The sequence below is a fragment of the Zingiber officinale genome, chromosome 6B (assembly GCF_018446385.1).
Source record: "Zingiber officinale cultivar Zhangliang chromosome 6B, Zo_v1.1, whole genome shotgun sequence".
NCBI classification, from domain to species: Eukaryota; Viridiplantae; Streptophyta; class Magnoliopsida; order Zingiberales; family Zingiberaceae; genus Zingiber; species Zingiber officinale.
Window position 1 is genome coordinate 32,292,574 of NC_055996.1, and position 144,179 is coordinate 32,436,752.

At 39.2% G+C, this 144,179-nt stretch overlaps 2 protein-coding genes and 2 long non-coding RNA genes across 4 annotated transcripts; 2 read left to right on the forward strand and 2 right to left on the reverse strand.

Annotated features, from left to right (window-relative positions):
* Positions 1 to 20,220: 20,220 nt before the first annotated feature.
* Positions 20,221 to 20,651, reverse strand: LOC121990057. Its single transcript, XR_006114428.1, has 3 exons — positions 20,589 to 20,651; positions 20,373 to 20,472; positions 20,221 to 20,270 (listed from the first exon to the last, which is right to left on the reverse strand). It is a non-coding gene; the product is annotated as an uncharacterized LOC121990057 (long non-coding RNA).
* A 1,218-nt stretch (positions 20,652 to 21,869) lies between these two features.
* On the reverse strand, positions 21,870 to 23,178 carry LOC121990058. Its single transcript, XR_006114429.1, has 3 exons — positions 23,076 to 23,178; positions 22,026 to 22,513; positions 21,870 to 21,951 (listed from the first exon to the last, which is right to left on the reverse strand). It is a non-coding gene; the product is annotated as an uncharacterized LOC121990058 (long non-coding RNA).
* A 130-nt stretch (positions 23,179 to 23,308) lies between these two features.
* On the forward strand, positions 23,309 to 92,975 carry LOC121990891 (ethylene-responsive transcription factor 3-like). Its single transcript, XM_042544938.1, has 2 exons — positions 23,309 to 23,425; positions 92,667 to 92,975. The coding sequence occupies exons 1-2, from the start codon at positions 23,309 to 23,311 to the stop codon at positions 92,973 to 92,975; spliced, it is 426 nt and encodes a 141-aa protein (XP_042400872.1).
* A 73-nt stretch (positions 92,976 to 93,048) lies between these two features.
* LOC121990059 (60S acidic ribosomal protein P2B-like) lies at positions 93,049 to 94,844 on the forward strand. Its single transcript, XM_042544309.1, has 4 exons — positions 93,049 to 93,172; positions 93,240 to 93,472; positions 94,184 to 94,286; positions 94,374 to 94,844. Exons 1-3 carry the CDS (start codon positions 93,085 to 93,087, stop codon positions 94,214 to 94,216), a joined length of 354 nt encoding a protein of 117 aa, XP_042400243.1. The 5' UTR covers positions 93,049 to 93,084; the 3' UTR covers positions 94,217 to 94,286; positions 94,374 to 94,844.
* Positions 94,845 to 144,179: the final 49,335 nt, after the last annotated feature.

Consider the following 144,179-nt stretch of genomic DNA (forward strand, 5'->3'; position numbering starts at 1 on the left):
TCCATATAAGAAAAATTTTAAAATAAAAATCCTTTTAATTTTCTTAGGGTCGGCCACACCATGCTTGGGCTCCAAGCATTGGCCGACCACATACTTGGCTCAACCTTTTGGTCTTGGCCGACCCTAGCTTGGGCTCCAAGCTAACATGGCCGGCCACCAAAGGGTGGGTATAGGTGGGTATAATTCTCTATATACAAGAGGCTATGATAGGGACCGAGAGGAGGAATTGGTTTTGGTCTCCCGATGAAATTAAGCTTCTTGTGTTTGCCCCAAACACTCAACTTAATTTCATCAATAATAATTCATACCACTAAAGAATTATTATTGAACTATCGCACCAATCCCAAATTACATTTTGGCCTCCTCTTATTATGAGTGTGTTAGTCTCCCTGTGTTTAAGATGTCGGATGTCCACTAATTAATTGGGTTACTGACAACTCATTTTAATTAATGTCTTAGTCCAAGAGTAGTACCACTCAACCTTATTGTCATGTTGGACTAAGTCGACCTGCAGAGTTTAACATGACAATCCTTATGAGCTCTTCTTGGGGACATTATCAATCAAAATTACTAGGACACAGTTTCCTTCTATAATCAACAACACACACTATAAGTAATATCATTTCCCAACTTATCGGGCCTATTAATTTATCGAACTAAATCTCATCCTTTGATAAGTTAAAGAAATAAATACTAAATATATGTGCTTGTTATTATATTAGGATTAGAAGCACAGACTTCCATAATAACTAAGGTCTTGTTCTTTTATTAAGTCAGTATAAAAAGAACTTACCTTAAATGGTCCTTCTCAATACACTTAGAGTGTACTAGTGCAATTTATTAGTCAAGATAAACTAATACCTAATTACACTATGACTATTCCAATGGTTTGTTCCTTTCCATCTTAGTCGTGAGCAACTGTTTATAATTTATAAAGAACTGATAACATGATCTTCTATGAGTGACACCACTCACCATGTTATCTACAATATAAATTAATTGAACAACTACACTTAGCAAATAAATATAGACATTTGACCAATGTGATTCTTTTATTTCAAAAATAAATGTTTAGAAAAGCTAGGCTTTTAGTATACACTCTAACAATCTCCCACTTATACTAAAAGAATATATTACCATATACCCTGTCACGCCCCAGAGGAGTCCCTGTCCGAGAAAATTTCGGCAGCATCTCTCCTATACGGCGGACAATCTGAAACTTTTCTACATCTCACAAATACCTCAGCCACAGGCGGCTGGAATAATAACAACAAAATAAAACATCACCACGCAGTTATATATAATCTAACAGTAAAATAATACTCTGACTCGAAATCCACCCTACTCCACTACACTCGTAAAGCTCAAATCCGACGAACTCACCTCTTCTGCCATCCAGGCAGGCATGTAGTAGAATAAAATCGAAATCCAAATCCATCGCAATAAAAAAATCCATACAATATCCATAAGCAAAATAATCCAAAACATATCATGTTCAAAACAGTCTAGAATAGAAAAGAAACCAAAGAAAACCAAACATATCCTCGAGGTCTGCAGGGACCAACACTACGTGCAGTGGGGACTAGCGACTGGAACTCCCTCCTGACAGCATCAACCTGAAAATAACAACAATGGAGGCGGGGTGAGTCCAACACTCAGCAGGTACAACTGATATGCATAATAAAACAGATAACAGACAACACTAATCATGCGTACAGTCTCCTGAATACGAGAAGGATAAATGCAACTGAAACGAAATCAGGAGATAACTGTACTAACCGGGATCAAAGTACAAGGTAACGGGGTCGTCAGACCGGGGAAGTCGTAATCCTGTATGCACGTCAATCATATGCATCCACATAAATGCAGCAAGTAAATGCAGCAATCACAAACAATAATTGAAATAAATGCATATGGTGACCGTGCACTCTGACATCACTGCTCCTGCAGAGCGACCGAGTGGACGGGATGCTGTCGGAGTACTCCTGTCCTCTGTCCCCAAATCATAAATGGGGGAGCTCAATGCTCTCATCTCCCGGTACACAATGACGGGGAGGATATCTCTGCCGGCTACCACGCTGAGTCTCCTGACCAACGGAGCCAAACAGAGTCCACCATCTGCCGGCTACACTAAATGCCAACGGAGCCAAACAGAGCGGAACTGACTGCCGGCTACCACGCTGAGTCCTCAGACCAACGGAGCCAAACAGCAGAACCGCCACACACCTGCCTGATATACCACTAATCCATGGGTGGTGGTGGTGTGTGCAGTACATGTAACTGGCGATGGGCTCAACCATAGTGGAGCCGACAATCGCACAACATGCAAACATGATGCATGATACTAAGCATGACAATCTCATGAATAGCATAGCAAGATCCATACATAAATAAAAGGTGTACCACAAGTCAATGTATCAGATGGAAGGTACACAAACAGATAGGGTATCATATAAACCCTAGGTCCTGAACATGATGTATCATATGGTTGGGTCACTACCGAAAGCATGTATGGTCAGGTCAATAATAACATGCAGTGCATAATAAATAAACAAACAACATGTAACAGATCATGTAGTGACCAACCGAATCAAAAGGATAACACAATCATTGCTATATGTCAAACACTTTATTATGCATATCAAAAGACATAAGTCAAAGTACCCGCCTCCGATAAAATGGTGCAAATCTGACTCCGAGATACTCGTCTCGCGTCAAAGTCCTGTGTCACATATAAATAAATATATTTTATTTAGCTACAATTTATATAAATAGCTAAAAAAAATTCCTAAAACTATTTAGGGCAAAACCCTAAACCAAAAACACAATCATAACCCTAATTCACAATATGTATCACTATCTAGAAATCGAATCACACCATGATCTACAACTAAGATCAATTTCTCTATTCCTTACCTCAATTCAAACCTCTTCTCTTGATCCATCGCCAACTAGAGTTGCTGTCGAAAATTGTTTGCCGAAACTATTGCTGCCACAGATTTGTTGCCAACACTGCAAAGAACTACTACTGTCTATGTGTCAGCATCCCAGTCAAAATCTAATACCAAATATGCCTTACCTGCAACAAAACCAAATTCTTCCTCTCTGCCGGAGACTTAACAGAAGAAGGAACCTAGGGCACGGAAGGAGAAAACTAAGGCTTGGATTCTCTGCACTTGGTCGCAGATCAGCCCGTGTAGGGCAGTGTGGCACAAAGGGAATAGTGGCACAGAGAGCCCATGTAGGCAGATTGGTCGACGATCGGAGGAAAAACAAAAAGGAGTGGTTGGCTGCCGGCGCTAGGGCACTCTTCGGAGGGGTAGCTGACGACGGTGCTAGGGCACGAAGGCCGGCTGTAGTGGCGCCGTCGCTCGATGAAATGGAGGAGCAAGGGTGGCGCCGTCGGGTGGAGAAGGCTCAACCGAGAAGATGGCAAGATCACAGATGAGAAGATAAGAAGATCGGCTCGGCGTTGCTCTCTCGTCTGCCGGCATAGGCTGTGGTGATCGGTGGCGCTGAAAAGGGCAAACCACGGCTAATGCGCTGCAAGAAGGAGAAGAAACGAGGATCAGGCGAAGAGGAAAGCTCGGGTGCAAGCTAGGGCAAAGGAAATCGGCGCAGGGAAGCTTTGGGTTGGAGAAACCGCCGGGGGCGGCAGAGGTTAGGGCAGATCGGATGCGAGGGGAAGAAGGCGCGAGGAACGGCGTCGGCTTAAAACGCAGTGAGGAGAAAAAGAAAAAGGAAAGAAATAAAATAAATAAATAAACATTTCCTCACTTAAATAGGGTAGCCTAAACAGGCTTTTTCCGGGCCCATTTTTATCCCCGTTAACTCGTCCGTACGAGTTCCGAAAAATTCCCAAAAAATTTCTAAAAATTCCGAAAAATTCCCTCCTTAATATTCGCCTATTTTCCGGTATTTTACATACCCTGCCATACATCTGATTCCCAACCCTTCAACATGCCCATCAAAAGCTCTCGCCTTAAGGGTCTTAGTGAAAGGATCTCTCAGGTTATTATCTGATGCAATCTAGGCGGCAACAACTTCTCCTCGTTATACGATGTCTCGTATTGGGTGGTACTTGCGCTCTATTATGTTTATTTGCCTTATGGACTTATGGTTTCTTCGAGTTTGCTATTGCACCACTATTATTACAAAAAATTGTAATAATTGTTTTTTGGACAAACCAGAAATCATGTCTAAGTCCATCATGAAGTTTCTGAGCCATATAACTTCTATGGCTGTCTCAGAGGCTGCCACATACTCAGCTTCTATGGTGGAGTCTGAAAAAGCACCTATGCTTAACACTCCAACATAGTTATGATTTCACTTCTTAAAGTAAACTCAAAACCCCGAGGTTGACTTACTATTGTCCCTATCTGATTGGAAGTCAAAATCTGTGTAACCCACAAGGATCAAATCATCTGCCTTGTAAACTAGCGTATAATCTCTAGTCCCTCTAAGGTACTTCAATATATGCATTATCGCAGTCCAATGTCCCTGTCCAGGGTTACTTTGATATCTGCTAACCATGCCCACGACAAAATAGATATTCGGTCTCGTTCACAACATAGCATACATTAGGCTTCCGACAGATGAAGCATAAGGAACTGCTTTCATGTCCTCTATCTTCTTTGTTGTCTTCGGAGACATCTCTTTAGATAAAGCTACTCCATGCCTTAAAGGTAGAAAATCTTTCTTGGAGTCTTGCATGCTAAAAATGAGCTAGGATAGTGTTGATATATGAAGCTCGGGATAAGCACAACATTCTTTTCTTGTGATCTCTATGATCCCAAGAATATATGTGCATTCTCCCAAGTCCTTCATATCGACTTGCTTGGACAACTATACCCTTACTTCCAACAACACTTTGATATTATTTCCAACTACCAAAAATGCCATCTACGTATAGTACAAGAAATACCACCACGTTTCCATCATACTTCTTGTATACACAAGATTCATCCGGACACTGAATAAATCCATAGATCTGGATTACTTTATTAAACCGGATGTTCCAAGACCTTGAAGCTTTGCTTCAGTCCATAAATAGACTGATTGAGCTTACATACTAGATGCTCTTTTCCCTTTGCAATGAACGCCTCTGGTTGCTTTATATGGATGCTTTCTTCAAGACTTCCATTAAGGAAAGCTGTCTTGACATCCACTTGCCAAATCTCATAATCCATATGAGTAGCAAAAGATAAAAGATTCCAGACAGACTTAAGCATGGCTACCGGTGAAAAAGTTTCCTTTTTCAACAAGCCTTGCTATGAAAGTTTCCACCTTCCCGTCTATCTCTCTCTTTCTATTATAGACCTATTTACACCCAATAGATTTTACACTATCTGGTGGTTCTACAAGCTCTCAAACTTTATTAGAATACGTAGATTCTATTTCAGAGTTCATTGTACTTTTGTTAAGATGCTACATCTTTATCTTGGAGTGTTTCATCATATATCCAGGGATCAGGTTCATGTTCACCAGGGATCAAGTTCAAAGACTCTCCCAAAACATGGATCTTTTAGGTTGCCTAACAACCCTCCCACTACGACGAGACACTGTCTGTAATTATGTATCATTTGTGATACGTGTTACAGTTTCTTATGATATTTCATCTTGTATAGTTGGTACTAGATTAGATGTATCCTTTATTATTTCCTTAAGAACAAATTTTCTTATGGGCTTGTGGTTCATTACATAGTCCTCTTCTAAAAATTGGACATTGGTGCTTACAACGACCTTCTGATTTTTAAGGACTATAAACCTCCCTTCGTTTTTCTAGGATAACCTACGAACAAATGAACTCCTATCCAACTTATCAGTGTCTCCCTTCAGCACATGTACTGGACTACCCCGAATCGTTATATGCTTCAAATTAGGCTTACACCTATTCTGCATTTATATGTGAGTAGAGAGTTCTGACTTAGAAGGTACTATGTTCACTTCCATTTCCAGAGTATATCCTCAAAACGAATTTAGTAATTTTCTGAATAACTCATCATTGATCTAATCATTTCCATAAGAGTCCTATTCCTTCTTTCTACTACACTATTCTTTTGGGGTATACCAGGTGCAGTTAGTTGGGATTGAATCCCAACTTCTGATAAGTGACTCCTAAACTCTCCCAAGAGGTACTCGCCACTACGATCTCATCGTAGTGTCTTGATACTTTTACCTTGACGTTGCTCCACTTCAGCCTAGCTCCAGATCTATCCAGATCTGTTGGAAGAAGGAGATGAGTGCAAACTTCTTCTCTTCTAACCCTCCCTGCTGCCACAGGAAACGCCCAGCTCCAGAACCCCCGGAACCAATGAACAGCAACCAAGCAACTGGCTGTGAGAAGGCGTTGTGCTGGAATGAACCGTCGTCGCTCCTCTGCCTCTTCCACCTGAACCCCAGAAGGAAGAAATGAAAGAAGAACACCGGAAGGTGAAGAATCTCATTGGAGAATCCCTACGGGGAGGTGAAGATGATCGAAATCATCATCGAAATTGGTTGCTGTCACTGCTGGAATCAAGAAGCAGAGGAGGTCAAATGGAATCGAGAAGAAGAAGAAGAGGATATAGGGATGGCCGGTCGGCGACTGTGAAGTTAAGGAAAGTGTTGCTGGCCGGTTGTGAGGGAGAAGAAGGAGGCGAGTGGGTGGCGTCGCGAGCCCTAGCTCGAGGAGGAGTTGCAAGGAATCCGGAATGCGTGGTTACTGTACCGTGAGAAGAATAAAGGAAAGGTTTTTTTCCACCTCCTTTAATTTGGGTCGTCCGATTTGATGAAGATGGATCCATTTGATCTAGCCAATGAAGAGATGAGTGGTGCAGATCTAGTTGCCTTCTTGCTTGGATCCAATGGTCCATATAGCTTCAAATTTGGGTGGAGGGCTGGATGGCTTAGATCTGAATGAAGGAGGAAGATCTCTCTTGATCTGGATCAACGACTCATATTAATTCTGCTTGATCTCCCTTATTTGACCTCTAAATCAAGTCAAATTTGATCCGACTCGACCCTAATCGATGGCTCTTTTGATTTCCTACAAATCCATAATAAAAACATGAGATTAAATATCACAATTTGTAGAAAATTTACAATTAAGTTCAAAATATATCGTACTCACAAAACATAATATAAATTCAAAATTAAGCATGCGAGGAGGTAAAAACTCCAAGAATAAGAGCTAAAATAATGCACAAAAATGCTAGTTATCATCGTGCCAATTGGCACAACCGTGAGACAAGACCAGTGGAGGGGAAGAACTGGGCTGTGCCAATTGGCACGACCTTGCAACTGCGGTCGAGTGGAGAGAAGAGGGGGCGGTGCCAATTGTCACGACCATGCCATGGAGGAGTCATGCACCCCTGCATGGCCCGGCCCACGCCCCTATTCTATTAGGGCATGGGTGTGCGGACTTGCATGCCCGTGCCGCCGTTTTCACCCTCTCCCCCACACCTCCTTTCTCTCCTCTCTTCCTCCAACTCCCCAAGGTGTTACGACTCCCCCACGTTCATCTCATTCCAATCGATCATCCGTGATGTCGGACTTCGCAAGAAGGAACTCTCGTCAAAGGAAAGGAAAAGAAGTGTTGGTCGTCTCAAATGAGGAGAATGCACGCTTCAAAGGTATATCGAACAACTTTGGTATTACTTTCTCTAATGATGATCAATTTCATCATTTTCATTCTTCATCTAAACGTCCCATTCTAAGCACCAGATTTATGGACCGAGAGACCTTAGAAGCATTGGGGTTTGGAAATGATATTGATTGGTTGCTTGATAGAATAGGTTGGTCTAGCATAATGACCCTAAGGTACCAAACTTACCCTTGTATTGTCTTGGAAATTTTAAGCTCCGTTTCTATTGATAATGTTCAAGAGTGAGGGAAACTAAAATTTCATTTATTTAATGATGACTATGAATGGAGTCTTGAGGATTTTAATATATGCTATGATTTGCCTAGGGACGGAGCCTACATAATCCTGCCTGCTTTTAAAAAATCAAATTTATGGGAGCAAATTGGTGGAGAGTCTGGGTTTAATCTGCACGTTCTAATGGTAGTAGTATTGTTAACCCAATCTTTCGATACGTCCATATGATGATGAGAAACATGATATTTGGAAGGGGTTGTAAGGATGGAATTGTAAGGCTTTCGGACTTGTATTGTTTATGGGGAATGGTAGAAAATGTACCTATTAATTCCGGATATTTCTTTTTGAAGCACTTGGTAAAATTAGGGAAAACTTCATCCCCTACCCCCATTGTTTTAGGTGGCTTGCTTACTCACATTGCAGTAGTATTGGGCTATGACTTGAGTGGTCTTGATATGATTGAGGATGTTTCTTGAATGGATCTAAATTTTTGTTTAACCACTCGTTTGATTCGCCAGGAGGAATTTGGGTATAGTCTTGTGATTAAGGATAGTTTTCCCATTAGATTGCCCAACTCGGCTTTAACTACGATCCATGTTAAGGAGAATTCGCGCTTGACGCTAACAAGGCAACATATTAGGCCACCTCCAGACTCTCTTTATGGAGAGGTGCCTTCAGTTAGTCGGGATGTTTTGCGATTTGATTTTCAAGAGTTTGGCCCTATCATCGACTCTCTTTATCATGATATTGAACAAAATAATGGATTACTTACTAGGAATTTTTACATGGAGGATGAGAAGTTTAAACAACTACAAGATTGTTTTAAGAGTGAGAGAGAGTTATGCACACAAATGCTTGAATTTATGGAGACCCATAGAAAGAGAATGATTTGGAACGAAGATTTTAGGTGGTATATGAGGAATTTTCAGAGTAATATTGATGATTTGTTTGCATATTATAAACAGGTAAGGGATCTAAGATGGGTGGTTAAGACTTATCTTGAGCTTCCAGATCTCCCTGACATTCGGCCTCATCAATCGTTTTGATTTCATCGGGATGATGAAAGGTCTAAGTCTTGGGGAGTGTTGTGTCTGTCTACACAACCTGAGTCGAGTTTTTGAGTTTTCCTTTTGCTTTGCATATTTTTATTTTTAGTTTGTTTTCTGCATTTTTCTTGTTTTATGTTTTTTTTATTTTGCATTTCATTTGCAGTTTGCATTGTTTATTCGCATTTCTGGTTTTGAGGCATATTTGAGAGCATCAAACTTTCTACTTTTTCTGCTACTTGTCCGATAGCAAAATGACTAGCATTTTCTTAGTTTATGAGTTGTCAAGATAGAATTAGTATGTTTGATGTATCTCCTTTCTCTATCTCTTGTAGCCTGAAATAAGCTAAGTATTGTATGGAGTTTGGTATAAGTTTTGGCCTAACCTTAAAGATCATATTACACTACACCTAAGTACTTAAGCTTGAATAGTATAAATATTTTTGGAATAGTTATGATTCATCCGAATTGGTTAGTACTTGTGTTCCCATGGGGATTTCTTACATTTTAGTTACTGGACAACCTCGGATCATGAAAGCTCATTTGGAAAAATCTAAATCCCAACATATGTATCCCACATGTGTGATTAGTGCTACACATCACCAAAAAAAAAAATATATATATAAATAAATAAATAAATAAATAAAGGATAAAAAATAGTTGTCGTGAGTGGAAACTAACAATTCACCCCTTTGAGACCGAGTTAGGTTACTGGGGAAATGAATGTTATGTTTCTCTTGATTCCGAGAAGTATCCTTTGAGACCTTATATAACTTAAGGAAGACGAACCAAGTGTGTGGCAGGTATGTGCCTATCACCGGGAACATTAGGAACTCAATCGTATGACTACTTAACTAGGACAAAGAATTGATGTCACGCCCCGGAGGAGTCCCTGTCCGAATAAATTTCGACAGCATCTCCCCTGTACGGCGGACAATATGAAACTTTCTACGTATCCATATACCTCAGCCACATGCGGTTGAAATAATAATAGTAAATAAACAATCACCCACGCAGTTTATATAATAAGTAAACAGAATAACAATACCCTGACTCGAAATTAATACTACTCAACTACACTCGTAAAGCTCAAATCCGACGATAAGATCAACTTACCTCTTCTACCGTCTAGGCAGGCATGTAGTAGAACAAATCTAAACCATACGAAAATCCATCGATCATACGAATCCATACAATATCCAAATCCTCAAACAGAATAAGTCTAACACAGTCTAAATAACAAACCAAAAGACAAAAATAGCTTGTGGTCTGCAGGGGACTAGCAACTGGAACTCTCTCCTGATAGCATCAACCTGAAAAATAACAACAATGGAGGCGGGGTGAGTCCAACACTCAGCAGGTACAATTGATATACAAAGTAAGGAAATAACACCTAGCACTAATCATGCGTACAGTCTCCTGATGTAATAAAGGTAAATGCAAACTGAAGTAAACAGGAGAATACTGTACTAACCAGGACCTGAATATAAGGACAAATAGTCCGAGCGATATGGAAATCCTGTATGCATGTCAAACATAGGTATCCAAACAATATGCAGCATATAAATGCAGCAAGCACAAACACAAGCAATAAATGCATCATGCATATGATGCTAATGATGCGTCCTGGTCACCCCTGACGCCAGTCGATCATCCCACACAATAGTGAGGCCGAGTGGGTAGGGCTGTGACAACCGTGCACTCTGTCGTCACTACTCCTGATGAGTGACCGAGTGGACGGGATGCTGTCGGAGTACACCTATCCTCCTACCCCAAATCATAAATGGGGGAGCGCAATGCTCTCAACTCCCGGTACACGATAACTGGGAGGAATCCCTGTCGGATAACACGTTGTGTCACATTACCAATGAGCGGACCAACGGTGCCTAACAGAGTCCCTGCTGCAACACACTCTGCCTGAATCGACCACTAACCCATGAGTGGTGGTGTGTGCAGATCCATGTAACTGGCGATGTGCTCAACAATAATGGAGCGGACTATCACACAGCATGCAATCATGCAAATGGTGCATGACACTAACCACAAAATATCCTGACCGAATCCATGTATATATAAAAGTGCACCATAGGTCAACGAATCAAATCAAATCAAAGGTACACAGAAGGTATAAAACCTAGGTCCTGAACATGGTAAAGTATGGTATATCACTACCCCTATAAATATGTATAAGCAGGAAAAGTATACATGAGATGCAAAACAAGCAATCAATCAATCATATAACAGGTATTGGGTAGTAACTAGCCGAAACAAATAAGGAACATAATTAATGCAACTTGTTAAATTCACTACTATGTATATCAAATGACATAAGTCAAAAGTAACCGCCTCCAATCGAAATGGTCCAGTCTGACAAATCGAGATACTCGTCTCGAATCAAAGTCCTGTATTAAACCGTATAGTTTAGCTAAATTTAATTATAAGCAAAATAGCTAAACCAAAATATTTTCCTTCAAGAACCCTAATTAAATTGAACTTAAAATCAATTAGGATTAACTCCATTAACCCTAAGGATCAAGGTGAACAACATTTAACCATGTAAATCCAAATTCACCACAAAGATCAGATACCTGATTCATTAATAGGGCAGAACCCTTACCTCTAATATCGCCGATCTATTGTATCAAGAATCTGAAAAACCAAAAGGTACAGATCTAGTGATGATCCACAGTAAATATAGGACAAGAACAGAACGCAAGATCAAGATCTAAACCCTCACCTTGCTATCACAATACCGAATCACTACTGCTCTGGGGAGGAGGCAAGGCTCAGAGCTAGGGCACGACCTTTGTTTCTAATATACGCCCTCAATCTGGCTGTGAAGAAGGTTGCAATGGTCAGCAATGTCGCAAGGAGGCACGGGATCAACTCTGGTGGTCGGCGACAGTGCTAGGGCACGGAAGGGGCAGTAGCGCGAGGGGAGAAAATCTCACCACTGGACGGCTAGAGAACCGGCGCCAGGGCTGAGCGAAATCGCGTGAGGAAGAGAAAGGGGATGAGCTCGGCAATGTGGCTCGGTGTCGCTGCAAATCTAGGGCACGACCAAGTGGAGGAGGTCAGCGCTGGGGTTCGGGTGTCGGCACAGAGAAGCGGCCGAGAGGAGTCAGTGGCGTCGGCGGAGATGCTAGGGCACCGGGGTGTGCGGCAATGCTCTGTGTGTCGCCGGCGGCAGTGCGGCTCGGCGCTAGGGCACAGGAGAAGGGTCGCGGTGCTGCTCCGTGCGGGGAAGAGGGTGATCGGCGCGAAGATCAGAGGGGAAGGAAGCAACCGGCGCCGAGAGGTTAGGGCACAGCCGTCGGGTCCGAGGGGAAGGCGTCGGGGATGGCTCGGGCTCGCGGGAGGAAAAAAATGGGAAAGAAAAAAAATAAGGAAAAAATAAAAAGAATTAAATATATAAACTTTTTCTCACTTAAATGGGGTAGCCTAAACAGGCTTTTCCGGACTCCGTTTTTGTCCACGTTAACTCGTCCGTACGAGCTCCGAAAAATTCCTGAAAAATTTTCAAAAATTTTGAAAAATTCCCTTATTAATATTCGCCTATTTCCAGTATTTTACAATTGAAACTTGAAGAGTTTGAGCTACTTATTGCACCGTGCACAAAGAACTTATGCTTAGACCATACTTAGGTAACTTCACGATCATGCTTATCAATGAAACTAGTTGATAGAGTTAGGCGAATGCACTAGGGATTATGAAACACTGTCAGGCACTCATGAACATAGTTTGTAGTGTTTTGCTTGAGGATAAGCAAAGGTTCAAGTCTGGGGGTGTGATGTGCATAAATATTATGATGGTTTATGCATGCTTTGACGCACATTCGCTTGCTTTATACGTACGTATTCTTTGTATGATCGCCTCTTTTATCATGTATTCATCATATATACTCTTTTGTATGGATATCTACTCTTTGTTTGGTTTTCTGTTGACATGGACAACTTTCGGAGCGAAAACGGCGTTTGTCGACGCATCGGAGCAAGCCAGAGAACATGGCCATGCAAACCTTACACGACCGTGTGGCGAAACAAAGGGGAAGATGTGCACGACCGTGAAACCCTTGCATGGCCATGCGGCAAAACCAGAGGTGGATCAGAACACGGTCGTGCAACTCTGCACGGCTGTGTCCCCAGGAACCGAGCCCTATCATCACACGGCCGTGCCAATTCGCATGGCCGTGCAGCGCATCCAAAGCACAGTTACGCCGTGCCCTAGCCTATAAAAGGGGGTTTAACCCCTTTTCCGAGGAGGGGAGAGTCGGGAGGTGAGCCATCAAGAGGAGATCCATTCTGGTGCCGTTTCATGCTATCCACGACATCGATCCAGCGAGCTTCCATCACCACCTTAACTCTAGAAGCAAAGGATTGGATCCAAAGATCACTTATTGTCATTGGATAAGCATACTTCCTCTTTCTCTCTTCGCTTTTGAGGATTGTATGTTTAGATTCACCATGTCTTTGGGTTCTTCTCTAGCATCTATGGACTAGAGTCTTTGTTCTAGGACGAGGGAGTAATTGTGGATAGGGTTGATGTAAAACTCATATCATGTTTATATTCATTGGATGATTTCACTTGCTTTGTTTCGATTCCTCGATCTCTTTGTCGTGTTGATTGATTGTGCAGGAATTGCCAACCTTGTAGAGGGAATACCTTAGATCGTACATCCGAGGGGCCCTAGTGACAGGGGTAACCCATTCACGGACATCTAGGATACTTCCTCGAAAGGAGAGGTGACTCCTTCGCAAGGAAGTAAGAGACCAAACCTAGCTTCTTAATTCTATCCTTGATAATATTAGTAAGAGTCGTGCCCTTGCAATCTACCGAGGCGCCCTAGTGATAGGGGTTAACCATGACAGGATTTCGTAGGGATTGTCTTTGTCTGGTGCTCAAAGATAGTTGCTTTAGCTTCCGGCGAATGCATGCCGATGGAGAATGAGTATAGGATAGTATGAGAAATATCAATACCACCACAATGAAATCGAACTCCTAGAACTCTTCATTAACCAGGTTGATTTCCTCACGTTGCTAGTTCTCATTCCCCGCTTCCCGATCTTTTCTCTTAGATTACTTACAACCATCGATAGTGTAGCTAATCCTAAGTGTGCCTTCACTAGTGCTTATAACCAGTCCTTGTGGGTTCGACAATCTTTTATATTACTGATGACAAATCCGTGCACTTGCGAAATCATAACACCCACCAAGACTTCGCCTAATCCCCCAGATCAGAACTTAATGTCTAACTACAGCTAGGAATTTCCTTTACCTAGGGTTACCTCCCCCTAGGGTTTTTCACGTGCCTAGAATCCACTAGGACTTTTGCCTAAGAACACTTAGGAGTTTCCTACAAGCTTATTCACACTTGTTAGACAACAAGTAACCTTAACTTTGGACTGTTTGTCATAATCAAAACTTAGGTTCTATCATTTGATGCTTCTTGCACCAACAATCTCCCATTTTTTTATTATGGCAACCTGATTCAAAGTTAAGTAAAACATAACAATAATGTAAAGATCTTAAGCATGAGCATAAGAAAATAATTTGACATAAAAACATTTAAAAAAACACACACACCCTTATGCTCCCCTTTTCATAAAAAAATATGCTTAACTTAACTTTCATCTTCATCTCCCCCTTTGATATATATCAAAAAGAAGTACTAACTTAAAGAGGAAACTAATTTGTAAGGTTAGAAAAAAATACTAATTTTTAATTATAGCATTAAGATACCCCTTAAATAAATTTAATTTTGAAAGGGATTTAAAACACTTAGTTAAGTACTTAAAAAATTTAGCTTTTGAAAGAATTTCCTTAAAAAGTTTAAGTAAATACTTAGCTTTTGAAAGAATTTCTTAAAAGTTTAGCTAAATACTTAAACTTTGAAATATTTTCTTAAAAAATTTAACAAAATTCTTTAACTTTTGAACAAAAAAATTTAACTAAATTCTTTAGCTTTTAATACTTAGTTAAGTACTTAGCTTTTTGAAAAAAAAAAACTTAGTTAAGTACATAAAAAGTTGGTTAAAAATATTTTTTTTTGAAAACTTATTTTTCCAGATAGACATATTTGAACTTTTTTTTTCAAATAAAATATTTAAAGTTGCTTCAAAAATAGTTAAACTTTATTTTAAAAAAAATAGTTAAACCTTAAAAAACTTCACTTTAAAAAAACTTAAATGGATATTTGAGATTTAAAAAAAAAAACTTTAGAGAACATTTAACCCAAACAAAATTTAGTGCCTTAACTACTTTCACTCCCTCTTGATTAATGCCCCAAAAATTTAATTAAGTGTTTTAAATTTAGGGTCCTAGAGTCTAAGCTTGAGAGTTCGAGGTAATAAAATCCTCAAAACAAACATCTATTTTCCTTAAACAAATGTCTAATCTAGCTACTAGCTGTTTACCATGAGGTAGTAGCTTTCACTTGGTTAGTCAAGTTAAGCAAGTGTTCAAGTCAGTTTAACTAAAATGGATAACTTAACTTGATCAATTTAACTTGGTATTTGTTACCCAGATTTATATTGATGCACAGACATAAGCATTCTAAAGTCTAGGCAGTACTCTATGCATCTCACTCTATTCTAAGTATGTTTCATACACAAGAAAGGTATTCCTAGTGTGCTTATAAGATGCTCTAGCTGAAACCTATGAGTAAATACTTTATAGGAGGTAGATACCTAGGCTAAGTCTAATCTTCTGAAAATACTAGTAAAATTTGAAATTTTGAATAAAGTAATTTTTCCTAGAATTTTAAAGCCAAGATTATTAAAAAAAATGTCATAACTTTTAAAAAAGTTATGACTATAAAAGAAATAATTTTGAAAGTTTTAGAATCTATTCTACTAAGCATATACCTAATTGTCTTCTAAGTGTAATGAACACAAGTTCAGGTAAGGATTTTATGAAAATGTCAACTAGATTTGACTTGGACTCAACATAATCAAGTATAATATCACTCTTAGCTACGTGATCCCTTACAAAGTGAAGTTTAACTTTTATGTGTTTAGTCCTTGAGTGGTATATTGGATTTTTAGTTAAATTTATTTAACTTACATTATCAATTGAAATTTTTATATTTTTATATTCTAATTGATAAACTTTTAAGGTGTGCATCATCTATAGTAATTGAGATGTACATTCTCTCATGGCTATATATTCTGCTTCCGTAGTGGATAAGGTAACACAGTGTTGCTTTCTACTGAACCAGCTTAATAGGAACTAACCAAGAAATTGGCAGCTTCCACATGTACTCTTTCTATCTAGTTTACACCCAACATAGTTTGAGTCAGAGTACCCAATTAAGTCAAATGTGCTAGTTCTAGGGTACCAAAGTCCTACACTTAGGTTCCCCTTAATGTATCTAAGTATCCTTTTTACATTTGTTAAGTGTAATTCTTTTACTAAGATTGATACCTAGCACACATACCTACTGTAAATAAAATATCAAGTTGACTTATAGTTAGATATAGTAAACTTCCTATTGCACTTCTATAATATTTTAAGTTTACTAGTTTTCTTTCTAAATCAGAGTCAATTTTAACATTAGTTGTAATAGGTGTATTTATGTTTTTGGAATTTTTGATTCCAAACTTTTTAATTAATTCTTTAGCATATATTGTTTGAAAAACATAAATTCCTTCTTTTGTTTGTTTTATTTGTAACCCTAATAAGAAGTTAAGTTCTCTTACTAGACTCATTTTAAATTTATTTTCCATTAATTTAGTAAATTTTTTAAAAATTTAGTATTAGTTGAGCTAAAAATTATATCATATTCATAAATTTGAGCTATAAAAAAATATTTTTATAAGGTTTAAACAAATAAAGTTTGATCTATTTGACCTTGGTTAAACTCTTTAGACATTAGGTATGTTCATAGTCATTCATACCAGACCCTAGGTGCTTGTTTTAGTCCATATAAGGCTTTCTTTAACCTAAAGATATAGTTTGGGTGGTCTAAATCCTCAATTTTTGGGGGTTGATTTACATAAACTTATTCTTTGATGAACTCATTTAGGAATATAGATTTTACATCCATTTGGTATAACTTGAATCCTTTATGTGCTGCATAGGCTAGCATCCTGATGGATTCAAGTCTAGCCACAGGTGCATAGGTTCATCATAATCTAACCCTTCTACTTGGTTGAACCCCTTTGCTACTAGTCTAACCTTGTTTCTTACTATTTCACCCTTATCATCTAGTTTATTTCTAAATACCCACTTAGTATCAATTATGGATTTACTTGTGGGTTTACGTACAAGTTCCTAGACTTGGTTTCTTTCAAATTGAGCTAGTTCCTCTTGCATCACAATTATCCAGTCTGGGGCAGGTAGGGCTTCTTCTATAATCTTGGGTTCAATTTTGGAAAGTAGAGCTATTTGACTTAGGTTTCTATATGATGATCGAGTTCGAACTCTTAGGGTTGGATCACCCAAAATCTGGTCAGGTGGGTGATTGAAACTTATTCTAGAAGATCTTATTTTAGGGCCAATAATTGGTTCTTGTGGTTCTCTTGGTTCAGGTCTAACTTCATCATCTTCTGTATTTCTTATAATTTGATTATTTTCTTTAATTAAGTCAAGTAGGTTTTTTTCTTCATCAAAAATTACATTTGTTGTTTTTGAAGGCGCTGAAATTCCGTTCTGTTTTCAATTTCCTTGTACAAAAAAAATTGTACAAGAACAGAACTTTTCCTAGCAACCCACATGTTCAATCAAATATGTGTTTGGTCAATCAAGCAAGTTCTTGAATGATCAAAGCACACATTGATCAATGGATAAGATCGCTGGTCTCTTATGTTGGTAATCAAAATCGATATAAAAAAAAACTTAAACTAATTACGTAGTGGAATTAAAGAACTACTTGTACCATTCACTACAAGAAAAAAGACATACAACAACGGTTTTTCACCGTTGTCGTAGGCCATTTTTAACTGTTGTTAAAGGCTGTGTTGTTAAAAGGGGTGGCAAACGACAACAGTTTTTAACCGTTGTCTACGAAGGCAAAGACAACATTTTAACAACGGTGAAAAACTGTTGTCTTTTCCTACAAAGACAACAGTTTTTCACTGTTGTCTTTGAGCGTATGCCTAGGCTCTTCAACAACAGTTTTGAACTGTCTACGACAATGGCTAAAAAGCGTTGTCTTTTTAGCCAATGACATCGGTTTGACAACGGTTAAAAACCGTTATCTTTTTAGGCAACGATGTTAAATAACATCAGTTTGTCACTATTGCCTTTTAACGCCATTGACAACAGTTTGACATATTTAAACTGATGTCTTTGGGTACAATATACAACATTTTGACAATAAATAAAAAACTTATTAATCTTTTCCTACTCAATGGTTTATAAAAAACATCCAGTGCAAATTTCATTGATAAAAAACCTACATAATCAATATTTACAATGCAAATATTCCAACATTCAAACATCACAAAAGTACCAAACATCAACATTCAAACATCACAAAAGTTTACACAGCCAAAAGTTTATATATATCACACATATAGTCCAAAATATCATGTTTTGTTGGAGCACGTCTTCTCTACCTGTGCATCTTCTAAACAGCCTGAGTGTCTTCTAAACTGCAGCCTTTTCTGGTTTCTCCTCCCTCCTAGCTTCTCTTTTCTTCTCCTTTCACAGAAACTGCAGCATATGATTGCAAGTTAATTCATTTCCCAGGAGTAAATGGCATAAAAAATGGATCTCTTGGAAATTTCACACCTGACCTTATTACAGTTTTACAAAAACTCAGAGTAGTATGTCTTAAAAGACCAGCTATATGGCTTTACAAGTAACTCTTAAGTATGGTAAACCAAACCTATCAACTTTACATATACCAAAAAAAATTCTATCCAATTTGAAGCATATAGAATCTAGCTAAATTCACAGAGCAAGCAATGGCTTAGAGCAACAACCAGATTCTGGTTCTATCATCGAGCATCAAAAAAGCATTATAGAATCTAGCTAAATTAGACATGAAAAATCAAGTTCCTACTTATTTCCGGAGCATACAAAATCACAAATACAAACAAGGGCTGAAGCAACAAAGCAGCACACAGAGAATTAAACAAACAAGCTTTACTAATTTAAATTCACAGAGCAAGCAAATTGATCAACCCACAATTATCATAAGGATCTACTCTCTTGATACTCAAATAGACTCAGTAAACGGCCTAACTTCTAGCAGGAATCAAAATTCCTAACTATATTAGCATTTTCCCCAATTCATATTCGAATAAAATTCTCTGACAATCATGCAAAAGCATAGAGATGGTTTATTTAGTTTTTATACGGAATAGAGAGTAGAAAAGAGCAATCCAAACTTCCGACAACATCATAGAGGATACCGCTAATGAGATCATGGAAATCACATAGATAGAACTAGTAAAGAACATAAAAGCCCAAGATTTAACGATGAGACTGAGGGATTTAACAAAGGACCTGCATCTAACCATGTATCAAGCCAGAAATTAATATGATCTTCACCTAAACGCCATCTAATCTGCTCTTCTGCTACGTTTCTCATCTGTAACATCCTGTGCAGTTGCTAGATGTTTAAGTCTTGTTAAACAATGAGAGCGAGGATTGTTTAAGTCCTGTGCAGTTGCTAGATCATGTTTAACGTTGAATACTAATTGATTTCTGTAACGTCCTGTAACGTTGAATACTAACGTCCTGTGCAGTTGCTAGATCATGTTTAACGTCCTAGCTCTCATCTAATTCGAACAATGCTCATTGGATGCTCGAAAGCTTCAGGTTCGATATGCTTAGTTAATAGCCTTAACATGTGATTTTTGCAAAACATATGACATGATAATTGTAATTAGATTTTTTTTTTACTTGTAAAAAATCGCTATGGGCATTGAAACTTAACAGACTTTATTGATCTTAACACTTAACATCACAAATGTTCAAGCTTGCCACTTTTCCCTGCATCAATAATGCATTGAAACAAGGTATCACGCAACCAATCCAGGACAGTTTGCATGTCATTCGAAATTGAAAAGTAAACTTTTGTTAGCAAAAAAGACAACTTGATAACATGCACTTTGGAGGTGAGACTAGGGGAAATTATCAGGTCATTTTACACTATAATGGAATAAATCCTGGTTAGGACCTGATTAATATGGAACTAAATAGGCTACACTATACAAAAAAGTAAATTTCAATAGAGGGAGAATACATATAAAAATCATACTTTTAGTTCAAAGATGGAACAAACCTGAGCACGAATAAAGCCAGAAAGAGCAAAAGTGGTATACTGGCCGGTGTACACTCCATTATCATCCAAGTGTCCAATATTGATTTGGACGGATGCGTGATCCTTGGCAGTGATTAGTCTGTTCGTAGCAGAACTAGGGGAGAAAACGAAAGTTGGAAAAAAACATCACAATAATCAACATAATCGATCAATATATCCATGCTACAGAAGATCTAATTACTAATAAGATAATCACCATTTTCTAAGGATATAAAGATTCATCATTTCACCCGCTTCGTTCTGCATCTTGAAAGTGATATCACTTCCCTAGATTCACAAATATGTGACCAAATCACCTGATAACACAATAAAAACAATTAGGGAAAAATATTTGACCAAATCACCTTATAATAAACATAGCCTTCAAGCACATAAAATACGAAAATAAAATTCAAGAAACTCACAGACATACCACTACTTTGTGGACCCATGATAGAAACTACAGCATAGGAGAATCCATGCTCTGCCAACTTCACTAACTTCATAAAGTGTTCAAGACTCATGACATTGAATACACCATCTCCGTCAATCAGTTGGATAGAGCAACATTCATTAGCCATTTCTGCTTAAAAAAAAGAAGAAAACAGTAATTGATGTGAGGTCAAAAACAATCCTTTAACCGACACAATAGACATCAATTGAATTATTGCATTATGGAAGTGAAGTAATAATCCTTTAACATGACAGACATAATAGATTACTCATATCACAAGCCAATGCATATAACTTATCATACAACTATACTTATTGGTATTGATGGAGTCTATTTGTTGGTCCATTCCATTGGATTGTAGGTTATTTTCTTTGTAACGACTTGGATGCTGAGATCTCTAGTTATGGTATCATCTCCTAGAAGCCAACATGACTACATGAAAGGCAAGCAAGGTCATGGATTCTAGTGAGTACTTAGATAGCTTGAACCTTCCTAAAGTATCATCTCTAGTTATGGTACAATCGTTTTTCAGAAACTTAAGGGGAAGTTGTTGATGTAGTTGTACTTGAGTTGGACTCATTTTAATGTGTTAGTAAAATGTATGACGTTATGTTTAAGTTGGACAAAACCTCTATATCTTGAAGCTTTAATCCATACAACAAACTTTAATGAGAAAAGTAAATGACCAAATTAAAGATAAAAATATGTTATAGCTACATGCGCAAAAGGCAAAAATAACATATTCTGATGCATAAAGCAGTTATTGGGCTGCGCGAGTAATCCAATAAAGCATCAGGCTGAAGACATTCAGAACATAAAAATAGGGGAACTTAAAGAACAGTGATTATTGGGCTATCAGATCAAATACCAAACTAAAGCATCAGGCTGAAGACATTCAGAACATAAAAATAGGGGAACTTAAAGAACAGTGATTCCTATTTCAGAAATTCAGATATCATTTATTTGTAACACCCAAGAAATGTTGCAAGTATTCTGCAAACAAATCGAAGTAACATCAACCTTAAGTTTAGCATGGAAAACTTTTGATCGGGTTAAGTAGACATTACTGTCCTGTCTGAAAGGATCTCTTACTTCCAAAGGCAAGTAATTATCCTACAATAGTAGAAAACACAAGAGGAGAAAACTAAGTAATCTCAAGACAAAAGCAAGATGGATAAGTGAAGTATCAGATAACATAAAGAAGTAGCACCAGGGTTTAAATATTTCCAAACACTAGCCGGACTTGACAATCAATTTCACATACAACAATTACAGAAGAGTTGAACTTACTTTTGTATCGCTCTCCAATGCAGCTTTTGCTGAGCTCATTCCACCTCCGTATCTGCAAGTTGATGCAAGAACTAAACAAGTATTCCAAATTATAAACTTTGGAATAAACAAGGGAAAAGGTTATACCCTGGGATTGCCCTTTCGGAAGCTATGTATGTCAAAGATATTGAAGCACCGCTTGCCATGTTTAACGGAGACATCCAAAACAAAGTGAAGATGAGATATAAAATCTATGGTGATAACTGGTTAGTTCAGGTCAGTATGAACACTACTTCTAAATAGTTATGACCTATGCCGATATATTTCGATCATTTGTCCGACATGAGATTTCAATTTTCAAACATGTGTAAGGGGTATTCCTTTTCTATGCATGAAATTAGCTCATTAGTTCATGACAGAAATGGAACAATAGAGAAGACAGTAGTAGAAAGTATATCATGAGGAAAAAGCGATCTTGCTAGTTGATTCTGAATTTAACTATAATGAAAGAAAAAGGTAAAGTGCAAACCGTCGTAGTACAGCACAGAATTGCATTTGAGTGGTGCCAAAGCATCTTTAGAAGTGAATCACTGCCATCAGTGGAAGATTCAAGCAATTCTGATCCTGAATAAACCCTGTGCAAAGTAGCAAGGACATTTACATTATCAGATGCCACAAAGAAGATCTTGTATAAATGATTAGAAATGACAAATAAATTTGAGTAACCATTTAATTACTAAAAGTTTTTTCTGAACAGGTGTATATATATATTGGAAAACATTTGAAGCTGCAAAGAACACGGAATAATACGACTAGAAATATAACTTACGTTTGAATAATAAAGTCTTTTTCCCTCAATTAGTTAAGATCTTGAGGCACATAATGGTGACAGTGGACCAATTGGTCATTTGTGCGTGCCAAAGTGAAAAAAGACAAATCTTTGATGTAAATTAGTTGAAAATGTTACTATAGAAAATCGATTGGATAGATAGATATGCAATATCATTGGTTTTCCCTTTTCATATAAAAGAAGTTCATGCAAGACTCAACTTGTTAGAATATATACTTTGACAAGAACAAATATCTTCAGGATTTAAACTGGTGTATGTAGTGCAAACAATTCAAAGTTCATCTACTGTCTACCATATTATGACCGAAAACATATTTAAGAAAGTAATTGCTTATGGAATTAAAAACCTGTAGCTTTCAGAAATGCACCGAGCAAGTGTGTCGCCTTCCGTGCTTCCGTGTGGCATGCAAAGGTTATCATGAGACCCGAGATGTGATGGTGAAAGAATTAATGCTAGTTTTTTAACAGAAGCTTTGATGTTGTGAATGTATTGCCTAGCCATGGATACCACACTCTCTATGTGGTGGTTATATGAGCACTCAAAGCAATGAACCAAAACTAGGGCTCGCACCTGGTCGCGATGGCTGGCCACAAGAGAAAGCTGCTACAAGGTGTCGATGACCGGAGAATCAGGGCTGCGACAATCAGCAAATCGGAGCTATGGTACGGCCAATACATCGAGAGAGAGAGATATATGGTAAGCCAACCCTCGGATAATCGCAACACCGAGCTTCACCGGCGACTGCTGTGGCATAGCGTCGGGCGATGGCGTGAGGAGGCGCAGTCGACGATCTAGGGCAGAGTCGCGAGCGGAGGGGGAGGCTCAGCCGAGACACGTTGGAGAAAGAGATTGTTGCCGGCGGTGGGCTCGCGGCGGCCGGCGATCGGGCGAGGAGAGAGCGCGAGAGAGGAAGGGGAACCGCGAGGGAGAGGGAGAAGAGGAACGCTTGTAGCTTGCCTTCCCTCCTCAACGCTAGTCGGAAATGTCTTCGACGAAGGAATCAGATCTATGGGCGATGACAAGCTGATTATTGGGCTGCGCGAGTAATCCAGCTTTGCCCTGCAGGGAAGCGTCGCCCTCGCGGTCAGTGACGACTGGGAGGAGGATTTGTAGAAGTAGTGATTATTGGGCAGCGCAGCTTGGAGAGGAATGGAGAAGGGGCGACAGGTTTAGGGCTTGGAGAGGAAAGGAGAAGGGGCGGTGGGTTTAGGGCTTGGAGAGGAAAGGAGAAAGAAAAATATGAAGTAGATGAAGAGATCGTAAAGGAGGGGGAATGCGGCGGTAAAAACATTTCGAGGAGAGGGAAAGAAAAAATGCGGCGGCAAAAAATGGTGAAAGGGAAAAACGGTGAAGGGAAAAAATAATGGTATTCAACAACATTTAATAGACAACGGTTTTTAAAAACTGTTGTTGTAATCCCAAAAAATAGTGTACATAGACAACAATTTTCAAAAACTGTTGTTGTACCCTTTAAAAACCGTTGTTGTATCCCCCAAAAAACATAAATAGACAACGGTTTTTAAAAACCGTTGTCATAGGCCAAAAAAATTACTAAACGACAACAGTTTTTGTTAAAACCGTTGTTAAAAGGTAAAAAGACAACGGTTTGGTATAAAACCGTTGTCGTTTGAATGTTGTTGAATAACATTTTTCTTGTAGTGATTCATTTGTAGCCAAAGACCTCTTGATCTTCAGCTGTATTCCTCTCCTCTTCTTGGACGTTGTGTGGACGATGATCTACCAAGACAAAACCACCCTTCTTCTCTTTTCTTCCAAACCGCCGGCCACCAAGGGGAGATGCTCTAGGATGGGGCGCCTTCTCTTCTTCTTCCTCTTCTCCCTCTTCTTACTCTTCTTCAAGCCGCACAACACGGAGGAGGGGGGTGCCGACCATAAGCAAGGAGGAGGAGGGGGTCGCCGGCCACAAGGAAAGAGGAGGAGGGGGTGCCAACCACAAGGAAGGAGGAGGAAGGGGGCGCCAGCCACAAGGAGGAGGGGAAGAATTGTGCCGGCGACCCTAAGCAAAGGCAGCGAAGGCTTGTGGGAAAAATTATGTTTTGGTGGTACCACCTACTCCCTTTTATAAGCTTGCCGCTGGCCCTAGGTAAGGCAGAGAAAACCAAACCAAAACCTTAACCGGATGGGTGGATGCGTAGCTTTATATAGAGGCTACAATAGGGACCTAGAGGAGGATTTGGTTTAAGTCTCCTGATGGGCTTGGGCTTCCTGTGTTCGGCCCGAACACCCAACCCAAGTCCATCAATAATAACTCATACCACTAAAAGGTTATTATTGAACTACCGCACCAATCCCATATTACAATATGGGCTCCTTCTTATCATGAGTGCATTAATATCCCTATGATTAAGATATCGTATGTCCGTTAATTAAATGAGTTATTGACAACTAAATTAATTAACATCTAATTACAAGAGTAGTACCACTCAACTTTATTATCATGCCGGACTAAGTCCACCTGCAGGGTTTACATGATAATGCTTATGAGCTCCTAAAGGGGACATCATCAGCCTAAATAATTAGGACACAGATTCCTTCTATAATCAACAACACACAATATAAATAATACTATCTCCCAACTCATCGACCCTATTGATTTAACGAATAAATGTCACCCATTGATAAGTTAAAGAAATAAATACTAAGTATACGTGCTTATTATTATATAGGGATTAAGAGAATGCACATCCATAATAATAGAGGTTCTGTTCTTTTATGTAGTCAGTACAAATCAAACAACCTCAAACAGTCCTGCTCAATACACACATAGTGTACTAGTGTAATTTTATAGTCAAGGCAGACTAATACCAAATTACATAACAACTGTTCCAATGGTTTTTCCAAATTCATCTTGGTTGTGAGCTACTATTTATAATTTATAAGGAACTGATAACATGATCTTCTATGTGACACCACACACCATGTTATCTATAATATAAAATAAATAGGCAACTGCATTGACATATATATAAATATAAAATGTAAATATTTGATCAAAGTGATTCTCATTTCAAAATATTTCAAAACAGATGTTCATACAAAAGCTAGGCTTATAGTATACATCTCAACAATTTCCCACTTATACTAAAAGACTATGCTGCCATAAATGCAGCCATACATCTGATTCCCTTCCCCTTAACATGCCTATCAAAAGCTCTCGCTGGAAGAGGCTTAGTGAAAGGATCCGCCAGGTTATCTGCTGATGTAATCTTGGCGACAACAGCCTCTCCTCGTTTTACGATATCTCGTTTCAGGTGGTACTTGCGCTCAATGTGTTTACTTGCCTTATGTGCTCGTGGTTCCTTCGAGTTTGCTACTACACCACTGTTGTCATAATAAATTGTGATAACTTTGGGCAAACTAGGAATCACATCTAAGTCCATCAAGAAGTTTATGAGCCATACAGCTTCTTTGGCTGCTGCAGAGGCTGCCACATACTCTGCTTCCATGGTGGAATCCGAAATGCATTTCTACTTAACACTCCTCCATGTTATGGCTCCACCTCCTAAAGTAAACACATACCCTGAGGTTGACTTACAACTGTCCCTATCTAATTGGAAGTCCGAATCCGTGAAACCCAAAGGGAGCAAATCATCTGCCTAGTAAACCAGCATATAATCTCTAATCATTCTCAGGTACTTTAATATATGCTTTACGGCAGTACAATGTTCCGGTCCTGGGTTACTTTGATATCTGCTGATCATGCCCATGGTTTTATCTCTCGTACATTGCATCGCATACATTAGGATTCCTACAGCCGAAGCATAAGGAACTGCCTTCATCTCCTCTATCTACTTTGGTGTCTTAGGACACATTTCTTTAGATAAAGGTACTCCATGCTGAAAATGTAGAAAATCTTTCTTGGAGATTTGCATGCTAAAACGAGCTAGGATAGTATCGATATATGAAGCTTGGGATAGGCACAACATCCTTTTCTTGCGATCCGTTATTACTTTGATCCCAAGAATATGTCCACATTCTCCCAAGTCCTTCATATCAAACTATTTGGACATCCATACCCTTACGTCTGACAATACTTTCACATTGTTTCCAATGAACAAAATGTCATCTACGTATAGTACAAGAAATACCACTACGTTTTTGTCACTTTTCTTGTATACACAAGACTCATCCGGACACTGAATGAATCCATGAGACTAGATCACTTCATCAAACTAGATGTTCCAAGTTCTTGAAGCTTGCTTCAGTCCATAAATGGATCGATTGAGCATACATACAAGATACTCTTTGCCCTTCACAATGAATCCCTCTGGTTGATTCATATAGACGTTTTCTTCAAGACTTTCGTTAAGGAAAGTTGTCTTGACATTCATTTGTCAAACCTCATGATCCATATGAGCAGTAATAGATAAAAGAATCCGAATAGACTTAAGCATGGTTACCGACGAAAAAGTTTCCTCATAATTGATTCTCTCTTTCTAAGTATACCCCTTTGCAACAAGCTTCGCTTTAAAGGTTTCCACTTGCCTGTCTGTTCCTCTTTTTCTTTTTGTAGACCTATTTACATCCAATGGCATTTACACCATTTGGTGGTTCTACAAGCTCCCAGACCTGATTATAATGCATAGATTCTATTTCAGAGTTCATTGCACTTTGCCAAGATGCTGCATCTTTATCTTGGAGTGCTTCATCATATGTCCAGGGATTAGCTTCATGTTACCCAGGGATCAATTCTGAAGACTCTCCCAAAAATATGAATCTTTCAGGTTGTTTAACAACCTTCCCATTTCGACGAGGCACTACATATAATTGTGCATCATTTGTGACACGTGTTGCAGTTACTTGTGGTATCTCATCTTGTACTGTTGGTACTAAAGTTGAAGTGTCCTCTCTTATTTCCTCAAGAACAATTTTACTCATGGGCTTGTGATTCATTACATAGTCCTCTTCTAAAAATCGGGCATTGGTGCTGACAATGACCTTCTGATCTTTAGTACTATAAAACAAATCACCATTTATTCCTCTAGGATATCCCACGAACAAGCGAACTTTTATATGTGATTCCAACTTATCAGCGTCTCCCTTCAGCACATGTACTGGACTACCCCAAATCTGAATGTGTTTCAAACTAGGCTTACGCTCATTCCACAATTCTATGGGAGTAGAGGGTACTGACTTTGAAGGTACCAAGTTAATAATGTACGCAGTCATTTCTAGGGCATATCCCCAAAACGAATTTGGTAATTATGAACAACTCATCATTGATCTAACCGTTTCTATAAGAGTCCTATTCCTTCGTTCCGCCACACCATTTTGTTGGAGTGTACTAGTTGCAGACAATTGGAATTGAATCCCAGTCTCTGATAAGTAACTCCTAAACTCTCCTAAAATGTACTCTCCACCACAATCAGACCGTAGTGTCTTGATAGTTTCACCATGACGTTTCTCCACATCTGCCTTGTATTCTTTGAACTTATCAAAGCACTCAGACTTATGGCACATGAAGTAAATGTACTCATATCTCGGACAGTCATCTATAAAAAAATTCAAATATTCAAAATCACCTCTTGCTTGGATAGTCATAGGCCTACATAAATCAGAACGAACCAATTCCAACACTTCTTTAGCTCTATACCCCTTTTCCTTAAAAGGCCTCTTGTCATTTTTCTTTCCAAGCAAGACTCGCAGGTAGGAAAGTTTTCCCCTACCAATGAACCCAAAGGTCCATCGGCTATTAACCTTTGAATCCTACTCAAGTTAATATAACCCAACCTTAGATATCTTAGATATGTTTAGTTCATTTCCGAAGGTTGCTTTCTCTTATTAGAATTAGAAAATATGTTATTAATTTCCATTTGTTGCATCGTGAGAGTTATTGGATTAAGAGTATACAAATTGCCAACCAACGCACCAGAACAGATAACCACCCTATTTTTCTTGACAACCACTTTGTCATCAAAAGAAACAGAATATCCATCCATAAATAATTTAGAAACTAAAATCAAATTCTTTCTAAAACATGGTACGTAAAGACAATTTTTCAAAATCAAAGTTTTATTCCTATCAAAAGATAAATAAACATATTCCATTACAACAACCACCACTCTCAAAGCATTGTCCATGTAGATGGTGATCTCCCCTTCATGTAGTCATGATCAATGGAACCCCTGCAATGAATTGCAGACATGATCAATGGCTCCCATATCTGAGGGGTTTCATAGAACCCCTGCAATGAATTACAGACATGATCAATGTCTCCCATATCTACACACCAGGTACCGGTAGATAACATCGCGAAACATGTTTCAACAACTAATGAATAAGATATACCTTTATTGTTCTCCTTTTTATGAGGACAGTCCACCTTCCAATGTCCATACTGCTTGCATGTGAAGCACTTACCTTTCGGCTTCTTCACACCTGCCTGCGACCCAGTCCCTAGAGGTTGAATCACTTTCTTTACCGAACTAACTTGTTTCTTCTTCTTCTTTCCGCCTTTTGGCGTAGAGGCAGAAACATTTTCAACGATGTGAACTTGTAAACTTTGACGAAATAACCCTTCTGCTGCTTGGAGTTCTGTCAGAAGTTCCACCAACGAATAAACCCTTTTGTTCATGTTGTAATTTAGGCGGAACTGCTCAAAACTTTGGGCAGCATTTGGAGAATGATATCGACCTGGGGTTCCCCATCAATTTCAGCTCCAAGGACTTCCATCTCATTCAAATGAGCCACCATCTTGAGGATATGATCCCTCATGGGTGCCCCTCAGTTATGGTGGTCGTCATTAAGTTTCTCATGGTCTCCTGCCTAGCAGCCCGATTCTGATGTCTGAAGAGTTCCTTGAGATTGAGCATCATGTCATAGGTAGTGGGTAGTGGCTGATGCTGATATTGCAGCACATTTGACATAGAAGCCAAAATGTAACACCGCGCCATCTCATCTGCCTTGACCCATTTCCTATGTCTCTCTATCTACTAGTCACTAGAATCCTCTAGGATAGACCTCAAGAAGTACGAACTTGTATTCTTCAGTAGTTAAGACAATGTCCAAGTTTCGTTTCCAATCAATATAATTTAGACCAGTAAATTTGTTTTTTTTTTAAATAACAGCAAGAGGATTGAAAGCCATTTTGAAATCCTAAGAATCACAAAATAAAATGTTTGGTCAAAACTTTAGAATTTAAAATATTATTGATTCCTCGATCAATATAATTTAAATTCACCAACACCTCAAAACACCGTGAATTTGGTATGCCACGATAGTGTGGACATATACTAATTCAAATATTTGTAAGAGGATATTTTATCCATTAATTTTATTATCTTGTCAACCTAACTTTATGACAAATAAAATTAATAGTTGGTTCATCTTCAGTTACACAAATAATAGCAGTGACTCCGATGGGGAGGATACTATTAAATCCGCCTAAGTATATACCATTACTTGATACTTAGTCTATTAATTAGGATTGTGCCCTTCAGATGGAGAAGATCACACATGCCTAAATAATTTCCTATAATCATCCATAGAGGAAGTTTGATCTAGTGATCCGCAAATAAACTCATCCGATATAGAGGAAGACACTTAAAGCCAACGCGTAAGTTTGAATGCATCACTTACAAACCAGTAATGGAGACCGTGAAATTTATTCAAATAATCCCTCTCCTACTTAGTTATTTAAATTGAGGAATTTTAACATGCACACACATCACAGCACACATAAACCATCATCACAGCACACACAAACAGCATATAAAGGCAATAAATATGAAAATAAAATTTCCAACTATTATGGCCTCATCCAATGTTGTCCTCTAATATGCCGCCGATGGATCAAGCTATCGCATCTATCTTGCTTCCTTCTTTGCCGTGGCTCCGGCCCTCAAAATAGCACCACGCATAGCAAGGATACAAGCCACCAAAAAAAAAAAATTTACATTTATCAATGAAATATTCCACAAAGGAATTTACATGTAATCTAGATCGATCAGAATGTAAAAAAAAATAATAATACGACAACCGGTCGTATTTAATTATTACAATCATGTAGACACAACAACCTCGACATGCCCGAGAGTTCAAATCATACACAAACACACAAAGCCATAATAGTTGGATATAGGATGCCTGCAACCACAGAGTTATTCTTTCTAGCACATCCAACTATTATCCTGCCTAAACTTATATATGAGCGGTGCATAATTTAACCGAAAACCAATCACATAGAACTAGAAAACATGCTCTGATACCACTTAAAGGCGCCGGAATTTTGTTCTATTTCAATTTCCATGTACAAAAAAAATTGTACAACAACAGAACTTTTCCTAGCAACCCGCATGTTAAATCAAACATGTGATTGATCAATCAAGCAAGTTCTTGAATGATCAAAGCACACCTTGATCGAAGTACAAGATCGCTGGCCTCTTGTGTTGGTAATCAAAATTGATACAAAGAAAACTTAAACTAATTACGCAGTGGAATTAAAGAACTAGTTGTTGTTGGTTGCTACTCGGAATATCGTACTGGTTCCCCTGTACAAAAATTTTATACAAGTCCCAAACCTTTCCTAACAATCTATTGTGTTCTTTAGAAATTATATTTGGAATAGCAAATAGAACTTAACATTATTGATTCCAAATTCAACTTATCTGCTCTTAGAGGTTTAGACTTGGATCACAAATGATGCTTAACATTATTAATCCAAATCCACCCATGTTACAAAGTTAATTAAATATTTATTTCATAGATCGGCTGCCAGGTTAAACATGGCGAGGTACTAGGCCTTGTTGGGTATGGGATCATCAATCACTTCCTAGACAAAGCCTTTCAACGAAATTCAATATTTAATCTCCTTATAGTAACCCTAGGATTAACCACTAAGAACAATCGAATCACAAGATCAAAAAACAAAAGAAACACATAATCGAAACATAAAATCGATTGCCTAGAATCGTTAGCCTCTTGTTTTCGGTATTTCAAAAATCCGTACATAGAAAACTAGTATGATGCAGAATAAAGCAACTAGTTATACCTTTCTTTGTAAACAAAAACCTCTTGACTTTCTATTGTATTCCTCTTCTTCTCTTGGATGTCGTATGGGTGACGATCTACCAAGAAGAAATCCACGAAAGCCTTCTTCTCTTCCTCCAAGCTCCGGCCACCAAAGGGATCTAGACAAGAGGGTCTCCTTTCTCTTCTTCTTCTCCTCCTAGTAACCGGCCACCAAAGCTCCTTGTAGTCTTGATGCTGCCGACCATAATGTGTAAAACAAAAGGAGAAGAAAGAAAGGAAGAGGGCCGACCACCAAAGGAAAAGAAAGAGGAACAATAGAATAGAAGCTATGTTCCATGAAGGCACCCTTTACCTCTCTTTTATATTCCTTGGTGAATCCAAAAAAGGAAAGTTTTATAACAAAAATAAAACTTCCTTTTCTATACATGATATAGCTGGCCACCTCTTGTAAAACAAACAAGGAAAGATTTTAAATAAAAATTAAAATCTCTCTTTAAAATATCCCTTTTGTGGTTAGCTATAAAAGGAAAGTTTTATAAATTACAATCTCTCTCTTTTAAATCCTTTTATGGATATCTATAAAAGATAAGATTTAAAAATAAAACTCCATTTATATCTTGGTTACAAAAAGGAGAGTTTTCTTAAAAATTAAAATCTTTCTCTTAACATTATAGATATCTACAAATAAGGAAAGATATATAATCTCTCTTTTAATCCTTTGTAGAAAATCAATAAAAGGAAAGATTTTAAAATTAAAACTCTCTTTTAAAACCATGAGGATAAAAACATAAAAGGAAAGATTTTATTAAAATTCGATTTTTAATAAAATTTCCTTTCCTTTCCTTACTTGGCCGGCCACTTGCATGGCCACCAAGCAAGGCTTGGTCGACCCTAGCTTGAGCTCTAAGCTTGGCTTGGCCGGCCCCTTTCTTGGGCTCCAAGCAATGATAGGTGCTGGCCCCTAGTATGGGCTAAGAGACTAGGCTTTGGGTTGATATAAGACTATATATAAGAGGCTACAATACGGACCGAGTGGAGGAATTGGTTTTGGTCTCCCGATGAGCTTGAGGTTCCCGTATTCGCCCCGAACACCCAACTCAAGTTCATCAATAATAACTCATACCACTAAAGAGCTACTATTGAACTACCATACCAATCCCAAATTATATTATTGGCTCATTCTTATTATGATTGTGTTAATCTCCCTGTGTTTAAGATATCGAATGCCCACTAATTAAATGAGTTACTGACAACTCACTTAATTAATATCTAGCTCCAAGAGTAGTACCACTCAACCATATTGTCATGTCGAACTAAGTCCACCTGCAGGGTTTACATGACAATCCTTATCAGCTCCTCAAGGGGACATCATCAACCTAGATTACTAGGACATAGTTTCATTCTATAATCAACAACACACCATATAAATAATATCATTTTCCAACTTATCGGGCCTATTGATTTATCGAATTAAATTGAACCCTTTGATAAATTAAAGAAATAAATATTAAGTATATGTGCTTGTTATTATATCATGATTATGAGCACGTACTTCCATAATAACAGAGGTGTTATTCTTTTAAAGAGTCAGTATAAAAAGAAACTACCTTAAATGGTCCTGCTCAATACACTCATAGTGTACTAGTGTAATTTATTAGTCAAGATAAATTAATACCTAATTACACTACAACTACTCCAATGGCTTGTCCCATTCCATCTTGGTTGTGAGCAACTATTTATAATTTATAAGGAACTAATAACATGATCATCTGTGTGTCTCCTCACACCATGTTATCTACAATATAAATTAAATGGACAACTACACTTAGCATAAATGTAGACATTTAACCAATGTGATTCTTATTTCAAAATAAATGTTTACAAAAACTAGACTTTTAGTATACACTCTAACAATCTCCCACTTATACTAAAAGACTATGTTGCCATATACACTGCCATACATCTGATTCCATCCCCTCAACATGGCGATCAAAAGCTTTCACCGGAAGGGCCTTCGTGAAAGGATCTACTAGGTTATCTACTGATGCAATCTTGGCGACAACAACTTCTCCTAGCTTTACGATGTCTCGTATTAGGTGGTACTTGTGCTCAATGTGTTTACTCACCTTATGGGCTCGTGGTTCCTTCGAGTTAGCTACTGCACCACTATTATCACAATAAATTGTGATTATTTTGGGTAAACTAAGAATCACATCTAAGTCCATCAAGAAGTTCCTGAGCCATACAGCTTCTTTGGCTGCCTCAGAGGCTGCCACATACTCAGCTTCCATGCTTGAGTCTGAAACGCATTTCTGCTTAACACTCTTCCATGCTATGGTTCCACCTCCTAAAGTAAACACATAGCCTGATGTTGACTTACTATTGTCTCTATCTGATTGGAAGTCAGAATCCATGTAACCCACAGGGAGCAAATCATCTACTTGGTAAACCAACATATAATCTCTAGTCCTTCTCAGATACTTTAATATATGCTTTAGGGCAGTCCAATGTCCCTGTCCTGGATTACTTTGATATCTGCTAACCATGCCCATGGTAAAACAGATATCCGGTCTTGTGCATAACATAGCATACATTAGGCTTCCTACAGCTGAAGCATAAGGAACTACCTTCATTTCTTTTATCTCTTTTGATGTCTTCGGAGACATCTTTTTAGATAAAGATACTCCATGCCTAAAAGGTAGAAAACCTTTCTTGGAGTCTTGCATGCTAAAACGAGCTAGGATCATATCGATATTGAAGCTTGGGATAAGCACAACATTCTTTTCTTGCGATGCCTTATTACTTTTATCCCGAGAATATATGCACATTCTCCCATGTCCTTCATATCGAATTCTTGGATAATCATACCCTTACTTTCGACAACACTTTGATATTGTTTCCAACTAACAAAATGTCATCTACGTATAGTACAAGAAATACCACCACATTTCCATCACACTTCTTGTATACACAAGACTCATTCGGATACTGAATAAATCCATACAACTGGATTACTTCATTAAACCGGATGTTCCAAGACCTTGAAGCTTGCTTCAGTCCATAAATAGACCGATTGAGCTTACATACTAGATGCTCTTTGCCTTTTACAATAAACTCCTCTGGTTGCTTCATATGGATGTTTTCTTCAAGACTTCCGTTAAGGAAAGCTGTCTTGACATCCATTTTCTAAACCTCATAATCCATATGAGCAGCAATAGATAAGAGTATCCAGATAGACATAAGAATAGCTATTGGCGAACAGGTTTCCTCATAATCGATTCCCTCTTTCTGTGTATACCCTTTCGCAACAAGTCTTGCTTTGAAGGTTTCCACCTTCCCATCTGTTCCTCTTTTCCTTTTGTAGATCCATTTACATCCAATAGCTTTTACACTATTTGATGGTTCTACTAGCTCCCAGACTTTGTTAGAATACATAGATTCTATTTCTGAATTCATTGCTTTTTGCTAAGATGCTACATCTTTATCTTGGAGTGCTTCGTCATATGTACGAGGATCAAGTTCATGTTTACCTGGGATCAAGTCCGATGACTCTTCCAAAAACATGAATCTTTCAGGTTGCCTAATACCCCTCCCACTACGATGAGGCACTGTTTGTAGTTGTGTATCATTTGTGATACGTGTTGCAGTTTCTTGTGATATTTCATCTTGGAGTGTTGGTACTAAAGTAGGCGTACCCTCTCTTATTTCTTCTAGAACAATTTCACTCATGGGCTTGTGGTTTATTACATAGTCTTCTTCTAAAAATCGGGCATTCGTTCTAACAATGACCTTCTGATCTTTAGGACTATAAAACAAACCACCTTTTGCTCTTTTGGGATAACCTATAAACAAGCGAGCTTCTGTATGAGATTCCAACTTATCAGTATCTCCCTTCAGCACATGTGCTGGACTACCCCAAATCCGAATATGACTCAGGCTAGGCTTACGCCCATTCCATAATTTCATGGGAGTAGAGGGTGTTGACTTAGAAGGTACCAAGTTCAAAATGTACATTGCCGTTTCTAAAGCATATCCCCAGAATGAATTTGGTAATTCTAAATAACTCATCATCGATCTAACCATTTCCATAAAGTCCTATTCCTTCGTTCTGCCACACCATTCTGTTGGGGTGTACCAGGTGCAAACAATTGGGATTGAATCCCAACCTCTGATAAGTAATTCCTAAACTCTCCTGAGAGGTACTCGCCACCACGATCAGACCGTAGTGTCTTGATACTTTTACCGTGACATTTCTCCACAACATCCTTGTACTCTTTGAACTTATCAAAGCGCTAAGACTTGCGATGCAACAAGTAAATGTATCCATATCTCGAATAGTCATATATGAAAGAGACGAAATGTTCGAAACCACCTCTTGCCTGGATAGTCATAGGTCCACACAAATCAGAATGAACCAATTCCAGCACATCTTTTACTCTATACCCCTTAGCCTTAAAAGGTCTCTTGGTCACTTCCAAGCAAGATTCACAAGTTGGAAAGTTTTCTAACACTAATGAACCCAAAAATCCATCGGCTATTAGCCTTTGAATCCTACTCAGGTTAATATGACCAAGTCTTAGATGCCAAAGATATGTTTGGTTCATATTTGAAGGTTCCTTTCTCTTATTAGAATTAGAGGATGTGTTATTAATTTCTATTTGTTGCTTTGTGGGAGTTATCAGATTTAGAGTATAGAAATTATCAACTAATGTACCAAAATAGATAATTACCCTATTTTTCTTGACAACCACCTTGTCATCAAAAGAAACAGTATATCCATCCATAAACAGTTTAGAAACCAAAATTAAATTCTTTCTAAAACTTTGAACATAAAGACAATTTCTCAAAAATAAAAGTTCTATTCCTATCAAATGATAAGTAGACATCTCCCACTGCAACAGTCGCCCCTTTCGTAGCATTGCCCATGTAGACGGTTATCTCTCCCTCATATAGTTGTCGAGTTTCTTGGAACCCCTGCAATGTATTGCAGACATGATCAGTGGCTCCTGTATCTACACACTAGGTACTGGTAGATAACACCGCTAAACATGTTTCAACTACAAGAGAATAAGATATATCTTTATTGTTCTCTTTCCTACAAGGACAGTCCACCTTCCAATGTCCAGACTACATGCAAATAAAGCACTTGCCCTTCAACTTCTTTACTCCTGCTTTAAGTCCAGTACCTAGAGATTGTTTCACTTTCTTTACCGAGCCAGCTTGTTTCTTATTCTTCTTCTTTCCTTTAGACTTAGAAGTAGAAACATTTTTAGCAAAGTGAATTTGAGAATTATAACAAAATAGCCCTTCTGCTACCTGAAGTTCTGTCAGTAGTTCTGCTAATGAATAAATCCTTTTATTCATATTGTAGTTCAGGCAGAACTGCTCAAAACTTTTGGGTAGCGTTTGGAGAATGATATCGACCTGGGTTTCCCCATCGATTTCAGCTCCAAGGATTTGTATCTTGCTCAAGTAAGCCATCATATTTAGGATATGATCCCTTACGGGTGTCCCCTCTGACATGGTGACTGTCATTAATTTTCTCATTGCCTCTTGCCTAGCAGCCCGATTCTGGTGTCCGAAGAGTTCCTTGAGATTGTTCATCATGTCATAGGCAGTTGGCAAGTCCTAATGCTGATGCTGCAGCATATTTGACATTGAAGCCAAAATGTAACACTGCGTCATCTCATCTACCTTTACCCATTTCTTATGATACTCAATCTCCTCTTCACTAGAATTACTATTAGGCATATTAGGGCAGATCTCTAACAGTACAAACTTATAACCTTCAGCAGTTAGGATAATGTCCAGGTTTCTTTTCCAATCTATGTAATTGGGACCAGTAAGTTTGTTCTCTTTCAGAATAATATCCAATGGGTTGAAAGTCATCCTAAGAATCACAAAATAAGTTTTGGTCAAGACTTTAAAATTTAGAATAATATTGAGTCCTCAAACAATATTATTTAAATTCACCAACACCTCAAAACATCGTGAATTTTGTATGCCACGTTAGTTTGGACGTATACAAAATCAAACATTTGTAAGAGGAGGTTTTACCTATTAATTGTATTTTTGTCATCCTAACTTTATGACAAATAAAATTAATAGTTGGTATTCCTTTGGTCACACAAATAATAGCTGTGACTTCGTTGGGGAGGATACTATTAAATGCACCTAAATGTATACCATTATTTGATACTTAGCCCATTAAATAGGATTGTGCCCCTTCAGTTGGAGAAGATCACACGCTCCTAAATAATTTCCTATAACCATCCATAAAGGAAGTTTGATCTAGCAATTCGCAAACAAACTCATCTGAAGTGGAGGGTGGCACTTAGAGCCAACGCGCAAGTTTGTTTGCATCACTTACAAACCAATAATGGAGACCGTGGAATTTATTTACTAATCCCTCTCCCACTTAGTTTTTTTTAAGATAAGGATTTTATCATGCACACACACATCACAGCAAATAAAAGCAATAAATATGGAAAAATAATTTTCCAACTATTATGGCCTCTTCCATCACTGTCCTCTGTGTGCTACTAACCCAAGCTGTTGCCATCTTTTGCCACCGTAATCGGGTCTAGTCGCCTCATCTATCTTGCTTCTTTTTTCGTTGCGCCTCTGGTCCTCAAATAGCACCATGCCTTGCAAGGATACGATCCGCGACAAAAATAGAATTTTACATTTATCAATCCTATATTCCATGAAGGAATGTACATGTAATCTAGATTGAACAAAAAGTAAAATCCTAAAACTAATACAGCTCCTGTTGTATTTAATACATACAATCATGCACACACATAAAATGCCCTCGACATGTCCGAGGGTCCAATCACACACAAACACATTAGAGCCATAATAGTTGGATCTAGGATCCCTGCAATCACAGAATTAATTTATTTGCACATCCTACTATTATCATGCCTAAAATATGTATGACATGTGCATAATTAAACTGAAAACCCAAAACACACAGAGGCAATATCCTAGCTCTAATACCAATTGTTGGTTGCTACTCGAAATATCGTACTGGTTCCCCTGTACAAAAATTTTATACAAGTCCCAAACCTTTCCTAACAACCTATTGTTTTCTTTAAAAATTAAATTTGGAATCGCAAACAGAACTTAACATTATTGATTCCAAATTCAACGTATCTTTTCTTAGAGGTTTAGACTTGGATCGCAAATGATGCTTAATATTATTAATCCAAATCCACCCATGTTACAAAGCTAATTAAATATTTATTTCAGAGATCAGCTTCCAGGTTAAACATGGCGAGGCACTAGGCCTTCTTGGGTATGGGATCATCCACCACTTCCTAGACAAAGCCTTTCAACGAAATTCAATATTTAATCTCCTTATAGAAACCCTAGGATTAACCACTAAGAACAATCAAATCACAATATTGAAAAACAAAAGAAACACATAATCGAAACATAAAATCGACTGCCTAGAATCGTTAGCCTCTTGTGTTTGGTATTTCAAAAATCCATACAAAGAAAACAAGTATGATGCGGAATAAAGCAACTAGTTATACCTTTCTTTGTAAACAAAAACTCTTGACCTTCTATTGTATTCCTCTTCTTCTCTTGGACGTCGTATGGGCGACGATCTACCAAGAAGAAATCTACGAAATCCTTCTTCTCTTCCTCCAAGCTCTGACCACTAAAGGGATCTAGACAAGAGGGCCTCCTTTCTCTTCTTCTTCTCCTCCTAGTAACCGGCCACTAAAGCTCCTTGTAGTCTTGATGCCGCCGACCATAATGTGGAAAACAAAAGGAGAAGAGAGAAAGGATGAGGGCCGACCACCAAAGGAAAAGAGAGAGGAACAATAGAATAGAAGTTATGTTCCATGAAGGCACCCTTTACCTCTCTTTTATATTCCTTGGTGAAACTATAAAAGGAAAGTTTTATAACAAAAAATAAAACTTCCTTTTCTATACATGATATGGCCAGCCACCTCTTGTAAAACAAACAAGGAAAGATTTTAAACAAAAATTAAAATCTCTCTTTAAAATATTCCTTTTGTGGTTAGCTATAAAAGGAAAGTTTTATAAATTACAATCTCTATCTTTTAAATACTTTTATGGATATCTATAAAAGATAAGATTTAAAAATAAAACTCCTTTTATATCATGGTTACAAAAAGGAGAGTTTTCTTAAAAATTAAAATCCTTCTCTTAACATTATAGATATCTACAAATAAGGAAAGATATCTAATCTCTCTTTTAATCCTTTGTAGAAAATCTATAAAAGGAAAGATTTTAAAATTAAAACTCTCTTTAAAACCACGAGAATAAAAATATAAAAGGAAAGATTTTATGAAAATTTTATTTTTAATAAAATTCCCTTTCCTTTCCTTACTTGGCCGACAACTTGCTTGGCCACCAAGCAAGGCTTGGCTGGCCCTAGCTTGAGTTCCAAGCTTGGCTTGGCCGACGCCTTTCTTGGGCTCCAAGCAAGGATAGGGGCCGACCCCTAGCATGGGCTAAGAGACTAGGCTTTGGGTGGATATAAGATTATATATAAGATGCTACAATAAGGACCGAGAGGAGGAATTGGTTTGGTCTCCCGATGAGTTTGAGCTTCCCGTGTTCGCCTCGAATACCCAACTCAAGTTCATCAATAATAACTCATACCACTAAAGAGATGCTATTAAACTACCGCACCAATCCTAAATTACATTATGGGCTCCTTCTTATTATGAGTGTGTTAATCTCCTTGTGTTTAAGATATCAAATGCCCACTAATTAAATGAGTTACTGACAACTCAATTAATATCTAGCTCCAAGAGTAGTACCACTCAACCTTATTATCATGTCGGACTAAGTCTACCTGCAGGGTTTATATGACAATTCTTATCAGCTCCTCAAGGGGACATCGTCAACCTAGATTACTAGGACATAGTTTCATTCTATAATCAACAAAACACCGTATTAATAATATCATTTCCCAACTTATCGGGCCTATTGATTTATCGAACTAAATCGCACCTTTTGATAAATTAAAGAAATAAATATTAAGTATATGTGTTTGTTATTATATCATGATTAAGAGCATGCACTTCCATAATAACAGAGGTGTTCTTCTTTTAAAGAGTCAGTATAAAAAGAAACTACCTCAAATGGTCCTGCTCAATACACTCATAGTGTACTAGTGTAATTTATTAGTCAAGATAAACTAATACCTAATTACACTATAACCACTCCAATGGTTTGTCCCATTCCATCTTGGTTGTGAGCAATTGTTTATAATTTATAAGGAACTGATAACATGATCTTCTATGTCTCTCCTCACACCATGTTATCTATAATATAAATTAAATGGACAACTACACTTAGTAGAAATGTATACATTTGACCAATGTGATTGTTATTTCAAAATAAATATTTACAAAAAACTAGACTTTTAGTATACACTCTAACAGTTGTACCTTTCCTTTGTAGCCAAAGACCTCTTGATCTTCTACCGTATTTCTCTTCTCTTCTTGGACATCGTGTGGGTGATGATCTACCAAGACAAAACTACCCTTCTTCTCTTCTCTACCAAACCGGCGGCCACCAAGCGGAGATGCTCTAGGATGGGGAACCTTCTCTTCTTCTTCCTCTTCTTCAAGATGCCGCCCACAAGGAGGAGGAAGGGGGTGCCGATCCTAAGTAAGGAGGAGGAGGGGGGCGCCGGCCACAAGGAAGGAGGAGGAGGGGACGTCGGCCACAAGGAAGGAGGAGGAGGGGGTGTCGGCCACAAGGAAGGAGGTGGGGGGGGGGGGGGGGGGGGGGCCGACCACAAAGAAGGAGGAGGAAGGGGGGCACCGGCCACAAGGAGGAGGGGAAGAATTGTGTAACACCCCTAGAAAGCCTAGATAAAGTAAGGGCAATGAGAGTACGAATGTAATGAAAAGAATGTGTAGATAGTCTACGTTGAATATTAAGATGGGAAGGATTTAGATGATTAAAACTTTATGAAAGAAAATAAAATTGAGAATATAAATCATCTATGCATGATTTATAATGTATGGAATTAATGTAGACAAAAAGGAAGAAATATGAGATAATATATACATGTATGAAATATTTATGCATAATGCATAATATTGTAATATATGAGTTATTATGTACAAAAGAAAATAAAATGTTAGAAGAGAGATTGAACCTTGGATCTCTTGTAAGGAACATGTATAGGATACCAAAGGGGATAGGAGAATTATTGATAAGGAGAGAAAGGATTAAGTAGTTAAGAATAAGAAAGGATTCTTTTTACTTAAAAGAAAAAGGAAGTAAAAAGAAATAAAAATATACATAACCAAGTTTTGAACCTTGGTTCTCTTGTGGATGCATGCATGTATTAACCAATTGGGATAAGAGAGGATATTGTAAGAGGAGAGATAGAAAATTTTATTAAAGGAGAGAAAAGAGAGAGATTAAGAGAGAACTCACAAGGCATATCTCTAGAATATTCCTACCATAAAGAAGAGGAATAAATGGGGAGGATGAATCAAGTCAAATTTCCTCCCCTCATTTTAGTATAAATAGGCATGGAGGGGTGACTTCAAATTCATCCTCCACTCCTCTCCCTCTCCTCCTCCCTCTTGTGCCGAGACCCTCCTCTCCCTCTCCTCTTCTTCTTGTTGCCGAGCAACACAAGAGGAAGGAAGCTCCTCTTCCTCCTCACTCCCTCCCTCTTCTTTCTTTCTTGTTGTTGCCGAGCAACACAAGAGGAAGAAGCTTCTTCTTCCTCCCCTCTCCACCAAAAGACCTAGCCACTCCTTTCCCTCCATTGGTGCCGAACCTAGCAAGCAAGAAGAAAGGTCCAAGCAAGTTCTCAATTCTAGGAAACTTAAGCGAAGAAGGTAAGCTTCCCCTCACCTGTGGTACAAGGCTTTTTACATGTTTTTATGATTTTATGAGGATTTTAAAACCTAGAAACAAGTATGAGAAAATTCGGTTAAGAAGAGCTTTCGAAATCTAGTGATGTTTAACTAGTCTTCACTAAATGATAGATTTTCTATGCCATGGAAAAGGATTCTTCTTCATGTTTTTATACCTATATGATGCTTGATAAGAGGAGCACTTAACCCTAGAATTTCGGCCAAAAATATTTTTAAGAGGCTAGAGAAATTCATTGTTTTACTCAACTAGTACAAGGTTCTTCCTATGAAATGTTAGGGACCATGTAATTAGTTTTCTTGCTTAGAAGATGTTTGAACTAAAAGGAAACCCACCCATATGTTTCGGCCAAGAAGGGGTTTAGGGTTAGGAATACCCTTAAATTTAAATAAACATGCTCATGAGGTAGGATACAAAGATGTTAAAAGATTTGTATGTTTCGGCCAAGTTGTTCATGAACTAAATTTATATGTTTATTTCTTAGTAAATTTTACCATGAAACTCACTTAGGTTTTCATGCTTTAGACTACTTAAGAACCTAGCTAAAGAATGGTAGGTTTCGGCCATGTGAAAGAAATAAAAGAAAAAAAAAAAAAGGGAAAGAAAGAAACCTAGGAAATGTTATGCAATGAAATTTATGTAAATGCCATGATATGTGATAGCATATGAAATGCTATACATAATAAGAAGAATGAAATTTATGTAAATGCCATGATATGTAATAGCATATGAAATGCTATACATAATGAGAAGAATGAAATATATGTAAATGCCATGATATGTGATAGCATATGAAATGCTATACATAATGAGAAGAATGAAATTATGTGAATGCCATGATATGTGATAGCGTATGAAATGCTATACATAATGAGAAGAATGAAAAATGAAATGCATGAAAGATTGTTAGGGATATGATATGATAGTTATGCATGATAAATTACTTTGTATGGTTTGTACCAAGGGTGGGCTCCGTAAACGCCCCGGGGTCGATGGAATAAGACTCGGGCCTCGTCAGTAATGGGCTTCTGATGCCCTAGGTCGATGGAGTAAGACTCGGGCCTAGTATGTATGTATGGTAGGGTTCAAGACTTGCTACCTTGGACCTACGTATGATGTATGTGGTACAAACCGGGATCCCCAAATGATGATGATATTAATTTCAAGTACTATTAAGTATAAGTTTTCAAATTCACGATGCATTGCCTACATTCATATGTGCTTGAATTATATGATGATATGATATAATGTCATGTGATATTATGATATGAATATGATGCCCTTGTATGTCTTATGCTTGTGATTTATTTGTTTTATGATATGATATTCATGCTTCTATGAAATGATATGTGAATAAGAAATATGCATGATATGTTTGAATAGAATGATATGTTATGTTATGATTAGTTGAGACGATGATATGTTGATCCATTCTTGATATACGATGATTCTCGGTTTTAGTGAGTAGGAAAGGAACTTACTGAGCCATGAGTGCTCACAGCTTACTTTCCTTGTACCGCAGATAAAAGAACTGGATGAACTAGAGGAGCAACAGGAGGAGCGGATAATGATGTGTGTGGTGGTGGCTCGGCAAAGAACGATTCGGACAGATTAATATGATTAGTTATAGAATCAATATATGCATATTTAATCTGTGATATCATGCTTATTTAAATAAAATGAATGGTTTAAATTTTTTATTCTTCCGCTGTTATAACTAAAGCATGTACGTAAGTAGTATAAAGAACGTAGCGCCGCCTTTGGTTGGGTAAGAAGGGCGGGCGTTACAAATTGTGCCGCCGGCCCTAAGCAAAGGTGAAGGAGGCTTGTGGGAAAATTAGGTTTTGGAGGCACCACCTACTCCCTTTTATAAGCTTACCGCCGACCCTTGGTAAGGAAGAGAAAACCAAACCAATACCTCAACCGGATTGGTGGATGCGAGGCCTTATATATAGAGGCTACAACAGGAACTTAGAGGAGGAATTGGTTTAGGCCTCCTGATGGGCTTGGGCTTCCTGTGTTCAGTCCGAACATCCAACCTAAGTCCATCAATAATAACTCATACCACTAAAGGGTTATTATTGAACTACCGCACCAATCCCATATTACAATATGGGCTCATTCTTATCATGAGTGAGTTAATCTTCCTATGTTTAAGATATTGTATGTCCGTTAATTAAATGAGTTACTGACACCTCAATTAATTAACATCTGTTTCCAAGAGTAGTATCACTCAACTTTATTATCATGCTGGACTAAGTCCACCTGCAGGGTTTACATGATAATCCTTATGAGCTCCTCAAGGGGACATCATCAATCTAAATAATTAGGACACATTCCTTCTATAATCAACAACACACCATATAAATAATAATATCTCCTAACTCATTGGGCCTATTGATTTAACGAATAAATCTCACCCATTGATAAGTTAATGAAATAAATACTAAGTATACGTGCTTGTTATTATATAGGGATTAAGAAGACGTACATCCATAATAATAGAGATTCTTTTCTTTTATGTAGTTAGTACAAATCGAACAACCTCAAACGGTCTTGCTCAATACACACATAGTGTACTAGTGTAATTTTATAGTTAAGATAGACTAATACTAAATTATACTACAACTGCTCCAATTGTTTGTCCCAATCCATCTTGGTTGTGAGCTATTATTTATAATTTATAAGGAACCAATAACATGATTTTCTGTGTGGTACCACACACCATGTTTTCTACAATATAAATTAAATGGACAATTGCATTGACATATATATAAATATAAAATACAAACATTTGATCAAAGTGATTCTCATTTCAAAATATTTCAAAACAGATGTTCATTCAATAGCTAGGCTTATAGTATACATCCCAATAGTTTCTTCAACTTTTAGGGTATTTTTGTTATAAACTCTATAGACCTTACTAGTTGTGGAGTACCCTAAAAAGATTCTAGTTGTTGTTTTTGATGTAAATTTATCTAAATAATCTCTAGTATTTAGTATGTACACTTTACACACAAATACTTTTAGATAATTTAAGTTAGGAATTTTATTGTAGTATATTTTATATAGAGTTTTATTTTTAAATTTATTGATTAATATTCTATTTTGAATATAACATGTTGTATTTATTGTTAGTTAGAGCCCTAGAGCCAATCATTTGATGATTGTATGGACTCATTGTATCATATTCTTGTATATTAATAAAGGCATTTGTTTGGTTATTATACTTATTTGTATTAGTGCCAAATAGACTAAGTATAATAGCGTTCTTGAGTAGAAGGTTCATACCTATATCAATCGATTAGTTGAATCGATAGTGAGATGATATAGAGAACACTACTCTAAATCATTCCTAGTCGAGTATTAACATTCAGGGACAATGTTAATATAATAAGACTAGCATGTAGGTCAGCTCGATGACTTGATCTCACAAGTCATGGATATAGAGATATCAAGCTGACACATGGGTATGCATTAGAGAATGTATACTGAATGACCCGCCATGAGAAAGTATCATGGAACGTTATATGAGTGTCATATACTTTCTCATGTGGCTATTAGTATGACTATTAGTCCTTAGACCTGAAGTCACCATGGATCCCTACATAAGGAGTTATGTACTTTAGTTTCGTCAAACGTCACCCGTAACTGGGTGGACTATAAAGGCGATTACTGGGTATATAACAAATTATGCAGAGGGATGTGAGTGATGTAGATGGGATCTATCCCTCCTATATGACGGGAGAGACATCGATATTCTTGATAGAGTGAGACCACGAAGTGTATGGCCATACCCAAATGAGTCAATATGAGATATTGAGCTCATTTGATTGAGTGAGTCTACTCGGAGTTTAAGATTTAGATTGGTCAGAGGATGACACGGTCTATGCCTCACATTGATCAATCTAGATGTCTAGGATAGAAGGACACTTGTCACATATTGTGAGGAGTCACAATTAGTAGTCACAAGGTGATGTTGGATCTCAACATTTCTTGTAACTTGGGTAGCAATGATGTATTGCTAGATGCCGCTCATTGCTTATGTTTTTAAAGGAGTTTATAACATTGCCAGCGTTACAAGAACCTATTGGGTCACACACAAAGAACATGTGCATGGAGATTAGGTTCATATGATGAACCAATAGGATTAGATTCATATGATGAATCAAAGATTGGATTCAAATTAGACTTATTGAGTTAGACTCAATTAAATTCAATTGTTGAATGAGTCTAATTTAAATTTGATTCATGAGTCAATTTATATTAATGAATTGAGATTCATTAAATTAAAATTGACTTGAATCAAAGCTTGGATTTAACTCAACTAGGAAGAGCATTGGTCAAGTTTGACTTGACCAAATAGAGGTTGACACATCAAGTTTTGACTTGATGAATTGACACATCATGAGGATGACTCATCCTACATGGCATGCCACATCATCCCCTTATATAATAGTGTGCCACCTCATGGAGGTTACACACCATTAATCCTCTTAATGTGGCCGGCCACATTAATGTGGGGGTTACACATGTGGTGGCCGGCCACACTAAGTGAGGAGAGGGTTTCATTTGGTGGCAATTGAATGGTGTTCAATGCTTCTTCTTCCTTGGGTGCTTCTCCCTCTCTCTAGCTTGCTGATGGTCATGGCTTCATGGTGGAGAAGAAGTGAGAGTTGATTCCAAGCAACTAGGTGGTGTGAAGGTCACAAAAGGAGAGTACCTAGAGGAGTGTGTGAGTTCCTTTTTCCCTTCTCTCCTTTCTCACCTTTTAGATCCAATCCGAGAGCCCTAGAAAGTGCTAGCACACTTGTGGGTTCTCCTCTCCATCTTTGAGTGGTAGAAGACCACTCCTTGTTCGTGTGGATACCGCTAGAGGACCGTTCGCTTGACGGTCTCGAGATCCGGCTACCTTTGGACGTTGCGGGATTACGAAGGGCACGCATCAAGGGTAAATGTTTTTCCCTCATAGATCAAAGAGTCGATCATGTTTTAAACTCGTACTCGTATTTTTCAAAAGTTTTACCTTGCACGAGATCCGTTGCTTGGGCGATTCGGGGTTTCCGCGACACGAAAAGCGGTTTTCGCGGCCCGAAAAACCCAACAGTGGTATCAGAGCCACGTGCAAGGCTTGTACGAGTTTGTTTTTATTTTTATGAAAAATAAAACCCTTCTGTGATTTTCTATAAAAATTAGTTTTTTATGATTTTATGGGTAATTTTTCCGTAGAAGCGAAGCACAAGTGTCTCGGCACTTGTAGGCTTCGGCTACCGGAAAGATTTTTCAAAACCGGCTTCGTTTCGCCCCAAATCCGTTTAGGAAAGCGGACTTGGGTGTCATTAGATCGCAAAGGAGCAACTCACGATGGTTAGATCGTGGGTAGGGGTACTGCCCCTAACCCCGCAAGGGGATTTGCTCCGCGATCGCACCCGAAATCGCTTAAAAACGAACCCGCCGGGAAGATTTTTTCGAAACGGCAATGTCTCGGCCCAAATCATTTTGGGAAAGCGGGTTTAGGCGCTGTTGGATCGCAAACGAACCCTCACGATGGTTAGATCGCGGGTAGGGGCGGTGCCCCTGGGCCCCGCAAGGGGATCCGTTCCGCGATTGCGCCCGAAATCGCTAAACGGGACCGCCGGGAAATTTTACTCGTAAAATTGTAAAAATTATTTTAAAAATTATAGAAAATTATGAAAATATATAATTTTGAATTATATATTAATTTTGTGATAGTCATGGCCCAAAAACCCAATATGATTGGATTGTGTTGTAATTCATAATACGGCCTGCGTGCCGTTATGTGTTTGCGCGTGTTGTATTTTTCCGCGACCTGTGCGTCGTGCCTTTCTCTTATATTCTTGTTGTAAATTAGATTTAGACTCAAATGTAACTCGAGTTTCAAATTGTAATGTACAAATTGGAGCGGTGGAGGGTCCACACGAGACGGAGTTCCGAGGCGGGCACGAGCAACACAAGGTGGTCAAAGGGAGGAGCTTGGAGAAGCTGTTGACCCTAGGTTGACCAATCGATCTTCTCATTGGCTTGAGAAGATCGTAGTAGGGCCATGACTAAATCACAAATAAATTAATTAATTGCTTGTGTATGTGATGCATGTTTAATAAGTAATTAATTAATTAGTGCCTTACGATTAGATTTGATCTAAGTCGTGCACATGATGCACCCTTGCGATTAGATTAGATCTAAGTGTGCACAAGATGCATCATTTTCGATTAGATTAGATCTCGATCGAACCAACTCTAAATGCCTAACCGTGCCGTGATACCTATCACTACCTCGATCACATGTATTGTTGAATCTGCCAAAGCAGAGCAATACATATTATCTTGGTAGGGTACGGAGGGACAATCTTGGTCCCGCCTATCAATGCATGGGTGAATACAAGCTCAATTAGATTGAGTATTCCTAGTTACTCGGTTGGATCGAGTCAACTATAGGCATTATTCCAACGGTTGGAAAAGATAGATCAAAATCACATATATATTAACTCTCGGGCATATTAGCCAAAGCTAACTCGAGTTTTAATATAAATGCGGATATTGATTTTATAAACAAGAGTTGCATAGAGATGTAATTGGTAATCGTTACCTACCGATCATACTAAGCCTTGGGCGTATTAGCCAAAGCTAACTCAAGGGTTAGTATGATGTGGATCTTGTCCCACAAGAATTATAGAATTCAGTGGGAGAATCATTTAATTGAAGGCATAATTAAATGATTTTAAAAGAATATGATATTTATTTCTGCAAATTTTCTGTTGTAGATAACCATGACGTCAAATACGAACATTTTCTCTCTGCGATCTGTCCTTAAGAAGGACAAGCTCAACGGAGCAAATTTCCTGGACTGGTACAGGAACCTGAGAATAGTTCTCACCGAACGTTCTGGAGCAGCCCATTCCAGAGGCTCCTCCTGCCACTGCCACGTGAGCAGACCGAGATGCTTACAAGAAGCATCAAGATGACGCATTAGATGTGTCTTGTCTTATGCTCGCAACCTTGAACTCTGAGCTTCAGAAGCAACATGAGTTGATGAGCGCTTACGATATGGTTGAACATCTTTGTCACCTATATCAAGGACAAGCAAGGCATTGGAAGAGGAGCTCCAAAGAATACCTGGAAGATCTTAAGAAGAAGAGAAATAAGATTTCTACTTCAGGTATAAATGTTATAGAAGTCAACCTCTCTATTTCTTCATCGTGGGTATTAGATACCGGATGTGCTTCGCACATTTGTACTAATGTACAAGCGCTGAGGAATAGCAGGGCATTGACGAAGGGTGAGATAGACCTACGAGTAGGCAATGGAGCACGAGTTGCTGCTATTGCTATAGGAACTTATCATCTATCTCTTCCCTCTAGGCTTGTACTAGAATTAGATGATTGTTGTTATGTGCCTGCCTTGACTAAGAATATAATTTCCGTTTCTTGTTTGGACAAGAAAGGATTTTCGTTTATAATAAAGAACAAATGTTGTTCCGTCTATTTAAACGATATGTTCTATTGTAGTGCACCTCTGATAAACGGACTCTATATTCTAGATCTAGAGAGCCTTATCTATAACGTAAATACCAAGAGGTTCAAGTCAAATGACATGAACCAAACATACCTCTGGCACTGTCGCTTAGGTCATATAAATGACAAGCGCTTATCCCAGCTCCATAAGGATGGTTTGCTGGACTCATTTGATTTTGAATCGTATAAGATATGCGAGTCATGCCTACAAGGCAAGATGACCAAGACTCCCTTTAGTGGGCACAGCGAGAGAGCAACTGATTTGTTAGGACTCATACATAGTGATGTATGTGGCCCTTTCAATGTTGTTGCTAGAGGCGGTTATAGATACTTCATCACATTTACTGATGACTTCAGTAGATATGGTTATGTGTACTTGATGTCACATAAGTCTGAATCATTTGAAAAGTTCAAAGAATTCAAGAATGAAGTACAGAACCAGCTTGGCAAGAGTATTAAGATACTTCGATCAGATCGAGGTGGTGAATACTTAAGCCATGAGTTTCGTGACTATTTAGCTGAGTGTGGGATTCTATCCCAACTCACTCCTCCTGGAACACCACAGTGGAATGGTGTATCCGAAAGAAGGAATCGTACCTTATTAGATATGGTACGGTCTATGATGAGTCACACAGATCTTCCGACATATCTATGGGGATATGCTCTAGACACGGCAGCTTTCATTCTCAACCGAGTTCCATCCAAGGCCGTGATAAAGACACCATATAGGATATGGACTGGGAGAGATGCCCAGGTGTCTTTCATGAGGATTTGGGGTTGTGAGGCTTACGTACGACGTCAAGTCTCAGACAAATTAGGACCCAAATCCGACAAGTGCTATTTCATCGGATATCCCAAGGAAACTAAGGGATATTACTTCTACATTCCCAGTCAGCACAAGGTAGTTGTGGCAAAGAAAGGGACTTTGTTTCTAGAAAGACTAGTGGGAGCACGTTCGATCTTGAAGAAGTTCAAGATGCGAACAATAGCACTGATGCCTCGATGGAAATTGAACTGGAACCACAAAGTGTTGTGGATGATGTTGTTCCACAAGAAGTTGAGGAACAACAACCAGTTCAAGTAGACATACCTCTTCGCAGGTCTGATAGGGTACGTCATCAGCCTGAGAGATACTCATTTCTCTTGTCTGACCATGATGTCGTTATGCTCATAGAGGATGAGCCTACCACCTATCAGGAAGCTGTGATGAGACCAGATTCCGAGAAATGGCTAGAAGCCATGAGATCCGAGATGGAATCATGTACACCAACCAAGTATGGACTTTGGTTGATCCACCTGAAGGGGTAAAACCCATTGGGTGCAAGTGGGTCTTTAAGAGAAAGACTGACATGGATTGACCTATCTATAAGGGTCGCTTGGTAGCTAAAGGTTTCAAGCAGATTCATGGTATTGACTATGATGAAACCTTTTCTCCAGTAGCGATGTTTAAGTCCATTCGGATCATGCTTGCTATTGCAGCCTACCATGACTATGAGATATGGCAGATGGATGTCAAAACCATGTTTCTGAATGGAAACCTACTCGAGGATGTGTACATGACACAACCTGAGGGTTTTGTAGATCCACAGCATACTAGTAGAGTATGCAAGCTGCATTTATGGACTAAAGCAAGCTTCTCGGAGCTGGAATCTTCGATTCGATGATGCGATCAAACAGTTTAGTTTCATCAAGAACGAAGATGAGCCTTGTGTCTACAAGAAGGTTGTAGGGGACATAGTTGTCTTCCTCATATTGTATGTGGATGACATACTACTCATTGGGAAGGACATCCCTATGCTTCAGTCTGTCAAGACATGGCTAGGGAGTTGCTTCTCAATGAAGGACTTAGGTGAGGCATCCCGCATTCTAGGGATACAGATCTATAGAGATAGATCTAAGAGATTGCTTGGCCTAAGTCAGAGTACATACATTGACAAGGTACTCCTTCGGTTTGCCATGCAGAATTCCAAGAAGGGATTTCTGCCGATGTCACATGGCGTGAGTCTTTCAAAGACTCAAGGTCCCTCTTCTAGAGAGGAGAGAGACCGTATGGATCAGATCCCTTATGCCTCAGCCATAGGATCGATCATGTACGCCATGCTATGTACTCGACCTGATGTCTCGTATGCTTTGAGCATGACGAGCAGATACCAGTCAGGTGAAAGTCACTGGATAGCGGTCAAGAATATTCTTAAGTACTTAAGAAGGACTAAAGAATATTTCTTGATATATGGAGGCAATGATGAGCTAGCTGTAAAGGGTTACAGTGATGCTAGCTTCCAGACCGACCAGGATGACTATAGATCGCAGTCGGGGTTCGTGTTTTGCTTAAATGGTGGTGTTGTGAGCTGGATACAGTAGCTGATTCTACAACAGAGGCCGAGTATATTGCTGCATCAGAGGCAGCAAAGGAGGCAGTTTGGATCCGCAAGTTCATCACTGAACTTGGGGTGGTTCCTAGCATCGCTGACCCAGTTGAGCTCTATTGTGACAACAATGGAGCTATAGCACAGGCGAAGGAACCTCGCTCACACCAGCGGACCAAGCACATACTACGGCGCTTCCATCTCATTCGAGAGATTATCGATAGAGGAGATGTGAAGATTTGCAGAGTACCTACAGAGGCTAACATCGCAGGTCCCTTGACCAAGGCTTTGTCACAGAGAAAGCATGATGGGCACAATAGGTCATTAGGCCTTAGAGCCTATACTGATTGGCACTAGTGCTAGTGGGAGATTGTTAGTTAGAGCCCTAGAGCCAATCATTTGATGATTGTATGGACTCATTGTATCATATTCTTATATATTAATAAAGGCATTTGTTTGGTTATTATACTTATTTGTATTAGTGCTAAATAGACTAAGTATAATAGCGTCCTTGAGTAGAAGGTTCATACCTATATCAATCGATTAGTTGAATCGATAGTGAGATGATATAGAGAACACTACTCTAAATCAATCCTAGTCGAGTATTAACATTCAGGGACAATGTTAATACAATAAGACTAGCATGTAGGTCAGCTCGATGACTTGATCTCACAAGTCATGGATATAGAGATATCAAGCTGACACATGGGTATGCATTAGAGAATGTATACTGAATGACCCGCCATGAGAAAGTATCATGGAACGTTATATGAGTGTCATATACTTTCTCATGTGGCTATTAGTATGACTATTAGTCCTTAGACCTGAAGTCACCATGGATCCCTACATAAGGAGTTATGTACTTTAGTTTCGTCAAACGTCACCCATAACTGGGTGGACTATAAAGGCGATTACTGGGTATATAACAAATTATGCAGAGGGATGTGAGTGATGTAGATGGGATCTATCCCTCCTATATGACGGGAGAGACATCGATATTCTTGATAGAGTGAGACCACGAAGTGTATGACCATACCCAAATGAGTCAATATGAGATATTGAGCTCATTTGATTGAGTGAGTCTACTCGGAGTTTAAGATTTAGATTGGTCAGAGGATGACACGGTCTATGCCTCACATTGATCAATCTAGATGTCTAGGATAGAAGGACACTTGTCACATATTGTGAGGAGTCACAATTAGTAGTCACAAGGTGATGTTGGATCTCAACATTTCTTGTAACTTGGGTAGCAATGATGTATTGCTAGATGCCGCTCATTGCTTATGTTTTTAAAGGAGTTTATAACATTGCCAACGTTACAAGAACCAATTGGGTCACACACAAAGAACATGTGCATGGAGATTAGGTTCATATGATGAACCAATAGGATTAGATTCATATGATGAATCAAAGTTTGGATTCAAATTAGACTTATTGAGTTAGACTCAATTAAATTCAATTATTGAATGAGTCTAATTTAAATTTGATTCATGAGTCAATTTATATTAATGAATTGAGATTCATTAAATTAAAATTGACTTGAATCAAAGCTTGGATTTAACTCAACTAGGAAGAGCATTGGTCAAGTTTGACTTGACCAAATAGAGGTTGACACATCAAGTTTTGACTTGATGAATTGACACATCATGAGGATGACTCATCCTACATGGCATGCCACATCATCCCCTTATATAATGGTGTGCCACCTCATGGAGGTTACACACCATTAATCCTCTTAATGTGGCCGGCCACATTAATGTGGGGGTTACACATGTGGTGGCCGGCCACACTAAGTGAGGAGAGGGTTTCATTTGGTGGAAATTGAATGGTGTTCAATGCTTCTTCTTCCTTGGGTGCTTCTCCCTCTCTCTAGCTTGCTGATGGTCGTGGCTTCATGGTGGAGAAGAAGTGAGAGTTGATTCCAAGCAACTAGGTAGTGTGAAGGTCACAAAAGGAGAGTACCTAGAGGAGTGTGTGAGTTCCTTTTTCCCTTCTCTCCTTTCTCACCTTTTAGATCCAATCCGAGAGCCCTAGAAAGTGATAGCACACTTGTGGGTTCTCCTCTCCATCTTTGAGTGGTAGAAGACCACTCCTTGTTCGTGTGGATACCGCTAGAGGACCGTTCGCTTGACGGTCTCGAGATCCGGCTACCTTTGGACGTTGCGGGATTACGAAGGGCACGCATCAAGGGTAAATGTTTTTCCCTCGTAGATCTAAGAGTCGATCGTGTTTTAAACTCGTACTCGTATTTTTCGAAAGTTTTACCTTGCACGAGATCCGTGGCTTGGGCGATTCGGGGTTTCCGCGACGCGAAAAGCGGTTTTCGCGGCCCGAAAAACCCAACATTTATTACTTCGGCTCAGAATTTGTTACTTAAGTTATATTCGTTTAACATGGTTCTAGCGGCCTCTTGTAATATTCTATTTTTTTGTTCTACTAGATCATTTTGTTGGGGGGTTCTAGGACATGAAAATTCATGATTGTATCCATTAGTTTGACAAAATTTGTTAAACCTATGATTTTCAAATTCCCCTAAGTGTGATTTCAGAATTTTTGACATTCTTAATTAAGCACTCAGAGTTTAAAAACATTACTAAGTATCCTGAATCATACAGTTGACTTATGGTGAGTAAGTTAAAATTAAATTTATCAACTAATAGAACATCAAATAACAAAATTGAATCCTAGTTCTATATTATTTGTTCTGATTACCTTAAGTGGTTTGTCATTGTCAAACACAACTGACCCAAGGTTTTTGAATTTTAGCTTGATGAACTTCAATCGATCTCCAATCATGTGTTTGAAACATCCATTATCCAACATCCATTGGTCCAAATCATTATGTTCCTACACATAAAATATTTGATTTGGATCCAATTTAAATGAATTATAAGATAAATTGATTGAGCTCAACCCCTTATTATCCATCTCACCCAATCTAGGTTGTCCATCATGTTATACCTATGGGTGATAGTGAGATGGTTGATTGAGTTTCACTTAAGTTCGATTTAAGTTTAATTTTTAATTAATTTTAAGTTTGATTAATTGATTGGTTTTAGTTTGAGTTAATTGATTGAGTTTGATTTAGGTTTATTGATTAACTGATTAAGTTTGAATTAGATTTATTGATTAATTGATTAAGTTTGAATTTGGCTAATTGATTCATTTTAGTTTAAGTTAATTGATTAATTGATTAAGTTTGAATTAGGTTTATTGATTAATTTTAGTTTAAGTTAATTGATTGAGTTTCAATTAGGTTAATTGATTAATTTTAGTTTATGTTAATTGATTAAGTTTGAATTGGGTTAATTGATTAATTTTAATTTAATTAATTGATTAATTGATTAAGTTTGAATTAGGTTAATTGATTAATTTTAGTTTAAGTTAATTGATTAAGTGATTAAGTCTTAATTATGTTAATTGATTTGTGTATAATTAATTTTTACCTAAGTCCATCTCATCCTTTTCAAGATTATGAATTAGGAGACCTCATAGGTTTTTTATGAGATGGTTAATTTTATCTTCAATTTATATTAACATCTAAGGATTGATTTATATTTGAGTTAGACTCAAGTTTAATAGTTATTTAATTAAATATTTATTTCAATATTTGGCTTCTAGGCTATGGCGAGGCACTAGGTCTTCTTGGGTATTGGATCATCAACCACTTCTAGACAAAGTCTTTTAATGAAATTGAATATTTAATTTACTTTCTGAAAATCCTAGGTCTAACTATTCAAGTGTGAATCAAGCCTAAGTCCTTATCTACCTTAGTCTAAGCATGTATAATAAAAGCAGTAAAACAAACATCAAGCAAGTCTATCTAATGATAAAAATGGTCTTCCTATTGGCTCCCCTGGATCATAATCTCGATAAGGTCTATCAAGGTAGAGGATTTGATCCTTGGGGATCCAATATTGACCAAGTCCAACTTGATTAATTAAGTTAGATTTGTGGACCCATGCTTGGACTATTCATCTATTTGTTCATTAACAAGAGATAAATATGATTTAAATTTGCATTTAGCCTTATACCCAAGTCCATATCGATTGTATACAACTCTTTGTTTTCCAAGAATCAGATCAAGATTCTTGGAACCCAAATGTGAACCATTCCAATGTATCATTCATTTCCTTGACTTGACTTTTTAGGCTGAAATTTTCTTCCTCAAGTTGTTGGACTTGAGTTGAAGGTCCAGTTTGAATGGATTCAGTCATGGAGCTTGGGTTAGTTACTTCCTTAAGGGCTATTACCTCCTTTTGGAGTGACTTGACTTGAACGTTGGATTTGACTAACTTATGCATGAGATAATTTACCAAGTTATGTAGTTTATCTATTTAACAACAACTTAAAGTGTGGTTAGGCCTTTTAAAAATGGATACAAATCTGTGGCTTCTCTCGGACTCGATTTCCGACTGGCTCTTGGTCTCAGATTTGTCGACTTTTTCTTGGGCCATAAGTGTGAGGAAGCTCGTCTGTTCAACATCTTCATCAAAATCTTCTAAAGAGGAATAATCCCATGTTGCCTGCAGTGCCTTCTTCTTCCTTTGCTTCTTTGTTTCCTTGTGGTTTGGACAATTAGCTTTGATGTGTCCCTTTTTGTTGCAACCGTAACAAGTTACTTCGGACTTGTCTTTTGAACTTGGTTGCACTATTTTTGACTGGATCACCTTCTTAATCTCCTTTTTAGTGAATCCTTTATTCTTCTTGTAGAGTTTTCATACAAGGTTGACGAGCTCAGCAGTGATCTCGTCGTCGTCATCTTCTGAGTCCAGTTCATCTTTGGGCTTAGGTTCAGTCCGGCGCTTGGTTTTTGATTCCTGTATTCTGCTCGTTCCTGCAATCAAAGTAATACCTTTCTCAACCCAAGTAGTATTAGTTTGTTCGTAAAGCTTGAATTCAGAAAATAATTCATCTAATTTAATTAAGGAAAGATCCTTGAAAACTTTGTAAGCATCTATCACGGATGCCCACAAAGTATTCCTCGAAAATGCATTGAGTGTATACCTAATGACATCACAATTTTCTACCTTTTGTCTGATTGCGTGAAAGTCGTTGAGCAGGTTTTGAATTCATGCATGAAGTTGGCTTGTCAATTCATCTTCCTTCATTTTTATATTATATAGTTTATTTAGAATCAAATCACGCTTACTTGGTGTCTGAAGTTCCCTCGTGCAGTTCGATCAACTTCTCCCATAGTTCTTTCATGCTTGAAAATGGGCCGACTCAATTTAGCTCTTCTTTTGTCAGGCCACATTGTAGAGTCTGAGTAGCTTTGGCGTCAACCTCGATCTTCTTTCTGGTTGGTGCATCCCATTTGTCTCACGGGACGATGACTCCATCTTCGGTGGGATATGTGAATCCCGTCTGGATGATTTTCCACATTTCCACCTGTGTATTGAAGTGGCACTCCATTCAGCTCTTCTAGTAGCCGAAGTCTTCGCCGGCGAAGAGGGGAAGACATGTAGTGCTATACCCTTCTTGGTGGGCCATTTTAAAATGAGTTCTTGCACAACAAAAAAAATAGAGCTTGTCCCAAGACTATGTCTTGGCTTAGTAGAGAGAAATAACGTATATAAAAAATAAATGAACTCGAGAGGTGTTGCACCAGTTTCAAGAAGAAAACTTGATTGTGAGAAAAACAGATCAAGAAGAGGTAAATGTATCGATTCCGATCGACTTTGAAAAATTTAAAAACTAATCCATGAAAAAAATTTGCATTAATGGTGGTTTCACCGAATCGAAGCAACCCTACCTTGATACCAATTATAGGATTGATCGCACTAGAAAGGGGATGAATAGTTCTTGTGGCTTCTTCACATTTTTTTTGGAAAACACGATCTAATAAAATGCAATGGAAGAGCAAGAATAAGTGGAAGAAAGAACAATGCTAACAAGTTTATTTTTACTTAGTTCAGAACTTTTGACAACTCCTACTCCAAAGCCCGTAATCATTGATTGCTTTTATTGGGCAATCCACTATCAGTTCGAATATTACAAAAATATTGAAGAATAACTTTACAACAAGTAAAGTATACTGACAACTTTAGGATCTAGAGAGTTGTGCTTTCAGTTGTCTGAGTCGCATCGTTCGATCATCGAAGTCGTGTCGCTCGGTCATCGGAGTCACATTGTCAGGTCGTTGGAGTCGCGTCGTAGAGTAGCAAGATTGTTCTTGGAGCAGTGCGTAGGAGAAAGATTGTCAAAATCAAGTATCTTCAACCATCTACTCAAGACCCTCTTTTATGGGTTGTTGAAGGCGCCTTCAACCCCATTGAAGGTGCATCTAGCTTAGATTTCTATCCCCAAATATGTGGTACCGATAAGCTCCAGTTTCTGCAAGCTTCATCCATTTAAAGGCACCTTCAAGCTCCTGGAAGGCGCCTTCCATCCCTAGTCCAAGGCGCCTTCAACTCCCTTCCACGCGAAGCTTGGGCTAAGGCACCTAAGGTGTCTCCAACAACCCCGGAGGTACACGTCCTCACCTACTCTTAGGAGAAATTATCTTTTTGCCAGATTGGTCCTCTAGACCATCTGGACTTTTTCTTAGCATCTGAGACTTCAAGTCTTCATGCTGAACTTTCGCTCCACGACCCGTCTAGACTTCCACTTGGTCTGTGACCACCAGGATTTTCACCTAGAGTCCCCGACTCTAGGATTTCACCCAAAGTGCTCAACCCACCAAGACTTCACCTAATCGCCTGGATTAGGACTTCATGCCTAACCGCAACTAGGACTTTCCTTTACCTAGGGTTTTTCACCTGCCTAAAATCTACTAGGACTTTTGCCTAAGAACACTTAGAACTTTCTTGCAAGCTCATTCACACTTGTTAGACAACAACTAACCTTAACTTTGGACCCTTTTCCATAATCAAAACATAGGTTTGATCATTTGGTGCTCCCTGCACCAACAAAAGTAAAGTAATCTACAACTCAAAATATAAAGAGAAGAGAAGAGAAGGCTTATCCAAATAGTGTCAGTCTTTTCGGATGTAATCCTTACTCTAGAGATGGATAGATTGGTGAAGATGAAGTTTCTAGGATTTCCCTAAGGGGGAGAACTCTTCTCTAAGGAATGGGGGCGAGCCCTAAGCCAAATATGAGTGAAAAGAGATGAAAAAACCCTTTTATAACAAGGGGCACAAGGCCCCTCATGTTTTTTGCCACGACCTTGCCTCATTGGCACAACCGTGTTCTTCCTCTTCTTTGGACAAATGGCACAACCATGGCTTTTAGTACGACCATGGGTTTTGGCACGGTCGTGTGCTGCTTGGCCACTAGAGAAGGGGCACGACTGTGTGGAGCCACACGACCTGACTTTGCTTCAGTTATGCTAAAGAGGCACGGTCATATGAAACCACACAGCTTGCCCTTGATTTGCTTCTATGGGAGAACATGACTATGCCTCAAGGCACGACCGGCCTTGGCTTTGCCACGAGAGAGGGCATGCGGCCATGCCTTTTAGCACAACCAGATTGTTGTATTTTCACATGTTACTCCAATGTGCATCTTTTGCTCTATTTTCACTCCAAAATGTCTCATATAATTCAAAATTACAATAAGTAGATCTCCGAATAAAAGGAGTGGAAATATGATATTATAATAAAATGGGGTATAATAAACATAAATTATGCTTATGAAATATAAGTATATATGCATTAAAGTATGCCAAAAATCTATATAATCATGCACATCACATACAACCCACTAAAGAGTATTCATAAAAAGGAAGACCAAAAGGCATAAACATTTTGTATTCAATGGATAAGTACAAAAGTCATTTGTAAAAGTAACTTATAGGTGAAGTAATCTTTTTGGTAAAGTAACCTTTTGTGAACTAACCTTTTTGGTAAAGTAATCTTTTTGTGAAGTAACCTTTTGGGTGAGAGTGATCCATTTGTTTTCATGCTTCTTCTTCCTCCTCTTCTCTTAGCCAAAGAAACAAATTTGGGTAGTTGGTAACACAAAGAAGGTTGTTCTTCTCTGAATTTGAGTTTGTGTGACGAATGGGGAAACGTGTTCATGTGGATACCATAGAGGTGTGGACTTTCTGATCACGTTGAGATCTACTGAAGCCAAGTTGTTGCCAAGATTGCTTTGTTCACATAACAAAGGTAACTATTCTATCTTGATATAATAGAATAACTTATATACTATATTCGCATGGATCTCTAGAGGGATCTCCATTTTTCTGCTGCGTATTGCTTGTTTTTCATAAAAAGATCCCTACACATGGAAGACCCTAATCTACATTTCAAAGTTTTTCTGGAGATTTGTGCAACCTTAAAGCAAAATAGGGTTTCTGCAGATGCTATAAGACTTATACTATTCTTGTTTTCATTAAGGGAAAAGGCTAAGATTTGGCTGTCATCACTTCCCGATGAGAGTATAGCAACTTGGGATCAATGTGAATTGAGATTTCTGAGCAAGTACTTCCCTCCTAGTAAGATCACTCATATGAGACATCTTATAACCAATTTCATGTAAAAGGATGTTGAATCATTGTTTGAGTCATGGGATCGATATAAGAGTTCATAGCAATAGTGCCCACACCATGAGATTGAAAGATGGTTGATCATTCAAACATTTTATAATGATATTTCTTATGCCGCTAAGGTTTCACTTGACTTAGCTGTTGGGGGAGCTCTTATGAATAAAATATTAGAGGAAGCTGAAGATATTATTGAGAGTGTAGTATTCAATCATCATCAATGGTGTATTAAGAGAAGTGTCCCTATGTAAACTCTGATGATGCATTTGGTAAATTTTGTGGATTTCATGGCTGCAAGTTTGGATGCTATGAAAAAGCATTTAAATTCATTAAGTGTAAGCCCAGTAAATGCCATCAATGTGTCTTGTGATATTTGTGGAATCTTGGAACACTCGCGAGAAAATTACACTATTTTAACAACAGTACAACGTGACTATGTGGAACATGTGGATGCAATTATAAATTTCAACTCATAGCCAAACAACCCTTATTCTAGCATCACAATCCAAGATGGTGAAACCATCCAAATTTTTCTTACCAATCAAATCAAGGCCAATTTTAGAATCAAGGAAGTTATGGTCAAAGTCTAGTATGATGAAGATGACGAATAAATTTATAGCAACCCAATCTGAAGCAAATGAAAGATTTCAATGACAACACTCTAACCATGAGATCATGATTAAAGAGTTGAAAACTTCAGTTGATGCTCTTACAAGTTATACAAAGATGTTGGAGAACCAAGTAGCACAAGTGGAAAGCTCAATTATAAGAACTCCTAGGAAATTTTTGGGACAACCGGAGACAAACCCTATAGAACATTGTAATGCCATAAATTTGAGGAGTGGAAAAGTGTTGCAAGATTCAACAGAAAGCATAAAGGATATAATAGATGGTCTTGTCAAGGGAGGTGATACACCTATAATGCCTACAGTGGTAGAGGATGATCTGCGTAAATCAAAAGAACAAAAAGAAGGCATCTTGATAAAACCTCTAGTGCAGATTTATCAACCACTAATTCCATTATCACAACGTCTATCGAAGACAAAGAAGGATGAAGAATTTGGAAAAATTTTGGAGATGATGAAGAAAATTTATGTAAAGATGTCATTAATTAATGCTTTGCACCAAATGCCACAATTGGTGCGCAAGTACCACCTGATACGAGACATCGTCAAGCGAGGAGAAGTTGTCGTCGCCAAGATTTCATCAGCGGATAACCTGGTAGATCCTTTCACTAAGTCCCTTTTGGCGAAGCTTTTGATCGGCATGTGGAGGGGATGAGAATCAGATGTATGGCAACAGATATGGCAGCTTTTTTAGTATAAGTGGGAGATTGTTGGAGTGTATACTAAAAGCCTAGCTTTTGTAAATATTTATTTTGAAATAAAAGAATCACATTGGTCAATATCTACTTTTATTTGTTAAATGTAATTGTTCAATTAATTTATGTAGTAGACAACATGGTGTGTGGTGTCACACACAGAAGATCATGTTGATGGTTCTTTATAAATTATAAACAGTTGCTCATGACTAAGATGGAAAGGAACAAACCATCGGAATAGTCGTAGTGCAATTAAGTATTAGTTTATCTTGATTAATAAATTACACTGGTACACTCTAAGTGTATTGAGTAGGACCATTTAGGTAAGTTCTTTTTGTATAGACTTAATAAAAGAACTAGACCTTGGTTATTATGGAAGTGTGTGCTTTTAATCCTAATATAATAACGAGTACATATATTTAGTATTTATTTCTTTAACTTATCAAAGGGTGAGATTTTGCTCGATAAATCAATAGGCCCGATAAGTTGGGAAATGATACTACTTATAGTGTGTGTTGTTAATTATAGAAGGAATTTGTGTCCTAGTTGTCTAGGTTGAGAATGTCCCCAAGAGGAGCTCATAAGGATTGTCATGTTAAACCCTGCAGGTGGACTCAGTCAGACATAACGATGAAGTTGAGTGGTACTACTCTTGGAGCTAGATATTAATTAAGTGAGTTGTCAGTAACTTAATTAGTGGACATTTGTTATTTTAAACATAGGGAGACTAACACACTCATGATAAGAAGGAGCCCATAATGTAATTTGGGATTGGTGCGGTAGTGCGATAATAACTCTCTAGTGGAATGAGTTATTATTGATGAACTTGAGTTGTGTGCTCGGGGCGAGCACGGGATACTCAAGCTCATCGGAAGGCCAAAACGAATTTCTCCACTAGGTCCCTATCGTAGCCTCATTATAGCCTCAAGTCCATCCAGAAATTTATTTTTCCTTTTTCTCTTGATGAGGTGCCTGACCACCTTGCTTGGTGCCCAAGCAAGGGGCTGACCATAATTAAAATAAAAAGAATCATCACAAAATTAATGTTGGTGATTGATTCAATCAAGAGGAAAGAAAAGGAAAATTAAAAGGGAAAAGGAAAAACTAGAAGATGATTTTATTTTTGTAAAAAGTTTTTCCTTATTTGGCTTGGGCAAGTAATATAAAAGAAGGGGTGAGGAGGCCTCATGGGAGAACAACTCTTATTCTCTTGCTTGGAGAATCTCTTGGTGTGGCCGACCCTCTCCCTTCTTTTTTCCCTTTTGCTCTCTTCTCCTTGGTGGTGGTGGTGGCTGTTGGTGCGGGAAGCATCCAACGATCGACCGCTGTTTTGATAATGGCAAAAGAATTCAAAGTTAAGTTTTTTATGATCTAACGTACTTAATTGAGTATTTCAGGAAAGTCCCAGCTGCGGTTAGGCAGGTGGAAAACCCTAGGGGGTGGTAACCCTAGGTCATAGGGGGTGGTAACCCTATGCGGAAAGTCTTGGCGGGTCGAGAGCTTCAGGCAAATGTCATAGGGGGGAAACCCTAGGTGAAAAGTCCTGGTGTCGCGAACCAGGTGAAAGACTGGACCAGCCGGGAAGCGGGAGTCCAGCAGAAAGTTTGAAAGCTTCAAACGCTGAGCAAAAGTCCAGTCGATCTGGAGGATCGCACTGGCAACTGGTAAATCTTCTGAGTGGAGTAGGTGAGGAAGCGTTCCCTGTAGAGGGAACAGTAGGCGTCGGGTCAACCTAGGGTTTCCGATTGGAAATCCGAAGTCAGACCCGGACAGTCTGACAACTGCCAAGTATATCTATCATTTTGTCTCTACGCTAACTTTGTTTTGCAGGGTTTGTGTTTAGGACTAACACATTTTGCAGGACCAAAGGAGCAACATAGACCTCGGATGAACAGTGTCCGAAGTGCCTCCATGGGGCTTGGAGGGGCCTCGGGTGCTAGCCGAAGCCAGCTGTCCAGAGACGCTGGAGGCGCCTTGGAGGTCACTGGATGTGCCTTGGACCAGGCGTTGGAGGCGCCTTCAGTGGGATAAGGCGCGACCAGATCAGAGCTGATCCACGCGTGCGACTCAGCGACCTGGAGGCTCCTCGGATAGGCTTGGAGGCACCTCCAACACAGGTTAAAAGGGGACTTCGAGCAGCAGCTTAGAACAAGAATTAACAAGCGATCCTTCTGCGTTCAACTGCTAACGAGTTCATCCCGAAGTGCTGTGACGACATACCGACGACCCGGAACTCCATATTTTGATATTATTACTGTCGGTATTGTTTTCTTTTATAGTTCTAATTGTAATAATCTTGTAACAATTTTTCGAGCTTATAGTTGTTGCCCACCGAAAACGGTCAACGACCGCGGGCCTTGAAGTAGGAGTCGCCACAGGCTCCGAACCAAGTAGACGACTGTGTCCCTCTATGTTTGCGTTGTTTTTCTTACTTAATTCCGTTGCGTATTTTTGACTCTGTTTTAAATCAAATGAAATAGCCACGAGCACTATTCACGCCCCCCCCATCTAGCTCTTCTCGATCTAACAATTGGTATCAGAGCGGGGTCGCGTTGATCTGGTGCAACCACTAATCACGTAATTTTTTGTGGTATTTTCAGTTTTACGGAGTCAATTAGAATTAGCTTAATAGCTATATTCTAATTATTTTTTCAAATCGGTTTTGTTCGAGGCTGGTGCAACACCACTCGAGTTTGTTATTTCTTTAACTTTATTTCCCGTACTTCTAATCCAAGACATAGTCTTATGTCTTGGAACATCTATGTTATTTCTGTGTTGTGCATATTTAACGAATGACCCAACAAGAGGGTTTCAGCACCGTTCGTCCCCCACTCTTCTCCGGAGAAGACTTCAGATACTAGAAGGGACGAATGGAAACTTATCTGAAGATCCAGTTTGATACTTGGATGATTATCAAGACGGGAATACAACTGCCAACCGATGAAGACGGCAAGCCGACACCCTGTGGAAAATGGGAACCGACCCTAATCAAGAAGGTGGAAGCTGATGCCAGAGCGACCTGCACCCTCCAGTGCGGACTGACCAAGGAGGAGCTCAACAGAGTCGGACCATTCTCTAGTGTAAAAGAGCTTTGGGAGAAGCTGATCGAACTCCTCGAGGGCACCTCTGACACCAAGGTTAGTAAAAGAGATCTTCTATTCAATAAACTATATAATCTAAAAATGCAGGAAGGATAGACGGAAAGTCAACTCCACACACACATACAAGACATTTTCAATGCCCTCCATGCGATCTGGCAGAAAGTCGAGAACCGAGACATAATAAGGTACGCCCTAAACTTGTTTCCAAGGAGTACATTATGGGCATCAATGGTAGATGCCTACAAAGTCTCCAAGGACCTATCTTCTATTAAATTAGATGAGCTATTTTGTGAGTTTAAATTGCATGAACAGACTAATACACAGCCAACCGAGAAGGGAGTTGCTTTGGTTGCAGGTACCAGTCGAACACGAGAACCAAAATCACGATGAAGAACTGAACCAGAATCGGAAGTCAAACCTGACTCAGACGACGAAGACGATGAATTGACAACCGAACTAGTAAATCTTGTGAAGATACTCTACAAGAAGAAGAAGGGCTTCAACAAGAGAGACCTAAAGAAAGCAGTACAATCCAAGGAAGGTCAACCCAGCTCAAGAGTCAAGTTCAAGGTGATCTGCTATGGATGCAACCAGAAAGGGCACATCAAGGCCAACTGCCCAAACCAAAAGGATGCAAAGAAGCAAAGGAAAAGGAAGGTACTGAAAGTGACTTGGGAAGAATCCTCAGAAGAAGACACCGACGATGAACTCGATCAGATGAGTCTACTTGCGCTGAAGGCCCGGGACCAGATTGAACTGTCCGAAAGTGAGAGCGAGTCAGAAGCCGAGTCCGAGCGAAGCCACGGATCCGTATGCATTTCCGAAGGGTCTGACCTGTAACTATTCATCGACTTAACAATTTAGTTAATTACTTACTATGCAAATTAGCTAAGTCAAACCTAAAGGTCAAGTCACTTCTAAAGGAAGTAGCAGTCCTTAAAGAAGTGACCAATCCCAAGACCTTACCTGACCCAGTTCAGATTAGAAGTTCAACTCGAGTTCAAAAACTTGAGGAAGGAAATTCTAGTCTGAAAACTCAGGTCAAGGACTTGAAAAACACTTTAGAACGGTTCTCTTTGGGCTCCAAGAAGCTTGACCTAATTCTTGGGACACAAAAAGTCGTTTACAACAAAACTGGGCTAGGTTATAAAACTAAAAGAAAATATAAATCATACTTGTCCTTAGTAAATAGACAAAATAAAAAAACAGTCCAAACATGGGTACCCAAGTCCAACTTGGTTAATCAAGTTGGACTTGGTCAATATTGGGTCCCTAAGGATCAAATACACTACCTCGATAGGCTATATCAAGACTATGATCCAGGGGTAGCTAGAAGAAAAACGATAAAAATAAAACTAAATTAATTAAATTAAAATTAAAATTAAATAAACTTAAAATTCAAATTAAATTAAATTAAAATCAAATTAAATAAACTTAAAATTCAAATTAAATTAAAATCAAGTTAAATTCGAATTAAATTAAATCAAAATCAAATTAAATCAAATTAAAATCCAAAGGAAGGCTCCAGAATAGCTGACACCTCCGAACTTAATCCACCCGATAAGGGTAACCAAGAGTAGACCACCTGGCAGGGTAATTAAGGATTGATTAAAATGGGCTAGGTTTAACTTGACCCACGGTACTGGTGAAGTATTGGATGATAGTACGTTAGGGAAACTTAGTCATCGCATGTCTAGGAAGATATGGCTTCGACCTGGTGCATTTGGCTAAGTGGAACTGACCGAAGCTACCTTTTATGGATCCTAACTAGTTAGACCATGGTTTTGTACTAAGTTCAATGGGTAAGACTATTTGGAAAACCTCGAAGGCATGGTTACTTTAATGAGGTCCTTGTGACTCACCATAGCCCAGAATTTTATCCAAAGAACGCATACTTTTTGAACCCAAAGCTAAACCTGAATTTAAAACAAAATTAAACATAACCCTAAAATTGAACCTAATTCATCTCACAAAAATTGTAGAATTACCTGATTGAAAATTTAGATCGGGTGAGATGACTAAGGAATAGAAATTTAAAAGGGAATCAAAATTGAAATTCAAATTCAAAATTAAATTCGAAATTAAAATTAATTCAAATTCAAAATTAAATTCATAATTAAAATTAATTCAAATTCAAAATTAAATTCATAATTAAAATTAATTCAAATTCAAAATTAAAATTAATTCAAATTCAAAATTAAAATTAATTCAAATACAAAATGAAATTCGTAATTAAAATTAATTCAAATTAAAAATGGAATTCGTAATTAAAATGAATTCAAATTCAAAAATTAAATTCATAATTAATATTATTTTTTAACTAAATTGTTTTTCAAAAAATAATTAACTAAAAATTATTATTTTTTAACTAAATTATTTTTCAAAAATTAATTAACTAAAAATTATTTTTCAACTAAATTATTTTTTAAAAATTAATTAACTAAAAATTATTTTTCAACTAAAATATCTTTCAACTAAAATATTTTTCAAAAATTAATTAACTAAAAATTATTTTTTCAACTAAAATATTTTTCAAAAATCAATTAACTAAAAATTATTTTTCAACTAAGATATTTTTCAAAAATTAATTAACTAAAAATTATTTTTCAACTAAAATATTTTTCAAAAATTAATTAACTTAAAATTGCTTTTCAAAATTAATTAACTAAAATATCTTTCAAAGAGTAATTAACCTAAATTATTTTTTCAAATTTAATTAACTTAAAAAGTTATTTTTCAAATTTAATTAACTTTCAAATTTAATTACTTTTCAAACTCAAAATTATCTTTCAAAAAATAATTAACTAAAATAGCTTTCAAATTTAATTAATTTAAAATTATTTTCAAAATTAATTAACTTAAAATATTTTTCAAAAACTTAATTAACTTAAAATATTTGTCAAAAATTAACTTACAATATTCTTTCAAAATTAATTCAATTAAGTTGATATTCCTTAAAACTTAATAGCTCTTTTAATCCCTTTTAAATTTTTATAAACCTCTTTAATTAGTTTAAAAATAAAAATAAAATTAAAAATAAAAAAATAATAAAAAAAAGAGACACGTTGTGCCGGTCAGAGGCGCCTCCCACACAAGGGAGGCGCCCTAAACAGCGGCGGGAAAACTCCCGCCGACTTACCTAAGGCGCCTCGGATCATCTCCGAGGCGCCTCCAAACGCGCCTTTAGAACCCTTTAAGGCGCCTTCAACCCCGGATATCGCCACGAACAAAGAGCTTTCTGTTCGTTTTTTACCGAAGCCGAGCACGAGAATCTCGTGCGATTTCTCCCCAACCAAGGCACCTTCTGTAACACCCATAGGATCCTTAGTAAAATTCTAGAATATTCTATCATGAATAAAGAATAAAGAAAAATATATATGCTTTAGTTGAATTTTTGCTCCTAGCCAAACACTTAAATAAATAAAATAGGAATAAAAATACATAAGGTCTAGGACTTGAACTCTAGATCTCTCATTAGATACCTGAATAAGATAACCACTAGACCAAGAGAAATTATTGTAAGGAAAGAGAGGGAAACCATAATTAAATGTAAGAAGAAAAGGCTCTTCTCTTAAGAAGGAGAAGTGAGAGTTGTCTTCTCCCTCTCTAATGAAGAGATGCTCTAGAATATTCCTTTCTTACTCACCAAGAAGGGATGTATCTAGACTTTTCTTAATGATGAAGAGAGTAAAAGAAAGGAGGAAGAAAAATATATTTTTCCTTCCTCCTCTCATGAGGAATAAAAGGAAGAAATTAAAATGAGTTGACATTTTTCTCATTCACTCTCTTACTCCTCCCTCCTTCACCGTGCCCCCTTCTTCACCCATTCTTCTTCTTGCCGAGACCAAGGAGAAAGGAAGCTTCCCCTCTCTAGGAAGGATCCACAACAAAAGGTTAAATCTCTAAGGAAAACAAGCGCAAGAATGTGAGTATCCCCTCACTGCAGTACAAGTAGCTTCGGTTTTTAGAATGTTTTTTCTTTCGAAACTCTAAAACTTTTCTTGAAAGAAGATGGTCAAGAAAAAGAATAGGTAGTTACTTAGGGTTAACAAGTGATAAGAGATGCTTCATGTTATAAAAAAAAAAAAAAGAAATTTAGAACTTGTTGCATGATTCGGCCAAGGATGGAAGAAAGGATCTAGAATAAGTTTTTCTTTGATCACATACTTAAATTTCTACTCTATGATATAAGAATTTCATATGTTGTTAGTTTAGTCTTCGTTCTTCATGTCGTGAAGAAAAAAAATAAAAAATAAAAAAAAAAGAGAAACCTAGCTATATGGTTCGGCCAAATTGATTATAAGGCCTTAGGTCAGGAATTTTAGTTAGAAACCATACTAGTTGTACCTCTTTGTGATGTATGAATTTTTACATGTTTATAACTAAGGTCTTTATGCTTCATATGGAATGAAATGGTGGTAAACCCTACTGATATGGTTGGCAAAATTGAATAAATGGGTTAGGGTTTAAGTTTTTGAACTCAAATATGCTTAGAACATGAAGTACAATACCTTGTAGGCACTTAGATTAAATGGGCTTGTTATAAGTTTAAGTTTTATACTTCTTATGGAATAAAATGATATGGAACTCTACTGATATGATTCGGCCAAATGAAAATAAAAGGGTTAGGGTTAGAGTTTTGAACTCAAATAGGCTTATTCATGAAGTATGGTTCCTTGTAAGTACTTGTACAATATTCTATAGGTACTTAGATTAAATGTGCATGCTACATGTTTAAGTTTTATGCTTCCTAAGGAATAAAAAGACATGAAACCCTACTGATATGTTTCGGCCAAATGAAAATAAAAGGGTTAGGGTTAGAGTTTTGAACTCAAATAGGCTTATTCATGAAGTATGGTTCCTTGTAAGTACTTGTACAATATTCTATAGGTACTTATATTAAATGTGCATGCTACATGTTTAAGTTTTATGCTTCCTAAGGGATAAAAAGACATGAAACCCTACTGATATGTTTCGGCCAAATGAAAATAAAAGGGTTAGGGTTAGAGTTTTGAACTCAAATAGGCTTATTCATGAAGTATGGTTCCTTGTAGGTACTTGTACTATGCTCTATAGGAACTTAGATTAAATGTGCATGTTACATGTTAAGACTTATGCTTCTTATGGAGTAGAATGATATGAAATCCTACTGATATGTTTCGGCCAAATTGAAATAAATGGGTTAGAGTTAGAGTTTTGAACTCAAACATGCTTATTCATGAAGTATATTGCCTTGTATGTGCTTAGATCAAGTTTACATGCTATGTGGATAAGTTTTATGCTTCATATGGAACCAAATGATATAAGAACCCTACTGATATGTTTTGTCCAAATTGAGATAAATGGGTTAAGGTTAGAGTTTTGAACTCAAACATGCTTATTCATGAAGTATATTACCTTGTATGTGCTTAGATCAAGTTTACATGCTATGTGGATAAGTTTTATGCTTCATATGGAACCAAATGATATAAGAACCCTACTGATATGTTTTGTCCAAATTGAGATAAATGGGTTAAGGTTAGAGTTTTGAACTCAAACATGCTTATTCATGAAGTATATTACCTTGTATGTGCGTAGATTAAGTTTTACATGTTATGTGGGTAAGTTCTATGCTTAATATGGAATGAAATGAGGATGAAACCTACTGATATGGTTCGGCCAAGATGGATAAATTGGGTTAGGAAAGAGTTAAACCTAACCAAACATGCTTAGGCATTTTCATGATATGTTGTCTTTGATATATAAGTGAAGTAAGCTTTCATGCTTTATGATATGTTGCATTTCTATGTCTTATGATAAGATGTGCCATGCTTATGATATGACATGATAGACTTATGACATGATATGCCATGTTAATGATATGATATGCTAGACTCATGATATGATATGCCATGTTCATGATATGTATGTTAAGTTCATGAGATGATATGCCATGTTTGATGATATGAAAATGACATGTTATGCTTTATGTTATGATAAGAACATGTTATGTTTCATAATGCATGTATGAATGGCTTATGTAAGAAGAAAAGCCTAAAGAGTTGCTTCCCTTAAGCTGGGACCAAGAGCACTCTTTATGTTATGGAAAAGAGTTGCTTCCCTTAAGTTGGGATCAAGAGCACTCTTCATGCTATGGTAAAGAGATGCTTCCCTTAAGTTGGGATCAAGAGCTCTCTTAATGATATGACAAGAATTATGACATGTATGATATGATGAGATATGATATGCATGATATTTTACTTTGTATGGCTTGTACCAAGGGTGGGCTCCATAAGCGCCCCGGGGTCGACGGACTATGAACGGACCTCGTTAAGGGATGGGCTCCTCAGTACGCCCCTAGGTCGACGGACTATGAACGGACCTAGATCCCTAGTAGGTTCGGGGCTAGCTACCCTGTCCTAGGGATTGCGCGCATTTATGTTTACATGTGGTACAAGCCAGGGCGCTTCTCATGATGATGATGATATGATATTCAAGTATGTATACTATATGTTTTGAAAGAAGAATGATGCATATGTGCATTCCATGATACATGTTTTAAAAATATACATATTGCATCTACATGCACATATTTATGAAATTATGTTTATGCACCCTTATGAACAGGTATGAGTTATGATACATGTTTACATGATATGTTAGGCTTCATGATATGTGCTTAAAGAATGTGATATGAATCATGATATACCTTCACATGATAGACTTTGATATGTTATGCTCCTTATGTGATATGATATATTATGTTCTGCTTTCCCTCATGTGACGCTATGAGTTGTTATGGTTTTTACATGATAAGATATGTTCTATGTTATGACTCTCCATGCTATGTTATGCTATGCTATGTTTTCTACATGTTATGTTATGTTATGTGTTTCTTCGGATTTATGGGTAGGCAAGGATCTCACTAAGCCTTTGGCTTATAGCTACACGTTTTCCTTGTACTGCAGATAAAGGCAAGGAATGGATTGTTTAAGGGGAGCAGAGCAGGAAAGGCAAGGAAGATGTGTGTGGAAGTGCTGGTGGATAGATCTATTTAAGTTTCTTTGAATTACCTAAGTTATGCATGTGAACAATGTTGGACCTATGCTTATGCTGATGATTTCAGCTAGTATTTCATACACTTATGATATTTTACTCATGTTAGAATAATGATGATATGATGATAATGTTCAGTATGCTTTGATTCACATGCCATGATAAGTAAACTAAATGCATATGAATAATTTTTTTTTTTTAAGTCTTCCGCTGCCATGAATCCATATGCATTAGTATAATTGATGTCTATGTTTTAGTGACGTCCGTCTCTCCGGGGTGGCCTTAGTTCTACCTGGAAGGGCGGGCGTTACACCTTCAACCCACCTCTTCCTCCTCTACTCCTAGCAATGCCTCCTAGGTATACTCTAAACCTCCCTCAATCATCTATTGCATAAAGTTCGTACTAGTTTTGCTATTTTTTTTGTATACTGTCAAAAATAGGAAACGTCGCATTGTTGATCTTACACCGGCTAGGGCCCCTTCTATGGACCCTAGATTCCCCTCAAAACAGTATAGGATAGATTTTACTAGGTTTACCTTTGAGTCCATTAAACCTAGGTACATAGGTATGACATTTTTTGCTCAATTTTGTATCCTTGCAGTCCAGATGATAGATTTTTATCACCTAAGAAAACTGGTTGACTGCAACACCACAGTAAATCAAGACTTGTGTGCCCAGTTCTATCACAACCTTGAAAAGGTTGATGATAGTACCTACTCCACCAGAGTTGGTGGAACTGACATTCAGTTTACTCCCTGTAACGACCCGCCTTCTACTAACTAGGCTGTAAGGTCGATCATCACATTAAGCTGTGCTAACTACTCCCTGACCATCACAAAATCTAGATGCGGAAGCTGTACTAATTTAAAATTTTCTAAGCTGCTAACATTTCTTGATTCTATACATGCTAAAGGGTGTAATCTAAAGTATACCTAGCATATACTACATCCCCTATAGTCAAGGAACTGAAATAAATGTTTTCCAGCTGTTATCAGACCTCCCAATCGATCCATTGATCGATTGGAACGTCGGATCGATCCAGGGATCGATTCAGCCGGCTATTGTATGCGGGACATAGGTTGGATCGATCCAGCACGCTACTGTGCTCGGGACGATATTCTGGATCGATCGGCTGATCGATCCAGACTGACCAATCGATCCAGTGATCGATCCTCGAACCTTCTGTTCGCGACAGAAATTACTGGATCGATCGGTTGATCGATCCAGAACCCTAGTGTTCGCAGAGCAATTTGCCCGATCGATAAGCTGATCGATTGGGACCCCCCAATCGATCCACCGATCGATTGGGGTTTCTGATTTTGCAGTTAAGCTCTGATTTCAGCACTTGTTCGTGCCAAAATCTCACATTTCACTTATACAATCCATAGAATATATTCTAATGACATAAAGCTAGCATTCTAAACTGGATATAAAGCATGGTTTACTAGTTCATAGCATTTAACAATTAAAAGTGCGTGAAAATAGAAATACTAAAAGTTCAATTGTTTAAGCTTGCTAGATCCCCTAAGGATCTTTTATTCCATGTTCCTGCCACACACACCATCTTTGCATTGAACTCCAGCTTCCTCTACTAGTCCATTTTCCCTTTACCTTTATCTGCAGTATAAGGAAAGTAGAATCTGTAAGCTTAAAGCTTAGTAAGAAACCAACTACCTCACTAAAACATGCAACGATGTAAACATGCTTTTAAAGAATGCTATTTGAAAACATGTACTGGCATGGCATACTATGGTTGCAAGCATAAACTGAAATAACTGAACATGTAAGCTGAAGCATGGCATAGCAGGCTAATCACATAGAATAATAATAGAGAACTAAGCTAACTGAAACTAACCTGAAACTGAAATCAAACTCAACTAACATAACTGATTTTATGAGTTTTGAAAACTAATAGCATAGTAGATCAAAATAATAATCATATGCTGTTGGGCCCGGCAACTGTACTTACTGTGCGCGCATCCCTAACTAAACCCGGGTTTGCAAGTCCCGAATTTAGTAGGGTTTACTAGGTTATCTGAACCTAGGGATGACTATGGGAGTCCAACCCAATGGATATCTAATCCGGTACAGTGCCAACTGAAAAGTAAAATACTGAATATAGCTAAACTGTTCTAATTTGCTGTTTCTAGGTGATCTGAACCTAGAGCTAGGTTGTCTGAACCCAGAGGTGACTGTGGGAGCCCACCCATTGGACCGTAGTCCCATGTAAGCTGTAGTAAGGCTAACTAAGCTATTTTAAATGCTTCTATTGCATTTACTGAGTTATTAAAAATACCTAAGTTGCATTTTACTGAGCTAATCATTTAATCGAACATCTAGTGTGCTTAAACTCTCCCCTCTATTAGGTAGACTACCTCTAGGCACCCGACGACATCCAAAACCTCCAACTGAAGGGGGAAAGACGTGTCCGACCCATCCAAAGGTATTCACTAAATCCCTAAACTTGCGAGGAGGGTTAAATACACCCTATGTGTCCGAAAAATCTGCATATAACTAAACTAATGCCTAGAAAACCAAACGGAAGCTACTTATACTGCAGGTGAGGGGTTTCTTACCTCGTATGCTAATTTCCTTACAATTTTATTCGCTAGAATTCCGGTGGAGACGACCCCTTCAACAATCTTCTCGCGTCTATGCGTTCCTCTCGCGAAGAAGAGCGTCCTCGTGCCGGAGTTGTCGCCGAAAGATGACCTTGGGGCCCTAGGGAAGAAACCCTAGGGTTGGCGCCGAGAGAGAAAGGGGAGAGAAGGGAGAGGGTCGGCGGTGAGGGTTTGGGAGGAGGAGAAGTTGCCGAACCAAAATAACCCTTCACCTAATTAATTCCCTATTTATATTAAGTGGGTATTTCGGGCCAACTTAAACTCAAATATAAATGTTTCCCTTTCCTTTCAGCACGGCCCTGCTGGGTTCAACTGGTTACTAGAATTATCCGTAAACCATAGGTCTCGGGTTCAATTCCCGCCTAAGCTATTTTGCGGTTCTAATTATTTTTGCTGCTTCCTCTACTCGGAATATTCTGGAAAAATATCTAAAAATCCCAGAAAAATCATAGAATATTTATAATGCAGTTTCGAGAATTTTCGGGCGTTACAATCCCCCATACCTTATAAAAAGTTCATCCTCGAACTTAGAATAATTCTGGGTACTTCTGTCTCATGCTGGCTTCTGTCTCCCAAGTTGCCTCTTCTGCTGTGTGACTTTGCCAAATAACTTTCACTAATGGTACTTCCTTGTTCCGCAATTTCTTAACTGCTCGGTCTATTATCTGAATAGGCCGACTGTCATAGCTGAGGTCTTCGCGGATCTGTACCAACTGGGGCTCAATCACCTGGGTGGCATCTGGGGTATGCTTCTTCAGCATAGAGACATGAAATACATTGTGGACAGCTGACATTTCCTGAGGTAGCTCTAGCTCATATGCTACCTTGCCCACTCTTCTGCTGATAAGGTATGGTCCCACATATCTGGGACTTAGCTTGCCCTTCTTCCCAAAACGCATTACTCCCTTCATGGGAGCTACTCTGAGGAACACTGAATCCCCAACTGAAAACTCTAAGGGTCTGCGCCGTGTATCAGCATAGCTTTTCTGGCGGCTCTGAGCTGTCTCTATCCTCTGGCGGATCTGCTGTATAGCTGCTGTGGTATCTGCTACTAGATCTGTCTGAAGCTCTAGTTCTTTCTGTTCACCACTCTCATACCAGCAGATTGGAGATCTACACCTCCGTAGAGAGCCTCGTAAGGTGCCATACCGATAGTGGCCTGATAGCTGTTGTTGTATGCAAACTCTGCTAAGCTCAGATATTTGCACCAACTTCCCTTGAAGTCTAGGGCACATGCTCGGAGCATATCTTCGAGTACCTGATTTACTCGCTCCGTCTGACCATCTGTCTAAGGATGGAAGGCTGTGCTAAACTTTAACTTCGTGCCCAAGGCTGACTGTACACACTCCCAGAAGTGTGATGTGAACCTACTGTCTCTGTCTGAAATAATGGTTCATGGGACTCCATGCAGCCTGACGATCTCCTTGAGATACAACTGAGCTAACTGCTCCATGGAATAGGATATTATGATAGCTAGGAAGTGGGTTGATTTGGTCAACCTGTCGACTATTACCCAGATGGTGTCGAAACCATTCGTGGTTCTGGGTAGTCCCACTATAAAATCCATAGAAATGTCTTCCCACTTTCATTCTGGAATCTGAATGGGCTGCAAAACTCCTCCTGGTCTCTGATGTTCTGCCTTAACCGTCTGACAGGTTAGGCAGGTGCTGACATATCGAGCGATGTTCCTTTTCATCCCAGGCCACCAAAAACGTTTCTTCATGTCCTGGTACATTTTGGTGGAGCCAGGATGCATCGCATAGGGAGTCTTGTGAGCCTCATCTAAAATCTTCCTTCTGAGTTCCTCCTGATCTGGAACGCACAATCTGTTGCCAAAATACAACACCCCGCTATCAGACATTCTGAACTCTCCACCTTCTGATTCTGCTAAACCTTGCTTGATTCTCTGAATTTCAGGATCCTGCTCCTGAGCTGTCTGGATGTCACCGAGCAAGGTAGACTCTAATGTCATAGTAGAGAGCTGTCCGACTATGAGTTCGAGACCGAAATCTGAGGGGCGGTGACATGGTTGCTAGAGATAATAGGGTAACGCTGGACTTCCTGCTGAGGGCGTCTGCTACCCTATTTGCTTTTCTGGATGGTAGAGGATATCTATGTCATAGTCTTTGACCAGTTCTAGCCATCTGTGTCGCATATTCAGATCCTTACGAGTGAAGAAATACTTCAGACTACGATGATCTGTATACACCCTGCAGTGAGCTCCATACAAGTAATGTCTCCAAATCTTGAGGCGAACACTCTGCTGCAAGCTCAAGGTCATGGGTAGGATAATTCCTTTCATAATCCTTGAGTTGTCTGGAGGCATAGGCGATCACCTTTCCATCTTGCATTAGCACCGCTAGTCCCAACTTCGAGGCATCACTATATATGTCAAAGCTATCTGCGTTCTCTGTGAGAATAGGTGCCTTGGTCAATCTCCTTTTCATTCATTGAAGTTCTCAGATCCTCTATCCACCGAAATTTTACGTTCTTTACGGTAAGAGCATGGGGAGGCTATCTGGAGAAGTCCTCTACGAATTTCTGTAGCTCGCTAATCCCGAAAGCTTCGATCTCACCGGCGTTCTTGGGTCTTTTCCAATTTCTCACGGCTTTTATCTTACTGGGGTCTACCATGATACCATCCTTTGAGATGATGTGACCCGGGAAGGACACCGATCTAGCTAACATTTTGTGAACTTGGCATGCAGCTGATTCTGCTGAAGGGTCTGCAATACTGTCCTCAGGTGCTCTGCATGTTCTTCCTGAGTTCTGGAATAGATAAGGATGTCGTCGATGAACACGATAACAAACTTATCTAAATATTCCCTGAATACCCTGTTCATGAGGTCCATGAAAGTAGCTGGAGCATTTGTCACGCCAAAGGGCATGACTACGAACTCATAATGTCCGTATCTGGTCCTGAATGCTGTCTTGGGTATATCCCCTTCTTTAACCTTCACCTGATGATAACCTGATTTGAGGTCTATTTTAAAGAACACTGCTGCTCCCTTTAGCTGATCGAACAGGTCATCAATTCTGGGAAGAGGATACCTGTTCTTGATGGTGACTTGGTTCAGCGCTCGGTAGTCTATACACTGGCGCATGCTCCCGTCTTTCTTCTTCACGAACAATACAGGTGCTCCCCATGGTGAGTGACTAGGACGGATGAAGCCCTTGTCAAGCAGCTCCTGTAGTTGCTCATGAAGTTCCTTCAGTTCTGCTGGAGCCATGCGGTAAGGTGCTTTGGAGATAGGATTTGTACCGGGAATGAGCTCTATCTCAAATTCAATCTCCCTGTCTGGTGCTAATCCTGGTAACTCTTCAGGGAAGACTGCTGGGTAGTCACTTACGACTTGGACCTCTGCTAGCTGTTGGTCCTTGTCCTGGCTGGTACTGACTACGTGTGCTAAAAATCCCGTACACCCTGAATCCATTAATCTCTGTGCCTTCATAGCTGAGAGAAACCTCTTGGCCTTTCTTTTGGGTTCTCCGACGAATTCGAACTGTGCTTCTGCTTCAGGTTACTTACGGCACTCGATGGAAGCACCGTATCTGATCAAGAAGTCCATTCCAAAAATGATGTCGTAGTCAGTCATATTTAGCACGATCAGATCACAGAAGAGTTCTCTGTCTGCTATAATGACTGATACTGCTCTGAGCCAATGCGTAGATGCCATAATTTCTCCCGAAGGTAATGTCGTCAGAAATTGACTGCTGAGTACCTCTGGAGGTATTGCTAACTTGTTTGCGAATGCCCTGGCTATATAAGAATGGGTTTCCCCAGTATCGAATAAGACAGTTGCTATTTGCTAAAAAATACTAATCTGACCTGTAACAACTGTCGTGGCATTGACTACGTCCTCTCTGGTGAGTGAGTAGATCCTCGCATTGGTCATAGCTGGAGGGGCTTCTAATCTTCCCTGGCTGATGTGTGGACCATCTAGAGCGGCCTGCATCTGATGCAACTGTGCTGGCTGGCCTCCGTACTGAATCGGTTGTGGCTGAGGAAGACTGGTCTTGTTTGGGCACTGCTTAGCCATGTGCCCTTCTTGTCCACATTCAAAGCATCCTCGTGTGCCCTTACGACAAACTCAAGGATGGAATTTCCCACAAGTAGCACACTTTGGATAACTGGGCTGCTTGCTGGCTGGTCCTCCTTTTGGGTAACTCCCTGGTTTGCGCTTGTTACTGGAGTTCCCTTTCCAGTTAGAGCCATGAGAGTTGTGGCCCTGCTGCTTCTGGGTACCTGAGCCTCCTTGACCCTTAGGTTCTGAGGGGATTTGCTTCTGCTGCTTGATACTATTCGGGTAGTGCTCAGTGGTCAAGGCGTTGTTGACTAGTTTTTCGGTGGTTTACGGCCTGTGGATGCCGCCAGCCACGTTCATTGCTATTTCCGGCCTCAGCATCTTGAGCATCAACCGGACTCGTTCTTTTTCTGTGCTGACTATTTATGGGCATAGACGAGCCAACCTGTTGAATTTCTTCACGGCTTCCTCCACTGAAAGGTTGCCCTGACGAAACTCTGTGAACTCGTCGTAGTGGCGGTTCGTGACCCGCATGTGAAAGAATTCCTCAAAGAACTCCTTCTCGAAGTCATCCCATAACATCTGGTTCATTGGGTGCTTCGCTCTGATTCTCTCCCACCACATGCGTGCATCCCCTGTCAGGCAGAAGGAGGCACACTTCACCTTCTCGTGTTCTGGCCAGTCCAGAAGCTCCATCGTACTCTCTAGTGTTTTGAACCAGGCTTGTGCATCCCATGGTTCACTAGTGCCTGAGAAGTTCTCTGGCTTGACTCTCTGCCATTGGATCAGATAAGCCTCTCTCCTTGCCTCTGCGGCTGGGGCTGCTAGTGCTGATGCTGCAGGCTGGACTGGTGGAACCTCTAAGATCACTGGAGTCGTCAGATTTGGTTCCGGGGTGACTGTGGGGGTATTCTGCTGATTAACCCTGAGGGTGGCTATCTCCTGTTGCTGTTTAGCTAGCTGCTGCTGTAACTGAGCCACTAACGCTGTAAGGTCTGGGGGAGGCACTGAACTTCCTGCCTCATGCTGGGGCACAGTAGCTGGTGTCCTTCTAGCTAGGCGTCCTCGTGCCATTTCTAAAGACATAGAGGACAGGACATGTATAACTAATACAATTATAATTGTATAACTATTGCTATCATGTTATCTATTATCACATACTAACATGCATCAGTTATCTATAACCATGAACTATAACAAGAAAGCAAGGAAAATAAATAAAGTAGAGGTATTCTTACTTGGAAGCTGCAGGTTCAATGCTGATGTGTGTGTAGGAAGTATGGAACACTGCTCTGATACCACTCTGTAACGACCCGCCTTCTACTAACTAGGCTGTAAGGCCGATCATCACATTAAGTTGTGCTAACTACTCTCTGACCATCATAAAATCTAGATGCGGAAGCTGTACTAATTTAAAATTTTCTAAGCTGCTAACATTTCTTGATTTTATACATGCTAAAGGGTGTAATCTAAAGTATACCTAGCATATACTACATCCCCTATGGACAAGGAACTGAAATAAATGTTTTCCAGCTATAATCAGACCTCCCAATCGATCCATTGATCGATTGGAACGTCGGATCGATCCAGGGATCGATTCAGCCGGCTACTGTATGCGGGACATAGGTTGGATCGATCCAGTGATCGATCCAGCACGCTACTGTGCTCGGGACGATATTCTGGATGGATCGGTTGATCGATCCAGACTGACCAATCGATCCAGTGATCGATCCCCGAACCTTCTGTTCACGACAGAAATTTCTGGATCGATCGGCTGATCGATCCAGAACCCTACTGTTCGCGGAGCAATTTGCCCGATCGATCAGCTGATCGATTGGGGTTTCTGATTTTGCAGTTAAGCTCTGATTTCAGCACTTGTTCGTGCCAAAATCTCACATTTCACTTATACAATCCATAGAATATATTCTAATGACATAAAGCTAGCATTCTAAACTGGATATAAAGCATGGTTTACTAGTTCGTAGCATTTAACAATTAAAAGTGCATGAAAATAGAAATACTAAAAATTCAATTGTTTAAGCTTGCTAGATCCCCTAAGGATCTTTTATTCCATGTTCCTGCCACACAAACCATCTTTGCATTGAACTCCAGCTTCCTCTACTAGTCCATTTTCCCTTTACCTTTATCTGCAGTATAAGGAAAGTAGAATCTGTAAGCTTAAAGCTTAGTAAGAAACCAACTACCTCACTAAAACATGCAACGATGCAAACATGCTTTTAAAGCATGCTATTTGAAAACATGTACTGGCATGGAATACTTTGGTTGCAAGTATAAACTGAAATAACTGAACATGTAAGCTGAAGCATGGCATAGCAGGCTAATCACATAGAACAATAATAGAGAACTAAGCTAACTGAAACTAACCTGAAACTGAAATCAAACTCAACTAACATAACTGATTTTATGAGTTTTGAAAACTAATAGCATAGTAGATCAAAATAATAATCATATGCTGTTGGGCCCGGCAACTGTACTTACTGTGCGCGCATCCCTAACTAAACCCGGGTTTGCAAGTCCCGAATTTAGTAGGGTTTACTAGGTTATCTGAACCTAGGGACGACTGTGGGAGTCCAACCCAATGGATATCTAATCTGGTACAGTGCCAACCGAAAAGTAAAATACTGAATATAGCTAAACTGTTCTAATTTGCTGTTTCTAGGTGATCTGAACCTAGAGCTAGGTTGTCTGAACCTAGAGGTGACTGTGGGAGCCCACCCATTGGACCGTAGTCCCATGTAAGCTGTAGTAAGGCTAACTAAGCTATTTTAAATGCTTCTATTGCATTTACTGAGTTATTAAAAATACCTAAGTTGCATTTTACTGAGCTAATCATTTAATCGAACATCTAGTGTGCTTAAACTCTCCCCTCTATTAGGGAGACTACCTCTAGGCACCCGACGACATCTAAAACCTCCAACTGAAGGGGGAAAGATGTGTCCGGCCCATCCAAAGGTACTCACTAAATCCCTAAACCTGCGAGGAGGGTTAAATACACCCTATGTGTCCGAAAAATCTGCATATAACTAAACTAATGCATAGAAAACCAAACGGAAGCTACTTATACTACAGGTGAGGGGTTTCTTACCTCGTACGCTAATTTCCTTACAATTCTATTCGCTAGAATTCCGGTGGAGACGACCCCATCGACAATCTTCTCGCGTCTATGCGTTCCTCTCGTGAAGAAGAGCGTCCTCGTGCCGGAGTTGTCGCCGAAAGATGACCTTGGGGCCCTAGGGAAGGAACCCTAGGGTTGGCGCCGAGAGAGAAAGGGGAGAGAAGGGAGAGGGTCGGCGGTGAGGGTTTGGGTGTAGGAGAAGTTGTCGAACCAAAATAACCCTTCACTTAATTAATTCCCTATTTATATTAAGTGGGTATTTCGGCCCAACTTGAACTCAAATATAAATGTTTCCCTTTCCTTTCAGCACGGCCCTGCTGGGTTCAACTGGTTACTAGAATTATCTGTAAACCATAGGTCTCGGGTTCAATTCCCGCCTAAGCTATTTTGCGGTTCTAATTATTTTTGCTGCTTCCGCTACTCGGAAAATTCCGGAAAAATATCTAAAAATCCCAGAAAAATCATAGAATATTTATAATACAGTTTCGAGAATTTTCGGGGCGTTAAACACCTGGGCGTTAAACACCTAATTAACAGTAATCAAGTTAAGTCATTCAGCCCTAGTCAAATCTAACTGGATCTAATGACTTAACTTGACTAACCAAGTGAAAGATGTTGCCCTCTAGGTAATCAGTTAGTAGCTAGATGGTTAGACATGTGGCCAAAAACCAAATTGATTGACTTTTAAATTTTTTTACTTAGGCATGAACATTAGGGCTCTGATACCTTCCTTAAAGAGAAATTAGCTAATTTACAATCAATCTAATTCAACTCATGCTTGGATATTAAGGATTTAAGCTCCTCCCTTACCCTCAAAAGTTTTAAATTGATTATCTGTCTAAAAGAAAAATCCTTTTAAATTTAGCTAAGTTTTCAAAACTTTAATTTTCAAAAGTCATTTTTTTTTTACTTTTTAGGCTAAGTCTTTCAAATCTCTTCAAAACACACTTTCCCTTAACTAAGTATTTTGAAAATTTAGCTAAGTATTTTCTAACAGATACAAAAATTTAGCTACAACTTTCAAAAACATGTCTTTCAAAGAATTCAACTAGGTTTCAAAACTGGCTAAAAGCTACATTTCAAGTCAACTTTTATTAGCCTTTTAAACTCAGTTGAAAAGAAAAAATTGCTCTTTAGACCTTGATTTCACTTAGCTAAAGATATTAATCATAAAAAGCTAAGTGTTACCAAAATATCTTTTCCTCCTTAAAAGCCTAAGGTTTCAAAATTTTAACTAAGATGTTTAAAACTAAAACTGCTTTTGATATGCTACAAAAGAAAAATCTTTCTCTAGCAAAATTAATTGATAAAGTTTTACTTAGAGATTTTTTACAGGTAAGTTAAGATATTTTACTTAGAGAATTTGATTTCTAGGAAAGTTAAGATTTTTTTCTCTTACCTTTTTCATAAAAAGTTAAGATTTTTTTTCAAACGTGCTTATTTTTTGATGAATGGCAAAGGGGGAGAGTAGGGAAATTCAAAAGAAAGTTTAATTTTATAAAGAAAACCTTTATTAAAGGGGAGCCTGACAAAGTTTAAGTTTTAGCTTAACCATGTCGACATTCAAAATTTATTAAGCTTGCTTACTTAAATTTTATGCATCGATTTTACTTAGCTTTAAATTTCAGTTGCCAAAATCAAAAAGGGGGAGATTGTTGGTGCGGGAAGCATCCAACGATCGACCATTGTTTTGATAATGGCAAAGGAATTTAAAGTTAAGCTGTTTTGTTATCTAACATACTTAATTTAGTGTTTCAGGAAAGTCCTAGCTGTGGTTAGTCAGGTAGAAAACCCTAGGGGGTGGTAACCCTAGGTCATAGGGGGTTGTAACCCTATGCGGAAAGTCTTGGCGGGTCGAGAGCTTCAGGCAAAAGTCCTAGGGGTAAACCCTAGGTGGAAAATCCTGGTGTCGCGAACCAGGTGAAAGACTGGACCAGCCGGGAAGAGGAAGTCCAGCAGAAAGTCTGGAAGCTTCGAACACTGAGCAAAAGTCCAGTCGATCTAGAGGATCGCACTGGCAATAGGTAAATCTCCTGTGTGGAGTAGGTCAGGACGCATTCCCCGTAGAGGGAATAGTAGGCATCGGGTCAACCTAGGGTTTCCGGTTGGACCCGGATAGTCCGACGACTGTCAAGTATATCTATCATTTATGTCTGTGCTAACTTTGTTTTGCAGGGTTTGTGTTTGGGACTAACATATTTTGCGGGAGCAAAGGAGCAACTTAGACCTCGGATGAATAGTGTCCGAGACGCCTCCATGGGGCTTGGAGGCGCCTCGGGTGCTAGCCGAAGCCAGCTGTCCAGAGACGCTGGAGGCGCCTCGGAGGTCACTGGAGGCGCCTTGGACTAGGCGTTGGAGGTGCCTTGGAGCAGCTTGGAGGTGCCTTCAGTGGGATAAGGCGCGACCAGATCAGAGTTGATCCACGCGTGCGACTCGGCGACCTGGAGGCACCCAGGACAGGCTTGGAGGCGCCTCCAACACTTTTTAAGAGGGGACTTCAAGTAGCAGCTTAGAACAAGAATTAACAAGCGATTCTTCTGCGCTCAACTGCTAACGAGTTCATCCCGAAGTGCTGTGACGACATACTGACGACCCGGAACTCCAGATTTTGATATTCTTACTGTCAGTATTGTTTTCTTTTATAGTTCTAATTGTAATAATCTTGTAATAATTTTTTGAGCTTATAGTTGTTACCCACCGAAAGAGGTCAACGACCGCAGGCCTTGGAGTAGGAGTCGCCGCAGGATCTGAACCAAGTAAACGACTGTGTCCCTCTGTGTTTACGTTGTTTTTCTTACTTAATTCCGCTGCGTATTTTCAACTCTGTTTTAAATCAAACGAAATAGCCACGAGCGTTATTCACCCCCCCCCCTCTAGTGCTTCTCGATCCAACAGTGGCCGGATTTTAGAAGAAGAGGAAGAAGCTTTTGGGTGGTGTTCATCTTGGAGGATCGTCACCCACACGACGTCCAAGGCGAGGTGAGGAATACGGTAGAAGATCTCAAGGTCATTATCTTACAAAGAGAAGGTATAACTAGTAATTTTCTTTCGCATCATACTAGTTATTTTCTTTGTAAGAATTCTAAATACAAGAGGCAATTAGATCTATTTTATCGAATTTATTTTTTGAGTTTGTGTTTTCTTCTTTTTTGAATTTCTGATTCGATTGTTCTTTTTGGTTAACCTAGAGTTATTTAAGGAAATTAAATATTAACTTTCCTTAAAAGGCTTTGTCTAGGCGGTGGTGGTTGCTCTCATATCCAAGAAGGTCATGTGCCTCATCATGCAGTCCTGGAAGCCAATTTTGGAAATTAATATTTAATGAAATTAATATTTAATGAAATTAATAACATAGGTGGATTTAAATCAATAGTGTTAAGTTCCGCTTGCGATTCAAATCTAAACCATTAAGAACAGATAAGTTAAATTTGGAATCAATGATGTTAAGTTCCGTATGCGATTGCTAATTTAATTTCTAAAGAACACAATAGGTTATTTAAGGAAAGGTTCGACACTTGTACAAAAATTTTTATACAGTGAAATCGATATATTTTGCTAGGACTAACCAACACCTCTTGCTTAGTGACCAAGCAAGTAGGGGCCGGCCATAATAAATTCAAATAGGAGGGGTGTTTTGAATTTTTTAAATCTTCTCTTTGTAGAAAACTATAAGTTTTAAAAGAGATATTTTAATTTTAAAAACTTTCCCTATTTGAATTAGGCCACGTGGTTTAATAGATAGTTTTAAAAGTTTTAAAACTTTCCTTTTTTAACCATCCCCATGGTTTTAGAAAAAAGGAAAAGAAGTTTTAAAATTAAAATTTTCTATTCATGTTAAAAAAGAAAATTTTTGAAGAGAAGTTTTAAATTTTAAAACATGGTTTTAATTTTTAAAAATTTTCCTTTTTAACATCCACTTTAGGATAGAGTGCTTGTAAAATTTTATAAGAGGATTTCTTCTTGTAAAATTTTATAAAAAAATTATTATTATTCCTTCCTATAAGTGGTCGGCCACCCTTGCTTGGTGCCCAAGCAAGGGGCCAGCCAAATCATCATCCAATCAATCCATGATTTGGTGATTGATTCAATCAAGAGGAAAAATAAAAATGAAAAAGGAAAAACAAGAGGAAGATTTTATTTTTATAAAAATTCTTTCCTTATTTGCCTTGGGCAAGTAATATAAAAGAAGGGGTGAGGAGGCCTCATGAGAACACAACTCTTATTCTCTTGGTGGCCGGCCCTCTGTCCCTCTCTTCTCCCTTTGCTCTCTTTTCTTTTGTGGTGCTCTCTTATAAACCCATGATCTTTCCCATGTGTTTCCAATATGGGACTATGTTTGCAACCTTGCAACCCCAACAATAGAAGTAGGTGAACTTCTACTTCTATCCTTCCATACCGCACTGCTAATCCAGGATCAAGTCCTGGTACATTTTGTTTTGCTATTTTTTGTGTGCAAGGTTCTTTTAAAATGGCATTCCAAGAAGGATTCTGCACCGTCCGACCGCCGCTCTTTTCTGGCAAGGACTTTGGATACTGGAAGAACCGGATGGAATACCATCTCAAGACGCAAGTCGAGATGTGGATCATCATCCAGACCGGACTCGAACTTCCACGTGACGACACCGGAGAACTTATCTCATGCATCAACTGGGATTCTATCACAACGAAAAAAGTTGAAGCCGATGCCAAAGCAACCTGCATGCTACAATGTGGCCTAACCAATGAAGAACTGAACCGCATTGGCCCTTTCGCAAGTGCAAAAGAGTTGTGGCAAAAGTTGATGAAACTACACGAGGGCACTTCCGACGCTCAAGTAAGTAAGCATAATTTAATAAATGATTTATTTGAATTAGATGAGTAGAATAATACTACTTCGGCCGAGGAAGGTATTACGATGGTTGCAGGTACAAGTAAGACAGAGGAAAAGATATGGTTCGATTCTTCAGATGAATCCAGGTCCGACGAAGAAGAACCGACGAGCTTCCTCGCTCTACCAGTACAAGCAACCGTGGCGGAAACTGAGTCCGAGTATGAGTCAGAAATCGAGAGCGAATCCGAGACTGAGTCTAATCGAAGCCATGAATCCGCATTCGTTTCTGAAGGACCAAAACCCACTGTAAGTTCACTACTTGCAGAATTTCAATTAGATAACTTGCATGAATTATTACCTTACTTAGTAAAAAAGTTGGCTAAATCCAACATCCGGGTTAAGTCGCTCCAAAAGGAGGTAACATCCCTTAAGGAAGCGACTGACTCGAGCTCTTTAACTGAGTCAGTTCAAACTGGAAGTTCAACTCAAGTCCAACAACTTGAGGAAGAAAATTCCAATTTGAAAGCTCAAATTAAAGAACTCAAGGACACGTTGGAACGGTTCACCTTGGGCTCCAAGAATCTGGATCTGATTCATGGAAAATAGCGAGCCGTTTACAACAAAACTGGACTTGGATTTAAAACTAAAATAAAATACAAATCATATTTATCGCTAGTTAATAGAAATAATAGAAAACTTGTTCAAGCATGGGTGCCAAAATCCAACTTGGTTAATCAAGTTGGAAATGGTCACTATTGGGTCCCCAAGGATCAAGTCTATTACCTTGATAGACCATATCGAGGCTATGATCCAGGGGGAGCTAATAGAAAAACAATATTAAGAACATAATTCAAATTAATATTCAAAATTAAATTTAAAATCAAATTCAAAATTAAATTCAATATTTAAAATTCAATTAAAAATTTGAAATTAAATTAAATTCGAAATTCAATTCAAAATTAATTCAAATTAAAAGTAAATTTCAACTTAAGTTAAATAAAAATAGATGGAGGATCCAGACTCGATGGCACCCCCAACTGAACTACCCGACAGGGTAACTGAACCTAATCTACCCGAAATGGGTAAAAACAAGAGTAGATTACCCGGTAAGGTAATTAAGGTTAGATCAAAATGGGCTAGGTTTAACTTGACCCACAGTACTGGTGAAGTTTTTGGATGATAGTACGTTAGGGAAGCTTGGGCATCACATGTCTAGGAAGATATGGCTTTGACCTGGTGCATTTGGCTAAGTGGAACTGACCGAAGCTACCCTTAAATGAATCCTAACTAGTTAGACCAAGGTTTAGTATTAAGCTCAATGGGTAGGACTATTTGGGAAACCTCGAAGGCATGGTTACTTTAATGAGTACCTTGTGACTCACCATAGCCCAGAAGTTTATCCAAAGAATGCTTACTTGTTAAACCCAAAGCTAAACCTGAATCTAACAAAAAGTTAAACCAGACCCTTAAATTCAACCATAATTCATCTCACAACAATTATAGGATTCCCTGATTGAAAATTTAGATGGGTGAGATGACTAAGGAATTTCAAAAATTCAAACTGATAGTTATTCAAATTCTTTTAAATTCTTTTAAAAAATTATTTAATCTTTTCAAAATCAGTTCAAAATCTTTAAAAACTTCATGTCAAAAAAAAAAAATACTTTGAAAAATCTCTTCAAAGAGTTGAACTTCTGAACTCAAAAATTTATTAAGGCATTAATTAAGGGGGAGTGATTTTGAGTCGGTTTTAAAATTAGTTTTTCTTTAAAAATTTTTGACTTGACCTCAAAATTAAAAACTATTTTTGACATATTTCGAAAATTCAAGCTGTTTTTTAGCGTTAAAATTAAAATTACTTTATAACCTGACCTTTAAAACTAAGCCCTTATGTAAAACCCCTTTAAGCTAAGTACCCAATCAAATCCTCTTTAACTAAACTCAATTAAATTACACTCTAGACTTAGCTATTTGGCAAGATGTTCTCTAGAGGCAATATTAAAGGTTAAGCATGCTTGTACTTAAGGGCTCTGATACCTGACCAAAACCAAATCTTGACTCATTCTTGGACCTTAGGGCTCTGATACCTTACTAAAACAAAATTTGTAAACTATTAAACACTAAAGTTAACGCTTCTCCTTTGCCTTAAGTATCTTTGAAATTCATTTCTCTTAAGCAGTTTTCAAACTTAAAACTTTTTCAAACTTAAAACTTTCAAATTTCTTCTATTTGAAAATTCTTTTTGGAATTTTGTTAGAAAATTATTTAAGTTGAAACTTTTTCGAAAATTCGTTAAGTTGAAATTCTTTTTGAAAACTCTTTAAGCTGCAATTAACTTCTTTAAGTTGAAAATTTTCCTTGAAAATTTTTTAAGCTGGAAAATTTTTGAAATCGGAAAATTTCTGAAGTTGATTGAAATTTTTTTTTGGAAACTCCTCAAAATTCACTAAGTTAAAAAGAGTTGAATTCTTATTTAACATAGCACAAAGAATAATCTCCTCAAGCAAAATCAATGGTTTAAAGTTTTTTTTAAAACTATTTTCCTTAGCAAATTTTCAAAAATGTTGCTATTAAAACCAATTCTAAGATGTTGCTTTTCTCTTAAACCTTTTTTTTGCCTCGTACCTAAGTTTTTCAAACAAACTCGACTAAGTTTTGTCTTGAAAAGTTAAGTCTTTTTTCAAAACTAGCTTATTTTTGATATATGGCAAAGGGGGAGAGTAGAGAAATTCAAAAGAGAACAATAAATCCAAAGGGGAGGTTATATTAAGGGGGAGTTTGTAATGCCATGTCTTTCTTTACATCTTACTGCATATTATTACTTAACTTTGAATTTCGATTGCCATAATCAAAAAGGGAGAGATTGTTGGTACGGGGAGCATGCGACGATCGAACCTGAGTTTTGATAATGACAAAGGATTCAAAGTTAATGTTTGTGGTGATCTAACGTGCTGAATAAGTGTTTCAGGAAAGTCCTAGCTGCGGTTAGGCAAAGGGAAAATCCTAAGGGGTGGTAACCTTAGGTCCTAGGGGGCGGTAACCCTAGGTGGAGGAAAACCCTAAGGGGCGGCAACCCTAGGTCCTAGGGGGCGGTAACCCTAGGTGGAGGAAAACTCTAAGGGGCGGCAACCTTAGGTCCTAGGGGGTGGTAACCCTAGGTGGAGGAAAACCCTAAGGGGAGTCAACCTTAGGTCCTAGGGGGTGGTAACCCTAGGTGGAGAAAAACCCTAGGGGGCGGTAACCCTAGGTCCTAGGGGGTGGTAACCCTAGGCAGAAAGTCCAGTCGGTCTGGAGGACCGGACTGGCATCAGGTAATCTCTCCTGAGGGGAGTAGGTGAGGACGCGTTCCCCGTAGAGGGAACAATAGGCGTCGGGTCGACCTAGGGTTTCCGGTTGGGAATCCGAAGTCAGACTCGGACAGTCCGAAGACTGTAAGTTCTTCTTTACTATGATTTATCAGATTCTAACACTGTCTTGCAGGGTATTTGCTCAGACTAACCTTGTTTTGCAGGAGAGGTACCTGCTGGAAAAAGGTGGTCCGGGCGCCCGGGATGGATCCGGGCGCCCGGAGGTCCAGGCGCCCGGAACAGGTCCGGGCGCCCGGGACCAAGTTTTATCCCTGCCGCGACTTCGCCATGTGGAGCATCCTGGTTGGTTGGACACGTCACACTCCAGGCGCCCGGAAGGGATCCAGGTGCCCGGAATGTCATATAAAAAGAGGGTCGAGGGTGCAGCCAAAGAACAACACATTCTAAGCTTTCTTCTGTGAAGTGCTGCCAACGAGACGACCTTGAAGTGATACTACTCGACGTCGACAACCCGAAGCTCAGACTCTTCGATCTTTTGTTGTCGGTATTAGTTTACTTATTGCATTAATTGTAATTCAAATTGTAATCTTTCCGATATATAGTTGTTGCCCACCGAAAGCGGTCAAGGACCGCGGGCCTTCGAGTAGGAGTCGCCATAGGCTCCGAACGAAGTAAAACACCTGCGTCTCTGTGTGTTTGATTTTACTTTCCGCTGCGTTTCTATTCTGTGTTTTAAATCGTTAAAATAGCCACGAGCGCTATTCACCCCCCCTCTAGTGCTTTCGATCCATCACACAAGACTCATCCGGACACTGAATGAATAAATGAGATCAGATCACTTCATCAAACCAGATGTTCCAAGATCTCGAAGCTTGCTTCAGTCCATAAATGGACCGATTGAGTTTACATACAAGATGCTCTTTGCCCTTCGCAATGAATTTCTCTGGTTGCTTCATATAGATGTTTTCTTCAAGACTTCCTTTAAGGAAAGCTGTTTTGACATCCATTTTCCAAACCTCATAATCCATATGAGCAGCAATAGATAAAAGAATTCGGATATACTTAAGCATAGCTACTGGCGAAAAAGTTTCCTCATAATCGATTCCCCCTTTCTGAGTATACCCCTTCGCAACAAGCATCGCTTTAAAGGTTTTCACCTTCCCGTATATTCCTTTTTTCCTTTTGTAGACCCATTTACATCCAATGGATTTTACACCATTTGGTGGTTCTACAAGCTTCTAGACTTGAGTAGAATGCTTAGATTCTATTTCAGAGTTCATTGTACTATGCCAAGATGCTGCATCTTTATCTTGGAGTGCTTCATCATATGTCCAGGGATCAGCTTCATGTTCACCAGGGATCAAGTCCGAAGTCTCTCTCAAAAACATGAATCTATCAGGTTATCTAATAACCCTTCTACTACGATGAGACACTACCTGTAATTGTGCATCATTTGTGATACATGTTACAGTTACTTGTGGTATCTCATCTTGTACCGTTGGTACAAAAGTAAAAGTGCCATCTCTTATTTCCTCAAGAATAATTTTACTCATGGGCTTATGGTTCATTACATAGTCCTCTTCTAAAAATCAAGCATTGGTGGTAACAATGAACTTCTAATCTTTAGGACTATAAAACAAACCACCTTTCGTTCCTCTAGGATATCCCATGAACAAGCGAACTTCTTTACGTGATTCCAACTTATCAGCGTCTCCCTTCAGCACATGTGCTGGACTACCCCAAATCTGAATATGTTTCAAACTAGGCTTACGCCCATTCCACAATTCTATGGGAGTAGAGGGTACTAACTTAGAAGGTACAAAGTTTAGAATGCATGCCATCGTTTCCACAGCATATGTCCAAAATGAATTTGGTAATTCTAAATAACTCACACTACAAGAAAAACCCTTATAGACATCAGTGGAACAACAACAGTTTTAAGCAAAAACCGATGTCTTTGAGTATTTTACACCGATTTTTCCAAAAACCGGTGTCTATGAGCGCAGATTTTCGCTCATAGACATCGGTTTTTTTAGCCGATGTCTATGAGCGCCTTTTTTTCATTAATAGACATCGATTTTAACCTCGGTTTTTAAAACCGGTGTCTATGAACCAAAATTCTGGCGGACTTTCTTTGCGCCCTTTCTTTTGGGTTTCTCCTAGCCTTGGATGAAGCAACCAGCCAATTTATCTCCCCAATTTTGAACAATTCGACATGGCGAAATTAGCACTCCTCTTCCTTTGATCCCATTTCTCGCTCCCTCTTCCCCCTTCTTTTGTTCCTTTTCATTCCGTCGATCTGTTGGCCAGATAAAGAAAGGCCGAGTTCTGGTGGAGCCGGCGGCGGCAGTAGCGGAGACGCGGTTCCGCGGCGTGCTGAAGCAGCCGTGGGGGCGGTTCACGGCCGAGATCAGGGACCCCTGGAAGAAGGTCAGGGTGTGGCTCGGAACCTTCGACTCGGCCGAGGCTGCCGCTCTGGCCTACGACTCCGCCGCTCACGCGTTCCGTGGTTCCAAGGCCAAGACCAACTTTCCCCTAGCCGCCGCCGCTGCTGCGTCTCCCACCCCTACTCCTGCATTCCGCTGCCCTCCCTCCGCTGACCCAACCCTAGGGTTTTGATAAGATACAAATTGGAATTAAGCCGACCCACCTCATTCTACGCACTCATCACCGAGAGGTCCGAGACCTTGCAACAGCAGCATCGTCGTCTGCAAATCTAGAAGCGAAGATGAAAATTGTGGCGGCTTATCTCCTGGCCGTCCTCGGCGGCAACCCCAACCCCTCCGCCGATGATATCAGATCCATCCTTGAATCAGGTCGAACTCTCTTCCCTCTCATATTTATCTTGGTTTCATTTCGGTGATCCTTGTTTCTTGCTTGTAGTGGGAGCGGAGGCAGAGGATAAGAGGATCAACCACTTCCTCGCGGAAGTCAAGGGCAAGGACATAACTGAAATCATCGCTGCAGGCCGGGAGAAGTTCGCTTCCGTGCCCTCTGGTGGCTCTGTGGCTGCCATCGGGGTCGCCGCCCCTGGTAGCGGCGGCGCGGGCGGCGCCCCAGCTGTAGAGGAGCCTAAGAAGGAGGAGAAGGTGGAGGAGAAGGAGGAATCCGACGAGGTGAAACTCCCTGTCTTTCCCTCCCGTAAATTTTCGTTTCCGACATAAATTTGTGGTTTGTTTTCTTTCTCATTTCCAATTTCTGTTTTTGGAAAACACAAGCTATGGAGATTGGTTTGATTGCTATTTGTTGTAAGTTTTGAAGGTAATGGCAGTCTTTTTTATTTTATATACTAGCATATCACTTAAACGGCTACAAGTATGCCACTTTTTCCAAATTTAATAGCACATGGTAAAGTCCTATCTTGTGATCAAGGTTCACAAAGCATATACCGAGGCATAAAGTCATGCAGACAAAGACTGAATATTGTTAGTAAAGTGCATAAACTCTCAAGTATTTGGATTAATTAGAGTTGAAGATGTAAGGGGTGGAGGGAAAAAGGAAATATTTGTTCGTATTAATGATAAGTCGCCATGCTGATTACCATTGTTATTGCTAAATTTGTTGATCTCCTATGTTTAACTCATACCTCAAGTATGTAATTAAATGGTTTAATTTCATACTTTTTCGTATTGTTGTGCATACGTAGGATTTTGTTTCTCTACAGGGAGTTAGATGAGTGGTTTATAGACACCTAGTTGCATCTCTTATTTTCCTCTACATGTATGCACATTTTTTGACATCGGTTGGCAATTCATGTGTATTTATCTTTATTTTAACATACTTCTAACTTTTAACTATGACCAGTGCTTCTTGAATTATCTTTGAAGGTTTGGAATCTTCAACCCAGCAGTCGTGTATGATCACCTAGGAGAAATTTATTCAGCACTTATTCTGGGAAGCTTAGTGTTATGCATTTTGTTATACTTGAAAGTGAGTTTCTGTAAATTTCAATCTAGCTTTTCCTATGGTTATTACTGTCCTTTGTTCCTAATTTGAGATGATTGTTTTTCTCCAAAGGGTCATTTGGCACCATCTTCTTCGGATTCTGGTTCATTAGGGAACTTCATAATTGATTTTTATTGGGTGAGCTTTCTTAACCAGACATCATTTGCAGAGTTGTTGTGTCATTGTTTTTTTCTGGATTGATTGCACATAAAATAATCAGATAAATGCATCTGATTGATAATTTGAGATACTATGGAGTATGCAAGGGCCTTGCAAATATCTCAAAAAAAAAAACAAATGAACATATTACAATGGATTTGTTGATTTATTTTTTAATCACTGTTACCTAATCATGGCAGGTTATGTGCCAATGCTTAAACTTTTATTAGCTATATTTGATAGTGAAGGATTTTATCTGTTACTTGTTCCCAGATGTATCACTATTTTTACATATTACAATTATGTTTGCATGGGTGCACTCTATTCTTGCATTTCCATTCTCTGTACTAATGGTTACATGAGATTTCTCCAATCTGCATATAGATTAAACTATATTTGTGTATGTAAGTGTACTTTGTAGAATATGTAGCAGCCTTACTTTCTTCTGGTTGTCTCTTTAACCAATTGATTCTCTTTTGCTTCATAACTATGCATGTTTATCCTCAACAAACATTAAAAAAGCACGTCTATTTGCTAAAGTCAAATGTCATAAATTCAATGTAGCCTCATTCATTTTCTTTTTTAGTATAGAAAGTAATATATGCTCTTGATCACAGACATAAATAGCAAAATCACTCTGTGATTTGTTTTGCTGAATAGTTAAGTCTCAATCATTAGCCAACACCAGGGAGCAGAACTACCCAAGACTAGTAGTTAATGCTCTAGATATTTCCATGGGGAATTGTGCTATTACATGTTTTGGTGTTGAGGGTTTTAGTCGTAAAAGGAGTACCATGAGATCAAATTGCATTGGAAAATGCAATTTCCTTAAAAAAAATTAGTTAAATATTTATGTTTGGTACAAATGAATAACCTTATTTGTGACTTCATTAGTATTTTATTTTCAAATGTTTCATTGCCTACTCTATATGTGTTTGTTCGTGATCCAAGATATGTTGACTTAAGAGTTCAGAGGATATTTTCTAACCATATCTACTTGTGGAACCAACTGAATCACAAAAAACCTTCAAGTATTTTTTCCATTATGTGAAATCTTATGAAATGATTTATTTAGAAATCTAAAACACTTGCCCACCAATATTCAATGTTGCCATATATTCACCGTCATGGAAAAAAAATTCTCTCACATCCTTGGTCTCACTGCCAACTATAATACACATATGCATGTACTTCTGTTGCAACAATAGGATTATTTTTACTATGATGATGGGATCTTATATAATATCACATACATGTAAAAACTCTTTAAACATGGCTTAGAATATGATGTCTTTGATTTCGGCAACCACATTCTAGCTTTCATTATAAGGAATACCCAATGAATTGGGATGTCACAAGTCAATTTGAATATGGCGCATTGGAATACTTTCCTGCCTGGTGTCTATTTAAGCTTTTCAAGCTAGTTCTGCAGTTCCATGAACTTTTCAATCTCTAAAGCTCCATTCATGTTAAGTTGTTGGAAAAGAGCATCTTGACAGAATTGAAATTCTCCTCTTTTTATCAGTAAAGTTTGATTTCTGGCTATACAATAAACACTTGCCTCACACTGCTTGTTCAATTTTCTTGCATGGAGAAGTATATTCACTGATATGAGGTCCTGGCAGAGGAAACCTTAGGTGGAATAGGTTATTCTTTGCTTTTAAATAATTACCATTAAAACCACATGAGGATCTTACCTCTTGTTGATATTGTTGGACTTCCTTTTGCTCAACCATTTGGTTTGTGCCTTTCTTCATGCTAGTTTTTCTAGCTATGTGTTGTTATTATGCAAGTTGTATCTCATGTATTAATATCCTTCTATAATGAACAAATGAATTACTTGGCAATGCTTTTCAGCCTAATTTTTCCTATCAATGTAGCTGCAATTTATACAGTTTGTGGACAATTTTTTTTTCTTGTGCAGGGCATGGAATTGTATCCTTGTATCGGCAAAAACTTTGACATCAAGGTTTTTACAAACTGCCGATTTGGTTTGATGTCCTGGGTTGTTCTTGTCGTCACATATTGCATCAAACAGGTCAATTTTATCTTTACATCTGTTCTTTGAGCTGTTGATAAATATAGCATATGAGGAAAGCACTAATATGTCAAACAGCATCTGGAACAATAAAGAAATTAATTGAGGAAGAAGATGCTGACTTTACAGATGTCTGTATCCCTGGTTTTAAGCTGGGTGATAGTGAGAAATTTTTCTAATTTTCTTAGTTTAAATTGCAAATCCTTCAGATGTCAGCCTACACTTTTTTTTAACTGCTATGGGTTCCTGTAGGTATTACTTACTTGGGGTTAAAAGGCCAATTGATCTTAGTTTTGCCCATCAATGCCTCAGCTTCACGTCCAGTTTGTTAAAAGAACTTTTGGTGGCTTACAAGAGAGTTACAGTTACCCTAATATTTCCAAATGCAGGGTTTAAAGGTGCGCCTTTATAGTTGGGCGTTGCTCTCATGCGAACCATGCTCCATATGACTGACTGTAGTAACCAATAAAGAACAAATGATCATTTGGGGAGTAGGTATTTATTGCCATCGACTTGTTATCTCAAGCAATTAGGCACCTGGATGTAATGCCCTATGTCAAAGGATGGATTCCCCAAGTCGACCTTAAAAAAACATGAGAAAGACAATAATGACTGAAGGTTGTACAGTTGAGAGATTATTTGAAGCAAAACATGTAGAGTTTTCTAGTTAATTCACATATGATGCTGATATCTGGATCAAAAGACAAGACAAAAAGGATAAATACACATCAACTCTAACTTGTTTGAGTGTTCAAAAGGAAGCTCTAACTTGTTGTTTTGGGTGCTGAACTAAGGAGGCAGCTGCCTTCTTGCCGCATTCCTTGCTGCTGTGGTTGGTAGCAGAAATCACAGAAAATAGGGGGCTTAGTGCAGGATATTCAGGATACCAAGATGGCATCAGAGGTAGTACAATAAATAGTATATCTCTTCATCAGAGGTAGCTTTGTTCTTCTATGCTCTCTTCACTGGATTTGTTGTGTAGTCATATTTCTTTGTTCAACCATTATCATGCCTAGTAAGTTGTTGTATGATGGTGTCGGTTCTTATCAATCTGTACACTTGAATTAGGAGCAAATTATCTATGTTATATTCTAAGCAGCATATACTAAGTGTCATATATGAAAGTTTTAGATTCTATGTTATATTCGTTATCTTCCACAGCAGCCTTTAAAATCTCAGTATTCTATTTTATTTGATACATGTACACATTTGTTTTAGTTATTTGACATATGGTGGATATATGTGTTTTTACAGTTTACAAATCTCAAGTACTCCAGAGTTGAAATTGATGAAGTGTGGTTCGAGTGGGCTGAATGCATGCTAGATTACATTTGAAGTGCGGTTCTACCTTGATGTGTTAAAAGAATGTTCTACCTTGATTTTGATATCTATTAGCTAGCTTTTGATGTAAAAAGAATGTTTGGGTATTTTATGGATATTGTTGTAAGAAGATTATTTATATAATTTGTGAATATTTGTGTATTTTATGGATATTATTAAATGAAGAATATTTGTATAATTTGTGAATATTTGTGTATTTTTTTTTATTGTCGGTTTTTCATTGTTTCGGAAATCAAATTGTGCTATTAAAAAAATATACATATTACATCGGTTTTCCACCGCTGTAAAACCGGTGTTATTAACTAATATTACATCGGTCATTTACCGCTGCCAAAACTGGTGTTATTAACATACAATATTACATCGGTTTTACACCGTTGATGAAACAGTGTTGTTAAGTGATACTACACCGGTTAATAAACGATTCGAAGACCGGTGTCGTTAAGTGATACTACACCGGTTTTAACTCGATGTCTAAAATGGCAGACTTTTAACATCGGCTTCATAGACATCGGTCGAAAATGAAATAGACACCGGTGGAAAATCGATGTCTATGAAGGTTTTTGTTGTAGTGTCATCATTGATCTAACCATTTCCATAAGAGTCCTATTCCTTCGTTCCACCTCACCATCCTATTGGGGTGTACCAGGTGCAGACAATTGGGATTGAATCCCGACCTCTGATAAGTAACTCCTAAACTCTCCCAAGAGGTACTCTCCACCACGATTATACCGTAGTGTCTTGATACTATTACCATGACATTTTTCCACATCAGCCTTATACTCTTTGAACTTATCAAAGCACTCAGACTTACGACGCATCAAGTAAATGTACCTATATCTCGAATAGTCATCTATAAATGAGACAAAATATTTGAACCCACCTCTTGCCTGGATAGTCATAGGCCCACACAAATCAGAATGAACCAATTCCAACACTTCTTTGGCTCTATACCCCTTTTCCTTAAAAGGCCTCTTGGTCATTTTCCTTCCTAGCTAGACTCACAGGTCGGAAAGTTTTCCACTACCAATGAACCCAAAGGTCCATTGACTATTAACTTTTGAATCCTACTCAAGTTAATATGACCCAACTTTAGATGCCAAAGATATGTTTGGTTCATTTTCGAAGGTTGCTTTCCCCTATTAGAATTAGAAGATATGTTTTTAATTTACATTTGTCGCATCGTGGGAGTTATTGGATTAAGAGTATACAAATTACCATCCAACGCACCAGAACAGATAACCATCCTATTTTTCTTGACAACCACTTTGTCATCAAAAGAAACAGAATATCCATCCATAAATAATTTAGAAACTGAAATCAAGTTCTTTCTAAAACATGGTACATAAAGATAATTTTTCAAAATCAAAGTTTTATTCCTATTAAAAGATAAATAAACATCTCCCATTGTAACAGCCACCACTCTCGTAGCATTGCCCATGTAGATGGTGATCTCCCCTTCATGTAGTAGTCTAGTTTCCTGGAACCCCTGCAATAAATTACAGACATGATTAGTGGCTCCCGTATCTACACACCAGGTACTAATAGATAACACCGCTAAACATGTTTCAACAACTAATGAATAAGATATATCTTTATTATTCTCCTTTCTGTGAGGGCATCAACCTTCCAATGTCCAGACTACTTGCATATGAAGCACTTTCCTTTCGGCTTCTTCACACCTGCCTGTGACCCAATCCCTTGAGGTCAAATCACTTTCTTTTCCAAACCAACTTGCTTCTTCTTCTTGTTCATGCCTTTCGGCTTAGAGGCAAAAACATTTTCAGCATATTGTAGTTCAAGCGAAACTACTCAAAACTCTTGGCCAGCGTTTGGAAAATGATATCGACCTGGGTTTCTCCATAGATTTCAACTCCAAGGACTTCCATCTCATTCAAATAAGCCATCATCTTGAGGATATGATCCCTCACGGGTGTCCCCTCAGTCATGGTAGTCGTCATTAAGTTTTTCATATCCTCCTGCCTGACAGCCCGATTTGTTAGAATGTATATTAAAAGCCTAGCTTTTTATATAAATATTTATTTTGAAATGAGAATCACATTAGTCAAATGTCTGTATTTTGTTAAATGCAGTTGTCCATTTAATTTATATTGTAGATAACATGGTGTGTGGTGTCACACAAAAGATCATGTTATCAGTTCTTATAAATTATAAATAGAAGCTCACAACCAAGATGGATTGGGACAAACCATTGGAATGGTTGTAGTGTAATTTGGTACTAATTTATCTTGACTATAAAAATACACTAGTACACTATGTGTGTATAAAGCAGGACCATTTGAGGTTGTTCCTTTTATATTGACTGCATAAAAGAACAGAACCTCTGTTATTATGGATGTGCGTACTCTTAATCCTGATATAATAACAAAGCACATGTACTTAGTATTTATTTCTTTAATTTATCAAAGGGTGACATTTATTCGTTAAATCAATAGGCCCGATAAGTCGGGAAATAATATTATTTATATAGTGTGTTGTTAATTATAGAAGGAAACTGTATCCTATTTATCAGGATGATGATGTCCCCTTGAGGAGCTCATAAGGATTGTCATGTAAATCTTGCATGTGGACTAAGTTCCGACATGACAATGAATTTGAGTGGTACTACTCTTAGAGCTAGATGTTAATTAAGTGAGTTGTCAATAACTCATTTAATTAATGGGCATTTGATATCTTAAACACTAGGAGATTAACACACTCATGATAAGAAGGAGCCCATAATGTAATATGGGATTGGTGCAGTAGTTCAATAATAACACTTTAGTGGTATGAGTTATTATTGATGAACTTGAGTTGGGTGTTCAGGTCAAACACAGGAAGCTCAAGCTCATCAAGAGGCCAAAACCAATTCCTCCTCTAGGTCCCTGTTTTAGCCTCTATATATAAAGCCTTGCATCCAACCAAGTCCTATTCTTACCCAAGTAACGGACCGGCCACATCCTTGCTTAGTGCCCAAGCAAGGGACCGGCCAAGCTTTTCTTGGAGCCCAAGAGGTGATCGGCCAAGCCTTGCTTGGTGCCCAAGCAAGTGGCCGACCACAAGGTTTTAAATGAGAGATTTTAATTTTTAAATATTTCCTTTTATAGCCATCCTCCAAGGGATTTAAAAGAGAGAATTTAATTTTTAAAACTTTCCTTTTATAGTCATCCACAAGGATTTAAAATACAGATTTTATTTTAAAATCTTTCCTTTTATAGTCATCCTCCAAGGGATTTTAAAGAGAGATTTTAATTTTTAAATCTTTCCTTTTATAGCCATCCTTCAAGAGATTTAAAAGAGAGATTTTAATTTTTAAAACTTTCCTTTTATAGCCATCCACAAAACAGATTTAAAAGAGATATTTTAATTTTAAAATCTTTTCTTTTTGTAGCCATTCACAATGGTTTAAAACAGAGATTTTAATTTAAAATTTTTCCTTAATTGATTGCACAAATAAGGGTTGACCACACTTAAAAGGAAGGTTTTAATTTTAAATCTTTCTTTTTTTTTGCATTCACCAAGGATTATAAAAGAGAGGTAGATGGTGCCTTATGGTAGAACACAACCTAAGTCTTTTAATCCTTGTTTTTGGCCGGCCCTCTTCCTTTCTATTCTCCCCTTGTTTCCTTTACCAAGGACCGATCAAGAGGTTATATCTTCTTGTGGCCGGGTACTTGGGGTTGGGTTTTTCGGGCCGCAAAAACCGCTTTTTGCGTTGCGGAAACCCCGAAACCCTCGCCACCAGATCTGTGCGAAGAATAAAATTTCGTAGAACTTCGAGTATGAGTTTTCTAACCTAGATCTACACTAGATCTACAAAGGAGAAGAGTTTACCCTTGATGCGAAGCCCTTCGCGTAATCCCGCTCGTCCAAGGATCGTCGGATCTCGAAAGTATCAAAATAGATACTTCTCTATGTGTATCCACACGAACAAATGATGGAGAAACCTAACAAAAGGTGTGCTAGCACCCTTTGAAAGATTCGGCCAAAGAGGAGGAGAGGGAGAAGAAAAAGCTTGAGGAAGAAAAAGATGGAGTTAAAAAACAAAATTGAAACTCCACAAGCACTAAAAGTGGTCGACCACTTTTCATGAGGGGTTATATACTCCATGGAATTTCAAGAGTCAAAAACTCTTGATCTCCCTCATGAGGTGGCACACACATGTGCTAGCCTTGATGAAGTGGCACATCACCATTAGCCACTTAATGCCAACTCACCAATGAGGTGGCAAATGGTCAAGTCAAACTTGACCTTTCATCTTCCTCTCAAGTCAAGTCAAACTTGACCACTTCTCACCCTTGGTTGATCTAATCTAACCATTGGTTCAAGTCAATTTTAATTAATGAATCTCTATTCATTGAATTAAATTAATTAAATGAGTCTAAGTCCAAATTAGACTCACTTAACACATGAACCAAATTGAGTCCAACTCAATTAGCTCAATTTGGATTACTCTTAATCCAATTTGGTTCATCACATGGACCTAATCCTTTAGGTTTATCAAATGAACCTAATCTCCATCTAATTGCCCTTTGTGTGTGACCCTATAGGTTCTTATAATGTTGGCAATGCTCCTAAAATCATTTAGGAGCATAAGTAATGAGCGGTATCTAGCAACACATCATTACTACCCAAGTTACAAGAATGTTGAGATCCAACATCACCTTTTGACTACTAATTGTGACTCTTCACAATATATGACAAGTGCCATTCTATCCTTGACATCTAGATTGATCAATGTGAGGCATAGACCGTGTCATCCTCTAATCAATCTAAATCTTGAGCTCCAAGTAGACTCACTCAATCAAATGAGCTCAACATCTCATATTGACTCATTTGGGTATGACCATGAACTTAGTGGTCTCCCTCTATCAAGAATATGGATGTCTCTCCCGTCATATAGGAGGGATAGATCCCATCTACATCACTCACATCCCTTCGCATAATTTGTTACATAGCCAGTAATCGCCTTTATAGTCCACATAGTTACGGGTGACGTTTGACGAAGCCAAAGTACGTAACCCCTTATATAGGGAACCATGGTGACTTCAGGTCCAAGAACTAATGATACTTTCTCATGGCGGGTCATTCAGTATACATTCTCCAATGCATACCCATGTGTCAACTTGATATCTCTATATCCATGACTTGTGAGATCAAGTCATCGAGTTGACCTACATGCTAGTCTCGTTGCATTAACATTGTCCCTGAATGTTAATACTCGACTAGTAGTGTTCCCTATATCATCTCACTATCGATTCAACCAATCGATTGATATAGGTAAGAACCTTCTACTCAAGGATGCTATTATACTTAGTTATTTGGCACCAATACAAGTAAGTATAATAACCAAAAATAAACGCCTTTATTTATAAACAAGAATATGATACAACGAATCCATACAATAATCATCAAATGATTGGCTCTAGGGCTCTAACTAACAATCTTCTACTAGCACTAGTGCCAATCAGTGTAGGCTCTAAGGCCTAATGACCTAGTGTGACCATCATGCTTTCTTTGTGCCAAAGCCTTGGTCAAGGGATCTGCGATGTTAGTTAGAGCCCTAGAGCCAATCATTTGATGATTGTATTATGGACTTATTGTATCACATTCTTATATATAAATAAAGGCATTTGTTTTGGTTATTATACTTACTTGTATTGGTGCCAAATAAACTAAGTATAATAGTGTCCTTGAGTAGACGGTTCTCACCTATATCAATCGGTTAGTTGAACTGATAGTGAGATGATATAGGAAACACTACTCTTAATCATTCCTAGTCGAGTATTAACATTCAGGGACAATGTTAATGCAATAAGACTAGCATGTAGGTCAACTCGATGACTTGATCTCACAAGTCATGGATATAGAGATATCAAGTTGACACATGGGTATGCATTGGAGAATGTATACTGAATGACCCACCATGAGAAAGTATCATGGATCGTTATATGAGTGTCATATACTTTCTCATGTGGCTATTAGTATGACTACTAGTCCTTGGACCTGAAGTCACCATGGTTCCCTACATAAGGGGTTACGTACTTTGGCTTCGTCAAACGTCGATTACTGGGTATGTAACGAATTATGCAGAGGGATGTGAGTGATGTAGATGGGATCTATCCCTCCTATATGACGGGAGAGACATCGATATTCTTGATAGAGTGAGACCACGAAGTGCATGGCCATGCCCAAATGAGTCAGTATGAGATATTGAGCTCATTTGATTTAGTGAGTCTACTTGGAGTTCAAGATTTAGATTGATCAGAGGATGACACGGTCTATGCCTCACATTGATCAATCTAGATGTCTAGGATAGAAGGAGACTTGTCATATATTGTGAGGAGTCACAATTAGTAGTCATAAGGTGATGTTGGATCTCAACATTCTTGTAACTTGGGTAGTAATGATGTGTTGCTAGATACCGCTCATTACTTATGCTCCTAAATGGGTTTAGGGGCATTGTCAACGTTACAAGAACCTATAGGGTCACACACTAAGGACAATTAGATGGAGATTAGGTTCATATGATGAACAAACAGGATTAGATTCATTTGATGAATCAAATTGGATTAAGAGTAATCCTAATTGGGCTAATTGAGTTGGACTCAAGTTGATTCATGTGTTCAATGAGTCTAATTTAGATTATGACTCTTTGAATCAATTTAATTAAATGCATTAGATTCATTATATTAAATTGTCTTGAATTAAATGGTTGGATTAGATCAACCATGAGAGAGATTAAGTCAAGTTTGACTTGACTTGAGGGGAAGATGAAGAGTCAAGTTTGACTTGACTTTATGCCACCTCATTGGTGAGTTGGCATTAAGTGGACCAATGATGATGCTCCACATCATCATGGTTACTTAAGTGAAGTGCCACCTCATGAGAGTTACCAAGAGTTGTGACTCTTGGTATCCATGGAGGTTACAAACCACAAGTGGCCGGCCACTTTATTGGATAAAATAAGTTTCATTTTGCAAGAGTAACTCTCATCTTCTTCCTTACTCCAATTCTCCTCTCCATTGTCGAGACCTTTTTGGAGTGCTAGCACACTCAAAGGTTCTCCCTCCATCGAGTTGTTCGTGTGGACACGCATAGAGAGTTGTCTACCTTGACAACTTGAGATCCGGCATCTCCTTGGACGAGTGGGATATGAAAAAGGCACGCATCAAAGGTATAAGCTCTTCTTCTTCGTAGATCTAGAGTAGATCTAGGTTTTTGTAAACTCGTACTCTTATGCTTTCAAAAGTTTTTTACTTCGCACGGATCCGTAGCTGGGGGTTTCGGGGTTTCCACGACGCAAAAAGCAGTTTTCGCGGCCTGAAAAACCCAACAGTGGTATCAGAGCCACGTGCGAAGACTTGTACGAGTTTATTTTTGATTTTTATGAAAAATATAGCTTCTGTGATTTTCTGTAAATTTAAGTTTTTATGGATTTTTATGAGTAATTTTCTCGTAGAATCGACGCACAAGTGTTTCGACACTTGTAGGCTTCGACTACTAAGAAGATTTTTCCGAAATGGCAAGGTTTCGCCCCAAAACTTTTTGGGACAGTGGGCTAAGGCGCTGTAGGATCACTAAGGAACCCTCGCGATGGTTAGATCGCGGGTAGGTGCGCTTCCCCTGGCCCCGCAAGGGGATTCGTTCCGCGATTGCGCCCGAAAACCACTAAAAGGGACCGTCGGGAATTTTTACTCGTAAAAATTGGTATTAAAATTGCATAAAATTATAGAAAAATACATAATTTAGAATTATGTATAATTTTTGATATTCATGGCCCAAAAAGACCCAATTGGATTGGTATATTTTGTGTTGTAATTCATAATACGACCTGCGTGTCGTCATGTGATTGTGTGTGCTATATTGTTTGATACACGACCTGCGCGTCTTGCCTTTCTATATTTATTCTTGTTATAAATTAGTTTAGACTCGAATATAACTCGAGTTTCAAAATTGTAATGTACAAAATTGGAGCCGTGGAAGGTCCACTCGAGACGAAGTTACGAGGAGGGCGCGAGCAACACAAGGTGGTCAAAGGAAGGAGCTTAAGAAGCTATTGACCCTAGGTTGACCATCCGATCTTCTCATTGTCTTGAGAAGATCGTAGTAGGGCCATGAAAATCACAAATTAATTTAATTAATTGCTTGTGTATATGTGATGCATAATTAAGTAATTAATTAGTGCCTAACGATTAGATTAGATCTAAGTCGTGCACATGATGCACCCTTTCGATTAGATTAGATCTATCGAGTATATGATACGCATCATCATTTAGATTAGATCTAAATCACATCAACTCCAATGCCTACCGTGTCGTGATACCTATCACTACCTTGATCACATGTGTTGTTGAATTTGCCAAAGAAGAGCAACACATATTATCTTGGTAGGGTACGGAGGGACAATCTTGGTCCCGCTTATCAATGCATGGGCAAGTACAAACTCAATTAGATTGAGTATTCTTAGTTAACTCGGTTGAATCGAGTATAACTTTAGGCATTCTTCCAATGGTTGAAAAGATAGGACATAAATCACATTTATATTAATTCTTGGGCGTATTAGCCAAAGCTAACTCAAGTTTTAATATAACTGCGGATAATGATCCTATAAACAAGAGTTGCATAGAGATGTAATTGGTAAATCGTTACCTACCGATCATACTAAATCTTGGGTGTATTAGCCAAAGTGAACTCAAGGGTTAGTATGATGTGGATCTTGTCCCACATGAATTATAGAATTCAGTGGGAGCATCATTTAGTTAAAGGCCTAATTAAATGATTTAAAAGAATATGATATTTATTTTCTGCATTTTTCTGTTGAAGATAACCATGACGTCGAATACGAACTCCTTCTCCCTGCGTTCAGTCCTTGAGAAGGACAAGCTCAACGGAGCAAATTTCCTAGACAAGTACAAGAACTTGAGAATAGTTCTCACCCAGGAATGTAAACTGTACGTTCTGGAGCAGCCCATTCCGGAGGCTCCTCCTACCAATGCCACGTGAGCAGATAAAGATGCTTACAAGAAGCATCAAGATGACGCATTAGATGTGTCCTATCTAATGCTCGCGACCATGAACTTCGAGCTTCAGAAGCAACACGAGTTGATGGGCGCTTACGATATGGTTGAACATCTACGTCAACTGTATCAAGGACAAGCGAGGCATGAGAGATTTGAGATCTCAAGGGCACAATTTCAGTGCAAGATGTCAGATGGGGCTCCCGTAGGCCCATATGTACTCAAAATGATTGGGTACATAGAAAACCTACAGAGCTTGGGATTCCCGCTTAGCCAAGAGCTAGCCACATACCTGATCTAGCAATCCTTGCCGGATAGCTATAGTCAGTTTGTTCTAAACTACAATATGAACGAAATTGACAAGCCACTGCCCGAGCTGCTTAGCATGTTAAGAACTGCTAAGCTGAACCTTAAGAAGGCAAAGCCCCACTCTGTTATGATGGTTCAGAAACACAAGGGCAAGGGCAAGCATAAAGGCAAAGGAAAGTCCCAAGCCAAGGGCAAAGGCAAGGCACTGAAGCCTAAAGGAGGGGTCGCCAAGGATGCTACCTGCTTCCACTGCGGTCAGACCGGGCACTGGAAGAGGAACTGCAAGGTGTACTTGGAAGATCTTAAGAAGAAGCGAAGTGAGACTTCCACTTCAGGTATATATGTTATAGAAGTCAATCTGCCTATTTCTTCATCATGGGTATTAGATATCGGATGTGCATCTCACATTTGTACTAATGTGCAGGCGCTGAGAAATAGTAGGGCAATGGCGAAGGGCGAGGTCGACCTACGTGTAGGCAATGGAGCACGGGTTGTTGCTATTGCTGTAAGGACTTATTTTCTATCTCTGCCCTCTCGGGCTTGTATTAGAGTTGGATGATTGTTGTTATGTGCCTGCATTAACTAAGAACATAATTTCAGTTTCTTGTTTGGACAAGAAAGGTTTCTCTTTTATAATTAAGGACAAATGTTGTTCTGTTTACTTAAAAGATATGTTCTATTGTAGTGCACCTCTGATGAACGGACTCTACATTCTCGACCTTGAAAGCCCTATCTATAACATAAATACCAAGAGGTTCAAGTCAAATGACCTGAACCAAACCTATCTCTGGCACTGTCGCTTAGGTCATATAAATGACAAGCGCTTATCCCAGCTCTATAAGGAAGGTTTGCTGGACTCATTTGATTTTGAATCTTATGAGACGTGCGAGTCATGCCTACTAGGCAAGATGACCAAGACTCCCATTAGTGGGTACAGTGAGAGAGCGACTGACTTGTTAGGTCTTACACATAGTGATATATGTGGCCCTTTCAATGTCACTGCTAGAGGCGGTTATAGGTATTTCATCACATTTACTGATGACTTCAGTAGATATGGTTATGTGTACTTGATGACACATAAGTCAGAATCCTTTGAAAAGTTCAAAGAATTCAAGATTGAAGTACAGAACTAGCTTGGCAAGAGTATTAAGATACTTCGATCAGATCGAGGTGGACAATACCTTAGCCATGAGTTTCGTGACTACCTAGCTGAGTGTGGATTCTATCCCAACTCACTCCTCCTGGAATACCACAGTGGAATGGTGTATCTGAAAGGAGGAATCGTAACCTATTAGATATGGTACGATCTATGATGAGTCACAAAGATCTTCCGACATACCTTTGGGGCTATGCTCTAGACACGGCAGCTTTTATACTCAACTGAGTTCCATCCAAGGCCGTGATAAAGACACCATATAGGATATGGACTGGGAGAGATGCCTAAGTGTCTTTCATGAGGATTTGGGGTTGTGAGGCTTACGTTCGACGTCAAGTCTCAGATAAATTTGGACCCAAATCCGACAAGTGCTACTTTATTAGATATCCCAAGGAAACTAAGGGGTATTACTTCTACATTCCCAATCAGCACAAGGTAGTTGTGACAAAGACTGGGGTCTTTCTAGAAAGGGACTTTGTTTCTAGAAAGACTAGTGGGAGCACGTTCGATCTTGAAGAAGTTCAAGATGCGAACAATAACACTAAAGCCTCGATGGAAGTTGAACTGGAACCACAAAGTGTTGTGGATGATGTTGTTCCACAAGGAGTTGAGGAACAACAACCAGTTCAAGTAGACATACCTCTTCGCAGGTCTGATAGGGTACGTCGTCAGCCTGAGAGATACTCATTTCTCTTGTTTGACCATGATGACGTTGTGCTCATAGATGATGAGCCTACCACCTATCAGGAAGCTGTGATGAGACCAGATTCCGAGAAATGGCTAGAGGCCAAGAGATCCGAGATGGAATCCATGTACACCAACCAAGTATGGACTTTGGTTGATCCACCTGAAGGGATAAAATCCATTGGGTGTAAGTGGGTCTTTAAGAGAAAGACTGACATGGATGGACTTATCTATAAGGGTCACTTGGTAGCTAAAGGTTTCAAGCAAATTCATGGTATTGACTATGATGAAACCTTTTCTCCAGTAGCGATGTTTAAGTCCATTTGGATCATGCTTGCTATTGCAGCATACCATGACTATAAGATATGGCAGATGGATGTCAAAACCGTGTTTCTGAATGGAAACCTACTCGAGGATGCGTATATGACACAACTTGAGGGTTTTGTAGATCCACAGCATACTAGCAGAGTATGCAAGCTGCATAGGTCCATTTATGGACTAAAGCAAGCTTCTCGGAGCTGGAATCTTCAATTCAATGATGCAATCAAATAGTTTGGTTTCATCAAGAACGAAGATGAGCCTTGTGTCTACAAGAATGTTGTAGGGGATATAGTTGTCTTCCTCATATTGTATGTGGATGACATACTACTCATTGGGAAGGACATCCCTTTGCTTCAGTCTGTCAAGACCTGGCTAGGGAGTTGCTTCTCAATGAAGGACTTAGGTGAGGCATCCCGCATTCTAGGGATACAGATCTATAGAGATAGATCTAAGAGATTGCTTGGCCTAAGTCAGAGTACATATATTGACAAGGTACTCCTTCGGTTTGCCTTGCAGAACTCCAAGAAGGGATTTCTGCCGATGTCACATGGCGTGAGTCTTTCGAAGACTCAAGATCCCTCTTCTAGAGAGGAGAGAGACCGCATGGATCAGATCCCTTATTCCTCAGCCATAGGGTCAATCATGTACGTCATGCTATGTACTCGACCTGATGTCTCGTATGCTTTGAGCATGACGAGTAGATACCAGTCAGTTCTAGGTGAAAGTCACTGGATAGCGGTAAAGAATATTCTTAAGTACTTAAAAAGGACTAAAGAATATTTCTTGATATATGGAGGCAATGACGAGCTAGCTGTAAAGGGTTACAGTGATGCTAGCTTCCAGACCGACCAGGATGATTATCGATCACAGTCAGGGTTCATATTTTACATAAATGGTGGTGCTGTGAGCTGGAAGAGTTCGAAGCAGGACATAGTAGCTGATTCTACGATAGAGGCCGAGTACATTGCTGCATCAGAGGCAGTAAAGGAGGTAGTTTGGATCCATAAGTTCATCACTGAACTTGGGGTGGTACCCAGTATCGCTGACCCTATTGAGCTCTATTGTGACAACAATGGAGCTATAGCACAGGCGAAGGAACCTCGCTCACACCAGCAGACCAAACACATACTACGGCGCTTCCATCTCATTCGAGAGATTATCGAGAGAGGAGATGTGGAGATATGCAGAGTACCTACAAATGCTAACATCGCAGATCCCTTGACCAAGGCTTTGGCACAGAGGAAGCATGATGGTCACACTAGGTCATTGGGGCTTAGAGCCTACACTAATTTGCACTAGTGCTAGTGGGAGATTGTTAGTTAGAGCCCTAGAGCCAATCATTTGATGATTTTATTATGGACTTATTGTATCATATTCTTATATATAAATAAAGGCATTTGTTTTGGTTATTATACTTACTTGTATTGGTGCCAAATAAACTAAGTATAATAGGATCCTTGAGTAGACGGTTCTCACCTATATCAATCGGTTAGTTGAACCGATAGTGAGATGATATAGGGAACACTACTCTTAATCATTCCTAGTTGAGTATTAACATTCAGGGACAATGTTAATGCAATAAGACTAGCATTTAGGTCAACTCGATGACTTTATCTCACAAGTCATGGATATAGAGATATCAAGTTGATACATGAGTATGCATTGGAGAATGTATACTGAATGACCCGCCATGAGAAAGTATCATGGATCGTTATATGAGTGTCATATACTTTCTCATGTGGCTATTAGTATGACTACTAGTCCTTAGACCTGAAGTCACCATGGTTCCCTACATATGGAGTTATGTACTTTGGTTTCGTCAAACGTCACTCGTAACTGGGTGGACTATAAAGGCGATTACTGGGTATGTAACTAATTATGCAGAGGGATGTGAGTGATGTAGATGTGATCTATCCCTCCTATATGATAGGAGAGACATCGATATTCTTGATAGAGTGAGACCACGAAGTGCATGGCCATGCCCAAATGAGTCAATATGAGATATTGAGCTCATTTGATTTAGTGAGTCTACTTGGAGTTCAAGATTTAGATTGATCAGAGGATGACACGGTCTATGCCTCACATTGATCAATCTGGATGTCTAGGATAGAAGGACACTTGACATATATTGTGAGGAGTCACAATTAGTAGTCACAAGGTGATGTTGGATCTCAACATTCTTGTAACTTGGGTAGTAATGATGTGTTGCTAGATACCGCTCATTACTTATGCTCCTAAATGGGTTTAGGGGTATTGCCAACGTTACAAGAACCTATAGGGTCACACACTAAGGAGAATTAGATGGAGATTAGGTTCATATGATGAAAAAAGAGGATTAGATTCATTTGATGAATCAAATTGGATTAAGAGTAATCCTAATTGGGCTAATTGAGTTGGACTCAAGTTGATTCATGTGTTCAATGAGTCTAATTTAGATTATGACTCATTGAATCAATTTAATTAAATGAATTAGATTCATTATATTAAATTGGCTTGAATTAAATGGTTGGATTAGATCAATCATGAGAGAGATTAAGTCAAGTTTGACTTGACTTGAGTGGAAGATGAAGAGTCAAGTTTGACTTGACTTTATGCCACCTCATTGGTGAGTTGGCATTAAGTGGACCAATGATGATGCTCCACATCATCATGGTTACTTAAGTGAAGTGCTACCTCATGGGAGTTACCAAGAGTTGTGACTCTTGGTATCCCATGGAGGTTACAAACCACATAAGTGGCCGGCCACTTTATTGGATGAAACAAGTTTCATTTCGCAAGAGTAACTCTCATCTTCTTCCTTGCTCCAATTCTCCTATCCCTCTCCTCTCCATTGCTGAGACCTTTTTGGAGTGCTAGCACACTCAAAGGTTCTCCCTCCATCGAGTTGTTCGTGTGGATACGCATAGAGAGTTGTCTACCTTGACAACTTGAGATCCAGCATCTCTTTGGACGAGCGGGATACGAAAAGGGAACGCATCGAAGGTATAAGCTCTTCTTCTTTGTAGATCTAGAGTAGATCTAGGTTTTTGTAGACTCGTACTCGTATGCTTTCGAAAGTTTTTACGTCGCACGGATCCGTGGCTGGGGGTTTCGGGGTTTCCACGACGCAAAAAGCGGTTTTCACGGCCCGAAAAACCCAACAAATATACTCGACCTCTGTTGTAGAATCAGTGACTGTGTCCTGCTTTGAACTCTTCTAGCTCACAACACCACCATTTATGCAAAACATGAACCCTGACTGCGATCGATAATCATCTTGATCGGTCTGGAAGCTAGCATCACTGTAACCCTTTACAGCTAGCTCGTCATCGCCTCTATATTTCAAGAAATATTCTTTAGTACTTTTCAAGTACTTAAGAATATTCTTGACCGCTATCCAGTGACTTTCACCTGGATTTGACTGATACCTGCTCGTCATGCTCCAAGCATATGAGATATCAGGACGAGTACATAGCATGGCGTACATTATAGATCCTATGGATGAGGCATAAGGGATCTGATCTATGCGGTCTCTCTCCTCTCTAGAAGAGGGACCTTGAGTCTTCGAAAGACTCACGCCATGTGACATCAGCAGAAATCCCTTCTTGGAGTTCTGCATGGCAAACCGTAGGAGTACCTTGTCAATATATGTAATCTACCTTAGGCCAAGCAATCTCTTAGATCTATCTCTATAGATCTGTATGCCTAGAATGCGAGATGCTTCACCTAAGTCCTTTATTGAGAAACAAGTCCCTAGCCAAGTCTTAACAAATTGTAGCAAAGAGATGGCTTTCCCAATGAGTAGAATGTCATCCACATACAATATAAGGAAGACAATTGTGCTCTCAACAACCTTCTTGTACACACAAGGTTCATCTTCATTCTTGATGAAACTAAACTGTTTGATTGTATCATCGAATCGAAGATTCCAGCTTTGAGAAGCTTGCTTTAGTCCATAAATGGACCTATGCAGCTTGCATACTCTGCTAGTATGCTATGGATCTACAAAACCCTCAGGTTGTGTCATGTACACATCCTCGAGCAGGTTTCCATTCAGAAATGTGATTTTGACATTCATCTGTCATATCTCATAGTCATGGTATGCTGCAATGGCAAGCATGATCCGAATGGACTTAAACATCGCTACTGGAGAAAAGGTTTCATCATAATCAATACCATGAATTGGCTTGAAACCTTTAGCTAACAAGCGACCCTTATAGATAAGTCCATCCATGTCAGTCTTTCTCTTAAAGACCAACTTACACCCTATGGGTTTTACGCCCTCAGGTGGATCAACCAAAGTCCATACTTGGTTGGTGTACATGGATTCCATCTCAGATCTTATGGCCTCTAGCCATTTCTCGGAATCTAGTCTCATCACAGCTTCCTAATAGGAGGTGGGCTCATCCTCTATGAGCACAATGTCATCATGGTCAGACAAGAGAAATGAGTATCTCTCAGGCTGACGACGTACCCTATCAGACCTGCGAAGAGGTATGTCTACTTGAACTAGTTGTTGTTCCTCAATTCCTTGTGGAACAACATCATCCACAACACTTTGTGGTTCCAGTTCAACTTCCATCGAGGCTTCAGTGCTATTGTTCGCATCTTGAACTTCTTCAAGATCGAACGTACTCCCACTAGTCTTTCTAGAAACAAAATCTCTTTCTAGAAATACCCCAGTCTTAGCCACAACTACCTTGTATTGACTGGGAATGTAGAAGTAATATCCCTTAGCTTCCTTGGGATATTCGATAAAATAGAACTTGTTGGATTTGGGTCCCAATTTGTCTGAGACTTGACGTCTAACGTAAGCCTCACAACCCCAAATCCTCATAAAAGACACCTGGGCATCTCTCCCAGTCCATATCCTATATGGTGTCTTTATTACAGCCTTAGATGGAACTCGGTTGAGAATGAAAGCTGTTGTGTCTAGAGTATAGCCCCAAAGATACATAGGAGGATCTGTGTGACTCATCATAGACCGTACCATATCTAATAAGGTACGATTCCTCCTTTCAGATACACCATTCCACTGTGGTGTTCCAGGAGGAGTGAGTTGAGATAGAATCCCACACTCAGCTAGATAGTCACGAAACTCATGGCTAAGATATTCACCAGCTCGATCTGATCGAAGTATCTTAATACTTTTGCCAAGCTGGTTTTGTACTTCATTCTTGACTTCTTTGACCTTTTCAAAGGATTCTGACTTATGTGTCATCAAGTACACATAACTATATCTACTAAAGTCATCAGTAAATGTAATGAAGTACCTATAACCACCTCTAGCAGTGACATTGAAAGGACCACATACATCGCTATGTATAAGACCTAACAAGTCAGTCGCTCTCTCACTGTGCCCACTAAAGGGAGTCTTGGTCATCTTGCCTAGAAGGCATGACTCGCATGTCTCATATGATTCAAAATCAAATGAGTCCAGCAAACCATCTTTATCGAGCTGGGATAAGCGCTTGTCATTTATATGACCTAAGCGATAGTGCCAAAGATAGGTTTGGTTCATGTCATTTGACTTGAACCTCTTGGTATTTATGTTATAGATAGGGCTCTCAAGGTCTAGAATATAGAATTTGTTCATCAGAGGTGCACTACAATAGAACATTTCATTTAAATAAACTGAATAACATTTGTTCTTTATAATAAATGAAAAACCTTTCTTGTCCAAACAAGAAACTGAAATTATGTTCTTAGTTAAAGTAGGCACATAACAACATTCATCTAATTCTAATACAAGCCCAGAAGGTAGAGATATATGATAAGTTCCTACAGCAATAGCAGCAACCCGTGCTCCATTGCCTACTCGTAGGTCTACCTCGCCCTTTGTCAATGTCCTGCTATTTCTCAGCGCCTGTACATTAGTACAAATGTGCGAAGCACATCCGGTATCTAATACCCACGATGAAGAAATAGAGAGATTGATTTCTATAACATGTATACCTGAAGTAGAAATCTTATTTCTCTTCTTCTTAAGATCTTCCAAGTATCCATTAGATTTCCTTTTCCAGTGCCCTGCTTGTCTTAGATATAGTTGACGAAGATGCTCAACCATGTCATAAGCAGTCATCAACTCATGTTGCTTTTGAAGTTCAAAGTTCATGGTTGCGAGCATAAGACATGACACATCTAATGCGTCATCTTGATGCTTCTTGTAAGCATCACGATCATCTCGCGTGGCAGTGGAAGGAGGTGCCTCGAGAATGGGCTGCTCCAGGACGTACAGTTTTCGTTCCAGTGTGAGAACGATTCTCAGGTTCCTGTACCAGTCCAGGAAGTTAGCTCCGTTGAGCTTGTCCTTCTTTAGGACAGAACGTAGGGAGAAAGAGTTCGTATTCGACGTCATGGCAATCTACAACAAAAATTGCAGAAAATAAATAAACATCATATTCTATTAATCATTTAATTAGGCCTTTTAATTAAATGATGCTCCCACTGAATTCTATAATTCATGTGGGACAAGATCCACACCATACTACGCCTTGAGTTAGCTTTGGCTAAAACGCCCAAGACTTAGTATGATCGGTACGTAACTAATTACCAATTACATCTCTATGCAACTCTTGTTTATAGGATCAAGATCCGCATTTATAATAGTAAGTTAAGATCCACATCTTGTTTATAGGATCTTGTTTATAGGATCAAGATCAGCAGGCTTTGACAGATCTCAAAAAGTACGAACTTGTAACCTTCAGCAGTTAAGATAATGTCCAAGTTTTGTTTCCAATCAATGTAATTGGGACCAGTAAGTTTGTTTTTTTTTCAATATAACAGCAAGAGGATTGAAAGTCATTTGAAATCCTGAGAATCACAAAATAAAATATTTGGTCAAAATTTTAGAATTTAAAATAATATTGATTCCTCAAACAATATCATTTAAATTCACCAACACCTCAAAACACCGTGAATTTCGAATGCCACGATAGGGTGGACGTATACTAATTCAAACATTTGTAAAAGGAGGTTTTACCCATTAATTTTATTATCTTGTCTACCTAACTTTATGACAAATAAAATTAATTGTTGGTTCATCTTCGATCACACAAATAATAGCAATGACTCCGATGGGGAAGATACTATTAAATGCTCTTAAGTATATATACCATTACTTGATACTTAGTCCATTAATTAGGATTGTGCCCCTTCAAATGGAGAAGATTACACATACCTAAATAATTTTCTATAATCATCCATTCAGGAAATTTGATCTAGTGATCCGCAAACAAACTCATTCGATATGGAGGAAGGCACTTAAAGCCAACACACAAGTTTTAATGCATCACTTACAAACTAGTAATGGAGACCGTGGAATTTAAATAATCTCTCTTCTACTTAGTTATTTAAATTGAGGAATTTTAACATGCATACACATCACAGCTCATAAAAACAACATCACAACACATAAAAACAACATGTAAAGGTAATAAATATGAAAATAAAATTTCCAACTATTATGGCATCATCCATCGCTGTCCTTCAATATGCCGCCAATGGATCAAGCCATCGCATCTATCTTACTTCCTTCTTAGCTGCACCTCTGGTCCTCAAAATAGCACCACTCATAACAAGGATACAAGCCGTATAAAAAAGAAATAAAAATTTACATTTATCGATCCTATATTCCACAAAAGAATTTACATGTAATATAGATCGAACAGAATGTAAAAAATAATACATCAACCAGCTGTATTTAATTATTACAATCATGCACACACATCACAACCTCGACATGCCCGAGGGTTCAAATCATACATAAACACAAAAAGCCATAATAGTTGGACCGAGGATGCCTGCAACCACAGAGTTAATCTTTCTAGCACATCCTACTATTATCCTGCCTAAACTTATATATGAGAAATGCATAATTTAACTGAAAACCAATTGCACAGAGCCAGAAAACTTGCTATGATACCACTTGAAGGAGCTGTAATTCCGTTCTGCTTCAATTTTGTAACGCCCGCCCTTCCTGCTAGTAGGGCGGGGTTACTGTACGCTGAACATACATGCATATTTAAAATTTCTTTTCTAAAGCAGCGGAAGAACTTATTTATATATTCTTGTATACCTCTAAGTGAATGAGGTCATGAAATCAATTTCTATCATAAACATGAAAAGTGTCAAGTAATCATGCAAAATATTAACATAAGCTAGACATAGTTCATATCATGCATAAGTTAATATAAGCAGGTCTTTTCCTTAGCCGAGCCACTACCACACACATCTCTTGCCTCTCCTGCTACTCCCTTAGTTCACCCATCCTTTGCTTTTATCTGCGGTACAAGGAAAGTAAACTATAAGCACATAGGCATAGTAAGATCCTTTCCTACTCATAAAAACCATATATCATAGCATAATCACATAAGCATATAGCATGGAGACATAATCATCTGAACATCATATCATGTAAAAGAGCATCATAACATATCATATCATAAAGTAAAATAGCATCATGTCATATCATATCATAAAGAAACATCATGCTATATCATCTCATAGAATAAAAGAGCATCATATCATATCATGTCATAAAGAAACATCATGCTATATCATCTCATAAAATAAAAGAGAGCATCATATCATATCATGTCATAAAGAAACATCATGCTATATCATCTCATAAAATAAAAGAGCATCATATCATATCATATCATAAAGAAGCATCATGTTATATCATCTCATAACATATCATATCGTATAAGTATATACAAGATGTCTTTCAAAAACATGTGTCTTGTCATGTGCAAAATGTCATTAAAGAAAATATATCATATAATACTTAAACATAATCTCAACATGAGGGCCCGGCTTGTACCACATACATACATAAATGCGCGAATCCTAAATAGATCCAAGGTAGCAAATCTTGAACCTACTACGAACTAGGCCCGTTTCATAGACCATCGATCTAGGGGCACTTAAGAGCCCATCCCTTTTACTAGACCCGTTCATAGACTGTCGGCCTAGGGGCGCTTATGGAGTCCACCCTTGGTATAAGCCATATAAAGTAAAATAGCATGTCATAGTTACTTATCATATCATGAAGAGTGCTCTTAGTCCCAATTAATAGGGAAGCAACTCTTAGGTCTTTACTTATCATATCATGAAGAGTGCTCTTAGTCCCAACAAAAAGGAAAGCATCTCTTAGGTCTTTACTTGTCATATCATAAAGAGTGCTCTTAGTCCCAACAAAAAGGGAAGCATCTCTTAGGCCTTTACTTGTCATATCATAAAGCATGCATACTTGAGCATATAGCTCATCATAAAAGACATTATCATACATGATTCATAAGCATACATAAGTAAGCATAAAACATATCATAGGGAAACATAATCTTGCATGAAAAACATTAACTAGCATGAAAAACATTAACTAGCATCTCTTAATTCATATCATAGCATGTGAAACACATAGTGAATCATGATTGGGTCTCTAACCCTAATTCCATAGAGTGGTCGAAACATGCAAGGGATTTCCCTAGGTTACAAGCAACATAAAAGCATATCACCCTAAACCAACTTCCTAACACTTATCATAAGAACATCATAAGCATGTTTAGTCTAGGTTCTAAGCTTCCTAGATCTTTTAATCCTATCATGGTCGAAACTTGCCAAGCATGGATCTAGGTTACTAGCAACATAAAAGCATGTAAAACCTAAACTAATTTCATATCATATACCATAGGGAACATCATGAGCATGTTTAGTTTAGGTTCTAAGCTTCCTAGGTCCTTTAACTTGTTGTGGCCGAAACTTGTTAAGCATGTCTCTAGGTTATAAGCAACATAAAAGCATGTAAACCCTAAACCAATTTCATATCATATACCATAAGGAACATCATGAGCATATTTTGTTTAGGTTCTAAGCTTCCTAGGTCCTTTAACTTGTTGTGGCCGAAACTTGTTAAGCATGTCTCTAGGTTATAAGCAACATAAAAGCATGTAAACCCTAAACCAATTTCATATCATATACCATAAGGAACATCATGAGCATATTTAGTTTAGGTTCTAAGCTTCCTAGGTCCTTTAACTTGTTGTGGCCGAAACTTGTTAAGCATGTCTCTAGGTTATAAGCAACATAAAAGCATGTAATGTAACACCCACGAAATTATTAGATAAGTATATGGGTGTTATTTTCTTTAGAGCATATAAATAAAAAGAATAATAGAAAAGAAAAAAATAGAAATCAAAATAGAATAAGAAGAGAGGAGGTCAAGGGTTGAACCTTGAACCTCCCACAAGTAATAGAGTTAAATTAGTAGATGGAACCATTAGAGAAATGAATGATAAGTGAATAAAAGAGAATAGAAATAGTAGTTAAAGGAGATAAAATGGTTAAGTAAAAGAGCAAGAGAAAACCAAGTTGCTTACCTTCTTTTCCTCTTGGTTAAGAAAAGAAGCAAGCAAAAGATAAATTGCCTACTGCCCTCCCTCTCTCTATTTTCGTGGGAATTAAAGGAATGAGGGAAAAGAGAAGTTGAGGGAATGAATGAAGACATGCTTCATTTACAAAGGAATAAATTGGATTGGGAGAAGAAAAAAACAAGAGATTAAATTCTTTTTCTTCCTCCTTCCTTCTCCTTCTTCATTCTCCACCGAAACCAAGAGCCCCTCCCTCTCCTTATTTCAAAAAAAAACTAAGCTAAGTTCCTCTCCAAGAAAACTAATTTTCGAGAAGAAGCCTTCAAGATCTACCCCTTCCAAGAAAGAGAGACAAAAGGAGGTGCAAGAAGAAGAAGCTCTCTCCTTCCTTTGCACCTAGGATACCTTTTTCCTTAAGAAAAACCACAAGCGAAAGGATGTAAGTATCCCCTCACCTGTGGTACAAGTAGTTTATAGGTGCTTTCATTTATGAAAATAGATTTCTAAAAACCTAAGGGGTGATCCATGGTAAGTTCGGCCAACAAGAAGAGGGACCCTAGAAAAGATTAGACCCTAAATATGCTCAACATGTTTTCTTATGATATAAACCCTTGATAAGAGCTTTGCTTAATATCCTCCTACTTATATGTGGCTTAGAATTTGAATTTTCTCTCTTTAAACTTTCGGCCAAGACAAGATTAAGGGCCTAGGAGAACTTAAAACCTAAACCAAGCATGCTATGATTTTTCCTTATGATAGAATATGAAGTTGTTGGTTGCTACTCGAAAAACCTAATGGTTCTACTGTACAAAATTTTTGTACAAAGGTCTGAACCTTTTCCTAGCTACCATGTGTTCTTTTAAATTAAATTTTGGATCGCCTGCGGAACTTAACACGTTTGATCAAAAACTTAATCTATTTGTTCTTTTAGGTTTTGACTTGGATCTCCTGCGGAACTTTACACGTTTGATCCAAATCACCTAAGTTATTAATTCCATTAAATATTAATTACCAAAATTGGTTCCAGTACTGACGTGGCAAGGCACATGGCCTTCTTGGATATGGGAGCAACCACCACCGACTACACAAAACCTTTTAAGGAAAGCTAATATTTAATTTCCTAAAATAACTTTAGGTTAACCAAAAAGAACAATCAAATCACAAGGAAAAGAAAAACTAACAAAGAACACAACATCGAAAATAAATTCGAAATACTAGAATTGTAAGCCTCTTGTATTTGGTATTATTTCCAAAAATAACTAGTATGATGCGGAAAGAAAAAATTACTAGTGTAACGCCCGAAAATTCTCAAAATAATCATTAGAAATATCCTAGTATTTTTCTGGAATTTTAGGATATTTTTATGGAATTTTTAGAGTAGCGGAAGTAGCAAAAATAAATGGAGTCATAAAATAGCCTACGCGGGAATTGAACCCGAGACCTATTGGGTCCTACGACTTATAGTGGACTCTAGTAACCAAGTGAACCCAGCAGGGCCGTGCTGAAAGAAAAGGGAGGCAATTAAATTTATATTAGAGTTGAGCGAAATTACCCACTTATTATAAATAGGGAATTAATAAGTGAAGAGTTATTTTTTTAACGTAACTTTTCCTCATCCTCACCCTAACCACGCCGCCCCTTCTCCTCTTCTTCTCTCGGCGCCAACCATAAGCACACCTAGGGATTCCGTCCCTAGGGCCATAGGAGGAATTTCCAGCGACATCGTGGATACGAGGACGCTCCCCTCCACGAGAGGAACGCATAGACGCGAGAAGATCGTCGAAAGGATCATCTTCTCCGGAAATCTAGCAATTAGAATCGTAAGAAACTTCGAGCAAGAGGTAAGAAACCCCTCACCTGCAGTATAAGTAGCTTTCGTATGATTGTATGCATTGTTTTAGTCGTATGCAGATTTTTAGCAATAGGGTGTGAATTAGCGCACACCAAGCGTTTGATTAAATGCTTAGCTTAGTTAAATGTCATCCTAGGCATTTTAATAGCTTAGATAGATGCAATAGAAGCATTTTTATAGCTCATATGGTCTTGCTACAGCTTTTATGGAACTAGATGTCCAATGGGTGGGCTCCCACAGTCGCCTCTAGGTTTAGACAACCTAGCTCTAGGTTCAGATAACCTAGAAAGAGCAAGACAAGCAATAATTAGCTATATTCAGTATTTTACTTTCTCAGTGGCACTGTACTGGATTAGATATCCATTGGGTTGGGATCCCATAGTCGTCCCTAGGTTCAGCTAACCTAGTAACCCTACTAGATTCGGAATTTGCAACCCCGGGTTTAGTTAGGGATGCGCGCATAGCAAGTACAGTTGTCGGGCCCAAACAACAGCATGATTATGTATTTTCACTTATTATGTAATTAGTTTTTCAGAACTTCACAAAATAGCTATGTGAAAGTAGTACAATTCTAGCATTAGTTTAGTAACAGCTAAGTCCAGTCCATGCTCTGTTTAGTTTTCTTATAGAGGCATGTGATAGTCTTATGATCAGTTTGATTTCCATATCTTATGAACCTGTATGCCATGTTTTAGTATTCACGTGTAGTGATTTTAGTGTGCCATGTTTTCTCAAGTTCAACATATGATTTTGATAGTATTCTTTTAAAAGCATATTGCATCGAATGCATGTTTTAATGAGGTAGATGGTTTCTTACTAAGCTCTCAAGCTTACAGATACTTTTTCCTTATACTGAAGATAAAGGTAAAGGAAAAATGGACTAGCGGAGGCTGGAGGTCAATGCAACGAGGAAGATGTGTGTGAGCTGGAGTTTGGAATAAAGATCCTAGGGATTTTAGCAAGTTTAATTATTAGAACTTTGTTATTTTAGTTTTTTCCGTTCAGTTTGTTTAAATATTATGAATTAGTGGGTTATGCACCATGATATGTTTAGAATGCTAGATAATTGATGTTAGGAGGCATTTCATTTAGTTTGGAATTGATATAAGTGATTTTGGCACGAAACAGTGCTGAAATCAGACTTCTGGTGTGAAATCAGAAACCCCAATCGATCGGTCGATCGATTGGGGCTTCTCAATCGATCAACCGATCGATCGAGACGTTCGTACCGCGAATAGTAAGCTCCTGGATCGATCAGCCGATTGATCCGGATGCCTTCTGTCGCGAACAACAAGCGCTAGGATCGATCACTGGATCGATTGGCCAGTCTGGATCGATCAGCTGATCGATCCTGAATATTGCCCAAGCACAGTAGCATGCTGAATCGATCACTGGATCGATCCAACCTAAGTTTCGCATACAGTAGCATGCTGGATCGATCACTGGTTCGATTAGATCATTCTAATCGATCCACCGATCGATTGGGAGGCTTGATAGCAGCTGGAAACCCCTTAGTTCACTTCCTTGACCATGGGGAATGTAGTATATGACATGAATAGTTAGATTACACCCCTTAGCACACATAGAATAAAGAAATGATAATAGTTTAGTAAAGTTTTAATTAGTACAGCTTCCGCACCTAAACTTAGTGATGGTCATGGATATAGCTTAGCACAGCATAATGTGACAGTCCGGCCTTACAGCCTAGCCAGTAGAAGGTGGGTCGTTACAGAGTGGTATCAGAGCAAAGTTTCATACTTTCTACACACACATCAGCCTTGAACCTGCAGCTACCAAGTAAGAACACCTCTCCTCTTACTTATGTTCTCTTACTGTCATGTTTATAGATAGCTAAAGCATGTTGATATATGATAGTGTTTAACATGGTTGATTATAGTAATTAGTTAATAGTGATAGTAGTTATATACACATGATGCTTTAGTTATGTATGTCCTTTGTTCCTTTAGAAATGGCACGAGGGCGCCCAGCTAGAAGGGCATCAGCTACTGAGCCCCAGCATGAGGAAGGCAGTTCAGTGCCTCCCCCATACCTTACAGCAGTAGTGGCTCAGTTGCAGAAGCAGCTAGCAGAACAACAACAGGAGATAGCCACCTTAAAGGATAATCAGCATAATACTCCCACTGTCACCTCGGAACCAAATATAGCCACCCTAGTAGTTATAGAGGTTCCACCAGTCCAGCCTACAGCACCAGTAGCCCCAGCAGCAGAGGCAAAGAGAGAAGCCTATCTGATCCAGTGGCAGAGAGTCAAGCCCGAGAATTTCTCAGGCACTAGTGAACCATGGGATGCTCAAGCCTGGTTCAAAACACTAGAGAGTACGATGGAGCTTCTGGACTGGCCAGAGCATGAAAAGGTGAAGTGCGCCTCCTTCTACTTGACAGGAGATGCACGTATATGGTGGGAGAGAATTAGAGCGAATCGCCCAGTGAGCCAGATGACATGGGCTGACTTCGAGAGAGAATTCTTCGAGGAGTTCTTTCACATGCGGGTCACAAACCGCCACTACGACGAGTTCACTGAGTTTCGTCAGGGCAACCTATCAGTTGAGGAAGCCGTGAAGAAATTAAATAGACTGGCTCGTCTATGCCCTGAACTAGTCAGCACAGAAAAAGAACGAGTTCGGTTGATGCTCAAGATGCTGAGGCTAGAAATAGCGATGAACGTGGCTGGCGGCATTCATAGGCCGCAAACCACCGAAGAACTAGTCAGCAGTGCTCTGACCACCGAGCACTACAAGAATAATATCAAGCAACAGAAGCAAGTCCTCTCAGAGTCCAAGGGACAAGGAGGCTCAGGTACTCAGAAACACCAGGGCCACAACTCCCACGACTCTAACTGGAAAGGGAACTCCAGCAACAAGCGCAAACCAGGAAGTTACCCGAAAGGAGGACCATCTAGCAAACAGCCCAGTTATCCAAAGTGTGCTACTTGTGGGAAATTCCACCCTTGAGTTTGTTGTAAGGGCACACGAGGATGCTTTGAGTGTGGACAAGAAGGGCACATGGCCAAGTAGTGTCCGAACAAGATCAGCTTTCCTCCACCACAACCGATTCAACATGAAGCCAAGCCAGCACAGTTGCATCAGATGCAGGCCGCTCTAGATGGTCCACACATCATCCAGGGAAGACTAGAAGCCCCTCCAGCTACGACAAATGTATGGATCTACTCACTGACCAGAGAGGACGTAGCGAATGCCTCGACAGTTGTTTCAGGTCAGATTAGTATATTACAGCAAAGTACAACTGTCTTATTCGATACTGGGGCAACCCATTCTTATATATCCTGGGCATTTGCAAAGAAATTAGCGATACCCCCAAAGGTACTCAGTAGTCAGTTTCTGATGACGTTACCTTCAGGAGAAATTATGGCATCCACGCACTGGCTCAGAGCAGTGCCAATCATTATAGCAGACAGAGAACTCTTTTGTGATCTGATAGTGCTAGATATGACTGATTATGATGCCATCCTTGGGATAGACTTCCTAATCAGATACGGTGCCTCTATCGAGTGCCGTAAATAGAAAGTCATATTCCAACCTGAAGTAGAAGTACAATTCGAGTACATCAGAGAACCGAAGAGAAAGGCCAAGAAGTTTCTCTCAGCTCTAAAAGCACAGAAATTAATGGATTCAGGATGTACGAGATTCTTAGCGCATGTAGTCAATGTCAGTCAGGACAAGGACCAACAGCTAGCAGAGGTCCGAGTCGTATGTGACTACCCAGCAGTCTTCCCTAAAGAGTTACCAGGCCTAGCACCAGACAGGGAGATTGAATTTGAGATAGAACTCATTCCCGGTACGAATCCTATCTCCAAAGCACCTTATCGCATGGTTCCAGCAGAACTGAAGGAACTTCATGAGCAACTACGGGAGTTGCTTGACAAGGGCTTCGTACGTCCTAGTCACTCACCATGGGGAGCACATGTATTGTTCGTGAAGAAGAAGGACGGGAGCATGCGCCTGTGCATAGATTACAGAGCACTGAACCAAGTCACCATTAAGAACAGGTATCCTCTTCTCAGAATAGATGACCTTTTCGATCAACTAAAGGGAGCAGCAGTGTTCTCTAAGATAGACCTCAGATCAGGTTATCATCAGGTAAAAGTTAAAGAAGGGATATACCCAAGACAGCGTTCAGGACTAGATACGGACACTACGAGTTCGTAGTCATGCCCTTTGGCATGATGAATGCTCCAGCCACTTTTATGGACCTCATGAACAGAGTATTCAGGGACTACCTAGATAGATTTGTTATTATTTTTATCGATGACATTCTTATCTATTCAGGAACTCAGGAAGAACACGCAGAGCACCTGAAAATAGTATTGCAAACCCTTCAGCAGAACCAGTTGTACGCCAAGTTCACAAAATGTGAATTTTGGTTAGATCAGGTGTCCTTCCCGGGTCACATCATCTCAAAGGATGGTATTATGGTAGACCCCAGTAAGATAGAAGCTGTGAGTAACTGGAAAAGACCCAAGAATGCTAGTGAGATCAGAAGCTTTCTGGGATTAGCAGGTTATTACAGAAAATTCGTAGAGGACTTCTCCAGGATAGCCTCCCCACTGACAGCTCTCACCAGGAAGAACAGGAAATATCAGTGGATAGAGGACTACGAGAAAAGCTTCAGCGAGCTAAAAAGAAGATTGACCAGTGCACCTATTCTAGCTCTACCCGAGAACACAGACAGCTTTGATATTTATAGCGATGCCTCTAAGTTGGGACTAGGAGCAGTGCTGATGCAAGACGGCAAGGTAATCGCCTACGCCTCCAGACAACTCAAGGATTATGAGAAGAACTATCCTACTCATGACCTTGAGCTTGCAGCAGTGGTGTTCGCTCTCAAAATTTGGAGACATTACTTGTATGGAGCTCAGTGCAGAGTGTATACAGATCATCAGAGTCTGAAGTACTTATTCACTCAGAAGGATCTGAATATGCGACAGTGCAGGTGGCTAGAGCTGGTCAAAGACTATGATATAGACATCCTCTACCACCCAGGAAAAGCAAATAAGGTGGTAGATGCACTTAGCAGGAAGTCCAGTGCCACCTTGCTATCTCTAGCAGCCATGTCACCGCCCCTACAGAAGGAGATCACAGACTTTGGTCTTGAACTCATAGTTGGACAGCTCTCTATTATGACGTTAGAGTCTACCTTGCTTGGTGATCTTTAGATAACTCAGGAACAGGATCCTGAAATTCAGAAAATCAAGCAAGGATTAGCAGAATCAGACAGTGGAGAATTCAGAGTATCCGATAGTGGGGTATTGTACTTTGGTGACAGATTATGTGTTCCAGATCAGGAGGAACTACGCACGAAGATTCTAGATGAGGCTCACAAGACTCCTTATGCGATGCATCCTGGCTCCACCAAGATGTACCAGGACTTGAAGAAACATTTTTGGTGGCCCGGGATGAAAAGAGACATCGCTAGACACGTTAGCACCTGTCTGACTTGCCAGAGAGTCAAGGCAGAACATCAGAGACCAGGAGGAGTTCTGCAGCCTATCCAGATTCCAGAGTGGAAGTGGGAAGACATTTCTATGGATTTCATAGTGGGATTACCCAGAACCACGAATGGTTTTGATACCATCTGGGTAATAGTCGACTGGTTGACTAAATCAGCCCACTTCTTAGCTATCAGGATATCCTACTCCATGGAACAGCTAGCACAGTTGTATCTCAAGGAGATCGTTAGACTACATGGAGTCCCCCGAACCATTATATCAGACAGAGACAGCAGATTCACATCACACTTCTGGGAGTGTGTACAGTCAGCGTTGGGCACGAAGTTAAAGTTCAGCACAGCCTTCCATCCTCAGACAGATGGACAGACGGAGCGAGTAAATCAGGTACTCGAAGATATGCTCCGAGCATGTGCCCTAGACTTTAGGAGAAGTTGGTGCAAATATTTGAGCTTAGCAGAGTTTGCATACAACAATAGCTATCAGGCCACTATCGGTATGGCACCTTACGAGGCTCTCTACGGGCGGAGGTGTAGATCTCCAATCTGCTGGTATGAGAGTGGTGAACAGAAAGAACTAGAGCTTCAGACAGACCTAGTAGCAGATACCACAGTAGCTATACAGCAGATCCGCCAGAGGATAGAGACAGCTCAGAGCCGCCAGAAAAGCTATGTTGATACACGGCGCAGACCTTTAGAGTTCTCAGTTGGGGATTTAGTGTTCCTTAGAGTAGCTCCTATGAAGGGAGTAATGCGTTTTGGGAAGAAGGGCAAGCTAAGTCCCAGATATGTGGGACCATACCTTATCAGTAGAAGAGTTGGCAAGGTAGCATATGAGCTAGAGCTACCCCAGGAGATGTCAGCTATCCACAATGTATTTCATGTCTCTATGCTAAAGATGCATATCCCAGATGTCACCCAAGTGATTGAGCCCCAGTCGGTACCAGTTCGCGAAGACCTCAGCTATGATAGTCGGCCTATTCAGATAATAGGCCGAGCAGTTAAGAAATTGTGGAACAAGGAGGTACGATTAGTAAAAGTCATTTGGCAAAATCACACAACAGAAGAGGCAACATGGGAGACAGAAGCCAGCATGAGACAGAAATACCCAGAGTTATTCTAAGTTCGAGAACGAACTTTTTATAAGGTATGGGGGATTGTAATACCTAAAAATTCTCAAAATAATCATTAGAAATATCCTAGTATTTTTCTGGAATTTTAGGTTATTTTTATGGAATTTTTAGAGTAACGGAAGTAGCAAAAATAAATGGAGTCGTAAAATAGCCTACGCGGGAATTGAACACGAGACCTATTGGGTACTACGACTTATAGCGGACTCTAGTAACCAAGTGAACCCAGCAGGGTCGTGTTGAAAGAAAAGGGAGGCAATTAAATTTATATTAGAGTTGAGCGAAATTACCCACTTATTATAAATAGGGAATTAATAAGTGAAGAGTTATTTTTTTTAACGTAACTTTTCCTCATCCTCACCCTAGCCACGCCGCCCCTTCTCCTCTTCTTCTCTCGGCGCCAACCACAAGCACACCTAGGGATTCCGTCCCTAGGGCCATAGGAGGAATTTCAAGCGACATCGTGGATACGAGGACGCTCCCCTCCGCGAGAGGAACGCATAGACGCGAGAAGATCGTCGAAAGGATCGTCTTCTCCGGAAATCTAGCGATTATAATCGTAAGAAACTTCGAGCAGGAGGTAAGAAACCACTCACCTGCAGTATAAGTAGCTTTCGTATAATTGTATGCATTGTTTTAGTCGTATGTAGATTTTTAGCAATAGGGTGTGAATTAGCGCATACCAAGCGTTTGATTAAATGCTTAGCTTAGTTAAATGTCATCCTAGGCATTTTAATAGCTTAGATAGATGCAATAGAAGCATTTTTACAGTTTATAAGGTCTTGCTACATCTTTTATGGAACTAGATGTCCAATGGGTGGGCTCCCACAGTCGCCTCTATGTTTAGACAACCTAGCTCTAGGTTCAGATAACCTAGAATGAGCAAGACAAGCAATAATTAGCTATATTCAGTATTTTACTTTCTCAGTGGCACTGTACTAGATTAGATATCCATTGGGTTGGGATCCCATAGTCGTCCCTAGGTTCAGCTAACCTAGTAACCCTACTAGATTCGGAATTTGCAACCCCGAGTTTAGTTAGGGATGCGCGCATAGCAAGTACAGTTGCCGGGCCCAAACAGCAGCATGATTATGTATTTTCACTTATTATGTAATTAGTTTTTCAAAACTTCACAAAATAGCTATGTGAAAGTAGTACAACTCGAGCATTAGTTTAGTATCAGCTTAGTCCAGTCCATGCTCTGTTTAGTTTTCTTATAGAGGCATGTGATAGTCTTATGATCAGTTTGATTTCCATATCTTATGAACCTGTATGCCATGTTTTAGTATTCACGTGTAGTGATTTTAGTGTGCCATGTTTTCTCAAGTTCAGCATATGATTTTGATAGCATTCTTTTAAAAGCATATTGCATCGAATGCATGTTTTACTGAGGTAGATGGTTTCTTACTAAGCTCTCAAGCTTACAGATACTTTTTCCTTATACTGAAGATAAAGGTAAAGGAAAAATGGACTAGCGGAGGCTGGAGGTCAATGCAACGAGGAAGATGTGTGTGAGCTGGAGTTTGGAATAAAGATCCTAGGGATTTTAGCAAGTTTAATTATTAGAACTTTGTTATTTTAGTTTTTGCCGTTGAGTTTGTTTAAATGTTATGAATTAGTGGGTTATGCACCATGATATGTTTAGAATGTTAGATAATTGATGTTAGGAGGCATTTCATTTAGTTTGGAATTGATATAAGTGATTTTGGCACGAAACAGTGTTGAAATCAGACTTCTGGTGTGAAATCAGAAACCCCAATCGATCGGCCGATCGATTGGGGCTTCTCAATCGATCAACCGATCGATTGAGAAGTTCGTACCGCGAACAATAAGCTCCTGGATCGATCAGCTGATTAATCCAAATGCCTTCTGTCGCAAACTAAAAGAGCTGGTATCGATCACTGGATTGATTGGCCAGTCTATATAGATCGATCAGCCGATCGATCCAGAATATTGCCCGAGCATAGTAGCGTGCTGAATCGATCACTGGATCGATCCAACCTAAGTTCCGCATACAGTAGCATGCTGGATTGATCACTGGATCGATTAGACCATTCCAATCAATCTACCGATTGATTGGGAGGCTTGATAGCTGCTGGAAACCCCTTAGTTCAGTTCCTTGACCATGGGGAATGTTGTATATGACATGAATAGTTAGATTACACCCCATAGCACACATAGAATATAGAAATGATAATAGTTTAGTAAAGTTTTAATTAGTACAGCTTCCGCACCTAAACTTAGTGATGGTCATGGATATAGCTTAGCACAGCATAATGTGGCGGTCCGGCCTTACAGCCTAGCCAGTAGAAGGCGGGTCGTTACAACTAGTTATACCTTTTAGAAAGACCTCTTGATTTTCTACCGTATTCCTCTTCTAACCTCAGACGTTGTGTGGGCAACGATCTTCCGAGATGAGAAACCACCAAAACACAAGCTTCACCAAGGAAGAAGAAAAACCCCAACCAAACTCCAAGGGATGCAAGCTTTCTCTCCTTCTTCTTCTTCTTCTCCAAGTAGTATCCGGCCACCACAAGAGCTCCAAGGGAGAGGAAGAATTCGGCCACCACAAAGAGGAAGAGAGGGAGAGAGGATGGCCGGCCACAACACCAAGGAAAAGAGGGAGAAAATAATAGAGGTTATCACCCATGAAGGCACCACCATCCCTTCTTATATATTCCTTGGCTTTGGCAAATAAGGAAATTTATTTATAATAAAATTTCCTTAACTTTCCTTAACAACAATTAATTAAGAAAAATTAAATAAAATTTCTTAATCAATTAATCATGGCCGACCACCTCAAATAGATAAATTAGGAGAGTTTCAATCAACAAAATAAAACTTCCTAATTTGTTTCCGGAAATTTAAAAAAAATAAAATTTCAATTTAAAATCCCTTCATAGTTGATAAAAAGAAATTTCTATAATTTTAATTTTTCAACATGTGAATAATTTTCAAAGAGAAAAAATAAAATATCTTTGCAATCTACAAATAAGGAAAGTGATCTAATCTCTTTCTTTAATCTTTTGTAGATCCTTTTAAGAGAGATATTTTAATTTTAATTCTCTTTAAAAAATTATATCTTCCACATAATAAAAATTAAAAATTAAATTTTTTTTTAATTTAATGGGGGCCGGCCACCTATGCTTGGGTTCAAGCTAGGGTCGGCCACCCATGAATCAAGGCTTGGCCGACCCTAGCTTGAATCACTAGCTAGCTTGGCCGACCCCCTTATCATGGGTATGAAGGTGGGTATAGTACTCTATAAATAAGAGGCTACGATAGGGACCGAGAGGAGGAATTGGTTTTGGTCTCCCGATAAAATTAAGCATCCCGTGTTCGCCCCGAACACACAACTTAATTTTATCAATAATAATTCATTTCACTAGAGAACTATTATTGAACTACTGCACCAATCCCAAATTACATTTTCGGCTCCTTCTTATTATCAGTGTGTTAGTCTCCCTGTGTTTAAGATGTCGAATGTCCACTAATTAAGTGAGTTACTGACAACTCATTTAATTAATATCTTAGTCCAAGAGTAGTACCACTCAACCTTATCGTCATGTCGGACTAAGTCCACCTGCAGGGTTTAACATGACAATTCTTATGAGCTCCTCTTGGGGACATTCTCAACCTAGATCACTAGGACACATTTTCCTTCTATAATCAACAACACACACTATAAGTGATATCATTTCCCAACTTATCGGGCTTATTGATTTATCGAACTAAATCTCACCCATTGATAAATTAAAGAAATAAATATCAAATATATGTGCTTGTTATTATATTAGGATTAAGAGTACACACTTCCATAATAACTGAGGTCTTTGTTCCTTTATAAAGTCAGTATAAAAGAAATGACCTCTAATGGTCCTACTCAATACACTCTAAGTATACTAGTGTAATTATATAGTTAAGATAAACTAATACCTAATTACACTACGACCTTCCAATGATTTGTTCCTTTCCATTTTGGTCGTGAGCTACTGTTTATAATTTATAAGGTACTGATAACATGATCCTCTGTGTGTGACACCACACACCATGTTATCTACAATATAAATTAATTGAACAACTACATTTATCATAAATGTAGACATTTGACCAATGTGATTCTTATTTCTAGATAAATATTTATACCAAAAGCTAGACTTTTAGTATACATCCTAACAGAAGTAACATGATTTTTCTCATGCTTGTATGTTGAGTGGAACCTTATTTCATGCTTCATGGACTTTCGTCCACAACAAGTTTAAGGGCCTAGGAAACTTAGAACCTAACCTAATTATGCTCATGATGTTCCTTGTAATAATTGCTATGATATTGGTTTAGGGTTTCCATGCTTTTATGACACTTGAAACCTAGTTCCAAGCCTTAAAGGTTTCGGCCACAACAAGTTTAAGGGCCTAGGAAACTTGGAACCTAACCTAATTATGCTCATGATGTCCCTTGTAAAAATTGCTATGATATTGGTTTAGGGTTTCCATGCTTTTATGACACTTGAAACCTAGTTCCAAGCCTTAAAGGTTTCGGCCACAACAAGTTTAAGGGCCTAGGAAACTTAGAACCTAACCTAATTATGCTCATGATGTCCCTTGTAATAATTTCTATGATATTGGTTTAGGGTTCCCGTGTTTTTATGACACTTGAAACCTAGTTCCAAGCTTTACAAGTTTCGGCCACAACAAGTTTAAGGGCCTAGTAAACTTAGAACCTAACCTAATTATGCTCATGATGTTCCTTGTAATAATTACTATGATATTGGTTTAGGGTTCCCATGTTTTTTATGACACATGAAACCTAGTTCCAAGCTTTACAAGTTTCGGCCACAACAAGTTTAAGGGCCTAGGAAACTTAGAACCTAACCTAATTATGCTCATGATGTTCCTTGTAATAATTGCTATGATATTGGTTTGGGTTCCCATGTTTTTATGACACTTGAAACCTAGTTCCAAGCCTTAAAGGTTTCGGCCACAACAAGTTTAAGGGCCTAGGGAACTTGGAACCTAACCTAATTATGCTCATAATGTTCCTTGTAATATTTGCTATGAAATTGGTTTAGGGTTCACATGCTTGAATGTTGATTTTAACCCAATGTGATGCTTGATAAGATTCGGCCATGATAAGTTTATAAGCTTAGAACCTAACCAAAACATGCTCATGATGTTCCTTATGGTATATGATATGATATTGGTTTAGGGTTCACATGCTTGTATGTTGATTTTTAACCTAAGTCACAACTATATGTTTCGGCCACTATATGACATTAGGGTTAGGGATCTAAAAATGGTTTCCCATGTACCTCACATGCAATGTTTTATGATGTGGTAAGAGCTTGCTATGCTTCTATGTTTAATTTGTTGGTGCAACCTTAGGTCAAGGTTGACCTGACTCGAGTTGTATTTTGATATTTGACGAGAATAGAAAAGTTCTATTCTGATGTTTGACGAGAGTAGAAAAGTTGTATTCTGATGTTTGACAGAATACAAACTTGGGAGATTGTGGGTGCAATCTTTGGTCAAGGTTGACCTAGATGACCCAAGGTGAGTCGACCTGATTCGGGAAATCCTGGTGAGTGAAGCCAGGTGAAAGTCCTGGTGAGTGAAGCTAGGCAAGGGAAAGTTCTGGTGAGTGAAGCCAGGCAGTTAGAAAGTTCTGGTGAGTGAAGCCAGGCAAGGGAAATCCAGATAGGTCAAGGTTGACCAGACATCTGGTGAAAAGTCCAAGCAGGGAGCTTGGCACGAGAAAAGTCCAAGTATGGAGACTTGGCACGGAAAAGTCTAAGCAGGGAGCTTGGCAATGGAAAAGTCCAAGTATGGAGACTTGGCACGGAAAAGTCCAAGTATGGAGACTTGGCACAGAAAAGTCCAAGCAGGGAGCTTGGCACGGGAAAAGTCCAAGTATAGAAACTTGGAATGGGAAGTCGGAGAGGGCTCGATAGTTCGTTCTCCGGACTAGGTCAGAGAGGGCTCGGGAGCTCGTTCTCTGGACCGGAGTGGAAGTCGTAGAGGGCTCGGTAGCTCGTTCTCCGGACTAGGTCAGAGAGGGCTCGGGAGCTAGTTCTCTGGACCGGACGTGGAAGTCAGAGAGGGCTCGGTAGCTCGTTCTCCGGACTAGGTCAGAGAGGGCTCGGGAGCTCGTTCTCTGGACCGGATGAAGTCGGAGAGGGCTCGGTAGCTCGTTCTCCGGACTAAGTCAGAGAGGGTTCGGTAGCTCGTTCTCTAGATCGGACGAAGTCGGAGAAGGCTCGACAGCTCGTTCTCCGGACTAGGTCAGAGATGGCTCGGTAGCTCGTTCTCTGGACCGGACGAAGTCGGAGAGGGCTCGGTAGCTCGTTCTCCGGACTAGGTCTGAGAGGGCTCGGTGGCTCGTTCTCAGGACCAGGTAGGGTTTAGGGCTTGGAGCTCTAAACCTGGATCGGTCTGGTGACCAATCCAGTGATACGCTGGTTGACTGATCGGTCTGGTGACCGATCGGTAACCAAACGGTGTGTTTCTGTGAATTTCCTTATCAGTCTGGTGACCAATCAATAATCATACAGAAGCAAAGAAGATAAGGAGAAGAAAGAGGGGATCGGTCTGTGGACCGATCCACCTGAGTCCTGATCGGTCCACAGACCGATCAGAGAGTTGGGCAACTCTCTGTGAAGCGTGCTGATCGGTCTGGGGACGTATCAGCATAGGTCCTGATCAGTCCCAAGACCGATCAGAGAAGGTCTGGACCGATCAAGGTGGAGCCTGATCGGTCCAGGCCCTAGCCGTTGCGACACAACGGCTAGTTTATGTGTCTTCTTCTTCGCAGGTTATATAACAGGTCGAGGGCTACAGGAGCTGCTCTCTCCCTCTTTTCCTTCTGAACTTACTGCAATCAGAGCTTTGTTGAGCTCTCATTTTCCTGAAGCTTCGTGGAAGCTTCCTTCGGCTGGTTCCTGCTGTTGTAGGTGTTTCGTGAAGTTGCTGCTTCTTCCAGTCGACGAGAAGTTTGTGGCAAGGTTTCTCCACCCTGAAGGAGTTTCTATTAGCCGGTTTTCCGGGGTCTCATCCACCGACGGATTGATAAGCTTCGTCCACCTTACGGACACGCCGAGGAGTAGGAGTATCATCTCCGAACCTCGTTACATCATCGTGTTTGAGGTTTGATCTTCTCCACTTTCGTTTCTACTCTTTATTTCCGCTGCGCTAACCTAAATTGTAGGAAGAAACGAAAATTTGGGGTCGGCTATTCACACACCCCCCTCTCTAGCCGCATCCGAAGGTCCTAACAAGTGGTATCAGATCAAGGTTGCTCTTCGACGGATTAACACCCAAGGGAGCACAAGCTAGAGAATGGATGGACTTGGAGAAGATGTCATGATTCCACCCTTCTACGATCGCGACGACTTCGCATTTTGGAAGGTAAGAATGAAGTACTTTCTTATGACTAACTTAGTTAATTGGAATTGTGTACAAGTAGGTTTTGTTCCTCCAAGGGATGAAGAAGGAGAAATTCTTGAAAAGAAGAGGTGGACGAAGGAACAAATCCACCAATCCGTAATCAACGACGAGGTAATTAAAAATTTTGAATTCTCATTACCTAACGATATCTTGTGTAAGATAGGTGGTTACAACAATGCCAAGGAATTGTGGAACAACTTGGCCAAGTTCCACGAGGGAAGCTCCAATTCAAGTCATGAAGAGGAGTCAAGTGAGTCAAGTAGTTCACTTCATAGAGGTAAGGATTAGAAGTTGAGGGCTACTCAACATCTAAGGAAGAGGAGGAGGAGAGTTCTTCTTCAAGATTGGAGCAAGAAGAAGAAGCCTCTACTTCCGGAAGGGATGAAGAAGAAAGCATACAACCATCCTCAACCCTAGGTAACTCAAGCAATTTACTTTCAAGTAAATTACATATAATGTGCTTTGAGTGTAGGGAATTTGGGCATTACAAGAGTAAATGTCCAAAGAGGATTAGGAAGACTCCACCGGCGCCAAAGGTCAAGGAAGCCGGAGTCCCGATACACAAGGTCAAGGAGCACGTGGTGTGTTTCCAATGCAAGCAAAGGGGACAATATAGGAGCCAATGTCCGAGGGGGAGGCAATCTCACAAGGACAAGAGACCGAGCACGTCTATAGGGTGAGCTAAGGCAAACCCTAAGGTAATCTCTAAGGTACATTCTTGCAATTCTAGTAGGATGCATGCTAGTAGCCTTATTACTATTGTCAATAATAATAAGCATGATAACTATAGTAACCGATACACGTGCTTAGGTGCCAAACATGTTAGCCTAGATAAGGACAATACTAGGAAAACCAACCCTAGAATTAACTCATCTAAGGTTAAGGAAAACCTAGGTAGGAATCCCAAAACAACTAGACATATGCCTAGGTATACCTCAAAGAAAAATGACAAATTAAAACTTGAGGTATTAGAAAAGGAAAATCAAGTCTTGAGGTCAAGACTTGACACCTTAGAAAAGACCCTTAAGAATTTGGAGAAGTCAACTCTAGGGTCTAAGGGTCAAAAGCAAAAGCCCAAGGACATGAGAGGTTTGAGTCACAAACCTAAGTCTCAAGTGGTCAAGCCCACTTACCATAATGTTCTATTCGATTATGGAACAAGACGTAGGGCTAGGAAGACCATCACCAAGGTCACAAGGGGAGTCACCCCTAGAGTTGATCTTGATGAGTCCCAAATGACCAAAGCTTTAAAGCCTAGGAGGGTCATTAGGAGGGTTGCTAGGGAAGTCATCCCTAGTGAATATTTAGTGATCCCAATGAGCTCAAATAGGTATTGGGTTCCTAGGAGCGTGATTCCTTCACGCTAGATGGTTTAGGGTGTGCCATCCTTAATTGGATAGGTAGTTAACCTACTCATGGCAAAAGGTGGCATTTTAGGAATATTCAAGGTGTAATCAAGCCTTGAAAATGAAATTAAAAATTATTCCTAAGGTGATTAGGATGTGCCAACCACATTTGAGGAGTTTTCTAAGATCAATCTAATTGGAACATAGTGATCTAAAAATCTTTAGTATATGATTTTAGGTCTATTAGACTTAGGAATATAGAATTTATGGCAAAATGATCAAAATTATCAAAAATGGCAACTAAAGCTAGAATTAGGTATTTTCTATACCTTTATATGTTATTTGCCATATATTGTTTGCCATATGCCATGTCATGACATCATATTTAATTTATTATCATTTGAAATGTCATGATAATGCTTAGGTTAGTTATATGTCATGCTTTATTTAAGTTTCATACTTTATGACATGACATCATGACATTGGCACATGTTTTCACTTATGATATTATTTTATGCCATGTCATCATCTCTTGCATTTATAATCAATTAAATTGATTTAAGGATAAAAACTCAATTTGATATGGAAATCAAATTGTTGTCTAGAAAATGCATGAGAACTTAGCTTTAGATGACCTAAACCCATATCTCACATCAAAATTGACTTGGATGTGTTTTGATACACCTTAGATGTGTGTGAGATATTAGGATTATGAGTTAGGATCAAGGTGCATAGTTCTTGTACCTAGATGAGCCTAATTCAAAATGGAGGATCATAGGGAAAGCTTGTGTACAAGTCATGTACATTTAGCCCTAAGATTATGGTTCTAAATTGAATGATTTAAAATCATTTTAAAATTGATTTGAAAAACCTTGATGAAGCTTTTCTAGTGATAGCATTCATCATTGAGCAAGTTGATACAAAGTTGAGGAAAATTTGAACTATTTCAAAGTTTTTAAACTTTGTGTCAAGATTTGAAAATAGAAATTATTTTCATAGAAAACTTTTTTTCCATGATAGTATATGTTATGAGAAATGTATCCTCAAAATTTTATAATTTTTGGAATTTTCTGTAATTTTGTAGTGGTTTCTGAATTTCGGGAGGAAGAAATTCAGAAATCAGAAATCAGACATGTGTGACCGATCAGGAGGTTCCCTGATCGGTCCAGGGGATGCTGGATCGGTCACTGGACCAATCCAGGGAGATCCTGATCGGTCTGGTGACCGATCAGACGTGCCAAATTCTGTCTGAAATTTCTGAAATTTCAGCTGGAAGTTGGTATTTTAGATTTCTAAAGGTTTGAAACTCTCCAAGACATTGTTGGTGCAATGGTCAAGGGGAGTTGACCTTTAGGAGGAGTTTTACCTATTAGTCAAGGGGGAGTTGACTTTTAGGGGGAGTTTTTACTCTAAAGACTTGAGTGATATGGGATTATCACTAAGTTGATTGTTGACTTTAGTATCAAGGGGGAATTTAAGGGTTTCAATGAAAGGTATGAGACTTTCATTAGGAAGAAACTCTTGACCTTGATTCACTCTTTTTGATGTGTGTCAAAAAGGGGGAGAATGGGAGAATGTCCAAAGAATGTTCAAGGAAGAACATTAGAGTTTGGGGAGAATGTTCAAGGAAGAACATTAGAAAACCTAAGTTAGGTTATCGGGTTAACCTAACTTGATTATGATTTTTGTCAAACATCAAAAAGGGGGAGATTGTTGGTGCAACCTTAGGTCAAGGATGACCTGGTTGACCTGACTCGAGTTGACCTGACTCGAGTTGTATTTTGATGTTTGACGAGAATAGAAAAGTTCTATTCTGATGTTTGACGAGAGTAGAAAAGTTGTATTATGATGTTTGACAGAATACAAACTTGGGAGATTGTGGGTACAATCTTTGGTCAAGGTTGACCTAGTTGACCCAAGGTGAGTCGACCTGATTCGGGAAATCCTGGTGAGTGAAGCCAGGTGAAAGTCCTGGTGAGTGAAGCCAGGCAAGGGAAAGTCCTGGTGAGTGAAGCCAGGCAGTTGGAAAGTTCTGGTGAGTGAAGCCAGGCAAGGGAAATCCAGATAGGTCAAGGTTGACCAGACATCTGGTGAAAAGTCCAAGCAGGGAGCTTGGCACGAGAAAAGTCCAAGTATGGAGACTTGGCAAGGAAAAGTCCAAGTAGGGAGCTTGGCACGGGAAAAGTCCAAGTATGGAGACTTGGCACGGAAAAGTCCAAGTATGGAGACTTGGCACGGAAAAGTCCAAGCAGGGAGCTTGGCACGGGAAAAATCCAAATATAGAAACTTGGCATGGGAAGTCGGAGAGGGCTTGGTAGCTCGTTCTCCGGACTAGGTCAGAGAGGGCTCGGGACTTCGTTCTCTGGACCGGACGTGGAAGTCGGAGAGGGCTCGGTAGCTCGTTCTCCGGACTAGGTCAGAGAGGGCTCGGTAGCTCGTTCTCTGAACCGGACGAAGCGGAGAGGGCTCGGTAGCTCGTTCTCCGGACTAGGTCAGAGAGGGCTCGGGAGCTCGTTCTATGGACCAGACGTGGAAGTCGGAGAGGGCTCGGTAGCTCGTTCTCCGGACTAGGTCAGAGAGAGCTCGGGAGCTCGTTCTCTGGACCGGATGAAGTCGGAGAGGGCTCGGTAGCTCGTTCTCCGGACTAAGTCAGAGAGGGCTCGGTAGCTCATTCTCTAGACCGGACGAAATCTGAGAGGGCTCGGCAGCTCGTTCTTCGGACTAGGTCAGAGAGGGCTCGGTAGCTCGTTCTCTGGACCGGACGAAGTCGGAGAGGGCTCGGCAGCTCGTTCTCCGGACTAGGTCAGAGAGGGCTCGGTGGCTCGTTCTCAGGACCAGGTAGGGTTTAGGGCTGGGAGCTCTAAACCTGGATCGGTCTGGTGACCGATCCAGTGATACGCTGGTTGACTGATCGATCTGGTGACCGATCAGTAACCAAACAGTGTGTTTCTGTGAATTACCTGATCGGTGTGGTGACCGATCAGTAATTATACAGAAGCAAAGAAGATCAGGAGAAAAAAGAGGGGATCGGCCTGTGGACCGATCCACCTGAATCCTGATCGGTCCACAGACCGATCAGAGAGTTGGGAAACTCTCTGTGAAGCGTGCTGATCGGTCTGAGGACCGATCAGCATAGGTTATGATCGGTCCCAAGACCGATCAGGGTGGAGTCTGATCGGTCCAGGCCCTAGCCGTTGCGACACAACGGCTAGTTTATGTGTCTTCTTCTTCGCAGGTTATATAACAGGTCGAGGGCTACAGGAGCTGCTCTCTCCCTCTTTTCCTTCTGAACTTACTGCAATCAGAGCTTTGCTGAGCTCTCATTTTCCTGAAGCTTCATGGAAGCTTCCTTCGGCTGGTTCCTGCTGTTGTAGGTGTTTCGTGAAGTTGCTGCTTCTTCCAGTCGACAAGAAGTTTGTGGCGAGGTTTCTCCACCCAGAAGGAGTTTCTATTAGCCGGTTTTCCGGGGTCTCATCCACCGACGGATTGATAGGCTTCGTCCACCTTACGGACACGCCGAGGAGTAGGAGTATCATCTCCGAACCTCGTTACATCATCGTGTTTGAGGTTTGATCTTCTCCACTTTTGTTTCTACTCTTTATTTCCGCTGCGCTAACCTAAATTTTAGGAAGAAATGAAAATTTGGGGTCGGTTATTCACACCCCCCTCTCTAGCCGCATCCGAAGGTCCTAACATAATTAAGTATACTTATGATCTATGCATGTTGGTAACCCTTATAATGTGTTGTATGCCCAAGTTATGCATGCTATTTATGATGAGCTGTGTGCCCAAATTATGCATGATATTATGATGAGCTGTGTGCCCAAACTATGCATGCTTTTATGATGAGCTGTGTGCCCAAACTATGCATGTACTTATGATGTGCTGTGTGCCCAAATTATACATGCTATTATGATGAGCTGTGTGCAAAAATATGATGTGCATGAAATAATAAGAGTCATGATATGTATGACATGCTACTTTACTTTATATGGCTTGTACCAAGGGTGGGCTCCATAAGCGCCCCGGGGTCGATGGACTAAGAAACGGGCCTCGTTAGGGATGAGCTCCTAAGTGCCCCTAGGTCGATGGACTAAGAAACGGGCCTAGTATGTATGCCTTGTAGGATTCAAGACTTGCTACCTTGGACCTACATAGGACGCGCGCATTTATGTATGTGGTACAAGCCAGGGCCCTAATCATGTTGAGATTATGTTTAAGTATGTATGTAATAAGTTTTCAAAAGACATGTTGCATATATTTTTCATGATACATGTTTTTGAAAGGCATCTCGCATAACACTTTATGATTATGTTATGATATGCCATGATACTTATGTTTATGTTATGTTATGCTAGGATGCACTTTAAGATTATATCATGATATGCCATGATACTTTATGATTATGTTATGATATGCCATGATACTTATGATTATGTTATGTTATGCTAGGATGCACTTTATGATTATATCATGATATGCCATGATACTTTATGATTATGTTATGATATGCCATGATACTTTATGATTATGTTATGATATGCCATGATACTTATGATTATGTTATGTTATGCTAGGATGCACTTTATGATTATATCATGATATGCCATGATACTTATGATTATGTTATGTTATGCTAGGATGCACTTTATGATTATATCATGATATGCCATGATACTTATGATTATGTTATGTTACGCTAGGATGCACTTTATGATTAGATCATGATATGCCATGATGCTTATGATTATGTTATGTTATGCTAGGATGCACTTTATGATTTTACCATGATAAGGTGCTTTAGAGATCTGTTTAGTACCAGGAATTAATTCGATCTCAAATTCTATTTCTCTATTGGGGGCTAACCCTGGTAGCTCATCGGGAAACACCTCTGGATAGTTGCATACTACCCTGACATCTTCTAACTTCTGGTCCTTGGTTTGACTTGTTTCGACCACGTCTGCTAGAAGTCTAGTACATCCCTTATCCAACATCTTTTGTGCTTTTATGGCTGATAGGAATCTCTCAGTTTCTTTCCTTGGTTCCCCAACAAATTTGAATATTGGTTCATCTTCAGGTCGGAAAACTACTTTTCTTTTTACGGCAATCGATCGAAGCACCGTACTTGCTCAGGAAATCCATGCCTAATATACTATCATAATCCTGCATGTCAAGCACTATCAGATCAAAGTATAGTTCTCTGCCTGTGATTCTGATGGGCGCGGCCCACAACATATGAGTAGATGGCATTACTTCTCCCGAAGGCAGGGTTGTTAAGAATTTGTCATTTAAGGCTTGTGGTGGCATCTCTAACTTCTCCATGAAGGGTGTAGAGACAAACGAGTGTGTCACCCCAGTATCAAATAACACATTAGCATACTGACTGAAAATAGGTAGCTGACCTGTGACAACTGTAGAAGCACTCGCCACATCTTCATTGGTGAGAGAGAAAACCCTGGCATTCGTCATAATTGGCGGGGCTTCCAATCTCCCTTGGCTAATCGGAGTCCCTTAAATGGCAGCTTGCATCAGGTGTAGCAGTGAGGGGGCACTCCTGTTCTGGTTATACTACTGGGATGGTGTCTGGGACTGGATAGGGCAGTCTCTAGTCATATGTCCTTCCCGTCCGTAATTGTAACATTTTCTCGTACCCTTGTGGCATACTCCGGAATGCTGCTTCCCACAAGTGGTACACTGAGGGTACTTAGGTTGCTTATTCGCTGGACCTCCTTTAGTGTTGTTCCATTGCTTTCTTTTTCCATTAGGGTTTCCTTTCTAGCTTGCTTTTGTACCTTGAGGTTTCTGTCCTTCTGTCTGTGCTTGATTCTTACTTTCGTTCATCGCCTTCTGATAGTGTTCGGTGATTAGGGCACTGCTGACCAGTTCTTCTGTAGTCTGCAGTCTATTAATTCCGCCGGCCACATTCAAAGCTATCTCGGGTCGGAGCATCTTCAGCATCAGTCTGACCCTTTCTCTTTTCGTGCTGACCAACTCTGGGCAGAGGTGTTCGAGACGGTTGAAGCGCTTCACTGCTTCGTTAACTGATAAGTCACCTTGCCGGAACTCAGTGAACTCGTCGTAATGCCGATTTGTTACTCGTATGTGGAAAAACTCCTCAAAGAACTCTGCTTCGAAGTCCGCCAGTTCATCTGATTAACTTGTCTCTTGACCTTAACCCTTTCCCACCACATTCTTGCGTCTCCAGAAAAGCAGAATGACACGCACTTGATCTTTTCTGATACGAGCCAGTCCAGTAATTCCACTATACTTTCCACCGTCTTGAACCAGGCTTGGGCGTCCCATGGCTCACAAGTACCCGCGAAGTTCTCCGGCTTCAGCTTTAGCCACTGTATTAAGTAAGTCTCATGTCGGACCACTAGGGCAGGGGCTACCGGTGGTACTAGTGCAGCTGTAGGTATGACGGGCAATGTATTCTGATTTGCTGGTGGGTGACAGGGTTTCCTTGCTGATTCATCAAAGCAGTGATTACTTGTTGTTGTTCTGTGATCTGACGTTGGAGGTCTATGACTACCTGAGTCAGATCTGGTGGAGTCACTGTCTCATCGGCTCTGTTACCGCGTCTTCTAGCCATATCTATCTTCATATATGACAATAAGGCAAGCATAAGTCCATGGTCATCCCTACTTTTATCCGTGCATAAATAAACATCGCTTATCATACATAAAGGCAATTCATATCAGTTATACCTATGTTAATGCATACTAAACGCATTTCTTATCATGCATAAAGAAAATAGAGTAAGTATAGAGATTCTTACTTGGAGCGGTAGGATGGAGGCTTGATGTGTGTGTAGTGGAAAGGCTAACCTGGCTCTGATACCAACTTGTAACGCCCACCCTTCCTGCTAGTAGGGCGGGGTTCTTGTACGGTGAACATACATGCATATTTAAAATTTCTTTTCTAAAGCAGCGGAAGAACTTATTTATATATTCTTGTATAACTCTAAGTGAATGAGGTCATGAAATCAATTTCTATCATAAACAAGAACAAGTGTCAAGTAATCATGCAAAATATTAACATAAGCAAGACATAGTTCATATCATGCATAAGTTAATATAAGCAGGTATTTTCCTTAGCCGAGCCACTACCACACACATCTCTTGCCTCTCCTGCTACTCCCTTAGTTCACCCATCCTTTGCTTTTATCTGCGGTACAAGGAAAGTAAACTATAAGCACATAGGCTTAGTAAGATCCTTTCCTACTCACAAAAACCATATATCATAGCATAA

What these genes read in the sequence shown, in the direction of transcription:
- LOC121990891 (XM_042544938.1), top strand. Translation starts at nt 23,309, where the DNA reads ATGGCTGGCCACAAGAGAAAGCTGCTACAAGGTGTCGATGACCGGAGA. An exon ending in TCGAGAGAGAGAGATATATG is followed by an intron (nt 23,426 to 92,666) that starts GTAAGCCAACCC and finishes TCTGTTGGCCAG; the next exon opens with ATAAAGAAAGGCCGAGTTCT.
- LOC121990059 (XM_042544309.1), top strand. Translation starts at nt 93,085, where the DNA reads ATGAAAATTGTGGCGGCTTATCTCCTGGCCGTCCTCGGCGGCAACCCC. An exon ending in CAGATCCATCCTTGAATCAG is followed by an intron (nt 93,173 to 93,239) that starts GTCGAACTCTCT and finishes TCTTGCTTGTAG; the next exon opens with TGGGAGCGGAGGCAGAGGAT. An exon ending in AGAAGGAGGAATCCGACGAG is followed by an intron (nt 93,473 to 94,183) that starts GTGAAACTCCCT and finishes TTATCTTTGAAG; the next exon opens with GTTTGGAATCTTCAACCCAG.